Source organism: Phyllobates terribilis, unplaced genomic scaffold (assembly GCF_046119375.1).
Source record: "Phyllobates terribilis strain yellow unplaced genomic scaffold, ASM4611937v1 Scaffold_3__8_contigs__length_932513732, whole genome shotgun sequence".
NCBI lineage: Eukaryota > Metazoa > Chordata > Amphibia > Anura > Dendrobatidae > Phyllobates > Phyllobates terribilis.
Genome location: NW_027362763.1, coordinates 848,560,503 through 848,704,681, shown reverse-complemented (window position 1 = coordinate 848,704,681; position 144,179 = coordinate 848,560,503). Strand labels below are relative to the sequence as shown.

The 144,179-nt window shown below is 43.0% G+C and overlaps 1 protein-coding gene across 1 annotated transcript; it reads left to right on the top strand.

Moving 5' to 3' along the window:
- Positions 1–36,416: 36,416 nt before the first annotated feature.
- Positions 36,417–141,651, top strand: LOC141257684 (two pore channel protein 2-like). The gene is made up of 19 exons (XM_073672529.1): positions 36,417–36,712; positions 59,935–60,017; positions 70,254–70,368; positions 75,690–75,818; positions 77,456–77,572; positions 80,860–80,978; positions 83,597–83,698; positions 105,459–105,585; positions 109,472–109,673; positions 113,462–113,606; positions 113,686–113,871; positions 115,833–115,897; positions 125,056–125,143; positions 126,341–126,410; positions 126,644–126,863; positions 128,806–128,896; positions 132,764–132,877; positions 133,325–133,437; positions 136,174–141,651. Exons 1-19 carry the CDS (start codon positions 36,623–36,625, stop codon positions 136,317–136,319), a joined length of 2,322 nt encoding a protein of 773 aa, XP_073528630.1. The 5' UTR covers positions 36,417–36,622; the 3' UTR covers positions 136,320–141,651.
- Positions 141,652–144,179: the final 2,528 nt, after the last annotated feature.

The following is a 144,179-nucleotide window of genomic DNA, read 5'->3' as shown; positions in this document are numbered from 1 at the left end:
GGTGAAACATTTTTTGAGAAATTCATAACAAAAAGAATTACTTGAGCTGCATTTTTTTCCCAAAACCCAGAACATCTTTCAGTTTAGGTCGGCGGAGCTGGGTGAGGGATTATTTTATTTCATTTTTTTGATTGATACTATTTTGGGGCACATAAGATGCTTTGATTGCTTCTTAATGCATTTTTTGTAGAATTGTAGTGACCAAATACCCACAATTCTGACAGTCGATATATATTTTTTTCCTCTTTTAGGCCAAAGTGACGCGAGTGTATAGTATCGGATGCGATATGCTAATGACCCTCCGCTCCAGATCCGCTGTGAGTGTGAGCCGAGTGTCAGTGCTCTGTGCTCCGCTCCTCTCACATGAGAGAACTGCAGCACAGCTGCAGAGGAGACGGAGAAATTAATTTCTCCATCTCCACTGTTGTCAATGTCCACGGGAGTCGCACTGCACTTATGTGACATCAGAGTGCAGTGCAATGTTTCTCATGCACCCATCGACTTTTATAGGTGTGTGCAATCCGATTCTATCTGCCATTGTTTTCACATGCCGAGTCGGCATGAGAAAATAATCGCAGATGTGCACTGCCCCATAGTCTTACACTGGGCTGAGTATAATCCAATTGTTTTTATCAGATAGCACTTATCCGATTTATTCGCTCTTGTAGTTTTACATATTGGGTTAATTTTAGATTTCAATAGATCGTACTTTTGTGAACACGTTGATACCAAATGTGATTGTATTTTTTTGAACACTTCTTTATTGTTCCCTAGGGTAAAGGTGGAAGTGATTCCAATTTCTATCTGATGATGCTTCGTTTGAGCATCCCAGTAGACAATGGGATTCTCAAATGTAACGTCATCAAAAGGAAGTAGACAACAAGAAAAGCTGTCAGTCTAGTTAAAGCACCAGTCCAGTAGTTTTTTTTTATTTCACCGCTGGAGTGGTGCTTTAAACCTCACTCCTCTGCTCCAGTCATATACTCACCCTCCAGCATCTTCATCTGTTTTTACAGCTGTTCTAGTCCATCTCCTTCAGTTTGTGACCTGCTGATTGCTCCTAGTGCTTGCTGGAGGAGCCGGAGGTCACTATTCAATGTAAGCCAATGGGAGCCTCTCTCTGGCCTTGCTCTGGCTCTCATAGACTTACTGTAGATTGAGAGGCTGTGACGTAGCTTCTGACTTCCAACCAATCAAAAGCAGCGCTCACAGGATGGCGCTGCGGTACCGGAAAAACGGGGAAGATGCTGGAAGGTGAGAATAAGATAGGAGGCGGAGGACTTGGGTTTAAAGCATCATTCCAGCGATAAAAAAATAAACCGTGCTGGAGTGGTGCTTTAACTTTTAATTCAAGTGTATTAGAAAATCATTTCAATTATGGCATCAAATAGATGGGGATTTAGGATGAAAATTTGGATTTCAGACTACTGTAATATGTAAAAAAAAACTGACCCAAGTCCACATCATTTGCTGGCTTTAGATGGTTGTCCATGACTTTAACATTGATGGCCTAGCCTTTTGATAGTTCATCAATGTCTGATCGGTGGTGGTGCGACACCCGGCACACTCCCTAATCAGCTGTTATCTGTGTTGGCAGCCACAGGAACTGCTCATTTACTTAGCTGTTAAGTCTACTGCATAGTGACCATGGCCGGGTATTGCACGTATGCTATTGATTTGAACAGCAGGCGGATGTGCAGTACCGGCCACGGCCACTATACATTAGCTCTGTAACTGGTCAGTTCTGGCCACCGCCAACACCGAGGACAGCTGCCCAAACCATCACTGATTGTGGAAACTTCACACTAGACCTCAAGCAGCTTGGATTGTGGCCTCTCCACTCTTCCTCCAGACTTTGGGACCTTGATTTCCAAATGAAATGCAAAATTTACTTTCATCTGAAAACAACACCTTGGACCATTGCGCATCAGTCCAGGTCTTTTTCTCCTTGGCCCAGATAAGACGCTTCTGGTGTTGTCTATTGGTCATGAGTGGCTTGACACAAGGAATGCGACACTTGTAGCCCATGTCCTGGATACGTCTGAGTGTGGTGGCTCTTGAAGCAATGACTCCAGCAGCAGTTCACTACTTGTGAATCTCCCCCAAATTTTTGAATGGCCTTTTCTTAACAATCCTTTCAAGGCTGCGGTTATCCTGGTTGCTTGTGCACCTTTTCCTACCACACTTTTTCCTTCCACTCAACTTTCCATTAATATGCTTGGATACAGCACTCTGTGAACAGCCAGCTTCTTTAGCAATGACCTTTTGTGGCTTACCCTCCTTGTGGAGTGTGTCAATGACTGCCTTCTGAACATCTGTCAAGTCAGTAGTCTTCCCCATGATTGTGGAGCCTACTGAAACAGACTAAGTAACCTTTTTAAACGCTTAGGAAGCCTTTGCAGGTGTTTTTTGTTAATTATTCTAATTTGCTGAGATAATGACTTTTGTGTTTTCATTGGCCGTAAGCCATAATCATCAACATTAACAGAAATAAACACTTGAAATAGATCACTCTGTCTGTAATGACTCTATATAATATATGAGTTTCACTTTTTATATTGGAGAACTGAAATAAATTTTATGAGAAGCACCTGTATCTACTGGGAGCTTTTCTTTGAGAAAACAATGTTAAAAAATTATTACACATTGCAGACTATGGCATGCAACACTGGTTACATACCAACTTTAGTTTCAGTAAAAATCATTGAGGTAGTATTGCATGTATAACAGGTTTAAAAAGGATGTCCATGACTTTAACCTTGATGGCCTAGCCTTAGGATCAGTGGTGGTGTGACACTGGGCACACTCCCTAATCTGCTGCTATCGGTGTTGGCAGCCACAGGAACTGCTCATTTCCTTAGCTGTTAAGTCTACTGTATAGTGACCATTGCCAGGTATTGCACGTATGCTATTGATTTGAACAGCAGGTGGATGTGCAGTACTGGCCATGGCCACTATACATTAGATCCACTATACATTAGCTCTGTAACTGGTCAGTTCTGGCCACCGCCAACACCGAGATGCAATACTACCTCAATGATTTTTACTATATAGAGTCATTACAGACAGAGTGATCTATTTCAAGTGTTTATTTCTGTTAATGTTGATGATTATGGCTTACAGCCAATGAAAACACAAAAGTCATTATCTCAGCAAATTAGAATAATTAACAAAAAACACCTGCAAAGGCTTCCTAAGCGTTTAAAAAGGTTACTTAGTCTGTTTCAGTAGGCTCCACAATCATGGGGAAGACTGCTGACTTGACAGATGTTCAGAAGGCAGTCATTGACACACTCCACAAGGAGGGTAAGCCACAAAAGGTCATTGCTAAAGAAGCTGGCTGTTCACAGAGTGCTGTATCCAAGCATATTAATGGAAAGTTGAATGGAAGGAAAAAGTGTGGTAGGAAAAGGTGCACAAGCAACCAGGATAACCGCAGCCTTGAAAGGATTGTTAAGAAAAGGCCATTCAAAAATTTGGGGGAGATTCACAAGTAGTGAACTGCTGCTGGAGTCATTGCTTCAAGAGCCACCACACTCAGACGTATCCAGGACATGGGCTACAAGTTTCGCATTCCTTGTGTCAAGCCACTCATGACCAATAGACAACACCAGAAGCGTCTTATCTGGGCCAAGGAGAAAAAGACCTGGACTGTTGCTCAGTGGTCCAAGGTGTTGTTTTCAGATGAAAGTAAATTTTGCATTTCATTTGGAAATCAAGGTCCCAGAGTCTGGAAGAAGAGTGGAGAGGCACCAATCCAAGCTGCTTGAGGTCTAGTGTGAACTTTCCACAATCAGTGATGGTTTGGGGAGCCATGTCATCTGCAAATCCGCCGCGGAAATGCATTAAGGCCGCATCGTGTGCACATACCCTAAGAATCAGAATCTTCTCCAGCGCCAGCAGATATCACAGCACTGACTATTGAAGAAAGGACGAGTACAAACAGTATCCGATATTAGACAGTAACATAGGTCAGCAATAACCAGGAGTGAGTGGCCTGTACATTGACAGGTTTTCTTTAACATTGGACCGCAGATGCTCAATAATAAACCGATTATGTTTGGTGCATAGCCGTGACCCTTGAGATATGACTGTGTAAAATTACTTGTCTTGATGTGACTGTGGAATATCAAATGGGCTCCTATACTGTTCCTCAGGCTAGGGGTCCCTAGCTATCCCTTTCCCAGGATTACCCCTGATGGTGAGGACACCTGGGTCATGTTCCTTACTATGGTCCTGAATAGCACTAAACACTAAGGAACAAAAGTGTAGAGCCTGTGGGGCAACAAAGTAACATAAAGACACCAAGGGAAAAGGAAAGGCTTCACCAAACACCGCTCACAACAACTTTGGAATAACCACTAGTTAACCAGGATGTGTCCACCTCTCCAGACCAGGATAGACTAAGTATGGCTGGCATACCTGCAGAGTAAAGCCAGCATATATAGAAGGAGACCAGACATGACTAAAAAAGATTAAAGGGAACTTGTCACGTTCTAGCTGCCCTCTAGACTGCCCCCATAGCGTTGATAGTGATGCAATGTGCATCACTAACAAGCTGTTTTCATAAAAATTGGTGTAGCTATAATTATGTTATAACGTATGCGCAGACTGCTGGTCTCCCCGCGCATCCACACCGCTCTCCCGCAGGATCCCCAACCGTCCGGACGGCGCAACAAATCTGTAAGTTCACGACTAGGAGGCTCGCCGCAGCCTGTGCCCTACCTCCTGCCCCGCTGGAGACCACACGTCCATCACCTTCATACGGGCTCACTACCCCACCCAGCATTGGAAGACCGCAAGATAGGATATCTTCATTGCAAGATAGGAACAGGACGATCCTATTGCATCCAGCTGCACCAAATGGATTCTGCCAGCACAGATTGGGCACCTTACTTGGGCTATCCGGGTTTACAGTGAGAGACATTCTGTCACGAACATTCGGCTAATTGAAACTCCACGGCCTTCACCAGCACACAGCATGCCTGTATCCCACCAACCCTGCAGCCCATCTCAGCTACCTCAAGTGACCTAAATGTTAGACATTAGCGCAAAGGACTATCCAGCCCTCGAGTACCATTCACTAGGCCTTGAGGCCACTTTGCCTCACTTATTAAAGGGGGCAATGAGAATATCATATCCTAAATACCCTGACGGTAATTTTTCTTGCTCTCATCTTACTACTTCACAAATATACTCTGCCTTTTTCACCTGTTCCCTTCTAACCCATATCACAGGGCACCCTATGTACTAATCAAAGGGGCTACATCTCTACCAGGATCTGTGAGCCACCATACAGATTACAACCAGGTATATTACTATTATCAAGGAACCTATAATCTATACATTGCACCTCTTTTTACTACGTGCATGTCTCTACCTCCAGCTGACAATGACTTACACCAACCAGCTGACTCTACCCTCTTCACCTCCTATCCTCCGCTATTAGGTCATTTTCGTTTCAGCTAAATAGCCAACTGGCAATTTATTCTTTTACCTAAACTCTGTTCATTCTTCACTTTGCCTAGGGAATGACCACTACCTAGGATACTCACAACCACCAAGAAAAAGGACAGACACCCATCGGTCACTACCAACTAGCCACTACCATTATTGCATCAGTTCTGTTTTTTAATCTCTAATGTTCCCTTCCCCCCACTTGTTTTAACCCTATCAATAGAATTGCTTTTTTAGAATCCCTGGGCATCTCTACTTTTTAACGCCTACCTGTCCAGTGCAAGTTGCAATTTTAATTAATTAATATTAGAAGGAACACCGTGGAGTTTAACACTCTTCCGAACAAAACCCTGAGCCAAAGTTTTGGCATTTGGTAATGACGGCAATGCGGTATAGTGTGTCATTTTAGAAAACCAAAAGTCACCAAAATTACCATATTACAAGTAGAAGAGGGCAAATCAGTTATAAAATCAATATAAGTGTCTGTCCGTGGTTGACTGGTAATACTTAAAGGCTGCAAACATCCTGAAGGACAAAAATGAGAAGCCTTATAATGCGCACAAGTAGCACAGGCAGAAACATAGGCTACCATATCCCCCTGAATTTTAGGCTACCAAAAGCGACGCAATATGAGATCAAGCATGGCTTACCATCCTTTCCCATGCAGGGACACTGACTTACTCACCACCCCGGGCCATACAGTGAGTTACTTTTACTTTCCTTGCTGTGTGCTGTGAGCTCCTTGTCCTCTGCTTGCTGTGCATGTTCCCTGGCTGTATGCTTAGTTCAGCCGCTCGTGCACTTCCTGATTCTTAAAGAAACAGTGCACGCATTCCGAATGTGACCCCAGCCTATTGCTGGGAGGCACTTGGTACTTAAGGCACCTCCACCTGTTGGGAGGTGCCTGAGCAACATTCTCCTTCGGTGTGTGTGTGCAACTACTGAGTAGCTAGGTCCTGTTTTGTTTCTGTCTCTGAACCTGTTTCCCTGCGTCTGTATGCCCAGGCCTGAACCCTGAATCTGTACATGTATCTGATCTTGCCTGTCCCCCCCACCCTGGGAGCTGAATACCCAGGCCTGAACCCTGAACCTGTGTCTGTTCTTGTCTGAATTAGGACCAATCCTTGAACCTGTTTGTATCTAAGTCTGGATCTTTTCCTAAATTCCCTGCATCTGAACCTGTACCTATCTCTAAAACATGCAGTGTCTGAACCAGTACCTATCTCTAAAACCTGCAGTGTCTGAACCTGTACCTATATCTATAAACCTGCAGTGTCAGAACCAGTACCTATCTCTAATCTGTTGCCTCTGCGCAACATTAGTGGTTTGTGTGTACACTTGCTGCTTCATTGTAAGTACCTTGTGCGAATCTGGCTCTGTGTGTACCTGTCCTTATGTCCCTCCTGTGTGAACATGAACCTGTCTGTTCTATGTGAATCTGCTGCTGTTTGTCCTGTGGGAATCTGCGGTTTTCTGCCTGTCCGAATCTGCGGTTCCCTGCTTGTCTGCACTTGCGGTCCAGTACCCCCCTGCCAGAGACGAAGTTCTTCCTGAGGCCTTTCCTGCCCGTCTAGTCTGAACTGGGTGGTCTGAACCTGTTCCTGTATTCCAGTCGTACCTGACAGTGACCCAGTTCTTCCTGAAGCTGTTCCTGCCTGTCCATTCTGAACTGAGTCCTACATTTGCCTGCCTGTATACCAGCCGTGGCTGCCTGTACCCACCTCTCTGTGAAGCAGCTGTGCCAGTCTGTATACCGCCTTGAGGGTCAGTGGCCGTGTGTCAAGGTCTACCCTGGACAATGGAAGACAAAGCGGTGTGCAAAAGAAACTGGGATCACCACAAAATACAGTCAAATAATTTTATTAAACAGAGAAAGATGAACAAAAACAATTAAAAACATTTAAAAAGCAACACATGCTATCTTGATTTCAATCCAACTGGTGAATCCATAATAGGAAAAAACACCCCTCTTCCAAATACCAGAGACCATAAAGTAAAGATGATAAACCTCAGGGTATAATAAAGGCTAGTTAAATAGAGTAAAAACTACCCATAATATAAATAAAGGAAAAAATTCCTTTAGCTAGCCATAAATCAGGTCACATGAACATGGTGGAAACATAGACAAAATGTGGCCAGGGAGAGTACCTGAAGATGAATGAGGTCAATAGGTATGGAGGAGTTGGAAACCCCACACGTATCGCCACCTCTAGTGTGGCTTCATCAGGGGCAGGAAGCACAAGAAAGAGCTACACAGTTCATCATTTATATGTAAGGATAATTAAGGCAAGATTTACCACACATGCTGAGATGAAGCTAAGGGACGGCATGCCAGGAGATGATCACAAAGAATATCAATACACCTACGCCGCAAAAACAGCCTATCAAACAGTGCTTAAAGAGCGCGGTCGGCACTTGCTAAGTAAAGAGGAACCAATCAAGTACGGCGTAACACAAAAATATGAAAACGGCGTTTATATGTGAGGTCCGGCAGCTCTAAAGGTATTAGTGCGCTGGCGCAACAAGGCCAGCCAATCAAAAGGCTGATGCCAAATAAAAATGCAATGCGCAGGCGCCATGGCCGAAGCCAAACATATGAGACAAGGCGGATACTATGAAGCCATATAGGTAGATAATGCGCGTGCGCTGTACCAACTAGATGTATTAAGCTGGCAAAAGGGCAAAGCCAAATAGATAGATAATGCGCATGTGCCAGAGCAGAACAGAGAGTAATGTTATAGTAATGACCACTAGATAAAGAGAGGGCTCCCACAGGGGCGGTATTGGTACAACGCTGACAAAGAAAAAAGCCAAGGCACACATGTGAACTAAAAAACTACAATGCGAAAAATACACCCTCCTTGAAAAAAAAAAAAAAAAAAAATGACATGACAAAAAATAAAATAATAACAATAAAGATTAGACATGATTAGGTTGAAGATCTGTGGTATAATGGAGTATTGGTATAGATCAGACTTGGGCAAAGTGCGGCCCGCGGGCCACATTCGGCCCTCTGGCTGTTCCAGTCCGGCCCGTGGACCAAGACTGCCAAGGGGCTGATAACAGTGGCCCACGGGCCGCACTATGCCCTTCCCAGCTCACACACATGCCGTCACTGCCCGCCGTCACTGCCCGCCCACACGCCGTCACCGCTGTCTCAATTCGCGGTCTCAATCCGCTGTGAATGCATTGGTGGAGGAGGGGCCGCTACCTCGCTCTTCCATCAATCAGCATTAGAAACAGCTGACGCGATGGCGTCAGCCTGTGCACTGCGGAGAGTCAGTGCTTCTCAGACAGGAGCGCCAGGGGAACAGGGAGTGAGGTAAGTATATGCTGGACATAGGGGGGGCTTTAATGATGGACACAGGGGGGGCACTCTCATGCTGGACGAAGGGGGGGCTTTAATGCTGGACACAGGGGGGGTACTCTCAGGCTGAACACAGGGGGGCTCTCATGCTGGACACAGGGAGGCTCTCATGCTGGACACAGGGGGGGCTCTCATGCTGGACACAGAGGGGCTCTCTCATGCTGGACACAGAGGGGCTCTCATGCTGGACACAGGAGGGGCTGTCATGCTGGACACGGGGGGCTGTCATGCTGGACACTGGGGAGGGCTGTCAGGCTGGACACTGGGGAGCGCTGTCATGCTGGAGACACTGGGGGGCTCTCATGCTGGACAATAAGGAGGGCTGTCATGCTGGACACAGGGGTGCTCTCATACTGGAAACTGGGGGGCTTTAATGCTGGGCACTGGGAGGCTTTAATGCTGGACACTAAGGAGGGCTGTCATACTGGAAACTAGGGAGGGCTGTCATGCTGGACACTGGGGAGGGCTGTCATGCTGGACACTGGGGAGGCTCTTGGGCTCTCATACTGGACATGAGGGGGCTGTGTGAGGCTCATGCTGGACATGAGGGGGCTGTGTGGGGCTCATGCTGGACACGGGAGGGATGTGTGGGGCTCATGCTGGCCACGGGGGGACTGTGTGGGACTCATAATGGACATGGGGGGCTGTGTAGGGCTCATGCTGTATATAGAGAGGCTGTGTGGGGGCTCAAGCTGTATATAGGGGGATGTCAGCACACTTAATTCTGCTCAATATTAAGTTACACAATTCATATTTATGTAATCATTAATAATAATAATTAGAATTAATATGTTAATATTAATATTGAGCAGAATTAATTTCAGCCTATTGGTTCGGCCCTCCCCAACAGTCACAGTCTCTCATGTGGCCCCTCGGGAAAATTAATTGCCCACCCCTGGTATAGATAGATCACATAGTGTGAATCATCGCATATGAGGAAAAAAATAAATAATGAATGAACAATGAAAATACAAGTTAATAACTATGCATGTAAGTACATCATTCAAAAGCAACAAGGACCACTATAGATGATGTTAGTGAAATGGACAAAAATCAAAACAATGAAACAAAATCAATATAATTGGATAACAAACAGTTAAGTAAATCCACAGCGGGCAGTCCTTGTCGACAAAGTTGGTAGGATGATGAAGTAGGATGAAGAAATGTCCAGGCTGCCAGATTTTAGTCCATATGAGATGGGAGTATAGGCGTAGAAAGGATTAGCGGTAGCAGGAAGAACATTGGGTCATGCTTGAGCAAAAGGTCCATAGAGAATGTACTTGCTGGATGTTGAAATACTATAGAAACGAGAAGGACAAGCAGGAAAACAAAAACAAGGTTATTGCTTAACCTAAAGGATGAACTAAGGGTTAAAGAAATTAAATTGAGAACCTTTGACCATGATTCCCAGGTTAAACCATTCCAATCACGTCTAAAAGAAATTATTGATCGCTATGAAAGTGAGATCATCAGGGGCAAAAAACATAAGCTCAATAGGGATAAAATCGATTTTGATAACAACTCTGCCTTCAAGTGGTCCCACATGGCCAATCGTCGGATGACTCGTTTTGCCCACAAGGACAATTCTCTCCCTTCTGCTCCACGTGATGTATCTTCTAGTGATTTTTTATCTTCAGACACAAGCGATCTGGAAATCCCACCAGGAGGGGCAAACGCAAGTGTGGCGCCCCTGAGGGTTCGGTCGCCACAGAGGTACGGCATCTCACCCAGAGGTGTGGTATCTCACTCTCAGGTAAGGAAGGAGTACAGCTCGGGACCCTAACACCTGCATCCAACACATACCCGCAGTGGGGGCAGGGCGAGATTGCTCCTAAGGGAGAGCACAGTCCCGGGTCCCTAGCTGAGGGGAGGTGCTATGTAGTGGGTGTGGGTGGAGGACGTAGTTAGGGGAGCACATGAAAGGAAGGTATATATAGAGAAGCCATCTTGTTTAGTGGGTTCAGTCTAGTCAGAACAGTGAGAGTGAGTGAGGACAGTCTACAGTGAGAGGAGTGAAGCAGGGCTCTGCAGGAGCTCTGCTCAGGCAGAGGGCCTGAGAAGAGGCCCAGGACTGAATGAGAAGGAGAGAGGAGCAGGAAGGGCTCCAGGAACGAAGGAAGGGACCCCAGGGGTACGGGCAGTGCTGGAGGCCACCCGTACGCCCGAATCTACCAGGAGGTGGAGGGGTCAGGCCACACAAAGGGGACCGGTCCCTCAACTAGCAGAGAACTTTATGACTCAACTAGAAACCAGAGGCTGCAGTATTTCAAGTCCTGCAGCCAACAGTCCATATCAGTCTCACCAAGAAGGTAGCTATAGAGGACCCAGGGGACGGAACAGACGTCGCCCGACAAGGCCCGCAGGTACCGTATTGGGACACTAGGTATGAGGTGCAGGGAGACTGCCAGAGAAATAACACACAGAAGGGGGTCCCGTTAAGTACTCCGGAGATATCTGAGGGTTGCCCGAGCCCCTCCCTGAGTAAACGCAGCACGACGAGGGAAGTTACGCTGGTACCTGTAACTTGGACTGCAACAACCGTGAGTAAAGATCCTGAGGACTGCACCCCATTGTCTCTGTGATTAATGCTGCGCCATCAACCCTGCACTACAACGCCCAGCATCACCTATAACATCTACACTGCCCTGGAGCTAAGCTCTACCTGTGGAGAGCCACACCAGCTTTGTTGCACTAACATCAGCTCCAGAGGACCTGCTCCGCAGCGGCGGCTCCCTTTAGCCGCATACCACAAGTGGCGTCACGAACTTTGTACATAAAAACTATAAAATCCCCTTTTTACTGACCGCCCTGGGTCATGGACCGGGTCACCGCCACTGTGACATCTCCCCTAGCAACGACCGGCCCAGCACCGAGTACCCCACGGCCCAGGGGGCCCGTCACAAGCCCACGGCATACAAAGAGAAAAACTCGCCGATTCCCTGTCTGGTCTCCAACCTACAAAAGGGAAACGAGAATGAACCAGAAACGCTAAATAGCACTTGTGCGGCTACACCAGAAAAAGGTAATCTCCAAGTCATCAATTTGTCGGCTTATTCCCTTACTGATGTTGACACCAAACTGTTGTCTAAAGGCCTGTCTTTTTCCCCTATGCATGTTCTTGATAAGTTTGAATTCACCAAAGATCTTTATTTATTTTGTCGACAGTTAACTTTTAAATTACTCTACCATCAACCGTCTATTATAGACACTTTACCTGCTGAGGATCGTCAAACTTTTCAAGATCTCTTGGAATTATTGGAAGGGAATTCTAATCAGACAGGTAAGAAGACAAACTCTGCACTCCGTTCACCCTCACAGGCATCTCCTTCCCTTTCGCTTTTTCCAGCGGTTCAGATTTTCTATGAGACCACCTGCCGGGATATTCAGGATTTAAAGATAAATAAGTATATGTGCAACAATCTGAGTACTGCTGAACAAAGGGCTCTGAAAAACCTCAAATATAATGATTCCTTTCTTATCAAAGAGGCTGACAAAGGTGGGAATGGGGTCATTTGGCCTACGGATCTATACATGAAAGAGGCCAAGCGCCAGCTTTCAAATTCTAATTTTTACAGACCACTCCCCTCGAACCCAACAAATGTGTTCAAAAGCAAAATAGACAGACTTCTCATCAGGGCTTTGGATTTGGGTATTATCAACAAAAAAGAAAAAGACTTTCTAACTACCTCACATCCGGTGGTTCCCACCTTTTATTTATTGCCCAAAGTCCATAAATCCTTGCTTGAGCCTCCGGGCAGGCCCATTGTGTCCGGAATTGGCAGTATTTTTGAACACCCTTGTTCATATTTGGATTTTTATTTGCAGCCGTTGGTTTTTGCTTTGGACTCCTATCTACGTGACTCCTCACATTTAATTTCATTACTTAATAATTTGACTCTTCCTACTAACACATTGATGATAACTATGGACGTGGAATCCCTTTACACCTGTATTGACCATAATTTAGGATTGGGGGCAGTCTCTTTCTTTTTGGACTCCAGGAGCACGGGAGATCGGCTACATGACTCTTTTATCTTGGACCTGCTAAGAGTAGTACTTAAAAACAATTATTTTGTTTTTGACCGGCAATTTTACAAGCAAGTTTATGGGACTGCAATGGGTGCCCGATGTGCGCCCTCCTACGCCAACTTATTTTTGGGGTGGTGGGAGTTGACACACGTACAGCAGCCGGCATCCTTCCAGTCCCATGTGTTTCGTTGGTATCGTTACATCGACGACGTACTACTTTTTTGGACTGGCACATTTGATAAGGGAACCGATTTTATTTCGGAACTCAACTCTAACAACTGGAACATCTCTTTGACCTCAAACTTCTCTTCTACAGAGATTAACTTTTTGGACTTCACCCTCAGAGATGGGATAATTACGACATCACTCTATCGTAAAGAGACTGCAACGAGCAGCCTTTTACATTATCACAGCTTCCATCCACCACATGTTCGGAATGGAATTCCTAAAGGTCAGTTTCTACGCTTGCAACGCAACTGCAGTGACCCTCAAGATTTTTTGGTCAAGGCAAAGGAGCTAACCGGGTGCTTCAGGGCTAGAGGGTACCCTAAGAAGGTGATTGCGCAGGCTTTTCAATCATCTACACATAGTGACCGTCTGGTACTCTTACAACCACAACAGAAAGCCAAACTTTCCACCATTAATATAATCACCTCGTACAATAACCATTGGGGGGAACTCTACCAAATTCTCAAAAAGAATTGGAATATCCTGCTCAGTGAAGCAAAACTTGCTCCCTTTCTTAATGAGAATCCGAAACTGATTGCTAGGAGGGCTAAAAATCTGGGTGATTCGCTTTCCTCCAGTCATTTCCAACGTCCTACCCAATCTCTTGGGCGAGGCACTAGACTAGTGGGCACATATCCCTGTGGCAGTTGTAATATTGGGGGCGATTATATGGCTTCTCCATGGTCTTCCAACCCAATCTCTACACGGTTTTATTCCAATTGTCGTACTAGACAGGTTGTCTATGTTTTACTTTGTAGCTGCCCCAAGATCTATGTTGGACAGACCACGCAGGAATAGCGCAGGAGAATCCAGCACCACTTTTCAAACATCACGAGAGCAAGCAAAGATCAATCTAAAGGTAAGCCTATTACTTCTTTGGCTGCACATTTTTTAGAGCACCACTCCTCTTCTCCAAAACACATAAAAATCATCGTTGTTGTTAGGGTCTTCACTACCATTAGGGGTGAATATCCCACAGATGAACTTTTGAGACGAGAGGTCAAGTGGATCTTTAATCTCAAAAGCTTTGACACCTTTGGGCCTCAATGAAGAATTACTTTTTTCGGGTTTCTACAAAAAATAAAAATTAAATTTTTTTCAATTTTTTTTTTCCATACGTGATGATTCACACCATGTGATCTATCTATACCAATCCCTCATTATACCACATATCCTCAACCTCATCATGTCTAATTTTTAATTGTTATTATTGCTATTATTATATTTTTATTTTATTTTTGTCATGTCGTTTTTTTTTGTTTGTTTTTTTCCTGCTTGTCCTTCTCATTTCTATAGAATTTCAACATCCAGCAAGTACATTCTCTATGGACCTTTCGCTCAATGTTCTTCCTGCTACCGCTAATCCTTTCTACGCCTATACTCCCATCTCATATGGACTAAAATCTGGCAGCCTGGACATTTCTTCATCCTACTTCATCATCCTACCAACTTTGTCGACGAGGACTGCCCGCTGTGGATTTACTTAACTGTTTGTTATCCAATTATATTGATTTTGTTTCATTGTTTTGATTTTTGTCCATTTCACTAACATCATCTATAGTGGTCCTTGTTGCTTTTGAATGATGTACTTACATGCATTGTTATTAACTTGCATTTTCATTGTTCATTCATTCATTCATTATTTATTTTATTTTTTTCCTCATATGCGATGATTCACACTATGTGATCTATCTATACCAATACTCCATTATACCACAGATCTTCAACCTAATCATGTCTAATATAATCTTTATTGTTATTATTTTATTTTTTGTCATGACATTTTTTTTTTTTTCTCAAGGAGGGTGTCTTTTTCGCATTGTATTTTTTTAGTTCACATGTGTGCCTTGGCTTTTTTCTTTGTCAGCGTTGTACCAATACCGCCCCTGTGGGAGCCCTCTCTTTATCTAGTGGTCATTACTATAATATTACTCTCTGTTCTGCTCTGGCACATGCGCATTATCTATCTATTTGGCTTTGCCCTTTTGCCAGCTTAATACATCTAGTTGGTACAGCGCACGCGCATTATCTACCTATATGGCTTCATAGTATCCGCCTTGTCTCATGTTTGGCTTCGGCCATGGCGCCTGCGCATTGCATTTTTATTTGGCATCAGCCTTTTGATTGGCTGGCCTTGTTGCGCCAGCGCACTAATACCTGTAGAGCTGCTGGACCTCACGTATAAACGCCGTTTTCATACTTTTGTGTTACGCCGTACTTGATTGGTTCCTCTTTACTTAGCAAGTGCCGACCGCGCTCTTTAAGCACTGTTTTATAGGCTGTTTTTGCGGCGTAGGTGTATTGATATTCTTTGTGATCATCTCCTGGCATGCCGTCCCTTAGCTTCATCTCAGCATGTGTGGTAAATCTTGCCTTAATTATCCTTACATATAAATGATGAACTGTGTAGCTCTTTCTTGTGCTTCCTGCCCCTGATGAAGCCACACTAGAGGTGGCGATACGCGTGGGGTTTCCAACTCCTCCATACCTATTGACCTCATTCATCTTCAGGTACTCTCCCTGGCCACATTTTGTCTATGTTTCCACCATGTTCATGTGACCTGGTTTATGGCTAGCTAAAGGAATTTTTTCCTTTATTTATATTATGGGTAGTTTTTACTCTATTTTACTAGCCTTTATTATACCCTGAGGTTTATCATCTTTATGGTCTGTGGTATTTGGAGGAGGGGTGTTTTTTCCTATTATGGATTCACCTGTTGGATTGAAATCAAGATAGCATGTGTTGCTTTTTAAATGTTTTTAATTGTTTTTGTTCATCTTTCTCTGTTTAATAAAATTATTTGACTGTATTTTGTGGTGATCCCAGCTTCTTTTGCACACCGCTTTGTCTTCCATTGCTCAGCAAACTTTTTTGGTGTGCTTCTGGATGATCCCCGTTTATATTTGGGTAGTGCCCTCGGTTTCATTCACATCAAGGTCTACCCTGGAGTAGCACCTGTTCTCACCCCACGGGCTTTCCTCGGATCGCAGCACCGTCAGTTGCCGTGCATCCATGGTCAGTCTTAGTGTGGCACTTATTCACGCCCCTCCGAGGCTCTACTTGGTCCACGGCACAACGGGATCATGTCCCATGCTCGCATTTAACAGTCTGAGCGTGAGCGTAACAAAGTATTCCTTTAACCCTGAATCATAATGTTCCTCCAAGACGTTAAGACAAAAGCCCAGACTGCGCACTACACTGAGCCTTTGCGACCTCTGACTCAAAATCAGTAGAAAGCGCTGACACTACAGCTCCTTTCTGAAGGATAGGCACAGGTTCTTCATGGGATTTCCCCCAGGAAAACTCCTAGACAAAGCATCGGCCTTAATGTTTTTAGAAGCAGGGCGAAAGGTAACAAAGAAATTAAACCTATTGAAAAACAAAGACCAACGAGCTTGTCTCTGCGTAAGTCATTTTGCAGTCTCAAGGTAGAGGAGATTCTTATGATCCGCAATTACTGTAACATGGTGGATAGCTCCTTCCAAAAAGTGCTGCCACTCCTCAAACGCTAGTTTAATCGCGAGTAATTCCCTATTACCAATATCATAGCTGCGTTCAGCCAAAGAGAGTTTCTTAGAGAAAAAGAGGCATGGATATAGCCACACCCACACCCATGTAGCATCAACCTCCACAGTAAAAGGCTGAGACACATAAAGCTTTAGCAATACAGATGCCGACGAAAAGCATTCTTTAAGATGGTTAAACGCACACATGTCAGTAAGAGGTCTTGCTATGGCAGGAAAGTTTTTAATACATTTTCTGTAATATTTTACAAAACCCAAAAAACGTTGCAGTGCCTTAAGGTTTCTGTAGCACCCCGAGGGCTCGGCTGCTACAGGGGTATTGCACCTCAGACCAGAGGTGTGATATTCCACTCCCGGGTAAGGATGGAGTGTGGACCAGGACTCGTTTAGCTGCATGCACCACACACACCCCATTTCCGAGGGACAGCTCAACGGTGCTCCCACAGAAGTGCAGGCACGACAGCTTCTGTCCCTGGCTGGAGTGGGGCGGGGAAAGGAAAACCCAGTGGTGTAGGAGCAGATAGGGGTGGGTCTTTGGGCATAGGCAGGAGCCCATTGGTTGCTAGTCACCTGGGCTCGGGTGGCAGAAGGAGGTATAAAAGGTGGGCACCATCTTAGATCAGAGTTCAGTTCAGTTCAGTTCAGTGGAGACAGTCTGAGGAGAAGACAGGAAGCAGAGCCCCTGCATGGGCTCTGCTCTGCAGGCAGGCCTTGTCAGGAGGCTGGAGCCTGAGAGAGAGAGAGAGAAGAAGGAACAGAAAGGAAAGTAGGAAAGGAACTGGAACAGAGGAGAAAGGAAGCAAGGAACACAGAGAAAGGCCCAGAGACACGAGGACAGAAGGAACCCCATATGCCCAGAGGAGATACAGGGTGAAGGGTTGGCAGAAAGGGTACCGGAACCCAAATTGGTGGAGGCAACAGATTCCTCAGCCAAAGACCGGAGGTTGTTACCACATCTTGGTGCGACCCCTCACTACATCCACCAGAAAGGCATACCGCATAGGGTCAGGGAAACCGGAGAGAGGTTTCGCCAACAGAAGGCCCGAGGAAGCTGGACAAAGGTGGGTCACTGGTGGGGACGGCCAGAGAAAGGAAAGAGAAGGGAGCTCTGAACCACACTCCGGAATTGCCTGGGAGTTGACCGAGTCCCTCAACTGGTGGACGCAGCACGGCTCAGGCGGTCCCTCATGTGCACAAGTGACCAGAATAACAACCGTGAGTAAAGCTTTGGAAACTGCAATTACAAGTCTCTGTGTTTCATCGCCGCACCAGCACCATTACTACCGGGACACTCACACCATCACTCCCATCATCATCCACATTAGCTGCCCTGAGGCAATACTTCTCCCGTGGGGAGTTATCCCATACTCGGCTGCGCAAACAACATCAGCCTCAGCGGTCGGCAGCGCAGCGGCGGTCCCCACTGACCGCAATCCACGGGTGGCGTAGTCTGACACTTATTATAACACCAATAGACTGCCACTGGTTTGACCACTCTGGGCACGGACCGGGTCAGCGCCACGGAGACTACAACCCCCAGCATCCTACAACAGGCCCGGTTCCGGGTTCCCCTGCACAGCACAGGCCCAGGGGGCGCGTCAACTTTGGCGTAGTCGGCAGGATCAAGACCAACCCGCCACAAACGGGTATTGCGTGCCTGAAGAAAACTGCACATGTACCTTAAAAGGAAGTCTCCCGCCATTTCCAGAAGTTTCCCGCCGTCCGGAGTCGTTTCCCGCCATCCGGAGGCGATTCCCGCCATCAGACGCCATTTTGGACCGTTTCCCGCCATCTTCATCAGTTTTTCCCGCCCTGGCAGAGCGGACGCCATTATGTGCGCACCAAAAGACAGCAGGAAGCCGCCTCCCATCGTGGGCCAGGTCCCAGAATGGCGCCAAAGGAGGAGCCCGCCCCCACCAGCAATGAATGCAGCAGTGGGGATGTCCATCAACGTGGGGGGGCTGCCCCTGAAGGTGATTGTCAGCAGATGCCCCCAAGACCAACCCCCATGGGGGCGGATAGAAAAGAAAACTGAGGGGCTGGGTGCGGCCTGGATCAGTCTGGACCTGCTGCACCCGGAGATGGAGGGAGCAGAGAACTCCACCAGCACCCTGGCCCGCAGCCTGCTGCAAGCGGAGCCACCTTGCAGCCTGACAGAATTGCTGGCCCAGCTGCCTAGAGACCCGGACAGTGCGCGCGCAGTGCTGGAAGATTTGAACAGACGGATGGTCCAGGCGCAGCGGAATGTGTTTGCCGGGTGGAGAGAGGAGATGGCCCGGCAGCACGAAGGCAGCCAGTGGAGGACCCCGCCGGGACCGGGCAGCGCACTTACCGCTGGGCGCAGAGAAGAGGGACCGGCAGCTGCAGACGACGCCGCGGAGGAGGCCATGGAGACCAAGGCAGGTAATGGGGACGCCACCACCCCAAGCCCTGGGAACACCAGCCTGCCCTCACCCTCCGTTGCGGGACCCGAAGCCCCGGGGACCGTCCCTGACACCACGCCTCCACCGCCGCCAGCTAGGCCTCAGGCAGCAAGAACCGTCATCACGCCCCGCGCTGTGCCCTCTGAACCCGGGCGCCGTAAAGCAGGAGACGTCACAGGCCGGGACGCAAGGCCCAGCACACCCGGGCGCCGCTGCCTCACCAGCGCCCCCTACCTTGGCGGTGCCACCCCCGGGCGCGACCAACAAGCGTCCACCGGCCTGGTCGCAAGGGCGAGTGCCAAGAGGGCCCGGACGGGTCTGAAGACTATGAGGAAGGAGCATCAGGAGGACACCGTTACCAGTGAACGGTAAAGTGGAACTGTATATAGTTACCCGTAAGGGTACAAGGACTGTTGCTGATTGAAGTGTGGTCCCCGTTGGGACTAGTATGGAACTGTTAAAGAACTGTTACCTGTGTGCCCCTAATCCCTAACCAGGCTGAGGACTGTGAGCAGCCATTCCCCTATCCCCACTGGCCGAGGACTGAGAGCGGCCATCCCTTGTATATAGTTGCGCTTCTTAAAGCGCCCCCTACTGGTTTTATACAAAAACTGCAACGCCTACCTCGGAATTAAATGGACTGTTGCACCTTTACCTGGTCGCAAGTTGCACAGTGGCCAGTGAAGAAGAGAATCTACTAAAATGTTTTACCAGAAAAAGTTTGATATGCTGAATAGTTTTATATGCTGCTAGAAAATGTTATATGACAAAAGAGTTCCAGTAATATTGAAAGTGCAGTATAATGTCTAGTAAAGAGAAAGTGTTTCCCATAAAGTAAAGTTGAATAATGCCGGCCGGTTTCTAATGTGAAAAGTTTTGAAAAAGTATTGCATGTTTTTGAAATGTCTTTGCTCTTTTCCAGCCCGAGGACGTGCTGTGATTTACCAGGGGGGAATGTAGCACCCCGAGGGCTCGGCTGCTACAGGGGTATTGCACCTCAGACCAGAGGTGTGATATTCCACTCCCGGGTAAGGATGGAGTGTGGACCAGGACTCGTTTAGCTGCATGCACCACACACACCCCATTTCCGAGGGACAGCTCAACGGTGCTCCCACAGAAGTGCAGGCACGACAGCTTCTGTCCCTGGCTGGAGTGGGGCGGGGAAAGGAAAACCCAGTGGTGTAGGAGCAGATAGGGGTGGGTCTTTGGGCATAGGCAGGAGCCCATTGGTTGCTAGTCACCTGGTCTCGGGTGTCAGAAGGAGGTATAAAAGGTGGGCACCATCTTAGATCAGAGTTCAGTTCAGTTCAGTTCAGTGGAGACAGTCTGAGGAGAAGACAGGAAGCAGAGCCCCTGCATGGGCTCTGCTCTGCAGGCAGGCCTTGTCAGGAGGCTGGAGCCTGAGAGAGAGAGAGAGAAGAAGGAACAGAAAGGAAAGTAGGAAAGGAACTGGAACAGAGGAGAAAGGAAGCAAGGAACACAGAGAAAGGCCCAGAGACACGAGGACAGAAGGAACCCCATATGCCCAGAGGAGATACAGGGTGAAGGGTTGGCAGAAAGGGTACCGGAACCCAAATTGGTGGAGGCAACAGATTCCTCAGCCAAAGACCGGAGGTTGTTACCACATCTTGGTGCGACCCCTCACTACATCCACCAGAAAGGCATACCGTATAGGGTCAGGGAAACCGGAGAGAGGTTTCGCCAACAGAAGGCCCGAGGAAGCTGGACAAAGGTGGGTCACTGGTGGGGACGGCCAGAGAAAGGAAAGAGAAGGGAGCTCTGAACCACACTCCGGAATTGCCTGGGAGTTGACCGAGTCCCTCACCTGGTGGACGCAGCACGGCTCAGGCGGTCCCTCATGTGCACAAGTGACCAGAATAACAACCGTGAGTAAAGCTTTGGAAACTGCAATTACAAGTCTCTGTGTTTCATCGCCGCACCAGCACCATTACTACCGGGACACTCACACCATCACTCCCATCATCATCCACAGCTGCCCTGAGGCAATACTTCTCCCGTGGGGAGTTATCCCATACTCGGCTGCGCAAACAACATCAGCCTCAGCGGTCGGCAGCGCAGCGGCGGTCCCCACTGACCGCAATCCACGGGTGGCGTAGTCTGACACTTATTATAACACCAATAGACTGCCACTGGTTTGACCACTCTGGGCACGGACCGGGTCAGCGCCACGGAGACTACAACCCCCAGCATCCTACAACAGGCCCGGTTCCGGGTTCCCCTGCACAGCACAGGCCCAGGGGGCGCGTCATTTCCAGGACAGTACCATTTTAATATAGCATGTAATTTAGTGGGATCTATCCAAAAACCCACAGCAGAAATAACATAACCCAAAAAAGGAAGTTCCTGTACGGCGAATAGACACTTCTCGAGTTTAGCATACAATCTATTCTCTCTAAGAATACGTTGTATCTGCCTGACATGTTCAATATGAGACTCATAATTCCTTGAGTATATAAGGATGTCATCTAAGTAAATAATTACAAATCTCCCTAAAAGCTGAGGAAAAAATAAATGAATGAAATGTTGGAATACTGCATGTGCGTTGGTAAGACCGAAAGGCATCACAAGGTTTTCAAGTGTGTTAAAGGCCGTTTCCACTCATCCCCGTGTTTGACCCAGATCAGATTATATAACCCCCTAAAGTCAAGTTTAGAGAACCATTTAGCACCGGCAATCTGATTAAAAAGGTCAGGAATGAGGGGAAGAGGATACAGATCCCAAACCGTTATTTGATTGATGTCCCAGAAGTCCAGGCATGCCCGTAATCCACCATCCTTTTTAACGAAGAACCCCACTGCTACTGGCAAGCAGGGCTGCCACCAGGAAATTTTGGGCATCATACTGGCAATATTTTCGGGCCCCCTTGAGACTCCGCCCAGGGTCCACCCCAGCTCTGCCTCCATCCCTCGAACCTTCCACAGTCCCACTGCCCACTCTTGGAATAACTCTACTTTCTGCACCACATTCTTATCAATCACACATTAATAGTTCCCATATAACACCATATCACATACATTACCAGCAGCTTTTGTTTTGGCCAAAAGAATTTTTAAGCCACCACCATGCCAAGTTCGACTCTTCTGGCCGGGCCCTACTCTACTCTAACCTATTAAAAATGTCTTAGAATACTCAATACTTTTTAGGTATATTTTTATTTATTTTTATTTAAGGGAATGTGTCACATACATTTTTTAAAATGACCAATAATATCACATGCAAGAGACAAATACCCTCACACCATGACCAGACCACATATTACCACCACATAGTGACCGAATAATGCCACATACAAGGAACAAATACCGCCACACCGTGACCAGATCACATATTACCACCACATAGTGACCGAATAATACCATCACACCACGACCAGACCACATATTACCACCTCATAGTGACCGAATAATACCACATACAAGGGACAAATACCGCCACACTGTGACCAGATCACATATTACCACCACATAGTGACCGAATAATACCACATACAAGGGACAAATACCGTCACACCATGACTGGACCACATATTACCACCACATAGTGACCGAATAATACCACACAAAGGGACAAATAACCGTTGCACCATGACCGGACCACATATTACCACCACACACTGATTCACCAGTGACTTCTCTAGTTGAAGTCCTTCATCTTCGCTTTTCTTGTGCATCCAGCACAGACTGCCATCACTTCTTCCAGCCAGAACTTGTTTCTGCATAAAACAACACTTTTATTTAGAACAACGCTTCCAGAGCACATTCTCCAATTTTCCCCAACCTCTACACTACACCAGATGAAGAAAAAAAAGCAAAAAAGCAACATAGTGCAGCCCTGCACAGTAACAAGACCCCCCCTACTGAAAATAGTATCCTCAAAAATAAAATACATCACAGCAGTAATAATATCCTTTAATTAGCCCATACAGTAATAATGTCCCACATCCTGCCCCCATGTTTCTATCCTGCCCCCATTGTCTCCATAATTAGCCCCTGCAGTAATAATGTCCCACATCCTGGCCCCATGTCTTCATCCTGTCCCCAATGTCTCCATCCTGCCCCCATTTGTCTCCATTCTGCCCCCAATGTCTCCATTCTGCCCCAGTGTCTTCATCCTGCCCCCATATCTCCATTCTGCCCTCATATCTCTATCCTACCCCAATGTCTCCATCCTGCCCCCATTGTCTCCATTCTGTCCCATGTCTCAATTTGTTTCCATTCTGCCCCATTGCCTCCATCCTGCCCCCATGTCTCTGTTAGGATTTGAACCTGTGACCCATTGCTTGCTAGTCTGTTCCTTTGCTGTGGAGCTATTCGGAACTTGTTTAACTCCTGCCTGAAACCATATGAACTTCGTCTGGGATAGAGATCATCACCTGCCATGCTGATTGTTCCCGCCCTGATTGAGATTGATTGGACCTGCTATATATACCTGGCCCTGTGCAGCTTCCTGTTGCTGAGTATTGTGGTGCTCAGTCTAACTGAGTGAAGCATTATCTGAGCTCCTGACTTGGAAGGTGTTCTGCTGGCGCTTTCCTGCTTCTTGTGAAGACTCTGCTGTTCCTACCTCGAACTCCTATTGCCTAAACGAACCTGGTGCTCGTGTGTGATCCCGGCCGGCCCTTGCTCGGGCGGGCCCCTGCATCTGCTGACAAGGTGAACTACTACCGCCATATACTGCATCTTGTGACAAGGTGAACTACTACTGCCATATACTGCACCTTCTGACAAGGTGAACTACTACCGCCATATACTGCATCCCCAGAAGTCTTCCCACGGTCAGGTCACCTGTACACATCTGCTCCGGCCACTGACCTCCAGTCCAGTATCGCCAGTAGCGTGACAGAATACTCAGCCTCTCAAAAATGGAGGCCACTGGGGCAGAAACTATGGAGGCACGTGTCAGAAAACTGCAGGGTGCAATATCCAGTCTGCACGCCGAACAGATGAATGGAAAATCACGGGTAGACGCATTTATTGTACAGAGCGATCATAATGTTCAGAATCACCAACAAGCTATCCAAGATCTGCAGAATGCGGTACAAGTGTTGACTGCTCGAATTTCACAGCTAGAAGGACAAGCTCCCGTCTCGGCGTTTGCCATGCCCCCCAAGCTACCACCTTTTCGTTTTGGCGGTGATCGAGACAAATTTCGTGGATTTTTGAATCAATGCTACCTGTTCTTTGATACACATGCTAATCAGTTCCCGACCGATAGGTCAAAGGTGTTATGCATCATTATGCTGTTAACCCACAAAGCGATCGCTTGGGCTAATCCTCTGATTGAGACTCGGGACGCACGTTTAGACAATTTGAATGAGTTTATTCGAGCGATGCAGCAGATGTTTGATGACCCAAATCGTGCAGCTACAGCTGAATCAACGTTGCTGGCATTACGACAAGGCAAACGTCCCGTCGCAGAGTATGCTATGGAGTATAGGAGGTGGGCCGTCGACACCGAATGGAATAATGCAGCAAAGGTAACTTTCTTTAAAAGAGGACTTTCTAGTGCAGTAAAGGACGAACTTGCCCGTGGAGAGACCCCATTCGGATCTGGATGATTTTATCAAGCATTGCATCCGGGTTGACACCCATCTGTCTGAACGACGACAAGAGAAGTGGACCTCCATGAATCGTTCAACTAACTCGTATAACTCCTCCCTGCCATCGGTCACTAAAGAAGTGCCTAGCCGAAATATCCGAGATACAGAATTAGAGCCAATGCAAGTGGATGCGATCCAGAGACGAGCGAGTGCAGAACGAAGAGAACAGAGATTTAAAGAGAATCTATGTTTGTACTGCGGGGAAGCAGGACATTTTCTCATTAACTGTCCAAGTCGTCCCACAAACCGTTCAAGGAAAATGGTGGCGGCCATAATGGATCCTGATTCTTCCGACGAGGAGTCTTTCATCTCAGAGACTGATTATGCTAAAGATGAGATCCAGTCCATATCATCCATAGCTCCACATACCAAGAAGGAGAGCCGAGAATCCCATTATTTTGTAACCATCAAACTGAAGGTTAACTCCCAGTGGATCACCGCATCAGCCATGATTGACTCTGGGGCCAGTGGGACTTTCATGGATTCTGCATTTGCTCAAAAACATGGCATAGATGTGCAGAAAAGACGTTCACCTATTGTGATGGAGACAGTAGATGGATCTCCACTGAATTCAGGGCCAGTGGATCATGAGACAGGACTTTTGGAGATCTATATTGAGCCGCAGCATCGCGAGATGTTGACATTCCTAATTATTTCTTCTCCACATTTTCCCATCATTTTAGGTCTGCCGTGGTTGCAGAAGCAAAACCCTATCATCGATTGGGAGATGAAAAAGATTAGTTTCCCCGAAAACGAAGTTCAGGCGGAGGTTCCAAGTGAGTCCTCATTAGAAGCAGCTCAGAATCCAGAACTGCCTCAGCTGCCAGCGGTGTATGAAGATTTCTTAGATGTCTGTGACAAGAGGGGAGCGGATACACTTCCCCCACATCGACTGTACGATTGCCCAATAGAGCTACTCCCGGGGGCGGCTATACCGTTTGGAACTATCTACCCTCTAGCGGGTCCTGAACTGAAGGCTCTCAAAGAATTTATTGATGAAAATCTAAGCAAAAAATTCATCCGTCCATCATCCTCGCCCGCTGGAGCCCCTATATTCTTCGTTAAAAAGAAGGATGGAGCACTACGGCCAGTAGTGGACTACAGGGAGCTTAATAAAGTCACGGTCAAAAATCGTTATCCCCTACCGTTGATCCCAGAACTCCTAGAAAAAGTACAAAGTGCAAAAATCTTCACTAAGTTAGATTTACGTGGGGCATATAATTTAGTACGTATAAAACCTGGGGATGAATGGAAGACGGCTTTTCGTACCCGATATGGACACTTTGAGAGTCTAGTGATGCCCTTCGGACTTTGCAATGCTCCAGCTACTTTCCAGCACCTGGCAAATGATATTTTCCGAGACCTGTTGGACCAGTTCATGGTCATTTATCTAGATGACATCCTGATCTTTTCAAACTCTGTGGAGGAACATCAGACGCACGTAAGACGAGTGCTACAACGGTTAAGGGAGAATTCGTTATATATTAAATTAGAAAAATGTGAATTCCATCAAGAAGAGATCCAGTTCTTGGGATACATCATTTCACCTCAAGGATTACGGATGGATGCTAAGAAAACGCAAGCTATCACCGAGTGGCCTATCCCTAAAAATGTGAAAGAAGTTCAGCGTTTTGTGGGGTTCGCCAACTTTTAAAGACGTTTTATCAAGAATTTTTCAGAAATCGTGGCACCCATCACGCAACTAACAAAAAAAGGAGCAAAATTCATCTGGACCCCCCAAGCGCAAGAAGCATTCTCTCGTTTAAAAATGAAATTCACGACGGCTCCCATACTACGCCATCCTGACCCTGAATTGGCTTTTATCGTCGAGGTGGATGCTTCAGACTGTGCGGTCGGTGCTATCCTCTCTCAGAGGACAGGGGAAAAGAAGTTGCTGCATTCCTGTGCATTTTTCTCACAACGTATGTCTTTAGCCGAAAAAAATTATGACGTGGGAAATAAAGAATTGCTCGCCATCATATCAGCATTCAAAGAGTGGAGACATCATCTCCAGGGGGCTGCACAACAAATTCTAGTGTTGACCGATCATCGCAATCTAGAGTTTATCAGGTCTGCAAAATGCCTCTCTCCTCAGCAGACCCGTTGGAGTCTGTTTTTGAATCAATTCAATTTTGTAATTTCATACCGACCAGGCTCCCTTAACAAGAAAGCAGACGCATTATCCCGAATGTTTTCAAGTGAGGCTAACCTCGTGACAACACCCAAACCCATTGTGGCAGATACTAAGATCTTGGGAGTAATACATGATGGAGATTTGCTGGAAGATTTGAAAGCAGCATACGAAACAGACTCGTTTTTATCACGTCCATCAGGGGACGTGCATCTGTTTTTTAAAAATCAAGTATGGACCGATGGTCGACGACTATATGTGCCAGAAGCAGTTCGGTTAAAAGTTCTACAACTAGTGCACAATTCTAAAGTTGCAGGGCACAAAGGGGTACAAAAAACGCAGGAATTTTTGTCACATTTCTTTTGGTGGCCTAACTTTCAAGAAGACGTGAAGAAGTACGTTAATTCCTGTGACATCTGTGCCAGATATAAGACTCCACGTGCATCTCCTATGGGACTATTGCAGCCTCTCGCCATCCCAACTCGACCATGGGGATCGATTTCAATGGACTTTATAGTAGACCTACCAGACTCCAAGGGAAAAACATCCATTCTGGTAGTAGTGGACCGACTTACGAAAGCAGCGCATTTTATCCCGTGTTCAGGTCTGCCTTCAGCAAAAGATACAGCTGATCTGATAATTTGCAATGTTTTCCGCCTCCACGGAGTGCAGGATGAAGTCGTCTCAGATCGAGGTGTTCAATTTACATCTAAATTTTGGCTCAGTCTATGCTCAGCGCTAGACATCAAGGTACGATTGTCAACCGCTTATCATCCCCAATCTAACGGTCAGACAGAACGTACGAATCAGACGCTGGAGCAGTATCTTCGTTGTTATATTTGCCATCTGCAAGACGACTGGGTAGATCTGTTGCCATTTGCGGAATTTTCATATAACAATTCACAGAATGCCTCTACGAAACAGACGCCATTTTTTGCAAATCTTGGATATCACCCAAACATCCTTCCCAAGAATCCTGTGGCACCATTAATACCAGCAGTCGCAGAAAGAATCTCTCTTCTACAGCAAAATCTGAATCTTCTGAAAGACACATTAAGGGAAGCTCAGGAGAAATATAAAAAAGCTGCCGACAGGTATCATAGACCCACTCCCACGTTTAGGATTGGAGATCGAGTGTGGTTATCCACTAAGAATTTGAAATTGAAGATTCCTTCTCCTAAATTAGGACAAAAGTTTGTGGGACCATACAAAATCAGTAAGATTGTGAGTCCATTGGCCGTACGTCTACAGCTACCAACATCAATGAGAATTCATCCCGTGTTTCACGTGTCTTTGTTGAAAGCCGCCACAGCCAATCCATTTCCAGAACGTTCCCCTCTGCCTCCCGATGCAATTGAAGTGGACGGACAGGAGCAGTTTGTGGTGGAAAAGATCTTGGATTCCCGAATACACAGAAATTGTTTACAATACTTAATCAAATGGCAGGGCTACGACACGGAAGAAAATTCATGGGAACCAGTAAGCAACGTCAATGCTCCCCGTTTGATTAGACAATTTCATCAGCGGTATCCTGCAAAGCCTGGGCAAATTGCGTCCAGAGGCCGCCGTTAAGAGGGGAGTATTGTTAGGATTTGAACCTGTGACCCATTGCTTGCTAGTCTGTTCCTTTGCTGTGGAGCTATTCGGAACTTGTTTAACTCCTGCCTGAAACCATATGAACTTCGTCTGGGATAAAGATCATCACCTGCCCTGCTGATTGTTCCCGCCCTGATTGAGATTGATTGGACCTGCTATATATACCTGGCCCTGTGCAGCTTCCTGTTGCTGAGTATTGTGGTGCTCAGTCTAACTGAGTGAAGCATTATCTGAGCTCCTGACTTGGAAGGTGTTCTGCTGGCGCTTTCCTGCTTCTTGTGAAGACTCTGCTGTTCCTACCTCGAACTCCTATTGCCTAAACGAACCTGGTGCTCGTGTGTGATCCCGGCCGGCCCTTGCTCGGGCGGGCCCCTGCATCTGCTGACAAGGTGAACTACTACCGCCATATACTGCATCTTCTGACAAGGTGAACTACTACTGCCATATACTGCATCTTCTGACAAGGTGAACTACTACCGCCATATACTGCATCCCCAGAAGTCTTCCCACGGTCAGGTCACCTGTACACATCTGCTCCGGCCACTGACCTCCAGTCCAGTATCGCCAGTAGCGTGACAGTCTCCCTTTCTCTCCATCCTGCCCCATGTCTCCATTTTTCTCCATCCTGCCCCATGTGCCACGCAAGGTGGGAAAGACTAAGTGCAACACGAAGGGAAGAGGGAAAGGTAGCCCAGACACTAGGGAAAGGGGAAGTGGAGACCAACTAGGCTGATCTGATATCACCATGTCTTCCCTATCGTCCCTATATTGGTTCCTCACCAATCGCCGCACAGGAACCTAAGCCCTGCTTTTCCATAGAGCTTGGCCATAGATAGGGAAGGGGGGGTGAGCACTAGTCAGTCACCACTAACAACTAAAGACAATAAGGGATACAAACACGAGGGAAAGTAACTTAGCTTGATTTGACTTCAGAGAGATTACACCAAACGTCCTCCTAGCACCAGATAGGAAGTAAGCAGACTGCAATAGCTCCAAGCCTTCAAAAGGGAACATGTTAATATCACCGGCACCTCCCTGTAGCAAACAGAAAGTATTTAAACACCCAGGACTGATTAAATAATTCTAAATATCCAGAATTCGATAGACTGGAGGGGTTTGGTCAATGGCAAAGACTGGGACTTTATAAGATTGTACAATTAGTCAAGGATGGTAGGTTTAAGTCTTTCCAGGAGTTCCAGAATGAGTTTGGGGTCTCCAGCAAGGAATTTTATGAATAACTGCAGTTGAGGCACGCCTTCATGACACAAAATGGTCGGGAGCCTATTATTCAAAGTAGAGGAACAGCTTTCTTGGCCACAGTGGTGGGGAAGGAGTCAACAAGAGGGGTAATCTCGCTCCATTATAAATGTCTAATGGAACAGGTCCTCAAAAAACGTGGTAGTAATCTTAAAACTAAATGGGAGCAAGACCTGGGCCCAATAGAGGAAGACACATGGGAAGATATTTTACAGTCCATACCACTAGTGTCGACAAGCGAGGGGCAAAAACGTTCGCAATACTATCTGATTCATAGAGTATATAATACCCCTGTGCGCTTACACAATTTTGGTTAAAAAAACGACTCAAACTGTTATAGGTGTGGTAATCCTGATGCAGATTTGTGTCACCTAATGTGAAACTGCCGTAAACTTAGGGGATTCTGGAGAGAGATTCTAGATCTTGTGTCCAAGGTGTTTGAATGTGAGATTCCCCATGATTCTATTACGTGTCTATTGGGATATGTAAATGGTTTACCAACTGAAGAGGCCCATCAGATAGCTATCCTTCGTCTACTATACCAGGCCAGGAAGCTGATAGCTTTGCACTGGAAAGACAATGAACCTCCAAACATAAAAGAATATATCCCTAAAATCAACAATATACTTAGACTAGAGAGATATGTGTACCAGAGAAGGGGGAACCCTCTTAAATTTGAAAAATTGTGGGCACCTTGGTTGGATTCTCCGGGCCTGGCCCCTATGACATTAACATGGTCAAGAATGTTAGCGACTGCATTGATTAGATAAATCCATTTTGATTGTAATATAAATGTAATGACTCAAGCTAATTGATAATTAGCAGATTGATAACAAGTAGCTAAATGAACTGTGCATGTTAATAAATAAGGGAGAGTTAGAAAGTGACCAACACATCTGATACGTAATAAAATGAATCCTTTTATTGCATGAGAAACAAGTTTTACAATGTGAAGAAATTGGCAATGTCTATAAACTGTTTCTCCCCTTTAAGGTCAAAAGAGCCGGCGGGAAGGGGTGGGAGTTGCGGGGAAATTTGAAAGGATGCGATTGTCAACTTACCTGTTCATGTTGAAAATGTTTAAATAAAAATTATTTGATTTAAAAAAAAACACCCAGGACTGAGGATCTCCCTTCAGTAGAGAGATCATAATTCCTACTCGTTGCTCCTCACTTCCGGAGGCGTAAGGATGAAGTTTAGATACAGTTTGCAGGCCTCCTTGAATACAAAATTCTTGTTTCTCCCTCCTAAAAAAAATGTCCGGGAGGGCAACCTTGGGTTCAGGCTGGACAGGCCTACCTGCAGAGTCCCCCACAGTAGCGACCTGTAGCCATTGATGCTGTTGCTGAACCTCACAGCGGAGGTCATTCACCTCCAGAGACAGACAGCGGAACTGCTCTGCGAGGTCTGCAACTGAACCCATACCAAGGAGAAAGGAAAAAAAAAACAAGTGTGAGTTTTTGTTTTTTTTTCCTAAATGTGCACGGCCGGTGATAATGTCACTCAAGGTGTGTGAAAGACTAAGTGTGACACAAAGGGAAGGGGGAAAGGGAGCTCAGACTCTAGGGAAAGGGGGGAGTGAAGATCGCCTAGGCTGATCTGATATCACCCTGTCTCCACTAATGTCCATAAATTGGTTCCTCACCAATCGCCGCACTCGAACCCAAACCCTGTATTTCCCTAGTGCTTGGCCCTGTATAGGGAAGGGGGGATGAGCAGTAGTCGATCCCCACTAATGACTAAAGACAACAAGGGAGGCAAACACGGGAGAAAGTAGCTTAGCTTTTGCAGAGTTCAAAGAGATAACTCCAAGCATCCTCCTAGCACCACAGAGGAAGATAGCAGTCTGAGACCTCCAAGCATTCACAAGGAAACATGTGAGTATCACCGGCACCTTCCTGCTGCAAAGTGAAACTATTTAAACACCCAGGCTAGGTTGTCAATTAGCAAAAAGGAGGTAGCCTCTTGGTCCTAGAGTGAAACAGCTAAGAAGGTGTCTGTAATGCCAAACAAAGATCTTCTGCAACCAACTGCAGGGCGACTGTCTGTCACATCTGACAAACCCGTGACAGACCGGACCCAATAAAAAGTCCCTTTTCTCACAAAAAAAAGAATACACCTTTTTTCTTGAGAATCTCCGGGGAAATGTATGATGCAGAGGCACCCCCTAACTGCATGGGTTGCTCTACCTCCCCCAGTACTGGTTCACCGCCAGACCGCTCCCCCAGCAGAGGTACATACCCTCGACAAGAAGGCCCCGGAGAAGGTGGTCTCACCTGCCTATCCCGAAGGCATCTATCAATAGAGTTCCCCTTCAATGGACGTCTTCAAACAGAGGCTGGACAGACATCTGTCTGAGATGATTTAGTGAATCCTGCTTTGAGCAGGGGGTTGGACCAGATGACCCAGGAGGTCCCTTCCAACTTTACCATTCTATGATTCTAATATGTATAGACAATGACATGGCAGCCTCCAAGGACCTAGGAGTTTCATATACTGCCAAAGCATCTTTCAACCTTTCAGTAAGGCCCTCACAAAATTGGCTTCTAAGGGCTGAGTCATTCCATTTAGAATCCGTTGCCCATCTACGGAATTCCGAACTGTACGTCTCCACTGACCGATTCCCCTGCTGAAGGCGATGTAGCCCAGACTCAGCCAAGACGACTCGGTCAGGGTCATCATAGATGAGGGCCAGGGCTCAAAGAAAAAACCTCCAAAGACTGGAGACAAACCGAATCCTGCGGTAAAGAAAAAGCCCAGGATTGCGGATTTCTGCAGCAGTGAGATCACAGTTCCCACTCGTTTCGCATCACTTTCAGAGGAGTAACGACGAAGTACATTTTGCAGGCCTCCTTGAATACAAAAAACTTGTCCCTACCTCCTGAAAACCTGTCCGGGAGGGCAACCTTGGGTTCAGGCTGGACAGGCCTACCTGCAGAGACCCCCACATTAGTGACCTGTAGCCGTTGATGCTGTTGCTGAGCCTCACAGCGGAGGTCATTCACCTCCAGAGACAGTGCAGCCGCTATGCGAGCTCTGCAACTGAACCCATACCAAAAGAGAAAAGAAAAAAAACACGCCCGAAAAAAAACAAAAACACACAAACCCAAGTGTCAGGTTTTTTTTTTCTCTAAATGTGCACGGCCGGTGATAATGTCACGCAAGGTGAGGGAAAGACTATGTGCAACACGAAGGGAAGAGGGAAAGGGAGCATAGACTCTAGGGAAAAGGGGAGTGGAGACCTCCTAGGCTGATCTGATATCACCCTGTCTCCCCTATCGTCCCTATATTGGTTCCTCACCAATCCCTAGAGCTTGGCCCTAGATAGGGAAGGGGGGGATGAGCACTACTTAGTCCCCACTAACAACTAAAGACAACAAGGGATACAAACACGGGGGTAAGTAACTTAGCTTGAGCCGACTTCAAAGAGATTACACCAAATGTCCTCCTAGCACCAGAGAGGAAGTAAGCAGACTGCAAAAGCTCCAAGCCTTCACATGGGAACATGTTAATATCACCGGCACCTGCCTGTAGCAAACAGAATATATTTAAACACCCAGGCCTGGGTATTAATTAGAGCAGAAGGGAGGTAACCGCTGGGTCCTAGAGCAAGACCGATTTAAGAAGGTGTCTGCAATGCCAAACAAAGATCTTTGCAACCAACTGCAGGGCTACTGTCTGTCAGATCTGACATACCCGTGACACCATGTCTCCATTCTGCCCCCATTGTCTACTTTATGCCCCCAATGTCTACATCCTGCCCCCAATGTCTCCATCCTGTCCCCATGTCTCCATCCTGTCCCCATGTCTCCATTCTGCCCCCAATATCTCCATTCTGCCCCCAATGTCTCTCCATTCTGCCCCCCCATGCCTCTCCACCCTGCCCCCGTGTCTCCATCTTGCCCCCATTGTGTGGCTGTACAAAAAAAAAAAAGTTTCTCCTTACCTTGCAGCGCTCAGCAGCGCCTGGCTCTCCCATCACCCAAAACACGGTCACTGGCGCATGACAGTGACGTTATTCGCCAGGGACGTGCGCGCTGACGTCAGCTGCCGGCCTGTGATTGGCATTGGCGGCTTTTAACTATTGCCATGCGGGAAGCTTCCCCCACGGCAATAGATTTCAAGTGAAAGTGCATCCGAGGATGCACGTTCAGTAACTGAAATGGCAGAATCCTGCCACTGGGGCCCAGTGAGCAGAAGAACGGGGGCCCGACCGTGCTGGTCTCCATACGCCACTAAGGGCAGTAATGCCCTGATGGTGAGGAAGATGGCCTAATATGATCCTTAGCTGAACTCTCAGTTATATACTCCTTGAGAGCTAATCTCTCAGGAATAGACAAATTGTTAAATTTGCACTTAGGCAATTTTCCTCTGGGAATCAACCTTACAGTACAATCATAGGGCCTATGGGGTGGCATCTCCTGACATCCTTTCTCCGAGAATACATCACTAAAGTCAGAGAGAGGACCAGGAAGGCTTGTGATAACCTCAGAAATATAGGTCCCTAAACAGTGGTCTTTACAATACGTACACCATTTAGTCTCCTGAGTTTGCCAATCAACAGTGGGATTATGTAAGGCTAACCTAGGAAATCACAAAACAACTTGTGCAGGAAGGCCTCTAAGGTCATAACATGATATACGCTCCAAATGAAGTACCCTATTCAGAGTTCCAGCCCATGTACCCACTCAGAAAAGCCCCCCTGAGTCAGAGGTGATGAATCAATGGCAAATATCTGAACTGGATTAGAAAATCTTTTCAAATCCCACTCTGAAGAACGAGCGAACTGTTCATCAGTTATATTTGCCCCTGAACCACTATCAAGAAAAAACAGAAATTGAAATTTCCTGGTCCCAAATCTTAACCCTGGCAGGTATCAAACATTAAGACACCATAGTGGAGGATATGTGTAGACCCAAGTTGGGATGCCCCGGGCAACCTGCGTCTAGGAGTTTTCTGGCTCCTGTCTCTCTCTGGGCACCAAGGGACAGGTAGTGATAAAGTGTTTCTTTTTACCATAATAAAAAACAAACTCCACCCCTCTTGAGTGGAATATAGGTTCTTCTCACACAGAACGTCCCTCCTAGCTGCATGGGCTCAGGTGAGGTCTCAGAAGGTAATGGGGGTACAGAAGTACCTCCCCAGGATGTTTTAGAGTCATGGGACCTCTGCTGAAAACGCCTGTCAATAAATATTATCAAAGACATAGCGCACACCAAAGAAGGAGGGGTCTCATACATCATCAAAACCTCCTTCACCCTCTCAGATAAACCCATGAAAAACTGGCTTTTCAGTGCAGGGTCATTCCACAGTGTATATGTAGACCAGAGTCGGAACTCAGCACAGTAATCCTCTGCCGCCTGATGCCCCTGAGAAGGGATCTTAAACTCGGTCAATGATGTTCTATCAGGATCATCATAGATGAGCCCGATAGCTGAGAAAAATCTGTCCACCGTCAAAAAAGCGGATGAATCAGAGGACAAGGAGAAGGCCTATGCTTGCGGGTCACCACTCAAATGAGAAATAATTATTCCAATCTGCTGTTCGTCTTGTTCAGAGGAGTGGGGTCATAAAAGTAAATATATTTTACGTGCCTCTCTGAAAGCAATGAAGTGACTGCGCTCCCCCGAAAATCTTTCTGGAACAGGCAGTTTGGGTTACGAAATTCCAAAGACAAGAGCAGATTGATCCGGTGTGGCGGACTGAGCTTGCTGCTGAACCGCTCCTTTTAATTCAGCCACCTGAAAGAGACAAAGCCTGCATTTGGCTCGTAAAAGCAGTAACCAGATCCATCCATCCATACAGGGGCTACATCTGCTACAACAGTCAGAATTTTACCTCAGTATTTGTAAGTCAAAATCAGGAGTGAAATCAGAGGAAAAGTATAAGAAACACGTCACCACTTCTGTATTTATCACCTACTCTTGATTTTGGCTTACACATACTGATGTGAAATACTGAAGAAATACTGAACGTGTTAACATGACCATACAGGTGTGCTGGCACAGCTACAGTTGCCGCTCGGAGCACTGAGAGCGGCAGTACGCATGCCCTGGCACTTTGACTGACAGCTGACTATGATGTGGCTCCTGCTAGGAATAAGGTTTTCCTGGGAGCAGCTCTGTCAATACAGCGACCGGGCATCTTTCTCAGGGCGCAGTCAGATGGCTGTAATAATCGGACTGAGATCGGAATGCAGTGGACGGACTGTCCGGCGGCTCTACTGACCCGAGTGTCACAGCTTTATATTTTTCTATGCTGCTGTCACTTTTGGATCAGGAGATCTGCCGGTCAGTCCGTGCTTTGCATCCTGCTTTCGGTCTGGCTGCACCCTTAACCCTATTAACCTGCAGATTAACCCTATATTTGCATTTTAATACCACTAGCCAAGTGACAGGTTCCCTTTAAACGGAGGATGGAAATGAGTTTACGCTACGTCCCGGGTGATGGAGATGGAGTTCTGCCAGGACAGCGCCTAAAGTAAGTGATCTCCGCCTGAGAATAACCTACAACACATTCCGCTGCTATTTCACATAAAATCTGTGAATTGCAGATTTCCTTCCTAATCAGTGTGATATTATAACCCACAAAAAAAACAACAGATGAATACAAAATTCAGTTGCAGCAAAAAAGTTTAAAAAATAAAGTTGCATGCAAAAATCACAACCCCACTGTCCAGACAACAGCCACAGTCAGCAATGAATGGAGGGCAATGTGTTTATTATCTCAGGAGCTGCTCATCTGCGGAAGGTGAAATCTGAGCTATCCCTAAATCCTGCTGAGTGGTTTCCGCTCGGTCATGTGACCAGACTCCTGCCCCTGCTGCTGCAGGACGGGGAGAGCCCCTCACTCATTAGCAAGTAACTTGTATGGAGCAGTGCGGATGATCTGCACAGGGCAGGACCCTCACACACTGAAGACAGGGGCTGCAGGCCGAGCACTGCTGGAAGCTGCTACTCAGCTCCATACTTGGTGAATCCCTTTAAATCATGTCTGAGAGTCCAGTGAAAAGTGCTGTCAGCAGTGGAAATAACGGAACAGACGGAGGATGCGGCGTCCCAGGGCAAAACCCCGAGGAGGTAGGAGAGATCTGCTGCACAGAACACCATGGGGTTCTCCTGGGTCATGGAGCCGCTACAACTGGATTCTTTTATACTTTGCAATAGGCAGCAGTTTCCTGGCTGATGTTATAGCTGTCTGATTAGCTGATCCTGGGATTGTTTGCACAGATCTAAAAAATGTGTCTATTTATACATATGGATATATTATTTATATCTTTTTTTGTGCTCACAAGTTTATAGCCTCAACAATTTGTAGTTAATACAGATGAGGATAGGGCACAGCTACAGGAGGATTTAGATAAATTGGGGAGTTGGGCCAAAAAATGGCAAATGGGGTTCAATGCCGATAAATGTAAGGTCATGCACATGGGAAAGAAAAACAGCAGTCACCCATACATATTAAATGGGAAACCGTTGGGGAAATCTGACATGGAGAAGGACCTGGGCGTCTTGGTTAATAGCAAATTAAATTGGAGTGCCCAGTGTCAGGCAGCAGCTGCGAAGGCAAATAGAGTCATGGCATGCATCAGAAGAGGAATAGGGGCATATGATGAGAACATTGTTCTTCCTCTGTATAAAGCGCTGGTAAGGCCGCACTTAGAATATTGTGCACAGTTCTGGGCTCCGGTGCTCAGGAAAGACATACTGGAGCTAGAGAGGGTACAAAGGAGGGCGACTAAGGTAATAAAGGGAATGGAGGGACTAGAATACCCAGAGAGGTTGTCAAAATTAGGCCTATTTACGTTGGAAAAGAGAAGGCTTAGGGGAGACCTCATAAACATGTATAAATACATCAGGGGGCAGTACAGAGATCTCTCCCATGACCTGTTTATACCAAGGATGGTGACAAAGACGAGGGGGCACACTATGCGTCTGGAGGAAAGGAGGTTCCTGCACCAGCATAGAAGGGGATTCTTTACGGTCAGAGCCGTGAGACTCTGGAACTCTCTGGGAGAGGAAGTGGTGATGTCCAACTCACTTAATGAGTTCAAGAGAGGCCTGGACGCCTTTCTTGAGAACAATAAAATTACATCTTATGCTTAGTGATAGTTAATTAATCCAGGGATTTAATCTGACTGCCAGATTGGTGTCGGGAAGTGAATTTTTCCTCAATGATGTAAATTGGCCTATACCGCATGGGTTTTTGTTGCCTTCCCCTGGATCAATGCTGCGGAATAGCTGCAGTGCACAAGAAATAGGCTGAACTGGATGGACGCTTGTCTTTTTTCAGCCTTATAAACTATGTAACTATGTAATTTATTTTATTTCTGCAGGAAATACTCTTTCCCCTGTTTACTTGTTTGTTTTTTAGGAAACTAAACTTCCTTAAAGAGAGAGTGCATAGCTTTCCTAGTGATCTAGTTCTTATAACCTGTACAGCTGAAATTAATAAACTGGATTATTAGCTAAAATCCATGAGCCAATTCATTGAATGAAGGGATCGCTGATTAGATTTTGTTGTTCCGAACTTGTAATTCCCTATTGTTGTTGATAGTGGGAAGGATCCACAAATGCTGACTTGCTGTTACAGTGTAATGACTTTGGTAAATATTAGCAGATAGCGAAATGTTTCCTCTCCCTCCGGAACTTGTCTTATCTAGCAGCTCATTTTCCTTTAAAAATGTGTAGAATCTGCTGTATTTTGTTCATATTTGTCTGATTTCACTTGGATTTTCGCACGGATTCCATGCTTAGAATTGCAAACAATCCTTATGCCATGCATGTGAATGGGGTTATCACAACTCTGCTAACATGCAATTGAAAATTTCCTTGTGGATTCTGTTACATTTAATTTACTTTAGATGGGAATGGTGAAAATTGTCATTCAAGGGGGCTAATCTGGCCAATCCTTGTGCCAATCTGCTGCACAACTGCTTAAAATTCACAGTAGAAATCCAAGGGTTAAGCTTTGGATTTCTGTCTCGGGAATGCATGTTGGATTTTGTATGTGTGTGTGAACACACGCTTAGTGTCTGATTATGTTGGTTTGCTTATACAAACATTACAGCAACTGTATTTCCATGTCCATGTTACAGCCGCAAGTCTCGGTGTGACCAGAGCAGCATCATAGACATATGGGATGCCGTAAGTTTGGATCTTGAGACACACACTCTGATCTGGACTTGTGGCCATACTAGTACAGCCTGGAAAATACAGCCGCTTTACCTATGTATTAACCCTTTTTTGCATTTAATTTACATTACAAGTATGCAACATCAGTAAGGCATTGATTGCTGAAAGCTAGGTGATCATCAAACCAAAATTATGGCCTCAAGTAATTAAGACTGGTGTTTCATATGAGGGGCGTGCAGGAAATAAGATGTGCCAAATTCATTAAAAGGCACACAAAATGTAATTCTGGGCATATTATCAGTGGCTTGTGCCTCGCTAGAAATTCTACTCCAGTCACAGTCTGGAGTAACATTTCTGATGTAAGAAATGCCACCATTTTCCATGAATTTGACAGGCTGCCGTAGCCAAATCGAGTTGGTGATACTGCTTGAAACTGGTGTAAGGTCGCAAATATTTGTGTAACTCCGCATTTGTCCATGTGCTAATAGACACAAGTGGTTCCTCACAGGAAAGAATCACACTTTGCAGTAGTTTTATAGACAAGATAGCACTAGTTTCAATGACAGGTAGCACCAGGACGTGGACGAGTGCATGGAGCTGCACATGGACCCAGTCAAGTTGCTGATGTTCCCCTGAACAGTGCCAAAGAAAGATTTTATTTTTCACGTTCATGGGACCAGTTGTCTATGTTTACAGGTGGCAGATCTGTTGCCATATCTTTTATGACTTTTCTAGTCATCTGAAAGGGGCTTGCACAAATCTTTGTACACGCAGCAACCACCCCATTCACATGTATGAAAATAATTTTTAGTTGTAGAAGGTGCCAAAACAAATCTGAGAGTGATACTGTTAGGGATCAATTATATCAAACCAAATGGTAGCCATTCTTTTATTTTATATCAGTAACGTTGTGCTCTAGGGTAAATGTAAATTTTTACATGTCCAAGTGCAGACCTCAATGTCCGGACCTGTCACTGATCTCCTAACTCCTATTCAGCAGACTCATAAATAACTTCAGTGTGATGTGATTGCATTTGGTTCAGAAGAACAGTGGCTTGTCCAGACATCAGTCAGTACTCGAACCATGAATGTCAGAAGTGACATTGGTCTTAGGACTCATTCACAAGTCAGGTTTTCACATACGAGTGCTATCCGTATTTTTCATTGATAGCACTCGTACCTATGACAGTCTATGGGGCTGTTCACATGCCCATGAATTTTTGCTGACAGAGTGGTCCGTGCAAAATCGCTGAGACATGTCCGATATTAAGCCAAATGTTGGATCAAGCTCTATATTGCAAGTCTTTATCGGTCCGAGAAAAAATCTGCAACATTTGGATGCCATTGTGTGCTGTCTATTTTTCACTGACTGATAGGAGAAGGTGGAGAAACTTTTCTTGTTTCACTAATGAGAAAAAAAACTGACCAAACTCTGTCCGTTTTTCTCATAACGGACCTCTGAATGAGGCCTTAAACTGTTTGTGGTAATAACAATTCTAAAATCAAGTAGAAGCAACTTAATTATCTGTGAAAGATGCCTTATTTCTCTTTGTAAACTAATATAATTGTTACCAAGAACAGAATTTGTCAAGAATGTGATCGGACTCCATAAAATAAATTCAGAGCTTCAGAACAATCATATTTTGGGCACAAAAATCTTAATGAATCATATAAAGGCATGTGCACATGACATCTTTTTTGGGAGGATTCCGCCTGAAAAAATGCTATAAAAACACTCAAAAGAATGAAGAATGAAAAGAGTAAAGCAATTTCAAAACGACTTGCTGTGCGTTTGTTCTGTCTTTAGTAACTTCTATCAATAGCTTTAGGCTTCAAAAGCCGTGAAACATCTAAAAGAAGTAACCAGTCCTTTTTCTGGTGCGTTACGCTATTCCATATATGAAATTTAAATTAAAAATAAAAAAACGCGGCAAAGCCACCAGAAGAATGACATGAGGAGCGTCAAAGAAGACGCTTAAGGTTATGTGCACACTTAGCGTTTTTGATGCCTTTTCGCGGCTTTTTTTTGCCACAGAAATGCAGTGAAAATGCTATGTAATCCGTCTGCCAGGTATTGCAATGGTAATCCTGATGTGCTGTGCACATGATGCGGAAATTTCCGCTCAGGATTACCATTGAGGAAAAAAACGCAACATGTTCATTGTAGGCGCGTTTCCACCATGAATTTGCGCCTATTGACTTTAATTGAACCGCAGCAAATCTGCAGGTATAATATCTATACTGCGGATTTGCTGCGTTTCAATTAAAGCCAATGGGTGCGAATTCGCGGTGGAAATGCGCTGCGGGTGGTACCCAGGTCGGCAGAGGAGGACTACTACTCCTCTCATCCGACCGCCGCTCCCGCTGAGGGGAGCAGTAGTCTCCTCAGCCGAGCTGGGTATCGCATGGTGTAAAAAAATTTAAAAAAACAAAAAAACACTATACTCACCTGTTCGGCGCCCCCCGGTGTCCTCCTGGTCCTCGGTCGGCGGCTGGCGGTACACTGCCAGGAGTGCGCTCGCTCCCAGCAGTGTACTGTGCTGCCAAAACCTGCAGTCACGTGAGCTCTCAGCTGAAGATCAGCTGAAAGCTCACGTGACCTCACCCTGGGAACATTCTCAAGAATGTTCCCACCAGTACTGGTGGTGAGCTCACTGGGGCTGATCAGCTGACGAACCCCAGTGACCTCACTCCTGCAGCAGCAATGTACACTGATGGGAGTGATTTTACACTCCTGTCAGTATACATTTCTGTCTTCTACAGGAGTGACATCAGTGACACGGATCGCCGAGGGACAATCGTTGGTAATCGTGGATTACGTCGTGACGACGGACAGGTGAGGGATATGGTTGTTTTTTATTTTACGTTTTTTTTCAGAAGATCAAGGGATTCGGGGACTGAGTGTTTCAAAAAAATTTTTTAAAACCGTGTGTTTTTTATTTCATTAAAATACTTTATTCTGGCCGTGTATTTATTGAAAATTCCGCGACAACTTTACTACACAGTTAGTAATGGGGGCGTCTTATAGACGCCCTCCATTGCTATCCTGGGCTTCACATCAGCCGCCAATACAAGGCTGACGTGAACCCCAACCCCATTACCCCACTCGCCACCTCTACAAGGCAGTAGGAAGAGTGGAGGTGAAGCGCCAGATTTGGCGCATCTTATAGATGCGCCATTTCTAGGACTGCTGAGGGGTGATATTAATAGCCCTTCCCTGGCTATTAATATCAACCCGCAGCTGACTGTTTGGCCTTTTCTGGTTAGATTTTATAAGGGACCCCACGTCAATTTTTTTTCTGGGGTCCCCCTCTAATCAAGCCAGTAAAGGCTAAACAAACAGCTGTGGGCTGATATTAATAGCCAGGGAACATTGTTGGCTAATGGCCCCTTCCCCGGCTACTAATATCAGCCCCCAGCAATTTGCTTTCCCTCTGCTGGGTATAAAAATGACACGGGAGCCCATGCCATTTTTTTTAAATTTTAGGCTCTGTGCCCACGATCCGGACGTAGCAGTGCTTTGGACGCATATTTTTTGCTGCGTTCAAACCGTATTCTATTGAACGCAGGTAAATCCACATGTGTTCACTGAACCATGCGATTTACCGCATTCAGTACATTCTAGTGGTCTATCGACTCCGCAGGAGAATTTGACATGCTGCGGTCCTGAAAGTAGTGCCGCATGTTAGTGTCCACGGGTGATTCGCAGCCTCTGATGCATGCATAGTGGATATGGGATTTTTAGAAATCCCATCCACTATGCTGTAACATAACGGAGACTAGTGTGTCCGCTACAGAAATTGACGTGCTGCGGGTAAGTTTGGGTACGTGGCCACGATCAGGAGCTGCTGCAGGTTTGACGCTTTATAAACATGCAGCGGCTCCTGATCGTGGCCACATACCCAAACTCACCCGCAGCTGGTCAATTTCTGTAGCGGACACGCTAGTCTCCGCTGCAGATTTTGACCGATTGAAGTGTCATTATATGCAGTGGATTCGCATGTACCGACAACAAAAGTGCGGCATTAGAACACCGCGTTTTGGACGCAGCAAAAATACGCTGCGTCCAAAGCGCTGCTGAGTGCTGATTGGGGGGACGTAGCGGCTAACGAAACCGCTATGAGCTGTTAATAATAGCCAGAGACGTTGTTTGCCTAATGGCACCTTCCTAGGCTAAAAATAGCAGCACACAGCTGCCCCAGAAATTACATAAATGGAAATGCTAATGATGTTGGGTGAATGGGATTAGCTGACACCTAGCTCTTTTGTTTGGCAATAGCAAGGTGTCAATCAGACCCTTTCATCACCAAACCTAATTAAAGTAAAGAATTAAATAAAGACACAGAGCAAACACTTTATTTGAAATACAACATACATATTCTTTAATCATTTAAATTAACCAATATACTCACCCCAGTTCTGACAGTAATCCAAAAAGCGGCTCACATCGTGGCTGGAAATGTTTCGCTTCTGTGCTGCGTTAGAAACAAAGCAGTACAGTTCTCAGTAGTTATTGAAAAACCTCCTGATGTACTTATGAATTGTGATAAGTGAAACACGTTGAGGTGAAGAGTTTAGGCAGTCTAGCTGGAAATAAATATAGGATTTGGTCAGCTGATGAATAAATGCAGTGCGATTTAAGTCACTGAGAACAGTATAATAGATGGTCTCTATGTAGGAGTGAACTGTGCTCCTGTGCTCTGTGAATTTAAAAACCTACTGGTGTATTCAGTGTCGGACTGGGGTCTCTGGGGCACACAGAAGGAATTGATCCTCGGGGCCCACCCTACAGCTATATGCAAATACCTGATAGCCGATATCCCCGTTATAGTGGAGCGTCTGCTGTAAATCACAGGCGGCTCTGGCACATCTACTGTGCACATGCTATAACTGGGATGTACAATAACGGTAGCTTGCAGTAAAGGGGTTCTTTGGTTAAAACAAGTTATCACCGATCCAAGGGCTCCACAGGATCGGTGATTACTTACTGATCGTTTGGGTACGAACATTGGAAACCACACCGATCGGAAGAATGTGAAAGTTTTATCCCTGTCAGGACATTTAGTTCTCCCCATTTTAAAATGCAGCGGCCGGTGGGATGTCTGACCGCAGCTCCATTCATTCTCTTTGGGGCTTCCAGAAAAAAAACAAGAACAGCCACCAAGGGAATGAATTGATCAGTGGTCAAGTCGCACATGAGCTCCAGTCTAATGGGGATAAAAGCTCCACATTCTACCAATCGGTGCAGGTCCCAGCAGTTAGACCCCCACTAATCAATAATTTATCACTTATCCTGTGAAGAGGTGATTACTTGTTTTCCCTGGAGAACCCCTGTAAGTGCATCTTGTTCCAAGTATTTAATCACTAATGGAAATAAAGAATCTTCTAATTAATATCAGAGAGAACAAATGACCGCCATACACAACACAATCCACTGTACCAACACAAATAGTACCACATACAAGGGAGAAATACTGCCACACCATGACTGGACTACATATTACCACCACATAGTGACCGAATAATACGACATACAAGGGAGAAATACCACCATGCCATGACCAGATCACATTTTACCACCACATAGTGACCAAATAATACTACATACAAGGGAGAAATACCACCACACCATGACCAGATATTAACAGCATATAGCGTTCAAATAATTCCCCATCATTTCTCTCCCCCCCCCATCATTTCTCTCCCCCCCTCCCCATCATTACTCTCCCCCCAGCTCCTCCATCATTGCTCCCTCCCATCATTGCTCTGCACCACCTGCTCCGTCGTCATTGCCATATCTCCCCCCACCTGCTCCGTCGTCATTGCCATATCTCCCCCCACCTGCTCCCTCGTCATTGCCATATCTCCCCCCACCTGCTCCCTCGTCATTGCCATATCTCCCCCCACCTGCTCCATCATCATTGCCATGCCATATCTTCCCCCACCTCCTCAATCACCATTGCTCTCCCTCAAAAAGCCCCCAAAAAAACACTTACCTCCTCAGCGCGCTCCCCCGCAGCACCGTCCTCTGCTTCCTGCCCAGCATCTTTCTCCCTGACACAGGCTCGAGCTGCATGATAACGTCATCAAGCAGCGCGAGCCTATGTCAGGGAAGAACCGTTGGGCAGGAAGCCAAGGACGGATCCCTCCAGCTCCGCTGCCATTTTCCTCCTGTCGGCAGCGGAGCTGGAGGGATCGCTCCCTCACTACAGCACAGGATGAGGGCAATCTGGCCATTGGCCCCCGGGAGCCTGGGGCTCCGAGAAGCAGATCAGATTGCCCTCATGTTAACCAGGGGCCCCTGTGCGTCCTGCTCAGGGGCCCGCTGAGGACCCGGGCCCACCGGAGAATTCTCCGGTGCCCCAGTCCGACCCTGGGTGTATTGAAACTGGGCTATGAATGATATGGAGCAGTGATCATAACCCCAGGTGATGAATGAGGGGCATAAAATCCCATACAACAAGGGAGATGAGTATGGATGGACATGCTATAAAGATTAAGTGATTGAGGAGGGAATTAGATACTGAACTGAATACCTCATATGGAATAATTTTGTAGTGTTTGGGTGACGTGGAATAATTAGATTCTTTTTGCACATGAAATCTATGATATATATAAGATATCACACTGAGGTCTGCACTATATAAACTTTAATTATATTCGTATCTATTCTGTACCTGTTATAGGGGCTTGAGTGGATAGACTGATTAGAAGCACGGTGGACGATTAAAAGTGTATTTCTTAATAAAAGTTAAATTTTAATCTAGTTGTTCACCACAGTCAGTAAGTGTAGCGTCGGCGTCCCTGCCTCCTGCTAGGCAGGGACGCTGTTCCCCTCACCTCTCCGCTCCGTGCCCGGCGTCTTCCTCCCGCTCTGCTGGCAGCGCGCGTTCTCCTCCCCGGTCACTGTGCTTAGGGCGCGCGCGCGCTCCCCCTCTCTTAAAGGGGCCGCGTGCGCCGTCCTAAGGAGTCCCCGGCCAATGGCCGGAGGACCTCTCCATATATAAGGCACCTCCTCCAAAATGGAGGTGCCCGAGCAATGTTGTAGCATAGTTCTTCACTCTGCTTCAGCCCTCAGGTCCCGTTTCCAGTTACCTGCCAGCTACCTGCCAGCTACCTGCCAGCTACCTGCCAGCTACCTGCCAGCTACCTGCCAGACTCGTGTCTATCTGCTGTTATTCCTGCGGTCCGACAGTCTGCCTTCCAACACCTGTCAGTCTGTCTATGGATCTGCCCGCCCGCTCACCTGGGAGCGCTCACCTGCTACCTGCCTGCTAGCCTACCTGGAGGCTCTGCCGTCACGTGCTGTGACCATCTGCCCGTCCAGTGTCTCTTGCCCGCTCACCTGGGAGCGCTCACCTGCTACCTGCCTGCTAGCCTACCTGGAGGCTTAGCCATCACTTGCCGTGACCACCCGCCTGTCAAGAGACTGTCCCCGTCACTTGCCGTGACCTCCTGCCCTCTTACCCAGAGACTGTCCCCGTCACTTGCCGTGACCTCCTGCCCTCTTGCCCAGAGACTGTCCCCGTCACTAGCCGTGACTGCCTGCCTGCCTTCCCTGGGTGTCACCCACTTCCTTACAAGGACTGCCCCTTTGTATAGTTGCTCTGTGGTTCCACCTCCCAGACCCGTTACAGTAAGTTCTAGAAATTAGTGAACATTATTATCCTGAGTTGTATAGGTCCTCAATTAGTAACCCAAAAAGCAATGTCCCATCAAATAACTTTATTTAGCTCCAAAAGCTTTCATTGAAGTACAAAAGCGCTTCAAGAAACGTGTCAAAACAACGTGCAAATTTCTGCTTCAAATCCTGAACATGCGTACATAAAATGGGTTTTACCACACACAAAAGTTAATTTTAATCAATAGATCTTGGAATAATAATAACTTCCACAATTGGATGTATTTATCTCCGCACAGGAACATTTTATTTAATCTTATAAATGTGCCCCTGCTGTGTACTGTGTAATTGCTGTGTCTGACTGTGGCGCCCAGCTTCGCTTGGTACCACAGATCCTAGAAGAGTGCATTAATGGAATCCTCCACAAGAGGCCCCCATAAACATTCACACATCTCCACCTTCCACCTCAGACCAGCAGAGGGAGCCGGTTAGGGATATAAATAGGGGAGATGGAGCTAGGCAGTTTAGTTTAGTCTGGAGTGCACAGAGAGTGAGAAGCACGAGGGTTGCTGTGTAGGCATGCTAGGGCTCTAGCGGTCCTGAAGCCCAGTCTAGACTCAGGAGCTCAAGTAAGTGAGTCCAAGGTGTGCCGATGCCTGGAAGAGCGGTGAAGCTCGGCAAGCTGCCGTTAGTGTGAGTAGCTTAGTGAGGGCCCGAGCGTGGCCGAAAGCGAGTGGAAAGTGAGTAGCAGTGGGGGCAGAGGAGCTTACCCAGCTCACCCCGAAACATATACCGGACACCGGGTCCGAGCTTACCGGGATCTCTACGACCCAGTAAGGCATAACCGGAATCCCTGGAGAACTACAGGTCCCAGGTTCACCAGAGAGCTGATAAATAACAGAGCCAGGAGACACATAGGCCCCGTGAGCTGGGAGCGTGCACTCCAAAAGAAGGCACTACCACAACGTCAGCCGGTGCAGGACAGAGATAAAGTTAGGCCTAGCTTCAGGCAGGACAGAAACTTACTACACAAAGGCAAGAAACAGGAGGCCCTATACCCGCTCATTGGGGAGGATCCTGATATTCACCCTTCACCCTACAGTGCTCCGGGATGTGCCTGAACTACCACCAGTAAAAGGTACTGAAGTAACTACCGTGTCCGTCCCCGTTCTTGCTCTGACCCGGCTGGGTCTCGCCTGTCCTGCATTCCTCTCTCCGTACGCTGCCCTGAGGCCTAGCTCCACCTGTGGGGAGCTATACCATCGAGCTGCCTTATCACTGGCCTCAGTGGACTGCGGCAGCGCTGGTGAACCTCACCAGAAACCACAGGTGGCGTCAAGAACTTTCATAGAGTTAACAAATAATTCCCTTTTAAAAGCTGACCCCAGGGTACGGGCCCGGGAGCCGACCACCGCGACATCCCCAAGGCCAGGCAAAGGCCCGGGTACCGAGTTGTCCCCATCCTCCTGGGCTAGTCATGACCGTACAGGAACATGGTCTGATCATACCACAGCTCCTGGGCAGGGGAGGAAGCAAAAGAGTATCCAGACAGGACAGCAGGGGATCACAGCTGATTCTTTCTTTGAAGTAAAATATTGTTTAAACACAGACAGGAAAATGTTTTACCTCACAAAAAGAATCAGCTGCGATCCCATCTGTAATGTCTGTATTGTCTTTTGCTTCCTCCCCTGCCCAGGAGATGTGGTATGATCAGACCATGTTTCTGCACGGTCAGACACAGCCATTACACAGTACACAGCAGGGGCACATTTATAAGATTATCTCAGCACAGGAACATTTTAATTAAACACATCCAATTGTGGAAATTATTATTATTCCAAGATCTGTTGATTAAAATGAACAAGCATTCGTGGGAAAACCCCTTTAAGGAAAAACTCCCGACTTATTTTCCTCAAGCGTCATACTATAGCAAAAACAATTCGGGTTACTCTAGTATCTAAAAGACGCCCTGTGCACATAACCTTATGGTTGTTTGAGATAGACTTAAAAAAATTGTAAAACTACAAACAGGGCACATCAAGTTTATTATTATCTACTGTTCTACGATGTTCACACAAATTCCAGTGCAAATGGCCAAGTTAGAAATAGTTAATAATCTCTTAATAATCATGTCACTTTCAGCTTAGTCAAGAAAGTTCAAAGTTTTCACATTTGACAAAAAACCTGAACATAAAGAAAACAAAAACCTACTGAAGTCCTGTATTTGGTTAGGGCTGTAAAGTCTTGTGTAGGTGATTGCTTCAACTGTTGTATTTCCCATTTAGACTATTTTTACTCAGGTTGCCTTTGTGCAATAGGAAACTTTTAGGCCTTTACATGGCAGTTTTAATTCCAGAAGGTCTGTAGTTGGATGCGCCAAATTTGTGTGTCAGTCAGTGGCTGACATACATTTCTAATGTAACTGAAATTGTCAGGCTGGCTTCACAACGCCCTGTACCGCCACATCTTCACCCACTTTGGTGGAGCTGGCCGAAGTAGAGATAAAAACAACAATTTCGAGTTGTGTAAAAATATTAAAACATTTCAAGGAGTGTTCCACCATAATTCCATCGACAAGTCCTTTATGAATCTAGCGTTACACTGTGTAACTTTTAGTGTAAGGCTGTAGGAAAGTGCTCTGCACTGAGTACTCTGTTGGGGAAAGTGGGTTACGTTTTTCTCCTGGAAAATGGTTCTTCAGACGTGTTCACTGATGTATCCACAGGGGTGGGATTCGGCTGGTTCCACCCAGTTATCCAAACTATTTTTAATTAACAGACGATTCAGCAAACCAGAGAGCCACAGGGTCCTATCCAGTTCCCATTTGCAGGATTCAATTCTATCTGCGTCTGTAAGATGCTCATATGATGGAGTAGATCTGCAGACCAACGCTGCTGGAGCAGTGGAGTCCTAATGGGTTCCCTAACCCGACGTATAGTGTGTACTCAGGAAACACTGTGGCGATTATGTAATGTTATCGCACCGCTGCCGCAGTTATGCACGGGGCTGGAACATAGAAACCACAAGGACAGAGGTGAAGGTGAGCAGAAAACAATTCTATTTTGTTGCTATCTATTTTTCAGTGTTGAGAGGGGACGGCATGTGGAGAGAGTGGATATCGTGAGAGGCAATGTGGAGGCTGTATTCATACACGAGTACAGTATGGCAGTTATAGTTTATAAGAGGCATGGGGAGGCAGCTATAGTTCATAAGGGGCTTGGTGTGACTGTTCTAGTTCATAAGGGAGGACAGTGTTGTGGCAATTGTACATGAGAGGCTTGTGTGGTGGCCATCGTTCATAAGAGGATAGTGTGATGGTTATAGTATATAATGGATGTTGGTGTGGGTGTTATAGTTAATAAAGGAGGATGTATGATGTCATAGTTCATAGTGGAGGATGGTGTGGACATCATTTCACAGGAAGATGTTGTTTGAGGCCAGGTATCATAAGAGTGACTGTGTTGTTCTTTGTGCAGGGAGCACATTGAGGGGCAATTATTTGTTCAGGGGCACAGCATAGGGCTTATTTAGGGCACATTATTGCCAGATATATTTATTCAGGGGCACTATAATAACACTTATTTTTAATGGTGATGTGTCAGGACGAGCTGCAGAAGGTGGGTTAAGAGGGAAGTCTGCAAGAACAAGTTGTGGCTTTGAAAAGTGAATTTGGCGTCTGGACCAATTGGAGAACAAAGGCATGAGAACAGATCCAATCAGGTACCTAAAAGCTACCTGGATCGATGGGTGCATTCACACTGGCCAATAATAGCCGTTAAATAAACAGCTATTCAGCTACATGAAGCTCATTAGTTGTTTGTTAAAACAACCAGAAAGAAAAATATCAAGCAGGGCCCAATTAGGTACCAAACCAACATAGCAATGAACCCTTAAAATATACAGTTGTGGTCAAAAGTTTACATAGACTGGCAGAATTTTCCCTTTCTTGGCCTTGTTTCAGAGAATATGAATGATGACAAAAAAAACTTTTTATTGGTTGGGTGAAGCCATTTATTGTCAAACTACTGTTTTCTCTTTTTAAATCTTAATGACAACCAAAAACACCCAAATGATCCTCATCAAAAGTTCACATACTCTGGTGATTTTGGCCTGATAACATGCACAGAATTTGAGACAAATGGGTTTGAATGGCTACTAATGGTAACATCCTCACCTGTGACCTGTTTGCTTGTAATCAGTGTGTGTGCATAAAAGCTGAGTGAGTTCCTGGGATCCAGACAGACTCTGGACGTTTCTGGATTGTGAGTCATAGGGAAAGCAAAAGAATTGTCAACGGATCTACGGGAAAAGGTAGTTGAACTGTATAACACAGGAAAGGGATACAAAAAAATATCCAAAGAATTGACAATGCCAGTCAGCAGCGTTCAGACTGTGATTAACAAATGGAAAATCAGGGGCTCTGTAAAAACCAAACCACGGTCAGGTAGACCAACAAAAATTTCGGCCACAACGGCCAGGAAAATTATTCGGGATGCAAAGAAAAACACACAAATAACATAAGCTGAAATTCAGGACTGTCTGAAAACTAGCGGTGTGGCTGTTTCAAGATGCACAATAAGGAGGCACTTGAAGAAAAATGGGCTGCATAGTTGAGTCGCCAGAAGAAAGCCATTACTGCGCAAATGCCAATATCTTGCCTACAATGCGCCAAACAGCACAGAGACAAGCCTCAAAACTTCTGCAACAAGGTAATTTGGTGTGATGAGACCAATATTGAACTTTTTGGCCACAACCATAAACGTTACATTTGGAGAGAGGTTAACAATGCCTATGATGAAAGGAACACCATTCCTACAGTAAAGCTTGGAGGTGGATCACTGATATTTTGGGGATGTGTGAGCTACAAAGGCACAGGAAACTTGGTGAAAGTTGAAGGAAAGATGAATGCAGCACGTTATCAGCAAATACTGGAGGCAAATTTGTACTCATCAGCCCGGAAGCTGCCATGGGACGTACTTGGACGTTCCAACATGAAAACGATCCAAAACACAAGGCCAAGTCGACCTGTCATTGGCTACAGCAGTACAAAGTGAAGGTTCTGGAGTGGCCATCTCGGTCTCCTGACCTCAATATCATTGAGCCACTCTGAGTTCATACTAGACAGCCCAGGAATTTACAGGAACTGGAGGCTTTTTTCCAAGAAGAATGGGCAGCTTTACCATCTGAGAAAATAAAGAACCTCATCCACAACTACCACAAAAGACTTCAAGCTGTCATTGATGTTAGAGGGGGCAATACACGATATTAAGAACTGGGGTATGTGAACTTTTGATCAGGGTCATTTGGATGTTTTTGGTTGTCATTAAGATTTAAAAAGAGAAAACACAGTAGTTTGACAATAAATGGCTTCACCCAACCAATAACCATGAGTGGAGAAAAAGTTTTTTTTGTTATCATTCATATTCTCTGAAACAAAGCCAAGAAAGGAAAAATTCTGCCGGGGTATGTAACCTTTTGAGCACAACTGTAACTTGTATTTCTTACCACTTAAAATGCAAAAGTGCAGAAAACACTCAGATATAAAAAGAGAGATGTGCCTATTACTATGGGATTATCAGGCCCAAATAACTCTGAGTAGGACACCAGAAAGGACTAGTTGACTCTTTCTATATGTTTGAGAATGTTTTCTGCAATTTTGTGTTTTAAGTGGTAACTAATAAAAGTTATATTTCAGGGGTTCATTTCTATGTTAGCTATGTTTGATTGTTAGTCTGTTGACACAATTGTTCTATGCTCATAGAATAACATTGTACTTGGCAATAGATGGCTAGATTACACAGGATGTTGCACTGCCAAGAACTATTATATTTAAGTTTAAAAATTATTTCACTCAAGGAACTAGTGTTTGGCTCGTTCATCTGGTGACTGGCAGCCTGTGTAGCCAGCCCTATAGTCTGTTCCCGATTATTGGCTAGTGTAAATGCACCTTCAATGTTTAATAGTACTATAGAATGCATCAAATCAAAACTGGTTCCTACATAATCTGCAGTTTGATGGTGGCTCATGACAACTCTCATCTCCTTACCATTTTTTGGTTATACTGGGAGTTGTAGTTTCATGCAGAGGTGGACAAACTATTGGTGCAGCCACAGAGGCGTAGCTAGGGGTTCAGCTCAGGGGGGTGAAACATCTGAGTGGGCCCCTAACCAGGTAACCGTGTGTACAACTACGATGGCGCAGCCTAACCATAGGTATAGAGGAACCTCAGCAGATGACAGTGCTGTTACTGAAAATCCCTATACAAAGATTACCACTGATATTACCGCCATATAGTGACCATATAGTGGTAGATACCAGTGCTACAGAATACATAAGAGATTATAGTGCAGTTGTTGATTGTGATTTACAGGTACATTCTTCCTGATTGAGTCGTTCACTTTTCCCGTCTTTTCTATTTGGTCCAGGCCAATATCACGACTTCTCCAGCAATGACTCGACTGCAGAGATTACAAAGACTCTTCTCACATTTTCTTGCACCGTCCCCATCTATGCCCAACCTGCACAAACTCCCCATCCTGCTGTCAGCCCAATGCAGAGCCGCTGCTGTCGTATGTGTCACGGTTACTGATCCTCTTCGTACCCCACATAATCATGGTCAACCCCCCTGTCTCTTACAAAGTAAAATGTCTCCTTTTTGCCCTTTTTAGATGGTAAAATTGCGCCTAAGAAAATGTTAATGCCCTGTACAAATGCCCTAGAACAGTGCCCACATAACAATTATGCTTCTTAAGTGCCCACTTAAGATTTAATAATGTCCTGAGTCCCCCATATATAGTTCCCCTCTACACAGCATGATACCCCCCACAGCTCCCACATACACAGCACGCTGGGACCACAGCTCCCTATGCATAGCATGATGGGCCCCACTGTAGCCCCCCACACTGTGTGATGGCTCTCAGTAGCCCCCCACACTGTATGATGGCTCACAGTAGCCCCCCCACACTGTATGATGGCTCACAGTAGCCCCCCACACTGTATGATGGCTCTCAGTAGCCCCCCCTCACTGTATGATGGCTCTCAGTAGCCCCCCCTCACTGTATGATGGCTCTCAGTAGCCCCCCCCCACACTGCATGATGGCTCTCAGTAGCCCCCCCACACACACACACACTGTATGATGGCTCTCAGGAGCCCCCCCACACTGTATGATGGCTCTCAGGAGCCCCCCCACACTGTATGATGGCTCTCAGGAGCCCCCCCACACTGTATGATGGCTCTCAGGAGCCCCCCCACACTGTATGATGGCTCCCAGGAGCCCTCCCCACACACACACTGATGGCTCTCTGGAGCCCCCCCACACACACACTGATGGCTCTCAGGAGCCCCCCCGCCCACACTGTATGATGGCTCTCTGGAGCCCCCCCCCCCACACACACTGTATGATGGCTCTCAGGAGCCCCCCCCACACTGTATGATGGCTCTCAGGAGCCCCCCCCACATTGTATGATGGCTCTCAGGAGCCCCCCCCACACTGTATGATGGCTCTCAGGAGCCCCCCCCCCACACTGTATGATGGCTCTCGGTAGCCCCCCCCACACTGCATGATGCCTCTCGGTAGCCCCCCCCCCACACTGCATGATGCCTCTCGGTAGCCCCCCCCCCACACTGCATGATGCCTCTCGGTAGCCCCCCCCCACACTGCATGATGGCTCTCGGTAGCCCCCCCCCACTGCATGATGCCTCTCGGTAGCCCCCCCCACACTGCATGATGCCTCTCGGTAGCCCCCCCCACACTGCATGATGGCTCTCGGTAGCCCCCCCCCACACTGCATGATGGCTCTCGGTAGCCCCCCCCCACACTGCATGATGGCTCTCGGTAGCCCCCCCCCCACACTGCATGATGGCTCTCGGTAGCCCCCCCCCACACTGCATGATGGCTCTCGGTAGCCCCCCCCCCACACTGCATGATGGCTCTCGGTAGCCCCCCCCCCCCACACTGCATGATGGCTCTCGGTAGCCCCCCCCCCACACTGCATGATGGCTCTCTGTAGCCCCCCCCACACTGCATGATGGCTCTCGGTAGCCCCCCCCACACTGTATGATGGCTCTCGGTAGCCCCCCCCCACACTGTATGATGGCTCTCGGTAGCCCCCCCCACACTGTATGATGGCTCTCGGTAGCCCCCCCCACACTGTATGATGGCTCTCGGTAGCCCCCCCCCACACTGTATGATGGCTCTCGGTAGCCCCCCCCCCCACACTGTATGATGGCTCTCGGTAGCCCCCCCCCCCCACACTGTATGATGGCTCTCGGTAGCCCCCCCCCACACTGTATGATGGCTCTCGGTAGCCCCCCCACACTGTATGATGGCTCTCGGTAGCCCCCCCCCACACTGTATGATGGCTCTCGGTAGCCCCCCCCACACTGTATGATGGCTCTCGGTAGCCCCCCCCCACACTGTATGATGGCTCTCGGTAGCCCCCCCCCACACTGTATGATGGCTCTCGGTAGCCCCCCCCACACTGTATGATGGCTCTCGGTAGCCCCCCCCCCACACTGTATGATGGCTCTCGGTAGCCCCCCCCCACACTGTATGATGGCTCTCGGTAGCCCCCCCCCCCACACTGTATGATGGCTCTCGGTAGCCCCCCCCCCACACTGTATGATGGCTCTCGGTAGCCCCCCCCACACTGTATGATGGCTCTCGGTAGCCCCCCCCCCCACACTGTATGATGGCTCTCGGTAGCCCCCCCCCCCACACTGTATGATGGCTCTCGGTAGCCCCCCCCACACTGTATGATGGCTCTCAGGAGCCCCCCCCCACACACACTGTATGATGGCTCTCAGGAGCCCCCCTCCCACATTGTATGGATGGCCCCCAGTAGTTGCCTCACACTGCATGGATGGCCCCTACAGTAGTTGCCCCCACGCGTAAAAATAAAAACCATATATACTTCCCTAACTATTTATCCTGAGGAGTCTGTCGGCACACAAGACCAGGTGGCACCCTTTGCCACTCCGGTAACTACGCTGCTATGCAGCCATACAGGTGCACAAGAGGTAAAACAGTCCACTTCTACCTTCAAAGCAGGTGGAATTGTGCACTATGATAAGCTATTGGACTGCAACGGGCCCATATATTGTTTTTGCACAGGAGCCCTCCTCAGTCTTATCCACTCCTGGTTTCATACAATACAAATGGGGACTGTCCTGACATTACAATTGATTGATTTACTAAGGTTTGTGCTATATTTATGAACTTTTGGTGATGATGGTGCTGTAATCATGCATTTGTGGTGTTGCTGGTGCTGTACTCGTGTATTCATGATGGATCTAGAGTTTAATTCATGTATTTATGGTAGTTCTTGTGCTGCATTCCTATATTGATGATGGTTTTGGTGCTGTATACATGAATTGATAATGGTTCTGGTGCTGCATTCCTTATGGTAATGATGATGATTCTGGTGATACATTCAAGTACTAATGCTGGGTCTGCTGCTCTATTGATTTACTGATAGTGGTGATGTATTCCTGTACTGATGGTGTTTCTGTTAATGCATTCTTCTACTGATGCTGCACTCCTGTACTGACACTGGTGCTGGTGCAGAATTTGTGTATTGATTTATTATTGATGCTTTATACATATACAGATGCTGGTTCTGGTGCTGAATTCATGTACTGCCAGTGGTTTTGGTATTACTTTCATGTACTGATGATGATTCTGGTGCCGCATTCATATCCTGATGGTGGTTCTCCTGTTGTATTCCTGATTAATTATTGATGCATTTGTTGATAATTTATGCTCATGTATTGATGCTTTATGCGTGTATTAATGATGTTCTGGTACTGTATGCATGGATTGTTGATTGTCTTGGTACTAATGGTGGTTATGGTAATGCTTTCATGTACTGATGGTAGTTCTATGCTGTGTAGCTACGCAAGGTATTTCCATCCACCGCCAGCACCCAGAAGGGCAGATTAGTTATGGATGCTGGATGTCTCCACTAATCAGATATTGATCTATCCTACAGAAAAAATCCTGGACAACCTCTTTAAGGGTTAATACATCTGTATTGATGTTAGGGACATTAAACTTTTGGATTTTGGTGTGGAGTACAGAAAAACTGGGAGTCACTCTTATCTGTGTGCTGTGTAATCTGTGTAGGAAACCTGCTATAAATGTGAATCCCACCCTCCTTTTCTTTAGTGATGGAAAAGGAATTAAAAGATTGAACTTCGGATTATGTTTGTCCTTCTTTTTAGAAGTCTGTGTACTTATGCACATGAGCGATGTTCAGTCTGCACAAACTGCAATCAGTCATGCAATACCTACATTGGCGCAACTTAATAAGTATGTTAGGCACACTTCCTTATATTGCCTTAAGAATAGTTTGTTACATTAATATTTTGTCCCAAAATATGGTTAATGCCTATCGACTATATATATATATATATATATATATATATATATATATATATATATATATATATATATATATATATATATATATATATATATATATATATATATATATATATATATATATATTTATATATATATATATATATTTTTTTTTTTGCACTGTCCTAAAGTTACACAGGTTAAAACTAGACCAGACCGAAAAAGCAAAAAATGATCACAGTGGTGCATACTGTAGGATAAACTTGCTGCATCTTGCTAAACCCTCTTCCTCTTTCTTCATAGCTGCCTTATTGTTTTCACACTGTTCATAGATCTGTACATTTTAAGACCCCGCTTAGCAACTACCTCTTTTCGATACATTTTAAAACTGTTTAGTGATCTGTAAAAAGTGTCTAAAATAAATAACAATTTTGGCACATGGAATACATTCCACTTTTTCATGCAATCTTTGCAGAATGCTGTCTCACTTTGCTTGGTTACTCTCAACCACTATATCCATGATCAGATTTTAGTTGTCAGAAATTAATTTTTTGTGTAAACGTGCAGTTTGTCATCTATTTCAAATAAATATTCAGTAATAAAGCATAATAAAAGGCACACTGGCAAAAAATGCCCAGAATTGGGCAGTCTAAATGTTATTTATTTCTTATACTAATATTAAATGCTGATATATTTTCTTTGCATTCCCTGTATTGTAGTGATTTTATGAAACTGTTGTCCTTGGCATTTCAATACCCCCAATGTAAAATCTCTAAAATGCCTCCTACCTACCTTGTATAATGTATATTATTGTAAGGGAAATGTATAACAGCAGTAAAGTTACATTTAGTTGACAAAAGGAAAAACTGAATTTACCAGCATTGCAAGAACAAAGGGGCAAACATGGCACTTCAGCTCTGAGGCTAAACTTCAAAGGGTTAACAAAGGGTCATAACAAAGCTGAATATTTCTTATGTACTGTAGCTAGAGAAACAGGATATTTTGAAATGCAAGGCCCTGACCCATAAATTAGCCCACTGTCGAGTCACAAATAGCAATTTTTAAATTGTCCAATCCAGGCTGTGCCGAACCCAGGTTCAAGCATATAAAAGCTAGGTTGCACAAAAGAAAGTAGTTTGCATGTGCGTGCCTGCCTATGCTCGTTCTGATCCATAATTCATTTCTCCTTCCCTGAAGGAAACAGAAGATAACTGTAGATTGGAATGTTTAGGTACTTCTCTTTTTATTTTATAACTGTTATGCATATTTGTGTTTTATTTTTACCTTTTTATATCTTATCCTGTAAGCACTGTATTTTTATATTAAAGTTTAAATCTTTAATAAGGTTGATCCTTGTATGCTCTAAAGAATCCAAAGCTTTTCAGAGAGTGTCACCTTTTTTTTTTTTTTTTTTTTTTTTTGATTGCCAGAGAGTAGCATATTTTGGGGACTCATCAGCCTGGGTGTTTGATGGGTGGTGGCAGCGTGTTGTGTGGCCGGGGTGTGTGGATTGTATTGAGGATGTGATTTATGCGCACTATATAGCATGTAACAGAGGTTGAGTGCTGGATTGAGTGAGAGGAGATGAATTAACCCTTGCGGACACACCCACGCAGGGCCGCAATCAGGGCATTATTTCCCTTACTGGCGTATGGGGCTCGGTGAGCAGAGGGGCCCGCACTGGGGCTCCCCTCCGTTCTGCTTCTGCTCACTGAGTCACAGCAAACTGAAGTTGTGTTTTTTTTTGTTTGTTTGTTTTCTTATGTCAGCATCTGTGCTGATTTCTGTCTCTCAGGGGGCGGCACAATCCTCCTGCACAGTTATCCTCTTGCAGCTGGAGCACTGTGCCACCCCCTGAGAGATAGCACTCAGCGCTGCAGTGCAGGCTGCTCGGGAGCAGACCTGATATAGGGTATGACCACTCACCCCAGCCTGCAGTCAGCAGCGGAGCCAGGAGCTGAGCAGCCAATCCCTCCCCTCCAGCAGAGTCATAGCTATCAGACTATAGAGCAACATGGAGGGGTGGGGCTAAATGGAGGGGGTGGAGCCACAGACAACCAGGGAGAAGAAGACAGAAGGAAAGAAAGAAAAGAGCGGGAGATAGACAAGAGGGGGGCATGAGGCAGAGGAGGGGGGGGGCATGAGACACGAGAGACAGCTGAGGGGTCTGTATATAATATCTCTCACTTGACTTGCCCCCTTTTTTCCTGCACTTCTGTCTTCACTCTTGTCTGCCTGCAGTATATTGGCAATGCATGCCAGTACTGCTTATACTTTGATAAATTTATCCTTCATGATAAATTGACTATATGATTGTGTGTCCTTTTCTAAAAAGTTCGTGGGATGGAGGCGGAGCTAGGGGGGGGGTTTCAAGGGGGCCCGAAAATGTCAGTATGGGGCCCTGAAATTCCTGGTTGCAGCCTTGCACCCACGTTGTGTTGGGAAGTGTATACGTGACAAATATTGGTGATGTTTTTTTTATTTTTTATTATGGCAATTGGTTCTCTGGACTCCATTATTTATCAAGGAATTGGTGTGACTGTAATCTCTGATCTTCATATAACCATGTTCACAAAGATTTTAAAGAGTATACATCTGGGTGAAAAATGTCCCCAATCCATTTTAATAAGAAGCCCATGTCGCTGATGTGAACTGATGCAGAACTTTTCAATGATTTGCAAATGTTTTCGCAAAGTGACGTTATCAAATTGATTCACACGTGAATTCTGCAGCATGTACCCACAAAGTAATCCACATGTGGGCCCAAGGAAGTAAAAATTGCAAATTCGGGCGAGTGTGTCAGCCACAATGTTGACCTCCTTCTTCATCTGAACACACCCTTACAACGTGGCTGACAAAATGCCATAGTGAATATGTTGCCAGTCCCACAAGTTGCTTTCAGAAAGTTGCTGCGGAGACTGATTACCCAAATGGGTTTTATCCCTAGTCGCACCTACTCGACAGCTTTAATGTGTTGATTTTGGAAGACAATTGCCCTGAATTCAAAAAATGCATAACAGTAGAAGGGACCTTTTATGGTCTTCAAGACTTTGGGGCCCAGTCAAAATTTATACTACTATACCCCTTATTACTGCATCACGTAGTTTATTGATGTTTTTAGTTTGCTCTCCTATATTCTGAACTGTACATTTTGGTTTATATTATATCATTTTTCTTTTTGTTAGAAATTACTTCTGGCTGCTGCCTATGTTTATGATGCTCAGTACAACAGAAATATTCCTTTTGAAACATCACCTGAAGCGATCAGGTGAGTATGATCTAGTATAATGTATATAAAGCAAATGCCAAAATAGAATGTGAGACTAATTGGAAATTGAATAAAATATAAGACTCTATTAAATTACATAAATCTAATTTTAAATAAAATTATAAAATACACATGGGTAAAGACCTAAAACAAGGTGGGACAGCCTGGATTATCTATTAGATTGCTGCACAAGGAGACCGCAGGATGCAGTATGGGCACATGAATGGTGGGAACCACCAGGCCTTCCAAAAGTAAGAGGGATGTGTGGAGATGAATGAGTTAGGGGTACAAATGACCCAAGTACAACCCACCCCCTCCACTGAATACACCCCAACGATCCTAAGAAGTGCAGCCACGTAGAAATTTCCTGAAACATCACTCCACTATGCTCTGGGACTAATAGTTCCACCCAGATAGATCTCCCAAGTACCAGGTCCCCACCGTACCCGACTTGCAGTTTGCTTCAACGTCTTCATCCTAGTAGCAGTTGTAGAGGTAATTTGTCACCAGCTTTATACTCGGTCATGTAGGACTTGAAAATACAAGGACGTCGATACCTATAAATATCTTTAAAAAAATCCTTTTTTGGACATGTATGCTAATCAAAATAAAAGTGCATTGGGAGTGGACCGATGCACAGTGATTGCATCAGTTTCATCATTACACCCTGCCCAGTGCCACACTGCTTGATTGCCAGCTCGGCTGTTCTGTCCAAAAAAAATAATGGAGCAGCTGGCATTTGCAAATTGGGGATATTTAATTGTTGCTGTAGGGCTAATGTGGCCCTTCTCCTATAATGCCTTTTTCTCCCTGATTAACATTTTGCTTGAATACTGACATCACTGATGGCCAAGTCTAAGTCCCACTCATGGTTTGTTCATTTGTATACACTCCGTGGCTTCATATACCAGAGCAGGGGTGCACAACCTTGTTTGATCTGAGGGCCAATTTGTTAGATTGAACCAACCCCAAGGGCCACAATAAAACTTGAGTATTGTAAATATTACTTTCTGAGAGCATATTGACCGTATGCGCCATAAATGTCTAGTAGGTGCTACTTCTAATTGTAGAACTCCCACTTATCCGGAGGATAAAGGTCCCTTCTCCACACTTACAATGCAGAAAGGAAGAGGCCAAACATTCAGCTTTCTCCATTGTAGTTTAAGGGGTTGTCTGGTCAAAACTAACTAGCACCTATCTACACAATAGGTGATAACTTGATGATTGTGGGGGTCTGACTGCTGGGACTCACAAAGATCGGGAGAATAGAGAATTTGTATCCTCGTCAGAATGAGTGGCAGTGCACTTGCTCAACTGCTGCTCCATTCATTCCCTACAGGGCTGCTGAGCACTGCGCTCCACTTTTTCTGGCAGCTCCATTGTGAATGAATGGAACAGCATTCCACCTGCTACTCCATAATGTAACAGGAATGATAATGCCCCATCACGCATGTTCTGCCTAATGGTGTGAGTCTCAGCAGATGGATCCTCACTGATCATTAAGTTCTAACCTATTCTGTGGATAATCTTTTATGTGAGATTCTGAAACAATCAAGTGTTTCCCTTATCCCATAAGATTCAATGAATATAGCAGCACTCATGCATGGTCACTTCATCTCATAATTTCCTTTCCGTGCTATGCGATTTCCCCATTATGCCAAATATTTGGGGGCCCCAGAGATGGACACAATCACCATTACTAGCTGTCCCTATGCTGCTACCCACCACTCCTCTTCTCCTTGATATGCAAAATACATGTGAACAGCTAAGCTACCAGACACGGTGAAACATATGTAACCAGATGGGTGAGGGCCACATAGAAAGGTTTCGCAGTCTGCGTGTAGCCTCTGGGCTGGAGGTTGTGCACCCCTGCACTACAGCTTCATTGTAGCAGTTTACTAACATAAAATCTACTCGTAAGTCCTCATTTAAAAACACAGATGAAATGAAGTTAAAACAGCAGGTATTGTTATGCCATGCTTTTGCATTGGTGTTGTAGTGTACAGTGGGTACAGAAAGTAATTAACTCTTTGTTTCGTTGCAGCCATTTGGTTAATTCTAAAAAGTTCATTTTTCTCATTAAAGTACACTCTGCACCCAATTTTGACTTAAAAAAAAAAAACAGAAATGTAGAAATATTTGCAAATTTATTAAAAAAGAAAAGCCATGAGTCTTCTTGGGAATGATGCAACAAGTTTCTCACACGTGGATTTGGGGATCCTCTGCCATTCTTCCTTGCAGATCCTCTCCAGTTCTGTCAGGTTGATTGGTGAACGTTGGTGGACAGCCATTTTCAGGTCTCTCCAGAGATGCCCAATTGGGTTTAGGTTAGGGCTCTGGCTGAGCCAGTCAAGAATGGTCACAGTGTTGTTCTGAAGCCACTCCTTTGTTATTTTAGCTGTGTGCTTAGGGTCATTGTCTTGTTGGAAGGTGAACCTTCGGCCAAGTCTGAGGTCCAGAGCACTCTGGAAGAGGTTTTCATCCAGGATATCTCTGTACTTGGCCACATTCATGTTTCCTTCAATTGCAACCAGTCGTCCTGTCCCTGCAGCTGAAAAACACCCCCATAGCATGATGCTGCGACCACCATGTTTCACTGTTGGGATTGTATTGGGCAGGTGATGAACAGTGCTTGGTTTTCTCCACACATACCGCTTAGAATTATCACCAAAAAGTTCTATCTTTGTCTCATCAGACCAGAGAATCTTATCTCTCATAGACTGGGAGTCCTTCATGTGTTTTTGAGCAAACTATATGTGGGCTTTGAAAGGTCTTACACTGAAGAGAGGCTTCTGTCGGGCCACTCTGCTATAAAGGCCCGACTGGTGGAGGGCTGCAGTGATAGTTGACTTTGTGGAACTTTATCCCATCTCCCTACTGCATCTCTGGAGCTCAGCTACAATGATCTTGGGGTTCTTCTTTACCTCTCTCACCAAGGCTCTTCTCCCACGACTGCTTAGTTTGTCTGGACGGCCAGGTCTAGGAAGACTTCTGGTGGTCCCAAACTTCTTCCATTTAAGGATTATGGAGGTCACTGTGCTCTTAGGAACCTTGAGTACTGCAGAAATTCTTTTGTAACGTTGGCCAGATCTGTGCCTTGCCACAGTTCTGTCTCTGAGCTCCTTGGGCAGTTCCTTTTGAGCTCATGACTCTCATTTGGGCTGACATGCACTGTGAGCTGTGAGGTCTTATATAGACAGGTGTGTGCCTTTCCAAATCAAGTCCTATCAGTTTAATTAAACACAGCTGGACTCCAATGAAGGAGTAGAACCATCTCAAGGAGGATCACAAGGAAATGGACAGCATGTGACTTAAATATGAGTGTCTGAGCAAATGGTCTGAATACTTATGACCATGTGATATTTCAGTTTTTCTTTTTTAATAAATTTGCAAAATTTCTACATTTGTTTTTTTCAGTCAAGATGGGGTGCAGAGTGTACATTAACCCCTTTACAACCCATGCCATATTAGTACGCACATTTGCGATCCCCCCCTGTTCAGTGAGGGCTGCTGCGCTGAGCCCTCTCTGAACCGAGCAAATGTCAGCTGATTCTTATAGCTGACATGTGCCCGCAACAGCCCCGGGTGGAATCGCGATCCACCCGCGGCTGTTAACATGTTAAATGTCGCTGTCAATCTCCGACAGCGGCATTTAACGCGCGCTTCCGGGTAGCGCGTCATAAGCCCCGCCCATCGGCGACCCCCGTCACGTGATCGCGGGTCACCTATGGGTGGGCATGACAACCCAGGGTCTGCAGCAGACGCCTGTGGTTGTCATGATCTTGTCGCTATGAGTGCCACCTAGTGGTCGGCGCTCATAGCACAGGACCATTTCTGCTGCATGCAGGGGATCTGCTCGTCCCCTGTATGTAGCAGAGCCGATCAAACAAGTGCTGCTTCTAGTCTCCTATGGAGACTATTGAAGCAAGCAAAAAGTGAAAAAAAAAAAGTTTTTAAAAATATAAAAAAATTAAAAAAATATAAAAGTTTAAATCACCACCCCTTTTGCCCCATTCAAAATAAAATATATATATATATATATATATAAAAAAAAAAAACCTGTATAGACATATTTGGTATCGCCGCGTTCAGAATCGCCCAATCTATCAATATAAAAAAAGAATTAATCCGATCGGTAAACGGTGTAACGAGAAAAAAATTCTAAACGCCAGAATTACGTTTTTTGGTCGCCGCAAAATTGCAATAACGGGCGATCAAAACATCGGATCTACCCCAAAATGTTATCAATAAAAATGTCAGCCCGGCGCGCAAAAAATAAGCCCTCACCCAGCCCCAGATCCCGAAAAATGAAGACGCTACTGGTCTCGGAAAATGGCGCTATTTTTTTTTTTTTTTTTTTTTAACCAAATTTTGGAATTTTTTTTTCACCACTCAAATATAAAAGAACCTATACATGTTTGGTGTCTATGAACTCGTAATGACCTGTAGAATAAGAATGGCAGGTCAGTTTTAGCATTCAGGGAACATGGTAAAAAAAAATAAATAAAAAACAACTGTGGTATTGCACTTTTTTTTGCAATTTTACCGCACTTGGAATTTTTTTCCCGTACACGATATGGTAAAACTAGTAATGGCGTTGAAAAGTACAACTCGTCCCGCAAAAAATAAGCCCTCACATGGCCATATTGACCAAAAAACAAAAACGCTATGGCTCTGGGAACAAGGGGAGCAAAAAAAACAAAAAGCAAAAACGGAAAAAGCTCTGGTCCTTAAGGGGTTAATGAGAAAACAAAAAATGAACTTTTTAGAATTTACCAAATGGCTGCAATGAAACAGAGTGAAAAATGTAAAGGGGTCTGAATACTTTCGTACCCATTGTAGATTTGTGCTGTAGAGCTAGTGTGGACTACCCACTCCCCACACCCAACCAGGCACAGGCTCTCAAAAAACAAATGGTTTGTGAAAATGATTTAGTCAGCATAATGTTTGAACTTTTGGCATAATAATTGTTTTTCTGAAACAGAACCTGAATTTCTAATGCATTTTTTTATTTTCCAATCATTTCTGGACAATATTTCTAGTGAAGGTTACTAAACTCAAACTTCCTTAATTTTTCTTACATTTTCTGTTTATCAGTAAATCAGCGGGAGTATTCATGATGTACTAACCGTAAATGTATCCATTTTATCACCACCGAAAGCAATTTCTCCTTGGGTAGACCGTTCCGCTATTTGAAATTCATGAACTTTCACTTTTTCAGCTTCCCTGAATGCTTTCCAGACTGATGAGGCAAGCTTGCTTTTTCTGCCCAAAAGTGCAAATTAGTGAATTAATGCAGATGCATTACCTAAACTACATTCTTATTTAAAGGGGTTATATCAAATTTGGAAGTTATCTCCTATCTATGTCAGAATGGCTGGTTTATTATTTTTGAAAATTTAGGGTAAGTACACAGGATGTCTTCTTCAAGCAGATTCCACCTGGAATTTGCATGAAAAAAAAGCACTAAACGTCTTTTCTGACTTATTTTAACCACTTCAGGCTTCCAAAGCTGTGAAGTGGCTATAAGATGTGACCTGACTATTCTTCTGGAGGATTCCAAGCAGAAAAGAAAAAGGAAAAATGCATGTGGCATCGCTGCTGCAAAAATGACGAAAGAGACCGCAAAGAAGACGCTTCTGGAGAATGCCAGTGGTATTATTCCTGAAGCGTCTTCTGCTTCAAAAGAAATGCAGTTACGCCGGTGACTAAAAGTTGCCATGTGCACTTGTCCTTAAACTCAGACTTCTTCTCCCTCAATCTCTGTTCTCCTAACTTGTCTGACAGCTTCTTAGTGTCCATTCTTTCTGCTGCTGAGATCTCACACTGCTCAGTACAAGCTGCAGTTGTCAGTCAGGCTGGGTAGTGGAGACTAATTATACTTAGACTCGTGAGCTCGCTCACACTTTAACTGGATTCATAATATGTGTGTTTTAATATCTGGAATATGCAGCCCCTAAGGTATAGGAATTTTTTTTAATAATGTGTGCAGTTTCTACTGTGTAATCTGGTGACAGACGCGCTTTAAATAGGTTACACCTATAACAAAAGGGAATGCTGTGTAATAAGGGACAGCGCTATATACTGGTATAAGAGGGGTTGCTTTACAATATGGGACGAATCAGACTGTGTGCATTACTTAATAGCCTGTTCAGACAGTAGTAAATGACTGCCGATCGGTAACAGTTTACTGATTAGTGGTTGTTTAGTGCCGCCAGTCGGTCCGTGTAAACGTTCTGCTATACAATACTCCTATACAAAATAAATATTTACATCTAATAACTTACTGCTGACATCTCATCTACGAGTTACAGACCTTTTCTTCTTCATCTTGTCAAACTTTCATGACAACATCCTAACGCCAGGACTCTGTCACTTCAGAGTTTGCCGCCTTGAAAATAAAAAAGGTCACATATACAGTACAGACCAAAAGTTTGGACACACCTTCTCGTTTAAAGATTTTTCTGTATTTTCATGACTTTGAAAATTGTACATTCTCACTGAAGGCATCAAAACTATGAATTAACACATGTGGAATTATATACTTAACAAAAAAGTGTGAAACAGCTGAAAATATGTCTTATATTCTAGGTTCTTCAAAGTAGCCACCTTTTGCTTTGATGACTGCTTTGCACACTCTTGGCATTCTCTTGATGAGCTTCAAGAGGTAGTCACCGGAAATGGTCTTCACTTCACAGGTGTGCCCTGTCAGGTTTAATAAGTGGGATTTCTTGCCTTATAAATGGGGTTGGGACCATCAGTTGTGTTGTGCAGAAGTCTGGTGGATACACAGCTGATAGTCTTACTGAGTAGACTGTTAGCTGCTTTTTTCTTGCCATAATACAAATTCTAAGTAAAGAAAAATGAGTGGCTATCATTACTTTAAGAAATGAAGGTCAGTCAGTCTGAAAAATTGGGCAAACTTTGAAAGTGTCCCCAAGTGCAGTTGCAAAAACCATCAAGCGCTACAAAGAAACTGGCTCACATGAGGACCGCCCTAGGAAAGGAAGACCAAGAGTCACCTCTGCTTCTGAGGATAAGTTTATCCGAGTCACCAGCCTCAGAAATCGCAGGTTTACAGCAGCTCAGATTAGAGACCAGGTCAATGCCACACATAGTTCTAGCAGCAGACACATCTCTTCAACAACTGTTAAGAGGAGACTTTGTGCAGCAGGCCTTCATGGTAAAATAGCTGCTAGGAAACCACTGCTAAGGACAGGCAACAAGCAGAAGAGACTTGTTTGGGCTATAGAACGCAAGGAATGGACATTAGACCAGTGGAAATCTGTGCTTTGGTCTGATGAGTCCAAATTTGAGATCTTTGGTTCCAACCACCGTGTCTTTGTGCGACACAGAAAAGGTGAACGGATGGACTCTACATGCCTGGTTCCCACTGTGAAGCATGGAGGAGGAGGTGTGATGGTGTGGGGGTGCTTTGCTGGTGACACTGTTGGGGATTTATTCAAAATTGAAGGCATACTGAACCTGCATGGCTACCACAGCATCTTGCAGCGGCATGCTATTTCACCCGGTTTGCGCTTAGTTGGACCATCATTTATTTTTCAACAGTACAATGACCCCAAACACACCTCCAGCCTGTGCAAGGGCTATTTGACCAAGAAGGAGAGTGATGGGGTGCTACGCCATATTACCTGGCCTCCACAGTCACAAGACCTGAACCCAATCGAGATGGTTTGGGGTGAGCTGGACCACAGAGTGAAGGCAAAAGGGCCAACAAGTGCTAAGCATCTCTGGGAACTCCTTCAAGATTGTTGGAAGACCATTTCTGGTGACTACCTCCTGAAGCTCATCAAGAGAATGCCAAGAGTGTGCAAAGCAGTCAACAAAGCAAAAGGTGGCTACTTTGAAGAACCTAGAATATAAGACATATTTTCAGTTGTATCACACATTTTTGTTAAGTATACAATTCCACATGTGTTAATTCATAGTTTTGATGCCTTCAGTGTGAATGTACAATTTTCATAGTCATGAAAATACAGAAAAATCTTTAAATGAGAAGATGTGTCCAAACTTTTGGTCTGTACTGTATGTATACATTTGTTTCCTGTATTAGCTATTATGCAACCCACCATTCCAAATGTAAATTGATAACCCACCACTGTGCCCCTTGTTAACTATAAGTAGCCACTTTCCCCCCACCCAATAAATATATAAATTAATTAGCCACTGTAGTCTTTCCACCAAATCATTACCAGTCACTCTCCTGCATCCAAAACACCCCACCACTGAGCATTTTCTGCTCACCCATTTCATTATAATTACATGTCCCCCAATTAATTGTCATCTCCTCTCACCCTCCCCCCCCACCCTCAATTCATTATAAAACCGAGTGATTCACTCACTACTTCACTCAGAAAAATTGTTATAACTTCTAAAAGAGACAATCTATCTTGCTGAAATTTGGACTGTACATACATTAGATCATGAGAAACTGATATTTAAAGCAGGTTTTGAAAATATTCATCATTCGCATTCAAACCCCTTCATTTGCCGTTCCATATTATTGAAAATATATTCCTCAGAATGTCTGGGGTCACAGCTTGAAGTGCTCGCTGTATGTTCTCTGAGTGCCTGTAATGTTCATGCTTGTAATGTATGCCTAACCCTTCAAAAGACCCCAAAGGAAAAAATCCAGCAGATGGATTGATGTCCTCCATTATGCCTATCCATAATGTTCCTGTACGTTCCTACTTATTCACCAGTGATCAAATACACGGTTTGGATGGAGGATTTCGACCTCAAGACTTCTTTACAAACTCACTTTGGCACCTCTTTAAGATCTCAGTTTTCCAATAAGTTTTCACAATTAAAACATCCTCCTCCACACTGTATCTATACGTTGTTAACAAATGAAGAAGGAATTTGGCAAGAGTGAAATGCAAGCACTACACACAAACTACTGAAAGGCGTGCAGCAAGTCTATCTCGTAGTGGAGATGTCCAGCGGGGCGACAAGTTGGCGAGACCACTCGGCATGAGGATGTTTCTCGCCGCGGACGCTGAGGTTCATTGCACTCCCACTGTATGTACAGTCCAAATTTCAGTACATTTTACCATCTCTTTTAGAGGTTAGAGCAATTTTTCTGTGTAAAGTAGCGAGTGAATCACCCTGTACAATGTCCTCTCTCCCACCCCCATTTCATTTACTTTATTGAAAAAAAAAAAAAAAAAAAAAAGAAAAGAATTAATACTTACCTGTCCATTCAGTCTCCTGCGGTCCACTTCGTCTTGTGACCGTTGTGTACATGCTGGCGCGATGATGTAATTTCGCCGGTGCTTACAGAGAAGGCGATGGGAGCTTCCCTGTAGCGGCATGGCCATTCTCTATTGCCGACAGCGAAGCTTCAAGAAGGTTCCATGCACAAAATATTATAATGAGGGCAATCTGGTAATGGGTCCCCCATGGAGCCTTGGGCCTCTGGCCGGTAATCCAGGTTGCCCTCATTATAATCCACCTATTAGTCATTTAGTCCCACCTTAGGTTAAGTTCCCATGATGAGTTTTTGGTGCATTTTTAACAATGCAAACTTTTGCTGCCCAAAAAAAATGCAGCATCTAACAGTTCCAGCAAAGTGGATGGGATTTATGGAACTCTCATGCCCACTGTGCTTTTTCGACTCCTTTTTTTTTTTTTTACAGTTTAAACTGACCTGCAGAGCTTCTTTGCATGTCAATTTCTCTTGCAAGAATGCTGAGTTTTATGTGTGGATTTTGCCCATAGACTTGCATTAGATGCAGAAAATCCGCAGCTGAAAAATGCATGTGTGTGTAAACCCATACATTAATAGAGCAAAAAAGTTTTGTCAAAGCCAAATACAAGGCAGTCTAAAAAGTAAAGTAGCTGAATTTGAAATATGACATACCAAAAAGAGACGAAAAACCGCAGAATAAAAAAGAAACGCATTTATAAAAAAGTACAAGTAACCTAATTTACCTAGTAGATACAGAAATGCTTCAGAAAATTTGCAAATTTATGATTCCGATTTGATTATATATGTTTGTGGTGAGTTGGGAAGGCTTGATGGATTTTGGCATATAGCTGTCTTCTTCAAGTTTTTGCATACAAACAGGAACATTGTGTACATTATTTTTCTGCTCTGATATAATTTTACGAAAACATTTGTTGAATGTTATAGAGATAATTTGTTCTTTCACTATATTTGGTTGCAACTTTTCCGTACTATAATGTGGTATTTTTTTTTATTATTTTTTTAAGACTTTACTATTTTTACAACCATTGGGTTATGCAAGTACTCACCTATGTCTGTATCACTGTTGACTTGGCACTGGCAATTTTTGAAGAACCTGCAGTTTACCATCTCCCATTTCTGGTGAGTATCAAATTCTTAGTTAATGTTTTTTCTTTCTGATTAACTGATGGATTTAACCCCTTCACAACATTTGACGTACCTACCTGACGCAAACAAGATTTTTAAGATGTATAAAAAGAGAAATAAAATCCCATGAGCCTAATGTATTATTACTCCTCTATAAATCACTGGTGAGGCCACATCTGGAATATGGGATCCAGTTTTGGGATCCACATTTTAAAAAGGATATTCAGAAGTTACTCAGTTCAAAGGCGGCAACTAGATTATTACAATGGATGGAGGCCTCTCATATGATGAGAGGTTGGAAAAGTTGGGCTTGTTTAGCTTAGAAAAACGACGCCTCAGAGGGGATCTCATTTACATGTATGTATGTATGTATGTATGTATGTAAAATTTATATGTGTGGTCAGTACAAAGGACTGGCACATGACTTATTCCTTCCAAAGACCATACTAAGGACCAGGGGGCACTCATTACCGGTGGAAGAAAGGCGATTCTGGCACCTAAACAGGAAAGGGTTCTTTACAGTTAGAGCAGTCAGACTGATACCCGACCACAAGAGGTAGTGATTTCAGACTCTATAACGGCTTTCAAAAAAGGACTAGATGATTTCCTCGAAACATATAACATTGTGGGTTATAGTTTAAATTAGTGACTAAATATACAATTGGTAGAGGAAGGTTGAACTTGATGGATCTAGGTCTTTATTCAACCTATGTAACTGTACGTCATGGTCGGGTAGGGGTTCCCGACCTAAGATGTATGGATACGTCATGGCGATTGTGCGTGGCATAGGAGCTGTGCCAGTGTAATCATCGCCGGGAGCTCGGCTTACATGATAGCTGAGCCCCGGCTCTCACAGCCAGAAGTGATGCCTGCCCCGCCTCTGGCTATTTAATCACCTAAATGCCATGATCTATGTAGATCACAACATTTTGGTGGCTAGGAGAGGGAGGGTGCTCTCTCTCCCATCCGATTGGCAACGTCATCGGAAAGCCCCGATGGTCGTCATGGCAACCCGAGATCGTCATGATGACCTCCGTGTCTGCCAGTGACGGTGACCTGCTTAGAGCAAGCCAGGAGCACTGTGCCTGAAAAGCATTTCCCGATTACATGGACCGATTGCAAAACAAACTGTGAGGTCCAGTTTTTCCTAATAGACCTTTACAAAAATTAAAAATTTGGGCTAAAACAACATTATAATAAAAATGTAATTATTCTTTCTTCACCGCCCAATGGTATAAAATTCTGTGAGGCACATGTGGTGTCAACACTCTCACTGCACCCCTAGATGAATTAATTGGGGGATGTAGTTTGTAAAATGGGGTTACTTATGGGGGGGGTTCGGCTGTTCTGGCATCTCAGGGGCTCTGCCAATGTGACATGGCACCCTCAAACCATTCCATCAAAATCTGAACTCCAATATGGCACTTCTTCCCTTCTGAGCTTTGTACTGTGCCTCAAGAGTAATTTTCAACAACATATGGGGTAATGGCATGCTCAGGAGAAATTGCACAACAAATTTTGGGGTCCATCTTATCCTGTTACCTTTTGTTTAAATGAAAAATTTGGGGCTGAAGCAGCATTTTTTGCGTGAAAAATGTATTTTTTTGATTTTCACCGCTCAACGTTATAAAATTCCTTGAAGCACATGTGGGTTCAAGGTACTCACCACACATCTAGGTAAGTTCCTTGAGGGGACTAGTTTCCAAAATGTGGTCACTTGTGCAAGGTTTCCACTGTTTAGGCACATCAGGGAATCTGCAAACACAACATGGCGTTCACTGTCTATTACAGTCAATTTTGCACTCAAAAAGTCAAACGGTGCTACTTCCCTTCCGAGCCCTGCTGTGCGCCAATATAGTAGTTTTCCACCACATATAGGGTATCGGCGCACTCAGGAGGAATTGGACAACAAATTTTGGGGTCCATTTTATCCTGTTTGCCTTGTGAAAATAAAAAAATTGGGGCAACATTTTTGTGAGAAAAAGTTACATTTTCATTTTTTTCTTCCTCATTTGCTTTAATTCCTGTGAACCACCTGAAGGGTTAATAAACTTTTTGAATGTGGTTTTCAGCACTTTTAGGGGTGCAGTTTTTAAAATGGTGTCACTTTGGGGTATTTTCTGTCATATAGGCCCCTCAAAGTCACTTCAAATGTGATGTGATCCCTAAAAAATTTGGTTTTCTAATTTTTTGGGGTAAAATCCGATATTGCTGATAAACTTTTAAGCCTTCTAACTTCCTAACAAAAAAAAATGTTTAAAAAATTATGCAGATGTAAAGTAGACATGTGGGAAATGTTGTTTTTTAACTATTTTGAGTGATATAACTATCTGGTTTACGGGCATAACAATTAAAAATTTGAGAATTGCTAACTTTTCGCCAAAATTTCAATATTTTCACAAACGCAAAAAGTATCGACCTAAATTTACCACTAAAATAAAATACAATGTTTCGCGAAAAAAACAACCTCAGAATCACTGGGATCCATTGAAGCGTTCCAGAGTTATAACCTCATAAAGTGACACTGGTCAGAATTGGAAAATTTGGTCTGGTCAGGAAAGTGAAAACAGGATTGGAGTTGAAGGGGTTAAATTTATAACCTTTATTAGTAATGTAGAGTTTACAAAGATGGATTTTAAAATGGGTCCCCTCTATGAATCAGAAAAGAGAGCACCGCTGTGTTTCACCTGTATAACATAAGACTCCACTTGTCAGAAGCCACCACAAGGGAGTGTCGGGAACCTGACTCATGGTGATCACCCTTTCAATGAATTTAAAAAAAAAATGCAGAATACTCAGAGAATCAGTGCAAATGAAAAAAGAACAAAATGTGGTCACTTTTAAAAGGAATCTGTCAGCAGGTTTTTGCTATGTAATCTGAGGACAGCACGAGGTAGGAGTTAAAACACAGAATTATAAAATGTGCCACATGTTAGGTTGTGTGCGGTTGCTTACTTACTCTAAAGTTTTTATCACCTGGGGATTATCATTGCTGTGACTGGCTGGCACGTGCTTGCAAGTCCGGCTCCACCCCACCTGTGATAAGCAGCTCGCTGTCAATGTACAGACTGAACCTGGTGTGAGCGGGGTTAGCTTTCTCAGCTCTGTTGCATTGCTAAATCTAAGAGCTCTGACTGTCTCAGAACTGCTGCACCCAGTAATCTAAGTGATACATCATTGGATTCAGCTTCTCTTTATCTACATCAGGCTGCTCTCAATGAGGTAGCAAAAATCAGGTGACAAATTCCTTTTAATCTACTGACAGGTCCTTTTTTATGGTAACCTGTTACTAGATTCCAGTTCTCGGACAGCATGATTCAGCCAGGTATTTTGCACCTTTAAATGTCACAGAGGAAACATAGTTTGAGAAGCCAACCAGGAACTATAGGGAGCGATGCAACTTGTATGGTGCGGCTCTCCACCCGGTTTCTCACCCGATTACTCCAGGTGAGTGAGAGAACTCTCCGGACTACTTGTGTGTCTCTTCCTATGATCCCCAGTCGGCTCTTCAAACTAAGGCTGTGGTGTCTCGTAGAAAAATATACTTGGCTGCAATTGTGCAGCCAGGCACTGATTCATTCTCCCCGTGGTTCAAGCAGCATGAATCTAGTGACAAGTTCCTTTACCTACATGATATCATTATGTTTAGATCTATGTTTATAGTTAACACGAGAGTTTTATTATTTTTGTATTTTAATTTTCTTACTATATATTTTCTCTCTATACATGCAACTATTACAGCAGCTCTGTCACAGGAGAAACTGGGGTAGTCTGACATTTTTCTCACAAACAGCTGGACTGGCTAGAGAGAGCACCAGCAGTTCTCTATTTCTGATTGTTGCTCACTGATCCCATGATCAGTTGCTTGAACCCTGAGCCTGAAGCAGGAAGCAAAGCTTTAAAGTGTAACTGTTGTTTCAGATAACTTTTTAGAATAAGCTGTCATGTGTATACACTACTACCCTACCTCTGGCTTTATATGACTTGCATTCTGCATTTTTCACCAGTTTTCTCCTCTACAGGCTCTAGCTCCAGTTTTCAGTTGTCTCTAATCTAGTGAGTGGCGGCTAGCTGCTATATCTGTCATTTACAGAAAACACACAGATTAATTCCTGCTCTTTATTTTCTGTTCTTGCTCTCTCACAGACAGCAGCGGAGAAGACATTATACAGCAATGCTGGGCCAGGTGGCTGTGAATCCAGCGCAGCTGTAAAATGAATTTGCTAGAAACTGTATTTTCTATGGGATACCATACTACAAAATACTCCCACAAATGTGGGCCATTGATTTACAAAAAGATTTGTTAGTTTGCACACCTCAAAAATTTTTTCCCAACAAATTCATTTAAAGCACACCTGTCAGCAACCTTGTGCTCAGTAAACTACATAAACTGTCAGGTGGGCGACATTACACTGATTAAAATGATACCTTGGTTGATGAAATCCATCCTGTGGTTCTTGTGTAATCTTTACTTTTAGTTTGGAGATAATGATATGCTCGTGCTCCGGGGCGGCCAGTGGGGGGGCGCTCTATCTGGTGCTCTGATTACATATTCATCTGTATGCTCTTATGACAGGTCACTGATCGTTCATTGACCAGTCTCCTATGTTACATAAAGCATCTAGTAGTGCGGGGCTAGGTAAAATGGAGGCAGGTAAGTGAAGGCACAGTGAACTGTCATAAGAGCATATAGATGAATATGTAAGCAGAGCACCAGATAGAGCGCCCCCCACAGGCCGTCCCGGAGCACGAGCATATCATTATCTCCAAACTAAATGACTGACCCAAAACACACATCTTAGGCCACTGTTGCATTTCTGAAGAAGAACAGGGTGAAAGTGATTCAGTGGCCAAATACTGTATGTCTCCTGGTCTGAACCCAACCGAACACCTATGGGGAATTCTGTTGACACAAGTTGAGCATCACTCTCCATCCAACATGCCGGCTCTAAAAGAGGTCATTCTTGAAGGAAGGAAAAAGTTAGATGTTGCAATATGTCACCAATATATTATATTCTGTTATATTACAAAGCTTCTTTTATTTGCTTATACCACTGATTTATGAAATGCTTGTTAAAATAACAGTGACCATTTAAGCTTTTCTAATTACCAGTACATACGTGACCCTTTAACATTATGTATTTAACAATTGTCAAGGTTGAATCTGTACAAATCTGTTTTCTTCTTTCTCCACGGGGTCTCTGGCTGCTACTGTAAAAAGGAAGTACTCAAAGGTTATTACTGCATTTCTGGGGTAAAGAAAACATTTGTGTTGCATCCATAGCATTGATATTTTTGTACTTTTTTAATTTCAGGCTACCTCCATAGTAGAGGTCTTCTGCTTACTAGCGTTTTTTGGTCGACTTGTACATTTTAGTAAAGTCACTCCTCGTAGTGTTTTCTGGAAGGATACAAAGAACATTTGTGTAATGGTCACAATTTTTGTAAGTATTAATAATTATTATTTTTTTTAATCACAAGTTTTTATTGAACAAAAGAACTAGCATTACAATCATCATAGCAGCAGAGAGAAACAATGATAGTATAAAGAAATAACAATTATTTAATGTCACATAGTGAACCATTGCTGCTCTGCAGAATAAAAAAATTAAGTTACATTCACCCTATTACCCACTTCTACCCCAACAAAACTCCCACAACAAGTACGAGAACACGGTATAGTATTGTAATGGCGCTCCAGCCATCATTGGGAACCTTTTTCATAGGAGTAGTTAATTAAATATCACATCACTACCTAGAGCATTGGACACCTCAGCAGGACATTTATTCCAGTCTCCCCATTATTTCCCAAATTTAGCAGTTGCACCTCTCTTTATGTATACCCTTTTTTCCAATAGAATTATGTTGTTTAGCCACTGTATTATCTCTTCAATATAAGGATTACTGTATTTTTCGGACTATAAGATGCCCTTTTTTTCCGCCAGTTTTGGAAGGAAAATGGGCGGTGCGTCTTATAGTCCGAATGTAGCGTATCGGGGATGGCAGTGGTGGTGCAGGGTCGCCGCTGTAGGAAGCCGGTGGTGGTAGGAGTTGGGTGATGCTGCGTGCCCTGGGCTAGGAGGAGGGAGTGCCTGGCAGTGCAAGGCAGAGTTCCCACTGCACACAGTGACTTTGCGGTGGGCTTCAGAAAAAATGGCGCCAGTTGTTTGCACATGCGCAGATTTAGATTTATTAGATAAATTTATCTAATGTATACAATGTGATTTTCTTGATTTTTTTTTAATTTTTTTTTTTATTTTTTTTTTTTGGATATTCTATCTCTCAATTTTTAAAATTAACCTACCCTTAAAATTATAGACTGTTCATGTCTTTGTCAGTGGGCAAACTTACAAAAAGAGCAAGGGATCAAATAATTATTTCCTTCACTATATATAGTATGATGTTATAAAGAACACTTAGGCCCAGATTCATTAAGGCTGGTGTTTCGTAAGCTGTTTTGTACAGCTTAATGAGGACCGTGAAGAAATAAAATGCGGACCACACCGCTTAATGAATTCAGCTCATTTTATTAGTGTGACGTACCTCCGTGCTCTTCGTTGGAAATGTTACTTTAGTCAGAGACTGGAGTAATACTTAAGGTGTAAGAAACGACAGCACTATTGATGAATTTCAGAAGTGGTGTGTAACCACTCCTTGTCCCCTCTTGTTCCAAGATCTGCCCATTTTGATGGAGCTGCTCAAAATTGGTATGACTCTAAAAGTCACAATATTTTGCCACAGCTCTCTATTGTGCAAAAATTGTGAAAGTTTTCAAAAGAGTGGCACAAACACTTTGGTGAATGGACTGTGTTCTGAGTTCTGTAACTCCCATTTACTTCTGTTATAAACCAGTTTAGTTCTGTTTTTCGGAAGCTCCACCTTCTGTGGCCGGTGCTTAGATGCTGATATTCCTGTATTGGCCATGAACTGTGAGATGGAAATAACCCTTTATAACATTTTGTTTAAATTATTCCCCTTTTTTGTATTTCGACAAGTGTCTCAAAAACTGTCTCCAAGTTGTCTAAAATGTGTATTATAAATTGAATAGTAAGTAATGTTTAATCATTATTATATTTTACAGCTCAACTTAATAGACTTGATTATCTATGGATCTTTGCTTATTGCACAGATTCAAAGTGTTCGATGGTCTAGAATCCTACGTCCCATTTACTTGGTTAATTTTGCTGAAAGTCGACAGGTAAGTTTTTTGTTTTAGGATCTCCAAGTAATGCAGATATATAGGATGTTCAACCCTTTCCTTTTCTTTGTAGAAAGGAAAGGATCTAGCCATGAAATGGAGATTTCCTTATGTGGGAATTATTCATTGTGTACCTGTATTGCTTATTTTCAATCTCAAAATATGAGTCTGTTACAGGCATCTTAATGTTCATGCCCATCCTGGAACATCATCTTTTTTATGTAAAATCCATTAATTTCCTAATATGCATGTACTACATGGACTAAAGTATTGGGACGCCACATTTTATGACATCCTATTCTAAATCCATACGTGTTAATATGGAGTTTAGTTCCTTTTGCAGCAAAAACAACTTCCACTCTTCTGGGAAGTCTTCTTCGTGTGTGTCTGTGGGAATTTTTGTCCCTTCATCCAGAAGAGCATTTGTGAGGTCAGACACTGATGTTGAGAGAACCTTGCTCATAATCTCAATATATGTTCGATGGGTTAAGGTTACAGATCTGTGCAGGCCAATCAAGTTCTCTCACACCAAATTTATCCAACCATGTCTTTATGGACCTTGCTTTGACGTCTACGGCACAATTATGTTTGAACAGAATAGATCCTTCTTCAAACTTTTCCCACAAAACTCTAAGCTACAATTGTCCAAAATGTCTTGGTATGCTGAAGCATTAATATTTCAGTTGACTGAAACTAGAGGGCCTAAGTCAATCTTGGAAAAACAACTGATGGCATTATAAAAAAATATATATATTTCGGCTCACCTGGGTCAGCCTGCTCGGTCCACTTTCTCATGAGGCACGATGCTCGGATTGTAAAGTTCCCCGTCTGGGGGAATCATTAGGCAGTGATGAAATAAGGATCTACGTATCCCAAACACGTAAGCCTCTGTACGCTTTTATTTGCACTATGGTCTCATGTTTTTAATTTTTTCAAAATAAAGGCTATTTTTTAAGTCAATTTCACGAGTTGCTGGATAACTACCCTTTCATAACTGATAGCATTATCCCTCCTCCACCAAACTGTATAGTTGGTGCTGTCAGGCAGATAATATTTTTCTGACATTCGCCGAGCCCGAACATGTCCATCAGACTGACAGGAGTGATTCATCACTCCACTGAACCTCTTTCCACTAGATATGAGTAGATCGCTTCACACAACCACGGTCCTGGTCAGTTCTCTCTGGCCATGGACAGGTGCTGTGCAAATTTCCTGAGCTTCTGGGTTACCCGGAACAATGTCTGATTCTCCAATCTGGCGCAACATGATATGTGGTGCACAGGTGACATCTTACCCACTGGCGAATCATAAGCCAAGCTTGGGATCCCCGATGGTAAGGGAATTCTATACTTTCCACTGCTCTAGAGTTCAGTAGCAGCATGCTGTGAGCCACCCCATTCAACGCTTGGCATTGTGCTTGGTGGTGTATTACTTGTATGGAGCTACTTGCCATGAAGTTCCTGGTGCAGTTTTTGTTCTGTGAATAAAAGAGGAGGTTTGGACTTTGTGGATGAGTTTCTGTGCTTCCTAAATACTTCCACTTTACAATAATTCCACTCACAGGTGATTGTGAAATATTTAGGAGACAAGAAGTTTCATTAACTGATTTGTTCCAATGGTGGCATCCTTTATAGGACCACGCTGGTATCAGTGAGATTTTTAGAATCAGCCATTCTTCTAACAAATGTTAGTAAAGGCAGACTACATGGCGAGGGGCTGAATTTTATACACCTTTGGCACTGGGACAAAATGAAAAACCTGAATTTGATGATTAAAAGGTTTGTCCCACTATTTTTGTCCATATAGTACTATTAGAAAATTCACAGAAAAAGTGCTTATACAGATGAAGGAAAATTTCATTAAGTAAAAGGTACCCTATCTATATCAATTTTTTGGATTGCATTGGAAGAAACTCCTGCACAATAATACTCATAGAAAAGGAATGGAGTGCTGACTTCATATGTATAATCAATTAGACATAATTTATTAATCACAAAAATTGAACTAAACAATGTGATATTTTGTATACAACACAAGTAAAAATGAGGTGAACATAAAGAACAACTAGTGTTCCACAGAGAGAAGGTCAAAAAGTTCTCAGTTTAAGTGTATAACTCCAAGGGCATGAGAGAAAAGACAGATGGTTCAGAGAGTCCTGATAGTCAGGATCACTCATCTAATCAGACAGAAGGATAAAGTGCATCTGCATCGAACATATCTCATGTCCTATATAATACATAACATTTGGTGCCTGGCAATCATGGAAAATATCCCAGCAAAGTCCATGGGTCCCCTGGGAGATTGTACTAGCACCAAACACTTCATTATGGGTAAGTTCTACTTACTACTATCTTTATATATACATGGACAAAGTATAATGTATTATGTAGGACTTAAGATACTGTATGTTCAATGCACATGCACTTTAACATATCTCATGTCCTATGTAATACATAATATATTATACTTTGTCCATGTATATATAAAGATAGTAGTAAGTAGAACTTACCCATAATGAAGTGTTTGGTGCTAGTACAATCTCCCAGGGGACCCATGGACTTTGCTGGGATATTTTCCATGATTGCCAGGCAGCAAATGTTATGTATTATATAGGACATGAGATATATTCGATGCACATGCACTTTATCCTTCTGTCTGGTTAGATGAGTGATCCTGACTATCAGGACTCTCTGAACCATCTGTCTTTTCTCTCATGCCCTTGGAGTTCTACATTTAAACTGAGAACGTTTTGCCCATATCTACTCCCTGTGGAACACTAGTTCTTCATGTTCACCTCATTTTTTACTTGTGTTGTATACAAAATATAATTGTTAGTTCAATTTTTGTGATTAATAAATTGTCTAATTGATTATACATATGAAGTCAGCACTCCATTCCTTTTCTATGAGTAGTCTTGTCCATATGATGTAGCTCCAAATTGCTTGAATTGACACCGTAAATAATAAAATTCTGTTTGCTAAGCTTGGTCTCTCCCTGGGAGCTAACTTTGAACTTGTTTGATAAAATAGCTTGTAGTAATCAGCGCATATATTTAAGAGATTACAGATGATTTGGAGAGACACAAATCAATGTATTTATAAATTCTGTTGTGTCATTCCCTTATATAAGTGTGATCATTGGAGATCTCCAACAAAATGCTGACCTCCATTTTTATATCAGTCTATAATTTATTTTATAGTCTACAAAGCTTTAGTCTGTTCAGAGACTTCAAGGATGAGGGGGGGATTTTCTTTATAATAACAATGCTTTTTCTGCTTTCTCTGCAGATCCGCCGAGCGTTCCGTAGCATCAGAAACACATTACCGGAGATCCTCTATGTCTTCCTCCTTTTCATGTTCAGTGTCCTAATTTTTTCACTCATGGCTCAAAAACTTTTTGGAAGCAGGTAAAGCCCAATTTTTTTTATTATTGTAGTAGGGATATAGGATTTTTTTTTTGCTTAATTGTTCCATAAACCGTATCATAATGCATTTTTTGAGTAATGAATCAATTTCTACCTCACCTTTCTCACCCATGAACAGGCTTCCTTATAGTGGACATTACCCAGTTACCATCATGTTGTCATGACTTCAACAGTCTGTCAGTCTAAAGCCCCCTATAAAAATCCCACTTTTATTGTTCTCATCGCTGCCTTCATTCTGCAGAAACTGGATTTGCTAATCAGGGTGTTTTGGTGTTCCCTTGGTGTGACTAAGCCACTCCATGCACGTTCCGCCTACTAGTTTTGCATGTCCCCACCTCCCTCACTGATGATTGACAGTGCTGGCTTATTTGGAGCGAGGTCTATCTGTAGAGAATGACAGCACTGGCTTTCCTCAGCTTTTTCAACAGAAAGTGCTCCCTCCAGGTTAGCCAGTGCTGTGGATCACCAGTAAGGAAGGCAGGGACATACAAAACCAGTGGGTGGAACGGTGAACAGAGACTCTTAGCCACACCTAGGGTGCACCAAGTACCCTGATCAATATATGATTAAACTTCAGTTTCTGCAAAACAGAGACAGTGATTAGAAAACTAAATGTGTGATTTTTATTGGGGCTATATTCCCTAGAAGGCTATGTGCTTAGTTAAAGAGAAACTGATTTATACTGCCCAACCATGGGCAGTGGCTTTTAGCTTTGCAGCTCCTCCTCTATTAGGCTACGTTCACACGTTTTTGCTGCATTTTTTTTTTTGCTTTTTTTTTAATGCACAATCTTGTTTTTTTTCCTGACTGAACTGGAAAACTGCTGCATTTTTGAAAACTACAGTATGTCACTTCATTATGCTTTTTTGCAGCGTTTTTTCACTCCTAAATAGCAATGAGTAAGTGCAAAAAAAGCAGATAAAATGCTGCTATCCGTTTTTGTAGCGTTTTTGGTGAAAGAAAAGCAGGTGCAGCAGGATCTGAAATCCATCTATTTTTGTGATTTCTCCCCCCCCCCCCCCCCCCCAAGTTTAAATTTTACCAAAATGTCTTGGAATCCTCAAATGAGGATGAATGTTAGTATTATTACATTTTAATTAAATTACTGATATGTGTAAAGTAACTCAGTGCCTGACCAATTCAATGCCTATGAAAGTGAGAAGGTAAACTATGCCCTACCAACTCCATGCCCTACTAATATGTTAAATAAACAATGCCCAGCCAATTCAACTTCCCCCACTGTTTTTATATTTGCGATTGTGTATATTTTCATAAACTCACTTAATCTTCGTCACGGCTGAGCTTCGTACATGAATCCATCTTTTTTTGTTTAGAATAGTCACTATGTTTTCAGACATAATTATTCAGAGGAAATTTTTATTTTTTTTTTATCAAATTGCCCTTTTTTTTGGCTGCAGTTTTTTTACTGCCAAAAGATCAGGTTGTGGCTGGAGAGAAAAAAATCAATGTGTGAACATATTTAACAAATAGAGTAGCACACTGTAACACTGAGTATATAGATATGAAATATGTATAGCATAACTGCTGTAGAAAATAGAAATAAATGAAAAATTTTTTTTGCGCATGCAAATATGAAGTATGGAAAATGAATAGCATTACTGCTGTAAATACATGAGAAATCTTAGCGCATAAATTGGCCAATTCATGTGTACCTGACAGCCGCGGTAAGGCGTTTCTCGATGTCAGGACCTACCAATGTGAATACCTCTCTAATTTTTTCATTTATTTCTATTTTCTACAGCAGTTATGCTATTCATATTTCATATCTATATACTCAGTGTTACAGTGTGTACTTTATTTGTTCATTATATATGGAGGTAGCTGCTCTTAGTAAGCACCTGTTCACACCTATTTTTTGTAGTGGAAGTGCCGTCATTTTCTTTGTTACTTAATGTGTGAACATAGACTTGTACTGTTTGATCAATAAGGCAATTGATGAGCTACAACCTTAATACAACAAGAAACCACATTGGACAACCAACTCCTGTTGACCTATAATCATGATCCGCAACTCTGGATTTTCTGCTTTTGCGCCATTATATTTTTCTTTTTCATCCTCCATCATTCTTTTACACTTTGATCTAGATATAGATAAATAAATGGCACTGGGTTGAATACTGGCACCTTGTCTCTGTATGTTCTAGACTATTGGTTCCCAAATTCCAGTCCTCACGGCCCCCAACACGTTTTCAGGATTTTCTTAGTAATGCACAGGTGAGAAAACCTGCGGCAATTTCTGATGCCTTGTTAATAATTCCAACACCTGAGCAAAACTAAGGAAATCCTGAAATCGTGATCTGTTGGGGGCCGTGAGGACTGGAGTTTTGGAAACACTGCTCGAGACTATGTAACAATGTAATAGACTGTAGTTAGATTTGTGTTGATGTGTTTAGCTTTCTCTAGCTTAGCTGTTAGGGTGGATTGGAAATTGAATGTCCATTTGATGATTGCGACGCCAAAGCTTGCGCTATGCTTTTAGTTTTTCTTTGTGTTTTCTTTGGGAGCAGGGAAGTCTAGGGTTGATATTTACCGCTAATTAACAACCTCTTCTTCCTCTTCATGTATATCGTCATATGCAGAAAACTTGTCACAGCTGAAGGAGAGCCTTACTTTGAAAACTACCTTGACGGCGTGTTTAATCTTTATGTGTTGGTGACTACTGCGAACAGCCCGGATGTCATGTAAGTACTGTGTATATATTGCAGTAAATGGAAATGCACACCATTATATTTAAAAGGAATATGTGAAGAACATTAGTAAGGCTTAGGCTTGGTGCCCACGATGCAGAAATGAAGCAGAAATTTTCCTGAGCATTTCTGCATCTCCTTGGCAGAAAAAACGCATGCTGTTTTGACGCGTTTTTGCATGCATATTTGACATGTGTTTTTCCAATGCATTGTATAGACAAATACGCAAGCAGAAACACACAAGAATTGGGCATGTCAGGATTTTTTCTGCAAGTAAAATCCGCGCAGAAAAAATCCTGACCATGTGCACAGAGCTTGCAGAATGTCATAGGAAATCTTGGGATAAGGTATGCAATGCGCTTCTGGAGCGTTTCTGCGCTGCAAATCCGCACCAAAAACGCATCGTGGGCACATTGCCTAAGAAAACCTTTTTAACGCTGTGATCACATATACCTATAGTTCTTTGTACAAACGTTACACAGATTAGTTGGACGGCCTTGATCAAGACACTTTGTCCTGCAGTGATAATCTCCTGCTGATTGTATTGAAACTAAGGCAAGCTCCTTAGCAGGTGAAACATCTCTGGAATCAGCGTTTCTGTCCCTGCATTAAACTGCTCTCAGATTACATATGAAAAACCTTCTGAAAGATTCCCTTTAAGACATCAAGACTTGATGAGGTTGGTGTACTTGCTGTCAGAATTAGAGATGAGCGTTGTTCGACTCGAACTGTTCGCCAATCTCAAATTCGAGCTGTTTTGGGCGGTGTTCGAGCCATTCAACGAACTCAAATATTTGATTTGCAAAAAATTTGGCTGTTCGAGGTTATGTTCGATAACTGTTCGTGCACCAAAAGCGTAACTGGATTTTTTCACAGTAATACTTACGAGATGCTCGGGCGGGAGCTATGGTCTCCGTCCTGCATGTCTGGCGCTATTTAGAGCACCAATCATACAGGGATTGTCTGCCACTCACTGTAATGCCACAGCCTTGGTGGTTGTGGCATTACAGTGGTTGCCTAAATTGATGGGAACAGTGCTCACAGTGAAACATGAAAAGCCGGCAATTCAGCAGTGGCATACACCGGTATCCGACAATTTAGAACAGAAAGAATAGAGCATCACACATAGATTTGATATTTGATAGATAGAAACATGTCAGTCACATATATAATAAGTACAGTGATAGTGTTGATTACTGTACTTGTCATTTAGTGTTAAAATAGTGAATTTCATGAAATAATTTTAAAAAAATTGACTTGGGGCTTCACCCTATTTTTGTGTCCAGCCAGGTACAACTAAGCAGCTGGGGTCTGGAATCCGCAGCGCAGGGTGGCCCAAGCTTTCTGGGCCCCCCCTGCTGCGAATTGCAGTCCTCAGCCACCCCAGAAAATGGCGCGTTCATAGAGGCGCCATCTTCGGGCGTTGTACGCAACTCATCCAGGGCCCTGGTGCGGTGGCTCACTGGGTAATAAAGGGGTCAGGGCCAGCTTGGTATTATCAGCTGGCCCTAAGCCTGAAATTCATGGGGTCACGCCAATATTAGACATGACCGTAATGAATTTCTAGTAAAGTATTTAAAAAAAAACACAACACCCAGAATAAAGTCCTTTAATTGAAATAAAGACACATTCCTTTAATGTTCTAAATTAAACCCTACTTACCATATCGCCCATTCCAGCTGAAGCCAATGTCTTCTGCAATAAAAGTAAAATAATAAACCAACCTCATCCTTACCTTTCCATGGTTCCCAGGACAGCTTCAGCTCTGCTACATTGACAGTGAAGCTCCTCAGTGTCTCGCTGTGACGGCATCCAGATGAGCAGAGTTCATGTCCAATAAACTCAGCTCACTTCATGCACGTCACTGACAGCGTGGGAGAATTCTCCTGCGCTCAGCTCTTGAGCAGGAGAATTCTCCCACGCTGGGATGGCATTGAGATGACAGGCTGGATCGCAGCTGAGCGCTGCCATCCAGCTTGTCATCCTTCAGAGACACTGCAGAGCGCAAGCATGCCTGGGGTTAGTAATGGGGGTGTCTTATAGACGCCTCTCCATTACTAACCTGGGCTTGATGTCAGCTGGCATTATAAGCTGACATCAACCCCAACCCTATTACCCCACTGCCACCGCTACAGGGCAGTGGGAAGAGCAAGGCTAAGTGCCAGAATTGGTGCATCCTGTGGATGCGCCATTTCTGAGGCGGCTGACGGCTGGTGTTTCTAGCCTGGGAGGAGGCCAATATTCATGGCACCCTTCCTGGGCTATTAATATCAGCCCCCAGCTGTCTGCCTAGCCTTTGCTAGCTATTAAAATAGGGGGGACCACACGTCATATTTTTTTTTTTTGGGGTCCCCCATTTTAATAGCTAGTAAAGGCTAGGTATTCAGCTGGGGGCTGATATTAGTAGCCTGGGAAGCTCCGTGGGTATTACCCCCTTCCCAGGCTTCAAACATCTGCCCCAGCCGGCTGCTTAACCTCCGCTAGAGACTAAAATTACGGGGAACCCCACGCCAATTTTTTTTTAATGAATCCTTTGTTTTAACACTAAATGACAAGTACCGTAATCAACACTGTCACTGTACTTATTATATATGTGACTGACATGTTTATATCTATCTAATCTATGTGTGATGCTCTATTCTTTCTGTTCTAAATTGTCGGGTACCGGTGTATGCTGCTGCTGAATTGCCGTCTTTTCATGTTTCACTGTGAGCACTGTTCCCATCGATTTGGGCAACCACTGTAATGCCACAACCACCATGGCTGTGGCATTACAGTGAGTGGCAGACAATCCCTGCCATTGGTGTTCGACGAACCGTTCTACGAACATGCCGGTACTCGAACCGAACCCGAACACTATGGGGGTGGCTCAACACTAGTCAGAATGGCTGCATAATCTTGATATTAAACTCCGCGTTTTATAAAAACTTTTAAAAAGAATTACTCTGTTGTTCTGACTTGGATTTGTAAAGTACATTCACCAGCTTCATCAGGTCTAAGAGCTCTTTTAAATAATGTATGCAGTCTGTATTGTGAAATTTGGTAATGGGTCCACTTTAACCCACACCTGACATTGGACGTAATAGCAGGTCTTATTCAGGAAGGTATTCCCGCAAATTGAGGTGCCAGTTTGTCATGATGCTCCTGTGGGCACAAGAGCTGACATTACCCACAGGAGATCGGCCTAACTGACTTCTGCTCCTGCAGCAACAGCCAGGGTCTGCGCCTGCTCCGAACGTGGCTATTTAACCCTGTAGATGCTGTGGTCAGTAGCGATCGCTGCATATAGATGACTGTTAGCAAGAGGGAGCTCCATCTCTAGCTCCATTGGCACCCCCGTGCTGTGAGGTGACGTTGGTTGTCTGGTTGTCATGGTAACTACAGGGTCTACAAGATCTCCTGTTTAGTGTAAAAGACAGGTCCAATGCACTAATACATGAATAATTAATTGTATTAGACCACTAGTTAGACTAATAAGTGTCAAGTACCATAGCAGGACTCCGTATGAAAAGATTTGTAGAAAAAAATCCCCACCGAAAATAAAAAACTAAAAAGTATTGAAAATGGTTTCACCATTTAAAACACATAATTAATGTAAAGTCTAAAATATAAATAAATATCTGCATCCAGAACGACCTGAACTTTAAAAACTGTCATTTTAAAGTGCACATAGTTTCTGCATTTTTATTTATTTTTTACTATGTGTGATGTACAGTATGATCAAAAAGTCATATAGAGGACCAAAAAAGATCGTAACTGATGAGGTGCAAATATATAATTATCATCACACAATCTAGAAAGCATCATAAATTATGTATGTATATACACTGCGTGCAGAATTATTAGGCAAATGAGTATTTTGATCACATGATACTTTTTATGAATGTTGTCCTACTCCAAGCTGCATAGGCTTGAGAGCCAACTACCAATTAAGTAAATCTGGTGATGTGCATCTCTGTAATGAGGAGGGGTGTTGACTAATGACATCAACACCCTATATAAGGTGTGCTTAATTATTAGGCAGCTTCCTTTCCTTTGGCAAAATGGGTCAGAAGAGAGATTTGACAGGCTCTGAAAAGTCCAAAATTGTGAGATGTCTTGCAGAGGGATGCAGCAGTCTTGAAATTTCCAAACTTTTGAAGCGTGATCACCGAACAATCAAGCGTTTCATGGCAAATAGCCAACAGGGTCGCAAGAAGCGTGTTGGCCAAAAAAGGCGCAAAATAACTGCCCATGAATTGAGGAAAATCAAGCATGAAGCTGCCAAGATGCCATTCGCCACCAGTTTTGCCATATTTCAGAGCTGCAACGTTACTGGAGTATCAAAAAGCACAAGGTGTGCGATACTCGGGGACATGGCCAAGGTAAGGAAGGCTGAAAAACGACCACCTTTGAACAAGAAACAAAAGATAAAATGTCAAGAATGGGTCAAGAAATATCTTAAGACTGATTTTTCAAAGGTTTTATGGACTGATGAAATGAGCATGACTCTTGATGGGCCAGATGGATGGGCCAGAGGCTGGATCAGTAAAGGGCAGAGAGCTCCACTCCGACTGAGGTGCCAGCAAGGTGGAGGTGGGGTACTGGTATGGGCTGGTATCAACAAAGATGAACTTGTGGGACCTTTTTGGGTTGAGGATGGAGTGACCTACTGCCAGTTTCTGGAAGACAACTTCTTCAAGCTGTGGTACTGGAAGAAGTCGGTATCGTTCAAGAAAAACACGATTTTCATGCAGGACAATGCTCCATCACATGCATCCAACTACTCCACAGCGTGGCTGGCCAGTAAAGGTCTAAAAGAAGAAAAAATAATGACATGGCCCCCTTGTTCACCTGATCTGAACCCCATAGAGAACCTGTGGTCCATCATAAAATGTGAGATCTACAGGGAGGGAAAACAGTACACCTCTCGGAACAGTATCTGGGAGGCTGTGGTGGCTGCTGCACAAAATGTTGATCGAAAACAGATAAAGCAACTGACAGAATCTATGGATGGAAGGCTGTTGAGTGTCATCATAAAGAAAGGTGGCTATATTGATCACTAATTTTTTTGCTTTTTGTTTTTGCATGTCAGAAATGTTTATTTCTAAATTTTGTGCACGGATATTGGTTTACCTGGTGAAAATAAACAAGTGAGATGGGATTATATTTGGTTTTTATTAAGTTGCCTAATAATTCTGCACAGTAATAGTTACCTGCACAAACAGATATCCTCTTAAGATAGCCAAATCTAAAAAAAAAAACACTCCACCTTCCAAAAATATTAAGCTTGGATATTTGAGTCTTTTGGGTTGATTGAGAACATAGTTGTTGATCAATAATAAAAATAATCCTCTAAAATACAACTTGCCTAATAATTCTGCACACAGTGTATGTATGTACATATACATACATATACACACACATCAGAACTTAAGTGCTCTAGCATTGGCCAGCACTACAGACCTACAGGTGCATCTCAATAAATTAGAATATCATCAAAAAGTTAATTTATTTCAGTTCTTCAATACAAAAAGTGAAACTCATATATTATATAGAGTCATTACAAACAGAGGGATCTATTTCAAGTGTTTATTTCTGTTAATGTTGATTATTGTGTATTATAGCCAATGAAAACACTAAAGTCATTATCTCAGTAAATTAGAATACTTTATAGCAACAGCTTGAAAAATTATTTTACAATCCGAAATGTTGTCCTACTGAAATATATGTTCAGTAAATGCACTCAATACTTGGTTGGGGCTCCTTTTGCATCAGTGCGGCGTGGCATGGAGGCGATCAGCCTGTGGCACTGCTGAGGTGTTATGGAAGCCCAGGTTGCTTTGATGGCAGCCTTCAGCTCATCTGAATTGTTAGGTCTGGTGTCTCTCATCTTCCTCTTGACAATACCCCATAGATTCTCTATGGGGTTAAGGTCAGGCGAGTTTGCTGGCCAATCAAGCACAGTGATACTGTTGTTTTTAAACCAGGTATTGGTACTTTTGACAGTGTGGACAGGTGCCAAGTCCTGCTGGAGAATGAAATTTCCATCTCCAAAAAGCTTGTCGGCAGAGGGAAGCATGAAGTGCTCTAAAATTTCCTGGTAGAAGGCTGCGCTGACTTTGGTCTTGATAAAACACAGTGGACCTACACCAGCAGATGACATGGCTCCCCAAACCATCACTGATTGTGGAAACTTCACACTAGCAGCTTGGATTGTGGCCTCTCCACTCTTCCTCCAGACTCTGGGACCTTGATTTCCAAATGAAAATTGGAACTCTGGGACCTTGTGGACTGTGTCAGTGACTGCCTTCTGGACATCTGTCAAGTCAGCAGTCTTCCCCATGATTGTGGAGTCTACTGAAACAGACTAAGGGACCTTTTTAAATACTTAGGAAGCCTTTGCAGGTGTTTTTTGTTAATTATTCTAGTTTACTGAGATAATGACTTTTTTATGTTTCGATTGGCTGTAAGCCATAATCCTCAACATTAACAGAAATAAACATTTGAAATGGATCACTGTGTTTGTAATGACTCTATATAATATGAGTTTCACTTTTTATATTGAAGAACTGAAATAAATTAACTTTTTGATGATATTCTAATTTAGTGAGATGCACCTTATATGTGTGTGTGCGTGTATATACAGTTTGTATGGAAAGTATTCAGACCCCTTTAAATTTTTCACTCTTTGTTTCATTGCAGCCATTTGGTAAATTCTAAAAAGTTATTTTTTTTTCTCATTAAAGTACACTCTGCACCCCATCTTGACTGAAAAAAAACAGAAATGTAGAAATTTTCCCATTCCCCACGACAGCACCCATGGAGAGAGGGATCTTCTCCGAGGAAAGGAAACCAGTGCAGGTTTAAAAGGTGGAGCCCTCTACTATGCCTCAGTGATTTCCTGTCCTCAAGGAGACCCTACAGCTCCCCAGGCGCTGCCGGGGGGTGAAGATTTACCTCGGCGCTGCAGCTCCCTTGTTGTCCTGGTGTCCGGGCTCCTGTGGGGCATGTGGTGCTGTCCCGGATGCCGGCCGGCAGGTCGCGCACAAAGCATCTCTGGGCCGGCGTGACGTCAGTTCTGGGGGCACGGCTTATCGTGGCAGAGTGCTTCCCCGGAATCCCCGCCGGCGTCTTGTTTCAAATCTGGTGGCGCAATGCTTTGCTGGGAGCTGGACAGCGATGATCCCGGGGGCACGGCCTGAGTGGTTGGTGCATCCCCTGGACGGTAGCGGGGGCGTCATCTGGGGGCACAGCCTGAGGGGCATAGTGCTTCCCCAGAGAACACCATGGGGCATATCACGGTGTGGGGGGAACAGGAAGAGGATATAAGCTACCCCCCCTTCCTCCATTCAGTGCTGCATCCCAAGAATGGCGGACACGGCTCAACCTGTAGAACTCATGGAAGCAGCCCCTCCGACCTCGGTAGTCCTGATTCAGGTGGGGTAAGTTAGGGGTAAAACCCTGGGAAAAAACTTTGTTAAAAGTACACTTTTTCTATACATTTCCTTTAGGGAAGGCCTGGGAAGACTCAAGCAAAATCGAAACATAAGGAATGTGCATTATGTAAATGTAAACTAGATTCTGCCTACACCAAAGGCTATGTAAGGATTGTATAGAAAGAACTTTGTCAGAGGAGTCTCCTTCACTAATGGATAACATGCGGAGCATGTTTAGGAGTGAAATTAAAAAATCGTTCAAAGGGTTAAAAACTGGTTCAAGAGCAAGAGAGGTCAGTGGGAACTCTAGTGCAGAGGGGGAAAGGAACCAGCTAGGGAGTTCCGAGTCAAGTCCCTCACCGTCATCATCCCCTTCGGATAGTGAGGGGGACTCCTCATGTTTCCTGCCTGAAGAGACCTGATCCAAAGGGAATGGAAAAAAACAGACAGGAAGGCTTATATTCCCAAGCTGATGAAGAGAAAATACCCTTTCGGAGCAGAGGACTCAGACCTGGGACAAAGCGCCCAAGATAGATGTGGCGGTCTGCAAAGTCTCCAGGAACTCCTCCCTCTCATTTGATGATGCTGGACTCCTAAAAGACCCTCTTGATAGGAAAGCAGAGAGTTTGCTAAAAAGAGCTTGGGAGACAGGGGCTGCTGCATTTAAACCGAACATAGTGGCAACATACACTGCGAGATCTTTAAGCGTGTGGCTGGCTCAATTACAAGACCAGATCCGATAAATGTCCCAAAGACGAGATACAAGCCTGTATACCCAATTTAGCCAAAGCTGCAGACTTCCTTGCGGACGCCTCGGCAGACGCAGTCCGTCTAACAGCCTGAACCTGTGCCTTGTCAAATTCAGCCAGAAGAGCCTTCTGGTTAAAAAACTGGAAGGGCGACTTCAACTCAAAGTCCAGGCTTTTTGGTATTCCCTTCGAAGGGAATTACCTTTTCGGGTCCTCTCTTGATGAAATTCTGGACAAAGCAGGAGACTCTAAAAAAGGGTTTCCCCAGTTAAGCACACCAAAATTTAAGAGGCCTTTCCGCATGTTCAGAAAAGGGGGGGCGAAACCTTAAAACTCAAAATGGAAGGAACCAGAAAGAAACGGGAAAAACCTCCCAGGGGGATCATTTTTTTGTCCTGGTTCCCAAAAAGAGCGAGAAGACAATGATGCCAGGTCCCAGGTAGGTGGAAGATTAAAACTCTTCTTCCCTGTCTGGGAAAGAATTTCCTGAAGTCCCTGGGTTCTGCACACAATACGAGAGGGGTTGAAATTAGAATTTCTTTTTCCCCCTCCAGACACTTTATATAGTCACCAGAGACCAACCTTCAGGTTTGGGACAGGATACCCTGGAACAGGAGGTTATGTCTCTAATCCAAAAAGGAGTTCTATCCTGTGTTCCAGAAAGGGAAGAGGGAAAAGGGTTTTACAGCCCCTTATTCCTAAGGAAAAAAAACAGATCAGTTCTACAGGACCATCATAAACTTAAGGGGAAGCATCCTGCAAGGGAGATGGCCTCGAGACTCGATAGATGCGTCTTCCAACAGGAAAGAGTTGGCAGCCATAGGATTGGCCTTATGACATATCTTGCCAGTTGTAAAAGATCGACATCTAAGAATCCTCTCGGACAACAAAACGGCAGTGGCCTATATAAACAAACGGGGGAATAAAATCAGAAGGTCTTATGGCAGAAACTCAAAAAATTATGTTGTTAGCCAAAGGAAATCGAAGTTCCATCTCAGCAGGGTATTTAAAGGGGTCAGAAAATATAAAAGTGGACTTCCGGAGTTGTCACAGGGTAGATCAGGACGAATGGTCCCTGAACTCAGGAATCTTCCAGAAAATAGTAGATCTCTGAGGGGTTCCAAAAATAGATCTTTTTGCGAACAAACTGAACAAAAAGTCTGCAAATTCTTCTCAATAGATCCAAAAGATCTCCCCTGGGGGGTAGATTCCATTCTCCTCAAATGGGGAGTAGCCCTGCTCTATGCCTTTCCCCCACTACATCTAATTCCTGCGGTTCTCAGGAAAGTACGTATGGAGAGGGCTGAGATAATTCTAGTGGCACCCTTTTGGCCCAGGAGAACATGGGTTTTCCTGGGTTCATTGCCTATCGGTGGCAACTCCGTGGATACTCCCAGAGATTCCAGACCTCCTTTCCCAGGGTCCCATTCACCACCCCGACGTAAAGAAGCTGCATTTGACTGCTTGGCGCTTGGGCGGCAACTTCTGAAAGCTAAAGGGTGCTCAGGGAGAGTGATTTCCACACTTATTAAATCAAGGAAGAAAACAACGTCAACTATATATTATAGAATATGAATTAAATTTCTAATTTATTCAGGAATAAGGCTGTGTGCCCACTATGCGTTTTTTAAGCGTTTCCGCAGCGGCAATTCCGCTGCAGAAACGCTTAAAAAACGCTTGGTAGAAGGCCTGCCATGTTCCCCAATGATAATCCGCATGTGCTGTGCACATGCTGCGGAAATTTCCGCAGCGGGTTATTGCGGAAAAATCCGCAGCACTACCAGTTATTTTGCGGAAGCGCTGCGTTTTCGCCGCCATTGACTTGCATTGGACCGCATGTCCTCCGCATCACTGGATCTGTACATGCAGATACCATGCTTTTCAATGTGCGGATGGTACCCGGGTTTGGAGAAGAGGAGACTCTCCTCCAGACTCGGGTACCATAGTACCTGTAAAAAAAAAGAATAAAATAAAAAATAAATATTATACTTACCTTCTGATGGACCCCGGTGTCCTTGTCTTGGCTTGCTGGCAGCTCGCGGTAGACTAAAAGGACCTGCAGTGACGTCATTTAGTCATGTGACGGGTCACGCGACCGCTGACGTCGGCAGGTCCTTTAATCTACCGCGAGCTGCCAGCAAGCCAAGACAAAGACACCGGGGGCCATCAGAAGGTAAGTATAATATTTATTTTTTACCATTCTTTCGGTCACACTATATAAATCCATGCCAGTTGCATGGATTTATATAGTGTGACCAAGTTGTCAAGCACTTTCCAAGTGATGCTAAAATCGCTTGCAAAGCGCTTGACAACCCGCATGCGGAATTGCATGTGAAGAACGCTTCACTTCCGCTTGTCCCTGGCAGGAAAAACGCATGTACAATCCGCATGCGTTTTTTCTGCCAGGGAGATGCAGAAACGCTCAGGAAAAATCCAGAGCATTTCTGCATCGTGGGCACATAACCTAAATCTTTTAAAAAAACATGGGGTACCATACGTGAGGATTTTGGAATTCCTGCAAAAAGGTAGTGAGATGGATCTAAAAAAGAGCACCCTTAAAGTTCACTCTGCAGCTTTAGAGGCCCTTTTTGGAGGAGACATCTTGACCCACCCCTTGATAGTAAAATTCTTTACAGCACTTAGCCTCTTGGAATCCATTCCAAACCCGAGAGCAGCCCCCTGGGACTTAAACCTAGTCCTCAAAGCTCTTACTAAGACTCCCTTTGAGCCCATATTAGATTGTTCTCTTAAAAATTTGACCCTTAAAATGGCACTCCTGGTGGCTCTTACATCAGCTAGATGGGTAGGAGAAATTCAGGCCCTATCAGTAAATAAGCCCTTCACTCAAATCCTGTCAGATAGGGTTATTCTTTCCCCAGACCTTGCCTTCCTTCCAAAGGTAGTGTCCTCTTTTCATAGATCACAGGATATACTTTTACCGTCATTGTGCGAGAACCCTAAAAATGAGGGGGAAAGGGAGTTCCACACCCTAGATGTCAGGAGATGTCTACTGCAATACTTTGAATCAACCAAGGAAATTCTGAAAACTACCTGCCTGTTTGTTCTCTTCCAGGGTCCCAGGAAGGGCCAGGCTGCGTCCAAAGGGTCCATAGCTAGATGGGTCAGGACGGGGATTGCTCTGGCATACACCTTGGGGGGGAATTCCCCCGTTCTGATAAGATTAATGCACACTCCACAAGGGCTGTCTCTACTTCATGGGCGGAAAGAGCAAATGCTTCTCTGGAACAGATTTGTATTGCTGCCACGTGGTCTTCACCCTCCACTTTCTTCAAGCACTACAGTTGGTGATCTATCCTTCGGTAGTAAAGTCCCACAAGCGGTAGTCCCTCCCTAGGGGGGATTCCTTCGTAATCTCTCCATGGGTGCTGTCATGGGCAATGTGAAAAATGATTATTACTTACCGGTAATCGGATTTTCCATGACCCATGACAGCACCCTCACTTATTCCCTCCCTTTTCACCCTCATTATGGTGGAGGATGCATGTGTTAATCACAAGGTGTCGCAAAAAAAAAGTAGAATGCATGCATTTATAATCTATATTTATACCTTCGATTCTGGAGTTGCCATAATTGGTGGGACTCCACTCAGAATTTAGAAGGTGAAAGTTATATGTATGTATTGTCTAAACTAACGAACGGGGTTCCTCTGATGCTCGGCAAAGGCAAACCACGGAGGCATAGTAGAGGGCTCCGCCTTTTAAACCTGTAGTGGTTTTCTTTCCTCGGGGCGGATCCCTCTCTACATGCTGTCGTGGGTCATGGGAAATCCGATTACCGGTAAGTAATCATCATTTTTTGCAAATTTATTGAAAAAGAAAAACTGAAATATCACCTGGTCATAAGTATTCAGACCCTTTGCTCAGACACTCATATTTAAGTCACATGCTGTCCATTTCCTTGTGATCCTCCTTGAGATGGTTCTACTCCTTCATTGGAGTCCAGTTGTGTTTAATTAAACTGATAGGACTTGATTTGGAAAGGCACACACCTGTCTATACAAGACCTCACAGCTCACAGTGCATGTCAGACCAAATGAGAATCATGAGCTCAAAGGAACTGCCCAAGGAGCTCAGAGACAGAATTGTGGCAAGGCACAGATCTGGCCAAGGTTACAAAAGAATTTCTGCATTACTCAAGGTTCCTAAGAGCACAGTGGCCTCCGTAATCCTTAAATGGAAGAAGTTTGGGACCACCAGAAGTCTTCCTAGACCTGGCCGTCCAGCTAAACTGAGCAATCGTGGGAGAAGCGCCTTGGTGAGAGAGGTAAAGAAGAAGAAAGTCAACTATCACTGCACCCCTCCACCAGTCGGGCCTTTATGGCAGAGTGGCCCGACGGAAGCCTCTCCTCAGTGCAAGACATATTAAAGCCCGCATAGAGTTTGCTCAAAAACACATGAAGGACTCCCAGACTATGAGAAATAAGATTCTCTGGTCTGATGAGACGAAGATAGAACTTTTTGGTGATAATTCTGCCCAGTACAATACCAACAGTGAAACATGGTGGCAGCATCATGCTATGGGGGTGTTTTTCAGCTGCAGGCACAAGACGACTGGTTGCAATTGAAGGAAACATAATGCGGCCGAATACAGAGAGATCCTGGATGAAAACCTCTTCCAGAGTGTTCTGGACCTCAGACTTGGCCGAAAGTTCACCTTCCAACAAGACAATGACCCTAAGCACACAGCTAAAATAACAGAGGAGTGGCTTCAGAACAACTCTGTGACCATTCTTGACTGGCCCAGCCAGAGCCCTGACCTAAACCCAATTGAGCATCTCTGGAGTGACCTGAAAATGGCTGTCCACCAACGTTCACCATCCAACCTGACGGAACTGGAGAGGATCTGCAAGGAAGAATAGCAGAGGATCCCCAAATCCAGGTGTGAAGAACTTGTTGCATCATTCCTGAGAAGACTCATGGCTGTACTAGCTCAAAAGGGTGCTTCTACTCAATACTGAGCAAAGGGTCTGAATACCTATGACCATGTGATATTTCAGTTTTTCTTTTTTAATAAATTTGCAAATATTTCTACATTTTCTTTTTTTTCAATCAAGATGGGGTGCAGAGTGTACTTTAATGAGAAAAAAAATGAACTTTTTAGAATTTACCAAATGGCTGCAATGAAACAAAGAGTGAAAAATTTAAAGGGGTCTGAATATTTACCATATCCACTGTATATGTATGGATATATATGTGCGTGTGTGTATATGTATATATTTGTGTGTGTGTGTATGTATAATATACATGCACACATACAGTATATATACACATATATATATAATTTAAATATGTAGTGCTGGCCAATGTTGGAGCACATGGAGCACATAAGTTCTGATTATAATCAGAAGTACCAGTCTTCAAACAAAAAACACTCATTTAACATGCAGAAATAATTCCTGAATTGCTGTTTTTTTATACTGCCTACCAAAAATTCCAATAAAAAGTGATGAAAAAATAAAAACTTCAACTCTTCCCACAAAAAAAGAAAGTCCATTGTCTGCACAAATTAAACAAGTTACAGCTCTCAAAGTATGGCAATGTTAAAAAAAAAAAAAAAAAAGTATGTTGCAAGGGCTGATAAATAAATAGATTTCTAGATTCAGGTAAGTAGGTAGCAACAAATCTAATTAAAAAGTATCTTTTATTGATCAATATTAAAAATACCTGTATCCCAGGATACGGGTATTTTTTAATATTGATCAATAAAGGTTCCTTTTAATTAGATTTATTGCTACCTACTTTCAATGTAAAAAAAAGTTATTTGCGTGTATAAAAGCAGCAAAACAAAGAAACAAACAAACAAACCAAAAAAAAGCAATATAAATTTGGCAACACTGTAACCGTGCTGACCCCAAGAATAAAGTTGTCATATCACTTATACCACACAGTGAACAGCAAAGAAAAAAAAGTAGGTACAAAATACTCCTGACCTGCTGTATATTTGTTCATTCTGCCTACCAAAAATTGGAATAAGGCTCTGGTCACATTTATCCTGTGTTGTACATTGAGCACTAATGTTGAGGTTTCACCTAAATCTCAAATAACAGAATACAGATAGATCGCCAATTGAACCATTCACTATGACGAGGCAGATGGAGACACTTGGGACTCTCTTGCTTCTGTTCCTGTGTTGTTTCTTCTTTTTTAGGCATGCAGTCCACCATGCTTTTCCACATCTTCAAAAAGTTGGACACTGCTGGAACAGAGGCCATTGGTATCACGAGTAGTGTTGAGCGATACCTTCCGATATCAGGAGATATCGTATCGGATTGGATCGGACCGATACTCAAAAAGTATCGGATATCACCGATTCCGATACCGGAAACCAATGCAAGTCAATGGGACAGAAATATCGGAATGAAAATAAACCCTTTCTTTCCTTTGTAGGTTAATTCTACATGAAGTAAAACAACTAAGAATAATGTAGAATGTATTATGCGAAAAGCCGGCAATTCATCAGCGCATACACCGGTACCCGACAATTTACAACAGAAAGAATAGAGCATCACACATAGATTAGATAGATAGAAACATGTCAGTCACATATATATGAAGTACAGTGACAGTGTTGCTTAATTTACTTGTCATTTAGTGCAAAGGATTTATTAAAAAAAATATTAGTGTTTTCGTGCACCGTCTCTTTAAAAAAGCCGGCCGGCAATTCAGCAGCGGTACCCGACAATTTGTAACAGAAAGAATAGAGAATCACACATAGATTAGATAGATAGAAACATGTCAGTCACATATATATGAAGTACAGTGACAGTGTTGCTTACTGTACTTGTCATTTAGTGTTAAAATAAAGGATTTATTTTAAAAAAAATTGGCGTGGGGTTCCCCTTAATTTTAGTCTCTAGCGGAGGTTAAGCAGACAGCTGGGGCAGATGTTTGAAGCCTGGGAAGGGGGTAATACCCACGGAGCTTCCCAGGCTGCTAATATCAGCCCTCAGCGGAATACTTAGCCTTTACTAGCTATTAAAATGGGGGACCCCCCCAAAAAAATGACGTGGGGTTCCCCCTAATTTAATAGCTAGCAAAGGCTAGGCAGACAGCTGGGGGCTGATATTAATAGCCCAGGAAGGGTGCCATGAATATTGCCCCCCTCCCAGGCTAGAAACACCAGCCGTCAGCCGCCCCAGAAATGGCGCATCCACAGGATGCGCCAACTCTGGCACTTAGCCTCGCTCTTCCCACTGCCCTGTAGCGGTGGCAGGGGGTAATAGGGCTGGGGTTGATGTCGACTTATAATGCCAGCTGACATCAAGCCCAGGTTAGTAATGGAGAGGCGTCTATAAGACACCCCCATTACTAACCCCATAGTCAAAGTTACAAAAAAAAAACACAAACACCCAGAATAAACTCCTTTTAATTGAAATAAACACGCAATTCTTTATTGTTCTAAATTAAACCATACTTACCGTCACGCCCATTCCAGCTGAAGCCAACGATCTCCTGCAATAAAAGTAAAATATTAAAGCAACCTCATCCTTACCTTTCCATGGTTCCCACGATGGCTTCAGCTCTGCTACATCGAGATGACAGGCTGGACCGCAGCAGAACGCTGCCATCCAGCCTGTCATCCCGCGGACACTGAGAAGCGCAGGCATGCTTGCGCTCCTCAGTGTCTCTCTGTGACGGCATCCAGATGAGCCGACAATGAGCTCGGCTCACCTCATGCACGTCACTGACAGCGTGGGAAAATTCTCCTGCACTCAGCGCTTCAGCGTGAGAATTTTCCCACGCTGTCAGTGACGTGCATGAGGTGAGCTGAGTTCATTGGACATGAACTCGGCTCATCTGGATGACGTCACAGAGAGACACTGAGGAGCGCAAGCATGCCTGCGCTTCTCAGTGTCTGCGGGATGACAGGCTGGATGGCAGCGTTCTGCTGCGGTCCAGCCTGTCATCTCGATGTAGCAGAGCTGAAGCTGTCGTGGGATCCATGGGAAGGTAAGGATGAGGTTGGTTTATTTTTCTTTTATTGCAGGAGATCGTTGGCTTCAGCTGGAATGATACTTTACTAGAAATTCATGGTGGTCATGTCTAATATTGGCGTGACCCCATGAATTTCGGGCTTAGGGCCAGCTGATAATGCCAAGATGGCCTTAACCCCTTTATTACCCAGTGAGCCACCGCACCAGGGCCCTGGATGAGTTGGGTACAGCGCCCAAAAAAAATAAGTGGGGCTTCTCCCTAATTTTGTGTCCAGCCAGGTACAACTAGGCAGCTGGGGGATGGAATCTGCAGCGCAGGGAGACCCAAGCTTTCTGGGCCTCCCCCCCACTGCAAATTGCAGTCCGCAGCCGCCCCGGAAAATGGCGCGTTCATAGAAGCTGGATGCTGTACCTGGCTGGCATACAAAAATTAATAAAAAAATAAATAATAATTTAGGGACTGCATCTTTATTAACTCCTCAAATGTCATTTAGTGTTAAAATAAAGGATTTATTTAAAAAAAAAATTGGCGTGGGATGCCCCATAATTTTAGTCTCTAGCGGAGGTTAAGCAGACGGCTGGGGCAGATGTTTGAAGCCTGGGAAAGGGGTAATACCCACGGAGCTTCCCAGACTACTAATATCAGCCCCCAGCTGAATACCTAGCCTTTACTAGCTATTAAAATGGGGGACCCCCCAAAAAAAATGACGTGGGGTCCCCCCTAATTTAATAGCTAGCAAAGGCTAGGCAGACAGCTGGGGGCTGATATTAATAGCCCAGGAAGGGTGCCATGAATATTGGCCCCCTCCCAGGCTAGAAACACCAGCCGTCAGCCGCCCCAGAAATGGCGCATCCACAGGATGCGCGAATTCTGGCACTTAGCCTCGCTCTTCCACGCTGCCCTGGTGCGGTGGCAGGGGGTAATGGGGCTGGGGTTCATGTCAGCGCCAGCTGCCATGATGCCCAGGTTAGTAATGATGGGCGTCTATAAGACACCCCCATTACTAACCTACAAAGTGTTAAAAAGAAAACACACACTACACCCAGAAAAAAATAATTTATTTGAAATAAAACACACTATTTTATTTAATTCTTAGTTTACTAAAAAAAAATAGTTACCTGTCCACATTCCTGCGCTGATCTCCCATGCACAGCTGTCACATCTGGAGATGGTGACAGCTGTGCATGGCTGCTGTAAGCTCACACTGCCGGGAACACGTCCGCTCCCGGCAGCGGGAGCCACTGACTGAGGTCACCGGAGTGCATTCAGGCAGCGCAGCTCCGGAGACCTCCTTTACGGCACTGCTGTACCGTGGGAATTTCTCACGGTACAGCAGGGCCGTAAAGGAGCTAACCGGAGCAGCGCTGCCTGAACTCCGGAGAACCCGCTTATGCAATGACGGGGCTGCTTTACGGCCCCATCATTCTAGCGGCGGCAGCGGTTCAGAGCGGTCACATTCTATGTGGCTGCTCTGAACTGGAGATCATCGTGGGACACTCGTGGACTACTACGGAGGGGTAAGGATAAGGTTGTGGTTTATTATTTTATATTTTATTACAGGAGATCGATGGCTTCGGTGAATTAGGTGTCTAGGTGAGTATAGGTGTAGTTTTTTATTTTTTACTTTATTTTAGGTGGCGATCGGCAGGGACAGGTAATGTATGAAGTAATTTATTGTAGGTAACCACTGACCACCAATGACATGTATTTAAAATTTATTGGGGACACAGTAGGGCAATTTAAATAGCAGGATCAGGCTGATGGGAACTACTGCTCCCATCGAGCTGATCCTGCTGGCACGAGTGGACGGGGGACAGACATAGGCCGATGGGAGTAGTAGTGTCACATCGGCCTATGTCTGCCTGCACAGACACCGCGCACAGACACCGCGCACAGACACCGCGCACACACCAATCATGACCGGTCTGGGAGGTGAGGCTGACCTGTGCGACCGTGGGAAAGTTCATGTGAGTTCATGCAATGCAGTCAAGCATGAACTCACATGAACCCTCTGAGGGCACCGCGGCGACTTCAAATGAACAGCTGATCGGCATCACCTGATACCTCAGCTGTTCATTTGAAATAACCGGCGGGAAAGCGCAGCACAGAACGGGAAAGCCGGCGGTGAAGTCTTTTCACTGCCGGCATCCCCGCCCAGGTTCTTCGCTCCCCGCTCCTTGGTGCAGCGCTCCCCGCCCGGTCCTAACTTACGATCGGGATGGGAGGTGGCGAGGGGAGCGGAGGATTGGGATAGGAGGCTGCGGGGAAGCAGTATGGGGCTGTGTGATTGTTTAAAAGCCGGCGGCTTTTTACCGCCCGCTGGCTTTTAAACGATCAGGAGAATTCTCCCACGCTGGGATGGCATTCTGATGACAGGCTGGATCTCAGCTGAGCGCTGCCATCCAGCTTGTCATACTTCAGAGACACTGTAGAGCGCAGGCATTATGGGAACTTCCGATTCCGGTATTCGATATTGTAAAAGTATTGGAATTAAGTATCGGAATGCCGATACCGCGAATATCTGCCGATACCCGATATTTCAGTATCGGAATGCTCAACACTAATCACGAGTGATTCAGTATGCCTCATTGTAGTGGGATTGAGATAAAGTGTTGTTTGGGGTCACTTTTCAGGGGGCTCTGCTTTTCTGGCCCCTTAGGGACTTTGCTAATATGACATGACACCCACAAACCATTCCAGCAAAATATTCACTCCAAAGTGAGCTTTGCAGTTTGCCCGAGCTGACTTTCTGACCACATATGGTGTATTACTGCACGAAGGAGAAATTGTCTTACAAATTGTGGCGTTTCTTTTCTCCTGTTTATAGTTTGTAAAAATGAAAAAATGTGAATCTAACCTAAAGTTTTAGTGAAAAAATAATTACTTTTTTATTTTTTATGGGCCAGTTTTATAAATTTCTGTGAAATGCCTTTGAGTTCAGAATTCTCACTACACTCCTAGATAAACTCCATCATTTTTCAAAATGGGGTCACTTGTGGGGATTCTGCATTTTTAGCATCTTAGGAGCTTTGCAAATGTGGCAGGGTGTCAACAAGCTGTTCCTGCCAAAATTGAGCTCCACAAGAAAAAAAGTGTCTCTCCTTCCCTTCCCAGCCCTGCTACGTGCCCATACAGTAGTTTCTGCCCACATATTTGGTACTGCAGTGTTCAGGAGAAATTGCGTAATACATTGTAGAGTCCATGAAAATGAAATATGTAGGGCTAAGAAAAACATTTTTTGGTGGAAAAAATTATTTTGCACATCCCAATGTTAAAAAAAAAAAAAAAAAAAAAAAAAATCTGTTGAGCACTTGTGGGTTTAAAATGTGCTGTAAACTGAAGGTTTCTACTATTTTGACACCTCAGGGGCTCTGTAAATATGACATGGCATCCACAATTTGTTCCCGATAAATTTATGCTCCAAATGACCAATCACTTTCAGCCCCACTGTGCGCCCAAACAGTAGGTTCCGACCACACATGGGGTATTGCTATATTCGTGAGAAATTGCTTAACAAATTGTGGGGTCCATTTTCACTTACTATCCCTTGTGAAAATTTTTAACATTTTACCGGAAAAAAAAAAAGTATTTATTTTTCTTTCCATTTTGTGTTAATTCCTGTGAAACACCTGAATAGTAAAGAAACTTGCCAAATGCCATTTTACATTTTTGGAGGGGTGCAGTTTTGAAACTGAAGCCTTGTTTTGGGAGATTTCTGACAAAGCAGGTCCTCAAAGTCAATTCAAAAGTGAAGTGGCCCCTAAAAAATAGGTTTTATTTAAGGAAAAAAATATGTATATATTTTTAAATATTTAAAGGTAATCTGTCACCAGGTTTTTACTATGTTATTGGAGAGCAGGATGTTGTAGGGGCAGAGACCTTGATTCCAGTGATGTGTCACTTGCTGGTCTGCATGCTGTCATTTTGATACAATCACTGTTTTCTCTGAAATCAATATCATCCAAATAAAAAACGTAACACTGAAAAAAAATGGGGAAAGAGACCATGGGCCACAAAGTAATGCCTAACTGATAAGGGGATAACTCCAGGAATCAATATAAATCCTACACAAAACATGGAGTCCACCAATATGTTAATTCAAGTTTTATTGAAAATTACAAACCTATGCGAGGTACGGAAAGACTTTACAATAAAATCAGAGGTGAAGACTCAAATGTGGAAAGGGGGCACAGTCTGAACACATTATGTAAGGAAGGGCAGAGACCACAAAAGTAAATGCAAATTGCATATACTAGCTATAAAAAGAAGTGTAAATGAATTGTGTTGCTTCAAGTATTAGCATTGAAACACAAGTGTGCTTAATGTGTTACAGAATATTGTTAGTATCCCAGATAAAGTGGCTTACCCATGATTTCCTGTATCAGATCTCGTGCCCTCAACCCTGATGCGCGTTTCATGCGGGCTTCCTCAAGGGGTTGTTCACTGTTTTCTCTGCTGCAGATCCATTGGTTCTCTGAATGATGAGCTCCGTATAACCCTGCCCACACTACTGATTGGCAGCTTTTTGTGTACATTGTGCATAGGCAGAAAGCTGCTAATCAGTAGTGTTACACAGAGCCGGTGACCAGGAGTCACAAGACACTTAGTCCTGTAGTGATAATCAGCTAATAAAACACTACTTTTATTGAAACAGCAACATGCAGCACAGTAAGTGACACATCACTGGAATCAGGGTCTCTGCCCCTACATCATGGTGCTTTCAGATTACATAGCAAAAACCTGCTGATAATTCCCATTAAAGGGAACCTGTCACCAGAGAAAAAGTGCTATTAACCTGCCGATAATCGGGTTAATAACCTGCCCTGCACCTGCTCTTAGCTGAGGGAAAATGAACTTTATTCTCCTGGGCAGCGTTCTGGTTTCAGTCACGGGGCTGTAACAGCGCGCAGTCACCACTCTGAGTATACAGAGCGGCGATTGTAAACGTGCCCCTGGCCCTGACTGACAGCCGGCCCTAAAACTGAGACAGTGTCATTCAGGGCCAGTGGCGCAGATAGAGTTGCCACTCTGTATACTCAGAGAGGTACGGTAACTGAAACCTGAACGCTGCAGGGGTAATAAAGTTAATTTTTCGCCCCTCAGTGTTCGGCTAAGTGTGGGTGTCGGCCCGGTTAATAACGCTATTAACCTGCAGATTAACCCTATATCTGCAGGTTAATAGCGTCTTTTCTGGTGACCGGTTCCCTTTTAAGCGTTTTATCATCCAAACAATATAAAAGAATGTTTGAAAAATGGTGCTGATGTAGAGTAGAAGTATGGTAAATGCTATATATTAACTAGTTTGTGTAGTATTACCATCTGATTTAAAGGCATAAAAATTTAAAAAATATATTTTTTTTTCATCAAACTTAAGATATTTAAATCAAAAAACACAAATCCTTATCAAGCTAAATTTACTAACCACATAAACCACAATGTATCACGAAAAAACTATCTTTGAATCACTGGGATATGTTGATGCATTCAAGAGTTCTTCCCACATAAAGTGACATTTGTTAGGTTTGAAAAATCTGTCCTGGTCAGAATTTGAAAGCTTTTATAGTCTTTATTGCATTTCAATATCATTGCCTCTTCATGTTGTATGTCATACATTGTACATTTTCCTTCCTAGGATGCCGGCTTATGACTACAGCTGGTGGTATTCGGTCTTCTTCATAGCCTACATTATCCTGAATACTTATATTTTCATGTCTGTCTTCTTAGCCGTTGTGTACCATAATTACAGAAAACATTTAAAGGTATGTTTTTTTAGGGGTTGTGTGCTCATTAGGGTATTAGTTAACGAAATGGGGAGGGTCAAATGTTAAATTCTAAATGGCTGTAGACAATACCTTTGACTCATCCAATAATTTAAAGGAAAATTATTGAAGAAAAAACTTTTTCTGGTACCTCAAAGCTCATAAATGATCATACATGGTGATGCACCTTTTACAAGCATTTAGCTGAAAAACAAAGAAAGCAAAAAAGGACTCAAAATTCATTAAAAATGAATACTTTTATTTCATTAAATGAAAACACAATTATTGAGGTTTTCAGATTTATCTCTGGTGAAACACTGATGACAAGGGCTGAACAATGCTATTTCTCAGTACAATAAATGTATCAGTCATGCAGAAAATTACATGATATTAAATGGTTGCTCCTGGTAAGATCTACAACTACATAACAGGTGTAGGCCTGTGTATATACTGTAACAAAGTCACTGGCAAAGTACTGGAGGAGAGATATATGTTTCACAGAGGCTATTCGCTTCAGTGATTTGAAACCTAGAAGTTTGATCCAGCACACTTAGTGCTGAGTGGGGTTAAGCAGACATTTTAAAAGGGCTAGGTTTTTGAAAACAACCATAGAGTGGATGGGAGGTTGTTCTCCGTATCTCCACCCTACGGTGTGGTCTGGGGTTTAAATACATGGCCTGCTGAGGTATTCAGTGTTCAGAGTATCTGGAGAGGCTAGGTCCAGAGAGAGAGAGGAGCTTGGGTTTGTATAACCTGAACCATGTGTTGTGCTACACCCTGAGCCGCCTTATTCCCGCGGAATATGCTGTACTGTTATTTTTGTTTTGCCGTTATGCCAGAAGTGCTGTGTTTGATTTGATGAACTTTAGGTTGGTTTATGTTATTTTTTTAATAAATCAACAAATTCTTTAAATAGACAGTGTTCTTGAATGTACCTCCATGTGCAGCTGAGTGAGCTGTTCTACCACCATACATATATTGTTATACTGTTTGTAATAGTACCCACAAACACACATCTGATGCAAATGTATCAGCTATTCAGAGAATCGCATGATATTAAGTGGTTGCTCCTAGGGGTCCCCTGAGGAAGCGAGTGACGCGAAACGTGCATTGGGGTAGTGAGACAATGTGGTGTTGGACTTTGCTATAGGTCATTACCTGCTCTGATATACTTTTCATTAGATGTATAGGTGCAACTCTGCAGGTCTGCACCTGTGACGTGGTTGTAGATGTTACTGGGAGCAACCACTTAATATCATGTGATTTTCTGCATGACTCATACATTTATTGTACTGAGAAATAACATTGTTCAGCCCTTGAAATCAGTGTTTCACCAGTGATAAATCTGTGAACCTCAAGAATTGTGTTTTAATTTAATGAAATAAAAGTTTGTTAATTTTTATTGAATTATGACCTCTTTTTTTTTTTTTCTGTTTTTTTGAGACCCTTTAAAAGCATGGTTGGACAATAGTGAGAGTATCCCCCAGATGTAATATGAACCAACTGGCTTACATTTCCTGTGTAAACCAATCATTCTTCTTCTAAGCCACGGACTGGCTTCATCTGAGGCATATCTAGGGGTTCATATCGGGGAGCGGGTGAAACTTCTGAGTGGTCTCCTAACCAGGTAATTGTATTTACAACTACTGAGGCCCACCCTAATGATGGGTTTAGGGGAACCTCAGCAGGTGACAGTACTGTTACTAAAAATAAATCTCTATACAAAGACCAAGACCAATATTACTGACATACGGTGACCATATAGTGGTAAATACCAGTCCTGCAGAACATATACGGGATTACACTTACAAATATTGACTTACAGCTGATGTTGCTTCTGATGCAGTCATTCGTTTTTCTCGTCTTTTCCATCTTGCCCAAACCGCCATGACAACTTCTTCCAGCATCGAATTGTCAGCAGAGTTTACATCAAAGATATATTTTACTTTTCACACTTCCAGCACTGCTCCCATCTATTTCCAACTTGCACTAAATCCTCATCTTGCTGTCACCCCAATTCTGAGCCACTGCTGCCATGTGTGTCCCCATTACTGTACCTGCTGTGTGGAACAGAAGCAATTCCGACAATCCCACTGCTAATCAAGGCACTGTGGCAGCCGTATTGGTTGCAGGAGGACCAGAATGCCTATTTGAGCCGAGGAGGCAGCGGTAGGGCATACGCAGGACGCAATGTAGGGTGCCCATCTTAAGTGCTATGGCAGAGGGTTGCTTTAATTTTCTTTTGACAAAAATGGACAATATCAAACAAAATGTTTTTTTCATCAGTTAAGTCTATGGGCACCTTAACTAATAAATAGATAAAATAATTTGTGTTTCTTAATTGGATATACAGTAGTTATATTGCATTGGATTTTGCTACCTACAAGCACCCAGCTATATGGAAATATGTTCATTGAATGACAAAACGATCCGATCAATCAACACTTAGCTTAACATGAGCAGTTCTTGACTAATTACTTTTTAATTGATTTACAGGGAATCTGTCAAAATGATTCACACTCCCAAACTTTTTATATGTTCATGCTGCTCTCCGAAAGATTGCATCAGTAAAGGTGTGGATGACAATCTGTTGTTGCCTGACTTGAGAAATGCTGTTTTTAGTTTATATTCAAATGAGGCTTAAGTGCTCTGGGTGTGTCATAGCACTTCCCAAGTCTATTCCCCACGCAGCTCCACCTTCATCTACTTGACTGATAGCTCACTAATTATATAATCAAGCCAGTGAGATGTCAGTCAAGCAGAGGAAGGCCGTTCTGCGCTGTGAATAAAGCCAGTGAGGCAGAGACTTGGAAAGTGCTGTAACACACCCAGATCATTCGGAAATCAACAGATTAACAGATTGCAAGGGTAATGGTGTGGATGAACTTTTCTTGGACGTTTCATTGGGGGACACCGGAACCATGGATTATATGCTGCCACCTAGAGACTGACACTTAGAAAAAAAATCTGACTTCCACCTTAATGAGGAGATTGCTGTCCTACTTCTAGGCACTTAGTTTCTCATCTCCCTGAGAGGTTCTTAAACAATTTGATGTAGTTAGAGGCAGGTGGAGCTGCACAACTCTAACAGCTGCAGTTAGACATTTAGATGCTTTGTTGGTCATCCCGGTATGTTCTTGCAGCTGTCAGACCGCCTCCAGGGCTACCATTGTTCACTGATTTCGATCTGCTAAACTAGAGCACCCCTGCTAGGGCACAGCTCTCTCCCCCTATGTGTTAGATGTCCAGGATTATATTCCTCCAGGTGTCTGTTCTTTTGTTCCTTAGGGCTGCTACTTAGTCTTCAGTCCACATCTTTGCAGAGTTCTTACCTTTCCGTTGATTAATGAAAGTCTTAGCAAAATGGTATTACAAGCAGCAGTTGCTTGGGTGGTAACATGAGAGATTGCTCTTCTTTATTCTGCAGCACTGATATTAGTTTTCTCACCTTAAGGACTGATTTAGGATGCCCCATGGCTCCGGTTTTCCCCAATGAAGCATCCAAGAAATTAAGACTTTTGGTAATCACCGTACAATCTATTTCTTGTAGTCTTCATTGGGGGACACAGCACCCTCCCTTATTTGGGGGGTCTTGGTTCTCCTACAGCTTTTGCACTAATTGAATACCTGAGTGTCGGCTGGCCAGGTGTAAGCAGTTGGGGAGAAGTCTGCTTTTTTTTTATGATATATTTTTAGTGTCAGCCTCCAGATGGCAGCATGTAACCAATGGTTCAAGGGTTCCCCAATGAAGGCTACAAAAATGAGATTTTACAGAGAGTACCCAAAATCTTTCACAGAGCGATATGACCATATAAACAGTTTGGAGAGTTGGTTCTTTCTGACAGATTGCCTTTAATAACTTGCTAATCAGTATGTGATTTTTCAGAATGAGATCCGTAAATTGGCTTACATGAAGCGTCGCAAGATGGCGGATGCATTTAATGCCCTGAAGGTACAAGAAGGATCAGAATTTGTCATTTTAGAATCTACATGGCTAAAATTAGTAAAGTTGGTGGCACCAGATATCAGTAACTCCCACAGAGAACTCCTTTTAAGAGTGTCTAAAGAAGACAACCAAAGATGTGTAGGTGAGGAAGATTAAAGGACAAATTGTTTTAAGTTACACTGTCAGTTTTTATTTTTAGTTTATTTTTTTGAAGGCTAGGTCCGTCATAGTCACTACTATAGTCTGCATTGTCTGCTACTTTGTATGTATAAACCGTTCTACACATGATACACATGATGGCGCTATTGTACACTGATGCCTATATGTGTGGCGCTAAACAGTAGGAGCCCTATTACAGCTCCAACATAAGAAAGAAATAAAATTCTGTTATGGCCTTATTTATATGCGAGAAAATTACTAACTCCATATATGCTGTTTTAGCAACCAAGTATCTATTGGTTAATTGCCTCTTCATTTCTGGAGCCATAACTTTTTTTCTATTTATTTGTTTTACCAACTTATGTAAGAAAAACTTAAAACTTTATATATATATAAATGTAAATACTATACACATACAGTACAGACCAAAAGTTTGGACAAACCTCATTTAAAGATTTTTCTGTATTTTCTTGACTATGGAAATTGTACATTCACACTGAAAGCGTCAAAACTATGAATTAACACATGTGGAATTATATACTTAACAAAAAAGTGTGAAACAACTGAAAGTATGTCTTATATTCTAGGTTCTTCAAAGTAGCCACCTTTTGCTTTGATGACTGCTTTGCACACTCTTGGCATTCTCTTGATGAGCTTCAAGAGGTAGTCACCGGAAATTTTCTTCCAACAATCTTGAAGGAGTTCCCAGAGATGCTTAGCACTTGTTGGCCCTTTTGCCTTCACTCTGTGATCCAGCTCACCCCAAACCATCTCGATTGGGTTCAGGTCTGGTGACTGTGGAGGCCAGGTCATCTGGCGTAGCACCCCAGCTCCTTGGTCACATAGCCCTTACGCAGCCTGGAGGTGTGTTTGGGGTCATTGTCCTGTTGAAAAATAAATGATGGTCCAACTAAATGCAAACCGAATGGAATAGCATGCAGCTGCAAGATGATGTGGTAGCCAAGCTGGTTCAGTATGCCTTCAATTTTGAATAAACCCCCAACAGTGTCACCAGCAAAGCACCCCCACACCTCCTCCTCCATGCATCACGGTGGGAACCAGGCATGTAGAGTCCATCCATTCACCTTTTCTGCGTCGCACAAAGGCACGGTGGTTGGAACCAAAGATCTCAAATTTGGACTCATCAGACCAAAGAACAGATTTCCACTGGTCTAATGTCCATTCCTTGTGTTCTTTGGCCCAAAAAAGTCTCTTCTGCTTGTTGTCTGTCCTTTAGCAGTGGTTTCCTAGCAGCTATTTTACCATGAAGGCCTGCTGCACAAAGTCTCCTCTTAACAGTTGTTGTAGAGATGTGTCTGCTGCTAGAACTCTGTGTGGCATTGACCTGGTCTCTAATCTGAGCTGCTGTAAACCTGCGATTTCTGAGGCTGGTGACTCGGATAAACTTATCCTCAGAAGCAGAGGTGACTCTTTGTCTTCCTTTCCTGGGGCGGTCCTCATGTGAGCCAGTTTCTTTGTAGCAGTTGATGGTTTTTGCAACTGCACTTGGGGACACTTTCAAAGTTTGCCCAATTTTTCACACTGACTGACCTTCATTTCTTCAAGTAATGATGGCCACTCATTTTTCTTTACTTAGCTGCTTTTTTCTTGCCATAATACAAATTCTAACAGTCGATTCAGTAGGACTATCAGCTGTGTATCCACCAGACTTCTGCACAACACAACTGTTGGTCCCAACCCCATTTATAAGGCAAGAAATCCCACTTATTAAACCTGACAGGGCACACCTGTGAAGTGAAAACCATTTCCGGTGACTACCTCTTGAAGCTCATCAAGAGAATGCCAAGAGTGTGCAAAGCAGTCATCAAAGCAAAAGGTGGCTACTTTGAAGAACCTAGAATATAAGACATATTTTCAGTTGTTTCACACTTTTTTGTTAAGTATATAATTCCACATGTGTTAATTCATAGTTTTGATGCCTTCAATGTGAATGTACAATTTTCATAGTCATGAAAATACAGAAAAATCTTTAAATGAGAAGGTGTGTCCAAACTTTTGGTCTGTACTGTATATATGTATTTGTATTTTTTTTACACTGTTCACATATTACAGTAGATAAAACAGTTTAATCTCTTAGGTTATTTCGGTAATGTAACCATTATTATGTTTGTGATCTTTATGTATTTTTTTGCTGAAGAAAAAGTATTTTAATTGATTTGTTTCAGCTTTTATTTTAGTTTTTTTTTAATGGGGACATTAATTGTTTTTTTATTGTGAAATTTTTCACTGCTACTGAGGCATCTATACTTACCCTAGTTACAGGGGAAACCTCCTGCCTCCCCAAGCCATGACATAAATGTCAGAGCTGGTTTTGATCTGTGGGTCCAATAGAAGCATTGAAAGTGCCATTGCCGCTATTCACTGCTAAAAATAAAAAAGTAGACAGAAGCAGTTATAAGCCTCTTCTCCTTAGGGTTTGTCCTTCATTACATTTTATTGTTTTGAAGGGAACTTATAGTAATATTCACTAGAGTTGGAGTTGGTGCAAATTCTCAGGACCAGGTCCATCAGCCACGTCAGTAATCAGTGGCCGCTGGATGGGAGCCCTGAGAACCGCCTCCTACCTCTCAGCATTTGCAACTCTTAATTTGATTAACAGGCATAGCTCATTAATACACATAGTTCCAGGCCAGCTAATCTAAAGAAGAGCCACGGATGCCAAGAGATGAGTGGTGGCCGCAGATTGCCGACATGGCTGGGACACCAGGTCCTTCAAAGCTATTTGTACCAATTCTTCTATAGCAATTACAGTGCTTAGAGCTGTGCCACTTTTGCAATGACCCCTTCAATTCACTGATAGGTGAATACTGTACTGTATACTCTTTTGCTTTTGCCCCCTCCCAGGAGATGTGGTATGATCAGACCATGTTCCTGTACGGTCAGACACAGCCATTACACAGTACACAGCAGGGACACATTTATAAGATTATCTCAGCACAGGAACATTTTATTTAAATACATTAAATTGTGGAACTTATTATCATTCCAAGATCGATTGATTAAAATTGACTTTTGTTCGTGGGAAAACACCTTAAGGCTGTGTGCCCACTATGCGGGTTTTTTTTTAAGCATTTCCGCAGCGGCAATTCCGCTGCAGAAACGCTTAAAAAACGCTTGGTAGAAGGTCTGCAATGTTCCCCAGTGATAATCCGCATGTGCTGTGCACATGCTGCAGAAATTTCCGCTGCGGATTATGACTGCGGAAAAATACGCAGCACTACCAATTATTTTTCGTAAACGCTGTGTTTTCGCCGCCATTGACTTGCATTGGAACGCATGACATCCGCATCACTGCATTTGTAGATGCGGAATCCATGCTTTTTAATGTGCGGATGGTACCCGGGTCTGGAGAAGAGGAGACTCTCCTCCAGACCCGGGTACCATAGTACTTGTAAAAAAAAAAAAGAATAAAATAAAAAATATACATTATATTCACCTTCTAATGGCCCACGGTCTCCTTAGCGATGCGTCTCGGCTTGCCGGCAGCTCGCGATGGTCTGAAAAGGACCTGCGCTGACGTCATTTAGTCATGTGAAAAAAGCCTTGGACAGGCTGAAATGTCTTGTGAGTTGTTAAATGAAAAGTAAGCACAGAAGAAAAGAAAATACTTATGCCCCCCATCTCCCCAGTGCCAGGTGACTCTCTTCCTCAGCCCATTCACATTAACCTTTTATATCTCAATGAAATCTCAGTGTTTTTTTTCCCAAGCCCTAATGACCTCATAATGTTTCTATTGATTCACTCCCTCAGGAAAGGAGGCCTTTATACGCTTGGCTGACTTGTTGAACATCCGGGTGATCACTATGAAGGCTCGTATGCATCCATTTGAATGCTGGATGCCTCATCTGTACAGAAGTGCAGCTAGTCGCTTTATCCGCAGGGTGGTCCTTCATAAGTATGTATTCTAGTCTCTGCCATTTCCACACTAAGACTTATTTTTCACATTGATAGGTTGATTGTTCTTTTTCTTTCAGAGGTTTTATATATGCTTTTGATGTCGTCATTCTAGTAAATGCCATTTTCATTGGCCTGGAGGACAAAATCCCATTGATTTCCAATGCGGAGTGGGTGTTTCTCTCCCTTTATGTCATAGAGATAGTGCTCAAACTCTACACGTATGACCCCAGGTCATTCTTTGCAAAGAGCCAGTTTTGGAATTGGTAGGTTTCATTTATTTTAATCCTATTTACTTATGCAACCTTCAGATATTCTTGGAAATTTGCTATGTCGATTTACTAATAAACACCGCTCACTCTACAGAATACTTGGTCCGGTCTGATGAAGGGTATTTACCAGAAACATTACATTTTTGCTATACTGATGGCAGTGTTATCTATGGATATGAGATATTCTGAATAAATCCAAATTAAGCATTTCCACATGCTGTATGGTGGGCAATTCCTTTTTTCCATTCACTACAGATTGACAGGAGCTATGGTTGGCTCCAAAGGAATTGACCACCTATAATAATTTATACCGTCCATTAAGGGTGTGCCACCTATACTATTGATTATTAGATTTTCCAATACTGTCGTAAATTTAACCAGCTTACAAATATACAAGATGTGCTTTTGTGTAATATTATACCACCTTTTGGTTGACTCACTTAATTTATTTTTTTTTGTCAAGTGATCCATCGGACACCACGCCATCTTTACTGCTAACATGAAACGTGTCTAAACCACGTGATATATGTGGCACATCTCATGTGCATCAGGATTCTGGCTCCATTTCATTAGTAAATCTACGTTTATCCTCATCTTTAGGTATCAATGTTATACAGCTACAATCAAAATGAATTCAATCCCCAATGAAAATTTAGTTTATTGCAAACAGCAGAAAGATTGTAAATTGTAATAAACTTAGAAGAACAATTTAAATAGCACCTAAAAAAAACGAATATAACAAGTGTTTTCTCCAAATTCAACGCCACCTTCAAGGCAATTGATTCTTCTCTTAACTTATTGGACCACTTTCTTGCCAGACCATGAATATTGGTGAAATGGAGGCCATTGCTATGAGGAAGATTCCTCAGGAACACTGTCAGAAGCTGGTATCTGGCCTTGGATCATGATTGCAGCAGGTCATAACAGCTCTAAGTATTAAAGACGCTTGTTTATGAGGCAATGAATAATTCTGAGACTAGTAATCATTAATAGTGGCATTTTGTGTTGAACTTGGGGAAACCATTCTGTACATAAGTTGTGTTGAGCTATTTACGTTGTTTTTGATCGATTGGTTTATTGTCAGTGTAATTGTGGATTTCTTAAAACTACAGGAAATTTGTCTAAAAAAGCCCAAATGACAAGTGTGAAAATTGCTGGATTTCTAATTTTTATGTTCCATAGAGATCATGATCTGTTCGTTTGTCAAGTGATCTTATAACATATGTAAGCAAAATAATTATTATTGGGGTTCGCATCACAATGCACATTTAAGCACTGCTAACAACATTATGCTGTGTAAGGACAGAATGATCATATTAACGATCATGCTGTTCCGATCAGTATTCATTGATGGGCATATCAAGGACCGTTAATGAGCACCAATCAATTTTTATATAGTTGATTGGACCTCATTAACGGACCGGAATCGGCCTGTCTAAATGCAACATTAACCAGGTCCCGTCCTGCATGTCTAGTAACATTATTAAAATTTTTCTTGGGGGTTTAGGATTATACAAAAAATTAAAAATCCAAATTTAGGTGTAATATTCAACACAATGATGCACAACTCAGGCAGTATGATGTGACGGTCATGTAATGTGATTCTCGTACTTCCTCTACATACATTCCTATTTAATGGCAGTGGAACATGTCCTTTTGTTCAGATGGGCACCGGAATGTGGCAGAATAGGTTTCTGTGCTTGAGTGAACAATCGGAGTTGATTTAAACTCAATTTATGTCATTTATTCTCTGGCCGCGTGGGCTGTTCCTCTGAATCCTGTTTTTAGGGGGATTCAGAAAGAAACCCCAGACACACTGAAGAAATGCAGTGTGAGCAAGGCATAAGGCACGGCCAACAAAAGAGGCAGCAGAGTTTCTTCGACACTACCCGCAATTATAGATGGGGTTTCAGTACTGTTATTGTGCTCATTGTATATCCCTTGTCATTTCTAAGGTTTGACACCTTCATCATCATCGCTGCTCTTATTGCTACAACAGTGAACACTGCGCTGAAATCAGGTCTGTGCACATTTATCTCTGTTTTTCTATTCCATCATGTTTTTAATATGTAGTTATACTTTGTAATATATGTTTTTTCAATTATTGGGCCAAACCTCATCATGAATTGTTGTATTCTTCTCTATCTTTCATTGGATGTTTGGATGACTACCAGTTTGTTTAAATGTTTCTACATTTTACTCAGTTGCCTGCATTGGCTGTCGGATTCAATTTTGTCTTTGTTTTCAGACCCCATAATAATATAATATAGGCATAATAAATGGAGGGCCTGGAAGGGGTTAAAAATAATAAAGGCTTACTCTTACATGTCCTGCCACCGCTGCTCGTTGCCCACTCTCCCCATCGCTCCAGCTTTGGTTTTCTTGTCTTCTTTCTTACGCTCTACTCGTCTTCAGTCTTCTATCTGGGATTTTCTGGCCCTGATTAGAACTCACAATGTGGTCAACATATGGGGCACAACGGAGCAAGTGGAGGGATGGACGGAGTTGCGGTGGTGCAGGAAAAGTGAGTATCATTCTTTCTTTTTTTTTTTCTTTTTTTTTTAATCCCTTTCTGGCCCCCATTTGCTGGATTTGTGAGAGGAGTCCGGAAAAAATTTGGATTCTTAGGAAACCAAATCTTTCTGGATATTTGGAACAAGTTAAAGGGCGTGTAGCAGACCAAACTGACAGCATAAACAAAGGACATAGCCTTGTAAGGGAGGTGTTGCCCCTATAAAAAATTGTACCTTTAGTGTTCTAGTCGCTGCCTCTGTTCTGTAGAAACTGAAGTTATTTATGATAATTAGGGTGCTCAGTGTACCTATGGTGTGGCTAAGAGGCTCAATGCTCCGTTCAGTCCACTTATTTTGCATAGCTGTGAGTCCTTCACTAGCCACTTGACAACACAAGCACAAGCGTTATTTGCAGGAAAAGTTTAGGCACCAGTGGTGTCAATCACTAGTCAGGTAGGCAAGGCTATGTAAAATCTGTGGGTGGAGCGGTGCATGCACTGAACTTCTTGACCACACCCAGTGTGCATCGAACACTATAATTAGCATACTTGTTTAAACCTCAAGAAAGGAGGGAGCGATTGGAACAATAAAGGTTGCAATTTTTATAGGAGTTATAGTCTCTACAAGGCTATGTGCCTAGTGTAAGTGTAGCACAGCACAGGGTGGTAGCCACTGGCGTGGCACTAGTCTCCTCTTTTTATGTCCCGGCGCGCTACATGAAAGTGTGGGTCCTGGCTGGTGGTGTTGTGAGGGCCTTACGCCCTTGCAGGCTGCCTTGTAGCCTGTAGTGTTGGATGGCCTGGACCATATAGGTTCCACAGTTCAATACAGGAGACTCCCGTTCTAAAACACAGTCTTTACTGAACGGTAACTTGATATGGGTTATGTACAAGGGATAGCGGGTACAAAGTCTTATGGTCGTTTCCTTTGCAGTATAATGCATTTTCATGCACACATTATCCTTCCACTGTAGTCTACACCAGGGCCAGTGAAGAACACTGTTTTGCCCTACTTCGTCACAGCCTAGCTTCTTGTCAGTCCTGATCAGCATGTCTCTCTACTTGCTCAACAGTTTCGCATCCTTTTTCTTCCACTACTGGTGCCCTGGACCTTCCACTCTGGACCCTCCAGTAGTCCCACAAACTCAGTCCTATTTAGGTCCGTTACATTCAGTGTTTTACAAGCTCAGGGTTTCTCCTCACACGTCGTCCTTTCCAATGACCATTTTTCTGGAAGGCCACCCTGTCTAGTTGGTCCCTTCAGGATCTAGCTATTCCCTTGTCCTTTAGTCTCCTTTTCCTGTAGTTCACCCAAACGGCAGCACTGCTCACAGACACTTCCTACTTCTACTTTAACTTGATCGTATTTAACTATCTACAGGAAGCAGTCACTTGCCCTAGCACTAAACCCCTCCATCTAAGGATAGTGTTAATATTTGGGACTAGCCCAATCTTATCCTGACGTCACTACCTAAACTACCGTCACTACCTGATATTACCTACCTATTGTCCTAAGCCCTAAACTATGTCTTATCCTACACTTACCATATACTGTACACTGTACGTTACTAACATTATTCATTACCTTTACATTACTTATACATATTACACTTCGCATGACACAATATATGCAAAGGATGCAAGACCTAGTACACACAACGCGATTGGTGTCTTCAGGGGTAGAAACGCAATAGTCCAGTCCACACCCCTTACATATACTGTCATTTTGTACTGACCAACTCTTTTTCAATTCGGTATGACTCTATTTGCAAATCTCTTCTCCTGACCAGTGGGAAAGGTATGACGTTTTTGAGCCTTGCCTTCCTTTTCCTTTTCCCAACTAAGAGCACCATGGTCAAGGGTATAAATAAAGTAATGTCTAGAGCTCCTCACCCATGATATACAGAGCTTTGAAATACAGTGGCATCTACTTACCCTCAACATCTTCTACCCCCAGTGTAGAACAGGAAAAACTAGTACCCAAATTGCAACAAAAGATAGCCTTCTATGGAGGTGATCTCCTTAGAGAAGATGGCTAATATGTATAACATATGATTATACTGAAAATATGTAGGATAACCTCTCATGTTACAGTACAGCAGTACTGGATAGGGGAGATGCCCACAGGTCACCAGTTGCCCGCTCCTGTCATGTATTTGCTAGAAGCGTTACTTTAAATTCGGGACACATTCCCCAGCTGGTCCCTATTTCTCTCCTCACAAGGGAGAGGAGATGCAAAGAGCTGTAGGAGCGCACAGTGTCGCACGTGTGCATCGCATAATCTCTCTGGGGGCTACTCCAAGAAGTGGCTCAGTGCAGTGGAGAAATAGTAGTACTGGTTCCCAGGCCAACCGGCCTGTTCTCTTTTCAAGCCCCACACACGACCCTGCGTTCCATCATGGTGGTAAATTCATGTGGAGCCTGAATAGAAAATAAAATCTCATATTGCTTCATTGCATACTTTCTATCTGACCTGAGTTCGCCTCTCAAAGTACTTAAAGGGCTATTCCCATCTCCAAGATCTTATCCCAATGTGTAGTAGGTGTAATAATAATAATATTAGCAAATATCTCCAATTAGAAATGTAGTAGCTTTGCAGGACCTTGATATCCACTGATATAGTGACAGTTAGTTAGCTAGTTGCTAGTGGTCGTAACCATGGATACCTAAGGTCCTGCAATGCCTGCAGATGAGGAAATAGACAGACATAGCCAATCAGAAAAACTATCCTACATTTCTAATCGGAGGTATTTGCTGCTAATATTATTATTACACCTACTACATATTGGGATAGGATCTTGGAGATGGGAATACCCCTTTAATTCATTGGTTGTAAAAATTGGCTCTAACCTTGAAACAGAACCTTATGTAAAATTCCAAGCTATAACACAATATAGTGCAATACAATTTGTTTGTTTTGCGCACCATATGATGAGTGAAAAAGCATACACTTGTGCGGCTTGAGACATTACATTATTTTGATAAATTAGACTACTGTGTCCATAGATGAAGTGCGCATACAAAGTGTACTTCAGCGAGCCATGACCCCAAGATCCTGAAGGTGCAGAACATGTTTATTATAATTGCATTATTACGTGTGTTTACATTCATTGCTCATTTACAACCCCAATTCCAAAAAAAAGTTAGTATGTTGTGTAATGTGTAAAGAAAACTAGAATCCAATGATTTGGAACAGAACATAGAACACATGTCAGAGGCTGAAAGTTAGACATTTTTCCATTTTGTTTGAAAAAAAATTAACTCATTTAGAAATTGATGGCCGCAACAGATCTAAAAAGGTCTAGGTTAACAAAAGGCTGGAAAAGTAAGTGGTACTAATGAAAAACAGCTGGAGGAATAATTTTCAACTAAGTTACACGACTGTGTATAAAAAGAGCATGTTAGAGAGGCAGAGTCTCTCAGGAGAAAAGTTGGTCAGAGGTTTATCAATCTGTGAACAACTGCGTCTAAACATTGCGGGACAATTTCTGAAAAATGTCTTTGAATATCCCACCATCTACAGTGCATAATATTAAAAAATTTAGAGAATCTGGAAATCCATATCCATGAGGGCCAAGGCCATCAATCAATATTGGATGCACAGGATTCACAGGCTCTCAGGCTGCACTGCATTAAAAACAGGCATGATATGATTGTTCAAATCATTTCATGGGATGAGGAATACATATTTCCAGAAATTGTCTGTGAACTCGGTTCATTGTGCAATCCACAAATACAAGTTAGAGCTATCATGCAAAGAAAAAGCCATATATATGCTGTATACAATTATTAGACAATTTGTAATTTTGATGATTTTTTTTATTGAACAACTACAGTGCTGCCGGTCAATCCAAACGTTAATAAACCTGAATGTTTAAGAAGGTGAAAGTGAGGTTTTGTGTCTTAGGAGAATATCTTCTGCAGAATTATTATGCAACTGAATGAAAAGCGTACATTTTCCCATCTCAGTTGTTGTTTATTTTCATCTGTTAAAGTGATAATAATAACCAACCAACTCAAAATGTGCAAAAATAAACTTCTGATATTTAAAAAAAAATAAATCCGTGCCCAATATAGTCACCCATTCTTTCAATAACAGTCCATCTATGGAGTCTGTCAGTTTCTTAATCTGCTGACAATCAACTATTCATAGAGGTAACTGTTTTTCCTTTACCATAAATCTCCCGGTCAAGAAGGGCCCACAAGTTCTCAATAGGGTTTAGGTCAGGTTAGGAAGGGGCCGTGTCAATCTTTACTGGTTAGCTAAGCAGTGGAGGACTTTGATGCATGCGACGGAGCATAAAAAACATGGTTTTCTTGAAAGATGTAGACTTTTTCTGTTCCACTGCTTGAAGAAAGGGTCTTCTAAAAATTGGCAGTAGGTTTGGAAGTTTGTTTTGAGTCCATCTTCAATATGAAAATGTCCAACTAGCTCATCTTTAATAATACCGGCCCATAGCAGTACCAGCCTCCACCTTTCTGGTGTCTGAGTCGAAGTAGAAGTCTGTGCCCGTTACTGATCTAACCACGGGCTCATCCATCTGGTTTGTCAAGAGTCATTCTTATCTCAACAGTCCATAAAAACTTTGAAAAATCTGTCTTCAGACATTTTTGTTCAGGCTTAATGTTTCTGCTTCTGTGTCTTGTTCAGTGGTGGTCAGATATCAGGCTTCCTTACCTCAGCCGTGACTCTGAGAGCTGGACACTCCAGAGAGGTGGCAGTTCTGGAATATGACAGCGCTGAAGGATAATGGGTTCCTAGTTCCTTCACATTTGATTCTTCTCAAATCTTTAGTAGTCAATGTGCGTCTTTATTTCTCAACATGTTTTTTGCGACCCTATTGACTATTTGCAGCAAAACTTTTGATGGTTCTGTTATCACACCTCAATATCTTTAGCAATTTCAAGAGTGTTGTATCTCTCTGTTAGACTTTTAACAATTTATGACTTTTCAATCAGTTACAGTAAATCTCTTTTTTTGGGACCATTTTTCCTGAGGAAAGCAAGCTGCCTAATAATTCTGCACATCTTGATAAAGGGTGTTGATATCATTAAACCTCACCCTCCCTGATTACACAAATACACATCACCTGATCTGCTTTATCCCATAAGCATTCAAGTTTATACAGCTTGGAGTTGTAAAATCTTCACAAAAATGATGATATGGTCAAAATACTCTATAATAATTGTGCACATCGAGACAACCCAGAAACGCTGCTGTCAAAATGGTTCTCTCTGGAATGTTGGGATTTGGGATGAGGGTGGGCTAAGGAATTGAAGTTGAGATACTTTGTGTTTTATACTATGGAACTACTATGTCATTTATGTAATTTGAAAGATGGAAAAATTGTATTTGGAGTTTTTCAATAAAAATTATTTGATTAAAAAAAAAGAAAAAGAAACGCTGCCGTCTTCTCTGGACCAAAACTCATTTAAAATGGACTGAGGCAAAATGGATACCTGTTCCGTGGTCAGATAAAGCAAAATGTGAAATTTTTTATTAAAACCCCTTTACAACCCATGACGTCTTAGTACGCACATTTGCGTACCCCCCTTTCAGTGAGGGCTGCTGCGCTGAGCCCTCACTGAACGGAGCACATGTCAGCTGATTCTTACAGCTGACATGTGCCCGCAACAGCCGCGGGTGAAATCGCGATCCACCCGCGGCTGTTAACATGTTAAATGCCTCTGTCAATCTCCGACAGCGGCATTTAACGCGCACTTCCGGGTTGCGCGTCATAAGCCCCGCCCATCTACGACCCCGTCACGTGATCGCGGGTCACCGATGGGTGGGCATGACAACCCAGGGTCTGCAGCAGACGCCTGTGGTTGTCATGATCTGATCGCTATGAGCGCCACCTAGTGGTCGGCGCTCATAGCACAGGACCATTTCTGCTGCATGCAGGGGATCTGCTGGTCCCCTGTATGTAGCAGAGCCGATCAGACAACTGCTGCTTCTAGTCTCCTATGGAGACTATTGAAGCAAGCAGTAAGTGGAAAAAAAAAAAGTTTTTAAAAATATAAAAAAAAATAAAAAAAATATAAAAGTTTAAATCACCCCCCTTTCGCCCCATTCAAAATAAAATATATATAAAAAACCCCTACATACACATATTTGGTATTGCCGCGTTCAGAATGGCCCCATCTATCAATATAAAAAAAGAATCCGATCGGTAAACGGTGTAACGAGAAAACAATTCTAAACGCCAGAATTACGTTTTTTGGTCGCCACAAAATTGCAATAAAATGCAAGAACGGGCGATCAAAACATCGGATCTACCCCAAATGTTATCAATAAAAATGTCAGCCCGGCGCGCAAAAAATAAGCCCTCACCCAGCCCCAGATCACGAAAAATGGAGACGCTACAGGTCTCGGAAAATGGCGCTATTTTTTTTTTAAAAAATGTACCAAATTTTGTATTTTTTTTCACCACTTAAATATAAAAGAACCTATACATGTTTGGTGTCTACGAACTCGTAATGACCTGGAGAATAAGAATGGCAGGTCAGTTTTAGCATTCAGTAAACGTGGTAAAAAAAATAAATAAAAAACAACTGTGGTATTGCACTTTTTTTGCAATTTTACTGCACTTGGAATTTTTTTCCCGTTTTCCCGTACACGATATGGTAAAACTAGTTATGGCGTTGAAAAGTACAACTTGTCCCGCAAAAAATAAGCCCTCACACGGCCATATTGTCCAAAAAATAAAAACGCTATGGCTCTGGGAACAAGAGGAGCAAAAAACGAAAAAGCAAAAACGACAAAACCCAAGGTTGCGAAAGGGTTAAAAAAACACCACATATGCCGCCGTTCCCTGCAGACTCAAGAGAAGAGGGACCATCCAGCTTATCAGCGCACAGTTCTTGCGTCTGCATCTCTGATGGTATGGGATTGCATTAGTGCATATGGCATTGGCAGATTATACATCTAGAAATCAATGTTGATCATTATATAGAGGTTTTAGAACAATATATTCTCCCATCCAGACAATGTCAATTTCAGGGTATACCTTGCATATTTCACCAAGAGAAGGCTAAACCACATACTGCATCCATTACAACAGAAGAAGAGTCTGGGTGATGAACTGGCCACAGTCCAGACCATTCATCAATAAAAAAAACATTTGGTGCATTATGAACTAAAAAATCTGGCTAAGACGACCATAGACTGTTGAGAAGCTAGAATCCTACATCAGACAAGAATGGGACAACATTTCTCTCCCAAAACTCCAGCAATCGGCCTCCTCGCTACAAATAATTTTGTGTGTAAGGCTATGTGCCTATGATGGAGAAATGCTCCGGATTTTTCCTGAGCGTTTCTGTATCTCCCTGGCAGAAAAAACGCATGCGGATTGTACATGCGGATTGTACATGCGGATTGTACATGCGGATTGTACATGCGGATTGTACATGTGTTTTTCCTGCCAGTGACATGCGGATGTGAAGCGTTCTTCACATGCATTTCCGCATGCGGGTTGACAAGCGCTTTCCAAGCGATTTTAGCATCACTTGGAAAGTGCTTGACAACTTGGTCACACTATATAAATCCATGCAAACGGTATGGATTTATATAGTGTGACCCGAGAGAATGTAAAAAAATAAATCTATACTTACCTTCCGATGGCCCCCGGTGTCTTGCTTCGCTCGGTGCTGACTGCCGGCAGATCGCGGTACACTGCACTGAAGGACCTGCCGACGTCAGCGTCGCGTGACCCATCACATGACTATGACATCAGCGCAGGTCCTTCAGTCCATCGCGATTTGCCGGCAAGGGAGGAGGAGCGCACCGGGGGGCCGTCAGAAGGTAAGTATCATATTTATTTTTTATTTTATTCTTTTTTTCACAGTTTCTATGGTACCCGGGTCCGGAGGAGAGTCTCCTCTCCTCTAGACCTGGGTACCATCCGCACATTGGAATGCGCATCTACATATACAGTGATGCGTAATCCATGCATTCTTATGCAAGTCAATGGCGGCAAAAACGCAGCGCTTCCGCAAAATAATTGGTAGTGCTGCGTTTTTTTCCGCAATGATAATCCGCAGCGGAAATTTCCGCAGCATGTGCACAGCACATGCGGATTATCATTGGGGAACATGGCAGGCCTTCTACCAAGCGTTTTTTAAGCGTTTTTGCCACTGCGGAAACGCTTAAACGCATCGTGGGCACACAGCCTTATAGTTAATTTAGTGCCAATGTATAATTGGTGGAGAGAGGTTGAATTTGATGGACCTAGTTTTTTTTCAACCTATGTAACTCATTTCCCAGACTTTTCCAGACTGTTGTAAAAAGAGGGGATGCTACATAACGGTAGACATGGCCTAGGCCCAACTTTTTTGAGAATTGTTGCTGCCATCAATTTCTAAATGAGTTGATTTTTCAAATTAAATAGAAAAATGTTTTTTTCACAATTGACCTGTGTTCTATGTTTTGCTATGAATGCAATATGGCTATAAGAGATTTACAAATCATCGCATTCTTGTTTTCTTTACATTTTACACAGCGTCCCAACTTTTTTGGATTTGGGATTGTACTTTATGAATCTATCTTAATTACTGAACTTCATCTACTTTTTTCATGTGTTGTATTTTTCGTACTTTCTTATGTGATTGGGAGACTGTAACATAATTAAACTGACAGCTAATTGTGGAAAATTATCCCTTTGCAGTGAGTCTATATGACAGTCAAGATATCCTAGACATCGTCTTCATTCTTCGTGTTCTCCGGCTCATTAGGATCATTGACAGCTTTCAGAGGTATTACTAATTCTCATCTAGGTGCCATCATGTATCATTAATCCTAATTATAGGTAACTAATCATACATTGCTTAGTGACATGACCATTTTTTAAAGGGAAGGTATACCTTTTAAATGATTGCTGAAATGCCCATGAGACATTCAGTAGATGTTTTAGTTAGGGCCTGTGACCTCCTGACCTCCACCTGTCAGTAAATCAAAGCAGCAATTCCATTTGAAGGAACGCTATCTGTACTCAGAATATCCCATTCCCTGAAGGAGGACTTTAATATGCATTCAATCCCATTTCACTTAAAAGGGTTGTCCCACGAGCAAAGTACATTTTAATTAATAGATCTTTGAATAATAATAAGTTCCACAATTGAAAAAAAAAAAAATGTTCCTATGTTGAGATAATCTTATAAATGTGCCCCTGCTGTGTACGGTGTCTTATTTGCTGTGGCCGATCATGCAAAGCTGCTCCAGTTCATGGTCGGCACATACTACAGTCAGGGAAGGAAGCATAAGTTGCTTATGATCAATTAGTGTACAGACACAGAGAAGGGGCTCGCAGCTACTGTTCCTGTGATAAAACAGGCAGGGAAATAAGCTACCTCAAAAAGCGAGTGTTTTGCTGTGTCTTCAGCCCTCTGAGCTCATAATCAAGTAAGTGGTATAGGAGCTCCAGCTGTCAGAAGGCTGGAGATGTGGCAGAAACACTTGCTCATGTGAAAAAAAACAGGCAGGGAAATGTTACGTCACAGAAATAAGCAGCTGCGAGCCCCTGCTCTGCCATCTGTATACTCACTTATCATATGCGACTTATCCCTTCTCCCCTGGCCAGGAGCTGTGGTATGTGCTGACCATGAACTGGAGCAGCTCTGGACGGTTGGACACTGCAAATAAGACAATACCTTGCAGAGGCACATTTATAAGTTTATCTCAGCGCAGGAACATTTTAACACAACCAGTTGTGGAACTTACTATTATTCCAAGATCTAATAAGTAAAATCTACTTTGTTCGTGGGACGACCCCTTTTAATGACACATGAAGACCTCTAAATCTGAAGATAAAGGGGGATATGATGGTCTCTTGCCCCATTGATCTTGGAGATCACAAGGCACGGACCCCAACCGATGACAGATCCCAGTGACAATGCTTCAACATATATACGGTTGAACCTTCCCTTGAAAGTATACCATTTTCTATTTTTCAGGTTTCGGGTCATCATGAACACATTAATAAACATCTTTCCGACCATGTTGACTTTTTGTGGCATTATCCTAGTATGTATCTCTTTCATCACTTTACTTCTATGTTTATACACTGAATAAACTGTATATTTTTGTAACTAGTATGTATTTTTGATGTACATAATATGGCAAATAATTATTTAAACTAGGGCAGGCTAAATATTTGCACTGAGAGAAGCAACACATTTGCAAATTCTTGTTGTTTTGTTATGGTTAAGGTGTTACAGCACATTGTGGCTATAGTAAACCTATTTTTCTCTTTTTAGACTATATACTATGTTTTTGCCATTATTGGGATGGAAGTTTTTCAGAACAAAATCCGTTTCTTTCCTGAAAACTCGACTGATCCTTATGCCAAGGAATGTGGAGCAAAAGCCTTGAGGGATTCTTCCTTTGCCAAAAGTAAATACTGCAAGAATAACTTCAACGACTTGGGTTCTGCCTTCGTTGTTTTAGTGGAGCTCACTGTGGTTAACCAGTGGCATGATATCCTTTTATCTTACAGATTTTTGTTTTTGGCACTAACTATTAACAATTCAAATTAGTGTGTGAATATCTGCTGTTGATAAGAATGTTGAGTGTTTCCTCTATGTACTCTACTTTCCTTAAAGGGAATCTGTCTGTCAGCAGGTTTTTGCTATGTAATCTGAGAGACCCTGATTACTGTGATATGTCACTTACTGGGCTGTATTTTGCTGTTTCAATACAACCAGTGTTTACCTGCAGGAGATTATCATTACAGGACTACTTGGCACGTGCATTCTAGTCCAACCACTTCTCTCACTATACAATGTACACAGAAAGCTTTGGTGGGGTTATACACAGCTCAACAATTGAGCTCTGCTAGATCCTGCAACAGAGAAAATTGTGATTATATCACAACTTCTACACTCAGTAAACTGACTCATTGCTGGAATCAGGGTCTATGTCCCTACATCATGGTGCTGACAGATTACATATCAAAAACTGCTAACAGATTCCCTTTAAACACCCAAAACATAAAATGGCTTTTTGTTGGATGCTTAGGTTTTGCTGAGGTTCAGAACTATCAAGTGTCATAGTCACAGGGCATCCAGAATTTACATTTCATATATCTCCTGGGTTATGCACTGAGCGTAAAGACTCAAAGATGCCACTGAATATTATACAGTAGCACACGCCACCAATAAGGGTCCCAATAAGTAATGTACCTCGTGGTATACATTTTTTTATGTGTTATGCCTCTGTCCTAAAAAGTGTAGTTGCTTTTCACTAAAGTTGAAGAAGGCTGGTGTGTACCCCCACTTTGTACTTATTCCTGAATGCCACAGTCTAATACGTGATTGTACATTCAGCGCATGCACCAAGCATTCAGCGAGAACAGATCAAAGATTTTTTTTTTCTTTATTTAAAGGCATTAAGTTTGCTTTAACATCCAATGTATATCAGAAAAATAATTCTAGTGACAATAATTGTAAACTTAAAGAGAACATTTTTTTCTACACCATCTGAGAGCATTAAGACTAGTCAGGTCTTTTCTCTATACTAACTGGCCGACATTTCAAACTGTTTTCTGTGAAATTTCGATGCATTTAGGAGAAAATGTACCTGGCTGCAATTGCGCAGCTAGGCCGGGATTCCTACTGCCCGTGAATCATGAATCTATTGACCGTTCCCTTTAAATAGTTAGGAACCTGTCAGCAGGTTTTTATGCCCTAAACTAATGTCGCCTATATAAAGCATCTGAAATGTTGATCATGTCTACCTTCATATTTTGAGTCTGATTCTCTACTTTCTAAAAAAAAATATTAATATTTATGTAAATGAGCTGCAAGTGCAGGGGGCTTGATCTGCACTTGCAGCACTCTGGTCTTTCTCCCTCTAACCTTGCTGCCTGCCTCTGGTCTTTCCAGTCTGTGATCTGCTCCCCCGCCGAAGATCTCGCACAGGCGCTGTCATACTTGGGGATGGTGATTGTACAGTAAGGTCCTGATGACTTTGCGTGGGCCAGTTTATTGATCTTCGGAATGACTGCGTCTCTGTGAGCTCTCAGAAGAGAGAGCAGATCACAGAAAAAAGTGACCGATCAATTGTGGACAGGAGACTGGCAGAGAGGGGGGAGAGCTTTAAGCACAGGCCAAGCCCCTGCACTTGCGACTTTTTTTTGTAAACATTCGCCGATGGATTTCTAGACGATAGAGAAATGGACTTACAGTAGAAAGGAATGGACGTCATCAACATTTCACATGCTTTACATAGATGACCTTAGTTTGGGGTCTATAAACCTGCAGACCGGTTGCCTTCAAGTATTTGTGAACATAAATATAAAACAATTTCTAGATTTAATGCAGCATATACTATTTTCTAAAACCACCGGAAAACTGCATGTTTTTATTAGAAGAATGTCTAAAACAAAAATGTTTAATTTTCACTTTTCTTAACATCCTACTTCTTGCTACTGGGTTTGCTCTTGTGACCCATCCGACAGCAAAATTGTATTTCATTGCCTTTCATGTGGTGATTGTCATCATGATTATCAAGTAAGTATTAAAAATATGCAGTTTATTGTACACAATTTGGTTTGTGGACTGATGATTTGCTAGGACCAGTTCTCAAATTCACGAGTAATTGTAATGTTATGGGGCTGCTTACCTTCCAGTAAGGGGAAAGAATTAGGCTATGTTCACACATCATGTTTTTTTCAGCTTTTTTTTTATGCAAATTTTCAGCTGCGTTTTGCCGTACCAGCAAAGTCTGAGATTCCAGAATTCTTAGTTCACACATCATGTTTTTTTTTTGTTCAGGATTTTGTGCTTTGCATGATTTTATGGAAAATAGAGCATATCACTTTTTTTCAGGGTTTTTTCACCCATAGGAAGTAATGAGTGGTGAAAAAACGCAGGTAACTTTTTTTTTTTTCAGCGTTTTTTTGTGTTTTTGATACTAAAATAGAATGTTTGTTTGTTTTTTCACTGAACTTTTATGTGTACATGCATAAAAAAAGCACCAAAAAATCACCAAAAACTGCAATGAAAAATAAGTAACACTATATATTACTAGGACCAATTATTTTTAACCTCTTTATTAATGACCTTGGGGATGAGATTAAAAGTAAAGTGTCAGTTTTTGCTGACGACACCAAACTATGTAGGATATTAAAATCTGATCTTGACATTACAATATTGCAGAACGATCTTAATAAGATCACTGAATGGGCAAACAGTATATAAATGTAGAGTAATGCACCTAGGACGGAGTAATCCTATTGCTGCATATACATTAAATGGGAGTATACTCGGGACTACAGAACAGGAGAAGAACTTGGGTGTTCTGGTTACAAGTAAGCTGAGCAGCAGTACTCAATGTCAAGCAGCAGCCGCAAAAGCAAACAAGATTTTAAGATGTATAAAAAGAGAAATAAAATCTCGGGATCCAAAGGTATTGTTACACCCTTTAAAAATCACTGGTGAGTCCACATCTGGAATATGGGATCCAGTTTTGGGATCCACATTTTAAAAAGGATATTCAGAAGTTACTCAGTTCAAAGGTGGCAACTAGATTATTACAAGGGATGGAGGCCTCTCATAAGATGAGAGGTTGGAAAAGTTTGGTTTCTTTAGCTTAGAAAAAATATGCCTCAGAGGAGATCGGAGATCTCATTTCCATGTGTGTGTGTGTGTGTATATATATATATATATATATATATATATATATATATATATATATATATATATATATATATATATATATATATATATATATATATATATATATATATATATATTATAGTGTGTGTGTGTGCTCAATACAAAGGACGGGCACATGACTTATTCCTGCCATAGACCAGAGGGCACTCATTACGGGTGGAAAAAAGGCAATTCCGACACCTAAACAGGAAAGAGTTCTTTACAGTTAGAGCAGTCGGACTGTGGAATGCCGACCACAAGAGGTAGTGATGGCAGACACTATAACAGCTTTCAAAAAAGGGTTGGATGATTTCCTCAGTGCATTGTGGGTTATAGATAATTTTGTGACAAAATGTATAAGTTATGCAGAAAGGTTGAACTTGATGGACCTAGGTCTTTTTTCAACCTATGTAATATACAAATATCCAATAAAGTGCAGTAATAAGTATGCAAAAAGTGTCTGCAAAGTGCAAAAGTAGTGCCACATATAATATGCTGCATCCTATGGCATAAATGACTGTCTCCCTCATAAGCGTATAATGGATGAGCCCTTCCTGATGCGTCCACATAAGAGAATACACAGCGACAAAAGATAAGAAACAGTAAACGTAGTAAGACTGGATCAAGGGAAACACATCACCTCAGATGTTTGTGCCCAACGCACGTTTCGCCATCGCTTCAACCAGGGACAGATATGATATGATGTGTCATCCCAGCAGATATAGTAGATGGTACTGTCTCTAGCTGATCGTGGGATGCTGTGCTGATGCATCATTGGATTTATATCCGAGTATAAAGGAGAATAATGCAGAATGAAAGTTAGTAATCAAGATGGAGCCTGAAGGAAATAAAACAGGAGGCTGAACTACATGCAAATAAGTACACCATGTACAGTGGGGAAAAAAGTATTTAGTCAGCCACCAATTGTGCAAGTTCTCCCACTTAAAAAGATGAGAGAGGCCTGTAATTGACATCATAGGTAGACCTCAACTATGAGAGACAAAATGAGAAAACAAATCCTGAAAATCACATTGCCTGATTTGGAAAGAATTTTTTTTCCGAATTTGGGGGAAAATAAGTATTTGGTCAGTTACAAAAGTTAATCTCAATACTTTGTTATATATCCTTTGTTGGCAATGACAGAGGTCAAACATTTTCTGTAAGTCTTCACAAGGTTGGCACACACTATTGCTGGCATGGTGGCCCATTCCTCCATGCTGATCTCCTCTAGAGCAGTGATGTATTGGGGCTGTTGCTGGGCAACACGGACTTTCAACTTCCTCCAAAGGCTTTCTATAGGGTTTAGATCTGGAGACTGGCTAGGCCACTCCAGGACCTTGAAATGCTTCTTACGAAGCCACTCCTTTGTTGCCCTGGCAGTGTGCTTGGGATCATTGTCATGCTGAAAGACCCAGCCACGTTTCATCTTCAGTGCCCTTGCTGATGGTAGGAGGTTTGCACTCAAAATCTGACGATACATGGCCCCATTCATTCTTTCATGTACACGGATCAGTTTTCCTGGTCCCTTGCCAGAGGAACAGCCCCAAAGCATGATGTTGCCACCCCCCATGCTTCACAGTAGGTATGGTGTTCTTTGGATGCAACTCAGCGTTCTTTCTCCTCCAAACACAATGAGTTGTGTTTCTACCAAACAGTTCTACTTTGGTTTCATCTGACCATATGACATTCTCCCAATACTCTTCTGGATCATCCAAATGCTCTCTAGCAAACTTCAGATGGGCCCGGACATGTAATGGCTTAAGCAGGGGAACATGTCTGGCACTGCAGGATCTGAGTCCCTGGCGGCGTAGTGTGTTTCTGATGGTAGCCTGTGTAACATTGGTCCCAGCTCTCTGCAGGTCATTCACGAGGTCCCCCCATGTGGTTCTGGGATTTTTACTCACCGTTCTTGAGATCATTTTGACCCCACGGGGTGAGATCTTGTGTGGAGCCCCAGATCGAGGGAGATAATCAGTGGTCTTGTATGTCTTCCTTTTCTAATTATTGCTCTCACAGTTGATTTCTTCACATCAAGCTGCTTGCCTATTGCAGATTCAGTCTTCCCAGCCTGGTGCAGGGGTACAATTTGTTTCTGGTGTCCTTCGACAGCTCTTTGGTCTTCACCATAGTGGAGTTTGGAGTGTGACTGTTTGAGGTTGCGGACAGGTGTTTTTTTTTTTACTGATAACACGTTCAAACAGGTGCCAGTACTACAGGTAATGAGTGGAGGACAGAGGAGCCTCTTAAAGAAGAAGTTACAGGTTTGTGAGAGCCAGAAATCTTGCTTGTTTGTAATTGACCAAATACTTACTTATTTTCCACCAAAATTTTAAAAACATTTCTTTCCAAATCAGACATTGTGATTTTCAGGATTTGTTTTCTCATTTTGTCTCTCATAGTTGAGGTCTACCTATGATGTCAATTACAGACCTCTCTCATCTTTTTAAATGGGGGAACTTTCACAATTGGTGGCTGACTAAATACTTTTTTCCGCACTGTATGAGAGAAGTGCAGCTAGTGATCAGCAATGCAGTTTTAAAGAGGAAGAAAAATAACTGGGACTGCCTCTTTTTAAGAACTTTTCCTCTAAAAAATAACTATTCTAGTATCTTTGTATTAGGGTATTGCTTATATTTCCGTTCTATAGTACAATATTCACAATGGCTCTAATATATGGTTTCCCTTTAATGACAAGAAACCCACTATTCTTTTGGTTTTCAGCATATTCGTAGCATTTATTTTGGAAGCATTTTTTGTGGAATACTCCTTGGAGAAAAGTGAAGTTGAAACAGCCATTGAAAAAAAGATCCAGGAGCTAGGAATGGCCGTACAGGAGTGAGTGATATGTCTTTTAGTCCTTTTACACACTTTGTTGCTGTGTGTTCAGGGCATCGTCAGTCCCTATTACAGATGAGATAGTAATTTGGCAAGTTCTTCTTTATTAATGTTACTTGTTTTTGTAGCACTAATATATTTTAGAGATTATCAAGTACATCAGTCCCTATCCCTACTGGGCTTACAATCTGATAACTTTTTGATCATGTGACCACTTGCTCGTATTGGCAATACCGGGAAAATTGAGACCGTGTGCACATCGCAGGCTGTGTGACTTTGCTTTCAAACCTGGATACCTCCTCTATTTAACAACTATAGTGACCAGACACTATTTAGATATTTTTATCTCTAAGTAGTTTAAATGGCCATGTCTTAACTTTTTCTTTTTCTTTGTGTGGCATTTAATGTTGTAATCTCTTCTAATTTTCTGATTCTTATTGGACACAGGGAAGATATTCCAGGTAGAAATTTAGTGGACAACATGGATAATTGTGAAAATGATCTTGGAGGGTTTGACGAAGAGAACCAGAAAGGACTGATGTTTCAAATTGCGTCAAAACGTATGTTGGCTTTTTTTTCCTTTTTATTTTTGCAAATTCTAAATTACTATTATGTCTTAGTGTTTATTTTTTAGGGATTCAAAATTGTCTAAAATTGCTAGGAAAAAAAAACTTTGTAAAGTAGGAATCAGCCTGAGCCTGGTAGGATTCTTTGCCATAATTATATTTATTTACAATTATAAGTGTGGGACCTTGAAAAGTGTCTTGGAATTGTTCATCCTATATACAATGGGACTCTATTTTATCTAGTGATGTATGCCTCTGGGACATTTTGCCCCAATAAGGGTGGTTTTCTAGATTGATTACAGCATTTCACCTTTGACTGATGTCTTATTATGTTTATGAACTCTGATATTTCTATAAAAATATTTAGATTTGAGAGTCCTCAGTGGTTGATACCTTTTAATGGCTAACTGAAAAGATGGTAACAAATTGCAAACTTTCGAGTCTACTCAGGTCTCTTCATCAGGCTAGTATACCACAAAATCTGAAGAGTCACATATTTATACACAATAAGACACAAAAATAATGCAATAGATAAGATGGGTGATGGAAAGCAGAGTTATTATGGAAAAGATAAACAGTTCTGGCTATAAATATTTTAGCAGTTAATAGATAAGGAGTGTTAAGGTTTTATTGTCCTGTGACTAGGTCCAGTGTTATGACTGCCTCACAAGTCTGAGGGGCACATTCCGTAGTTGATGTAGAATGACATAAATCCATGCGACACATTCATTCCTGATCTGAAAGTGTCAAAGGTCATCATCAGTTTATATTCTGAGATTCTTCTTTCTCTTTGAGATTTGAAGTTACCTTTTAATACCAGTAATTTCATGTCTTTTATGCTGTGATCAGGGAAACAAATGCTTGGCTACAGGTAGATCTATTATTTTTTCTTTTATTGTGTGGCGATGATGATTCATCCTTGTCCTAAGTTTTTGCCCTGTCTCCCCTACATAAAGACCCCCAGCTGGACATTTGGTACATATAATTAAGTACACTACGTTAGATGTGATACAGCTGAGCGTACCTGGGATCTTATAGTCCTGATGTGAATTGGGGATCTTTATCTGGTCTGTGGTCATTATAAACGGACAGGTTTAATAAGAACTCCATAATAACTCTGCTTTCCATCACCTGTCTTATCTATTGCATTATTTTTGTGTCTTATTGCGTATAAATATGTGACTCTTCAGATTTTGTGGTATACTAGCCTGATGAATGGACCTGCGTAGTCTCGAAAGCTTGCAATTTGTTACCATCTTTTCAGTTAGCCATTAAATGGTATCAACCACTGAGGACTCTCAAATCTAAATATTTTTCTATCTACTGGCTAACACGGTACAAGAATATGATATTTCTAGGAAATTCTTCCTGTGTGGCTTTGCCTATGTCTGATACTCTCCTTTTATCATATTCTTGTTCTCTTATTTGTATTAATAAAGATAGTCTTTTACTATTTGGCTTATACTCCTGTGTATTCATATGATTTTGTAGCCCTTTTTCGCATAGCCTTTGACATTTATGGCCAGTTTGGTAATTCTTTGCTGCAAAGAGACCGTTCTCCTTACATTATTGTTGTTCGCTCCGCCAGCTGTCACATAGCTGCAGTAGGGTTGTACACAGAGTTAGGCCTTATACATTGCTTCCTTCCAGTGAGGAGTTGGCCCAGACACTACATATGAAACAAACTTATTAATGTAAATTTCTGCAACCAGGCTTCTGCTTGTGACTATCCCTATATGACTAGTGTTTCTGTCAAAAACTTGTGTGTATAGCGCATCAGTTACCAGATTTTACGTTAGAAACCATATATATTAATAAATTGATCTCTTAGGTCTAATGAGACTGTTGTATTAATGTTAAAAATCTGTCAGAATGGCTGCATAATCCTAATATAAAATGAGCAATTCATGAGTCCAGCCTCAGGACGAAGAAAGCTCATAAGTCCAAGTGTTTTCAGTCTCCACCACCCAGCCTAACTGACAGCTGCAGCTTCTACTGAGCAGTGTGAGATCTCAGCAGCAGGGACAAAAAGTGGCTGTTGGTAAGGTTAGGTTGTCAGAGATTGAGTTAAACTTTCCATTCTAAAATGGATTTTAAATGTAAACAGACCAGCCTCATCAGTCCATTTTACAAATATAAAGTGAGCTTTACTGTTGGAACTGATGAAACGTATGTACATAAGGTAGAAGATATAAATCTTGTGCTTCACATCTTCTGTTATACACAGAGGCACAAACTTATCGGTTTCACACGGCAGCTCTTCACTTGTTAACATTTCAGCTATACTGAAAGCAAGACTAGAATACCCCATTCTGCTATCTGTCCTCCACTAACCACAGCCCACTTTTCTGCAGTACCCATGCTTTGACCTAGCAAGTCCAGTATCTCTTCACTATACTTCCAGGTCCGACCTACACGTTGCCTCTTCAGCCCCACTCCTCCAGCTTTCCAGGGTCCCCACAAACACACACCTTCTGGGCTCCCAGCCGTACCTTCTCCAGCTGAGATCTCCTTCTGGCTGTTCCACTTTCTAGACATCCTAGAAATTCTGGCCTTATTAAAATGCAGACTGTCACTCATCCAGTTACTATTGCAGGCTTCCTACTTCTTGCATTTTTTGTTATAACTAGGCTGAAAAGTTATGGATATTCCAGTCATTTATTCATATATGTTGGGACATCTTTCACATCTTGTGCACAAATAACTTGATTTTATTCCATTGATTTTCAGGCTATAGGACAGTGGATGCCTTATTACAGCGTATGTTTGAGGCGGAAATACCTCCTGAAGATGAAGGACCACCAATGGAGGACATTTTGAATTTGTCACCTAATGACCTTTATATTGAAAATCCAACATTTAATTCGTCAGCCTAGTGTCCAGAGGATAGCAAGTCAATCCCAGAAATGCTGCTGTTCACAGATGCATTAATAGATGTATTTATTTTTATGAAGAATAGGTTTTTTAGTATGAAAAAGAAAAAGACCAAATAATGGAATAATGTAACCAAAGAAATAATGTCTTCTATGGCAGAATTAGGGCACATCACCACTTTGGGCAACTTTGCACAAACCACTTTGGGCAACTTTGCACAAAACACTCCTAAGGGCTCAATTAAACAGATATTTGTGGATATATATTTTTTTGTTATGGGATCTAAATTATTTTAGTATGTAAAGAACAGACTGGATCATGAACCCACAAATAGCGTTGTACTTGGCACTTACATTCACATATTGGTGAGCTTTGGTTATTCACAGGAAATGGTTTCCTCCGGTGTTTATAGAGGTTGTCTGTGGATATTTTTTTAATCTCTTTATATATAACATTTTGTATTTTTGCAGTATACTTATTCATCATATTCTTTTTCACCCTTCTTCTCTATAGTTTGTGCAATGCAAAATCCCACCATCTAGCCCAATCAGACATGTGATTTTCCCCTGCTTTCGTCTTCGACAATGGGGTAACGATGTGCATGCACGATTCAAACAGTGAGAAAAAAGCACTGTAGCGTGCCCCTGATGATGACATGTACATTAGGGGAAGCCCGAACGGGTGAAAATCACATGCAATGACGTTCAACATATGATCTGGTACATCGCCCAAGAGGGGACTGAGCATCACGCTACCCATAATGGTAACGTGTGGAGATGCTTAATAAGTTATATTACATAGCCTATATATCTGTGATTTAAAAAAAAAACAGTCCAAGACAAACCCTTTAAATGACCACTTTGGGCTATACTGATCAAGCCTTATGCCTGTTGTAGGGACACTACAATTCTTTTGTTTTTTTGTCATGCCTGGCTCTGGGAATAACAAAGTGAATAGGTTTTGCCATTAGTGTTCCTTTTGGGTTAGAGTTCACATATTTTTTTTGTCTATCTTTCTGAGCCAATCAGAGAAGTGGAGATAAAAAAGAAGGTAAAGCATGAATGTGCTTTATTTTTCTGGATCGACTCTTGACGTAACATAAAGAAACTACATGTGTGAATCTTGCCTATTAAAGAATCTAGTCTAAGGCTGTGTGCCCACGTAGCGTTTTTCAAGCGTATATGCTGCGGAATTTCCGCAGCGTAAACGCTTGAAAAACGCATGTATATCCGCACCCCATGGTCCCCAATGGCATTCCGCAATGTCAATGCCCATGCTGCGGATTTTTCCGCAGCGTATATGCTGCGGTCAAAAATCCGCAGCATGTTCATTAATTTTGCGGAAGCGCAGCGGAATCAATGTGCGGATGGTACCCAAGTCTGGATGAGAGGAGACTCTCATCCAGACCTGGGTACCAAAGAACCTGTAAAAAAAAGAATAAAATAAAGTTTATACTTATCTTCTGATGTTTTCCCTCCGTCGCGCTGTTGTCTGAAGGACCTGCCACGTCATTGAGTCATGTGACCCACCACATGACTCAATGACGTCACCGCAGGTCCTGCACACAACAGCGTGAGCCGCTCAAGACTCCGGACGGGGCAGAGAATGCATCGGAAGGTGAGTATAAAGTTTATTTTTTTATTTTTTACCATTCTGAACAAGTTGTCAAGCACTTTTCCAAGTGATGCTTGGAGAAGTGCTTGATAACCCGCATGCGGAAATGCATGCAAAGACGCCTCACAAACGCTTCTACCTGGCGGGAAAACCGCATGTAATATCCGCATGCGATTTTCCCGCCAGGGAGAAGCGTAAAAAATATGCTTCAGGTCCGCAACGTGGGCACATAGCCTAAGAGTTGCCATATCCTCAGAACCGCTTCAATCTCCTAACACACCATGTCTCATTATTTGTACTATATGCACTTTTTATTTTTAACTAGACTAACCATTGTATTGATTGGAGCAAATAGTTCACTTTTGAGAATACCTTATTGATGCCCTAATACTAATTTTCTTCTTTTTTTTTATTAATCAAAAATACCCATTATATATTTTGCTACTAGTAAGATTTACTGATGTGTGTTCTTACCTGTGTCTTTTACACTTCATACGACCAAATGATGAGAATATATTACTTTTTCAAGTCAAAACATAATGAATATGGTATATGTATTGTATTTGCTATATGTATGAATATATTTCTTTGTTCTACGTTTTTGTCTTTTGTATTACAATGCAATAACAACTAATGCTTTGATGTCTACACCACTTATCAGACATGTAAATATAACATGGAAGTAGCAGGGCTGTGGAGTCGGAGTCAGTTTGGGTTGGAGTCGGAGTCGGTAGAAATGTTCCGACTCCAGCTTTAAAAAAAAAAATGTATTAATATTTCATAATTGAACTTTCATATGAATTTTATAAAGGTTACTCAAATATATATGTTCTATCAAACTATGAACAACAGTGATAAGCAGTTCTGCTGGAGATAAGAAGTAAGAAATGTCTCTATGTGTCACTGTTCTCCACTGCCCTTATCTAATCTTATACTTGGTTAACCTCATGCTGCCCCAACCCCCCTACTTACATTGTATGAAACTGAAAGTGAAAATGTGTTGCAAATTCTTAGTAGTAAAGCTCCTCCTCTAGACTAGATGTTTACTAGGTGTGCGTCTTCCAAGCATCTCACAGCTGCTACTCAGAAGAGGAAGACTGTAAGAAGTATTATCCTTTCAACAAACTTTGCATCAGTTAACTGTGAGTACATGAGGAATAACAGTATTACTGACCACTATATCAGTTGTACGACCTGGAAATAATTTTGTACAATTGTTTTTAGGAAAAACAATTGTCATTTGGATTGTGAATGCAGAATTAAAAACCTGAGAATGTCAAAGAAGCGTCACATTAAATCAGCTGTATTTGAACATTTCACCATCACTCAAGATAGAAAACATTATGTCTGTCAGTGTATGACAAATGATCCAGACTAAAACAAATGCTGTGAAGCCAAGATCAGTGCATATTCAGGCAAAGATAAAAATGCTCCTACCAGAGCTTCTAATCAAAAGAGACATTTACAGTGCTTTCATCCAGAAGTACTGAAAGCAGTGGATGAGAAAGACTGCATCCAAACCAATGAACCAGTGCCCAGCTCTTCCAGCCAAACAAAGGAGCAGAGAACTTTGCAGCCATCAGTTGCAAGATATTTTGTCAGTGACAAAGTTACTGTGACAATGACAGTAGATACATTTAAAAAACAGATCATAGAGCTTGTTGTAAAGGATAGTGTGCCTATTTCAGTATTTTCACGACCAGCTTTTATGTGTCTGAATGGGGAAATGGCCCGCAAGCTTGGTGTTTCTCTGGAGAGAGAGAGAGAGTATTAGAAAATTAGTAATCGAAGAAGCTTTTAAACAAAAGGAAGTACTTAAAAAAACTCTCAAGGGACGCTTTCTGTTTCTTAAAATGGATGCCTGCACACGTCACAGAGTGAACTATTTTGCCATCAATGTCCGATTTGTTTGTGACAAAAATGAAATAGTTACCAAGACATTGGCAGTAAAAGACACCAAAGCTCATCACACCAGTGAGTTTCTCCAGGTCTTGGTGGAAAAGGTTCTGCAAGACTATGAACTTAAAAAAGAGCAAGTTCTTTCTGTCGTAACTGACAATGCTTCAAATATGATAAGTACTACTAAGCTAATGAATGAGAGTAATGATGGTGACCAGCAGCTAGAAGAACATTCTGGGTCTACAGACACAGAAATGTGTGAAATAGAGGAACACAGTATTGTAACTGAGGAGCAAACTGAAGTTGCTTCAGATGAACAGCAACATGATAGTTTAGATGATCTTGTTGAAACTGTCAATACGTTCTTTCATTCATCACATGCGCTGTGTTGTGCATACGCTACAGCTGGCTATAAGAGACAGTCTGCAAGAAGGACATGCTGCTGCACTGATTGGCAAGGTGAGAAAATTGGCTACTTGTTATGATCTGCTACAGGGACTAAGGAAAGACAGGAGAACTGTCCCTACAATAGAACTAAACTAGATCCCTACGATGTAACGGGGAACCTGATCCTGCGATCAGACCCGCTAAAGTCCTCGGCTAGTCTGTACGAAGACCTATAGATGTGAGGGAGGGATCCCTACAAGAACTAGGGACTGGGATAAGTTGGACACCTCCTAGCAGAAATAGTAGCAGTCAAAGACAAACGCACAACAAAAAGCATAGAGGTCAGAAGACCTAGCAAAACTAACAGAGAACGGCAACAGAGCACCAAGCTAGCTCAAGAGTAGTAAATACAATAAAGTCCAGCAAGACCAGGAGGGCGGAGCCGGATTAAATAGGCAAAAATGGTCATGTGAGCAGCAAACTAAAAAAACCTAACAGGAGAGTTCTAACACTACTGTTGCCAGAACCCCTAAAGTTGACTCAATTTTGAAGAGACATGCTGGAAAAGGGGCAATTATTGTTCAAGCCACACGATGGGGCAGTACTTACTTAATGATTCAGCGCTTGGTTGAACTGAAAACCTTTCTTGTAGACATGGCTAACCCTCAACTGACGCTAAATGAAAGTCAGTGGAATCAGGTGACTGAACTGGAAAAATTGCTAGAGCACCCATTTACAGTGACTAAAAAATTACAAGCAGAGGACTTAACTCGAGGTATTTTCTTAAAGGAGTGGAAGAACCTGATGATTCGCCTGTCCCAAAGAGGAGGGTTAATTGCAAGTGGCATTGCTACATCAATGAAACGGAGAGAGGAGCTACTATTACAAAATAACATTCTTTTGGCAGCTGTTTATGTAGACCCAATGCATCGGATTCTTCTAGATGATCAACAGCTAACTAAAGGAAAAGCAGCTCTGTTTGAAATAGCAGTAAGGATGAAAGGGTTGCAGAACAGTCAGGAGGAACAAGAAGAATTTGGTCGTCCTGCCACATCTTCACCCTCATCATCAACTGATGAAGAATTTAATTTCGAAAAATATTTGGATCACAAGGACCGTGCAAAGCGTTCCCACATAGAAGAGTCATCCCCATCAAAGAACACAGCCAGTACATTTCAGAATTTTTCATGTGCACTAAAAGAAATTGAGAAATTTGACCGTTCATCAAACATAACAGTGCAACATTGTCAGAGATGTTGCCCGAGTGGTTACTGCTTTTCCACCAACCCAAGTTAGTGTAGAGAGGTTGTTCTCTGCTCTCAAAATAATTAGATCAGATTTGAGGGCATCCATGAAGGAGGATCTGACAGAGGCAATACTTTTTCTGAGGACAAATTTATAGATTTCTTCTTATTAACTGCATAACAGTGTTTGTTGCATATTTACTTACAAGAGTTTAGAAAAGTTATTTGCTATATTCTAATTGTATTATAATAAATATAGTTTTTACTCTAAGTGGTCTGATTACTTATATGATGGTGAGAAACTGAATAAGCACGATGTTAATATTTTTCAACAGTAAATTTATTGTTACGAATTGGCCATTTATGAAGGAGTCTGAGCCGGAGTCGGAACCTGATAAAATCCAGGAGTCAGAGTTGCAACTGTGGCTTACCGACTCCACAGCCCCGGGAAGTAGGCACCTATGAGTTATCCCGAATCTGTTTTCTTGGCCTTCCGGAGTCTGTACATGCTTTCTTTCCTGTCCAAATTGTGGCGGACTGTAAACAGCCCCCTAATATCTTTAATGTGCGTATCCTTGACTTTCCTTATTTTTTGTTATGTGACTAAGATTATACAGGCACGCACTTGCGTTGCTAACTACTTGCCTGTTCAACCCAGTGCCATTCTCTGTTGTCTCACAGCAGTCACGGACCGCTCCTGCTGGAGATTTTGCTTCTTCATTTGACTTTGGGAGAGCGAGCGCAGTTCTGTTGACGCAGTCTGCTTTGTCGATGGGGCATCACTGTCGACGTCATGCTGATAGGCAATGGGGAGCCGGCTGTCAATGAGCATGCCATGAACACATGAGCAGACACACCCCATCAACAGAGTAGAGCAGAAAAGAAGCTGCTCTGTTGATGTGTTGTCGCGGAAAGCTAGGGCAAACACCCGCAGGAGTGGTCCATGACCATTATCAGCTGGCAGAAATTAGTGCCGGCCATAACGGGCAGGTACTTGGCAACTACCTATCTGTAAAGTCTTAGCAAAAAATAAGGAAAGTCCCAGATAAGCACTTTCAGGTCCAAGTTTGGCATTCATATTCTATCCCAAATGAATGGGCTCGCAAACAAATATCTGACCGCTCCTGGATGCCATCTGTGTTGCATCTCTTTGCTCTCGATCACTGACTGGTTGTTAGGTGAAGGTTAGCAAACTTAATATTTTTTTTGTCACAAGAAAAATGGTTGATGCACAGATCAAAAGCGGATGACAATTGGATCTAGCACACTGATGATTAACAGGTCATTTTTTTGCTCAAAAAACCTGATTTGAGAATATGGCCTAACACAGGGAGAAGAGGAGCGAAAAGAGACATCTGTCAGAACCTGGAGCCTTGATGGATTTGTAGCATTATTTGCAGAGCACTCGGCTAGATACAGGACCATAAGATACTCTGCAGGTGCAAAATGGTGGAAAATAATCAGTTCTCTGCAGAGGTGTACATAGCTTACGACCCATAAACATGCGTGCTGTGAGCAGCCTGTCCTTGATAGCCCCAATCTGTTCATGCCGTTTATGAATGGACACCTCTAATACTACAGGTCATTTAGAGTGGCTGAAGTAGAAATTGACAGTCAACTTCACCAGGTAAAATGAGGTGTTGCTACAGAATCCCTAGTAGTAAATGGGTTTTCTGTGATGAGACAACCCCTGTAAAATCCCATTGAAAAAACCTATGAGATCTGCTTTACATGTAGTTCTGGAATGTGGTTATATATAATATAATATAGTAATGGCCAAAAGTGTTGGCACCCTTGAAATAGTTCCAGAAAATGAAGTATTTCTCCCAGAAAATTATTGCAGTTACACATGTTTTGTTATACACGTTTATTTCCTTTGTGTGTATTGGAACAACACAAAAAAAACATAAAAAAAAGGCATATTGAACATAATTTCACACAAAATCCCAAAAATGGGTCGGACAAAATTGTTGGCATCTTTCCAACATTGTGGGTAAACAACTTTGTTTCAAGCATGTGATGCTCATTCAAACTCACCTGTAGCAAGTAACAGGTGTGGGTAATATGAAAATCACATCTGAAACAAGACAGAAAGAGAAGTTGACTCAATATTTGCGTTGTGTGTCTGTGTGTGCCACACTAAGCATGGAGAACAGAAAAAGAAGAGAACTGTCTGAGGACTTCAGAACCAAAATTGTTGCACAAGGTTCAGAGCACAAGTGATTGAAGAAAGAGACTAGTTTGTAGGGGTGTGTGTGTGTGGGGGGGGGGGATTGAAGCAATTTTTGTAGCATTGAGTAAGTGACCAGGTCCGGGAGTCTAGTAAGATTTGCCAAGCTTAGTGACCTGGAGACCATCTAATGAAATGGCCACTTCCATTAAATTGTGATGTTCGAAATCCAAGGAAAGGAGGACCCCAGGGGCTAAAATCCTATCCATGAAGGATTTTCGGAAGGGATCAGAGAGCACATACAATTGAGAATAGAAGTGATAAAATTTCTTAATGATGAGATTAGGTTCCTGGGTTAAAATGCCGTCTCAGGTCAGCAGTTAGGATAGGACCATAACCTGAATTTTGGAAAAAGTTTGCAGACAAGAAGAGTATTCGGTCTGTCAATGAGTATACAGAACCTACATTTAGACCAGTGTAAGCTTTTTTTCAGCATATGTCGTTAAACAATGATTGAGCTCTGTGCGAGCTTTTGCAATGCCAGAGTG

Excerpts from the sequence above, each read along its gene's own strand:
- LOC141257684 (XM_073672529.1), top strand. The coding sequence starts at position 36,623 with ATGTCTGAGAGTCCAGTGAAAAGTGCTGTCAGCAGTGGAAATAACGGA. Across the intron at positions 77,573-80,859 it reads ATTTTGCTGAAAGTCGACAG|ATCCGCCGAGCGTTCCGTAG; the intron begins GTAAGTTTTTTG and ends CTTTCTCTGCAG. Across the intron at positions 109,674-113,461 it reads AGACAACCAAAGATGTGTAG|GAAAGGAGGCCTTTATACGC; the intron begins GTGAGGAAGATT and ends TCACTCCCTCAG.